General features: G+C 44.9%; 4 long non-coding RNA genes across 4 annotated transcripts; 2 read left to right on the top strand and 2 right to left on the bottom strand.

Annotated features, from left to right (window-relative positions):
* The first annotated feature begins 3711 nt into the window (after positions 1-3711).
* Positions 3712-22772, top strand: LOC136788705 (uncharacterized). The gene is made up of 2 exons (XR_010827339.1): positions 3712-18080; positions 18651-22772. It is a non-coding gene; the product is annotated as an uncharacterized lncRNA (long non-coding RNA).
* A 9363-nt stretch (positions 22773-32135) lies between these two features.
* Positions 32136-39115, bottom strand: LOC136788754 (uncharacterized). Its single transcript, XR_010827365.1, has 2 exons — positions 33910-39115; positions 32136-33459 (listed from the first exon to the last, which is right to left on the bottom strand). It is a non-coding gene; the product is annotated as an uncharacterized lncRNA (long non-coding RNA).
* A 6970-nt stretch (positions 39116-46085) lies between these two features.
* Positions 46086-60200, top strand: LOC136788716 (uncharacterized). The gene is made up of 2 exons (XR_010827345.1): positions 46086-53266; positions 53837-60200. It is a non-coding gene; the product is annotated as an uncharacterized lncRNA (long non-coding RNA).
* Positions 60201-67314: 7114 nt separating this feature from the next.
* LOC136788758 (uncharacterized) lies at positions 67315-74293 on the bottom strand. The gene is made up of 2 exons (XR_010827367.1): positions 69089-74293; positions 67315-68638 (listed from the first exon to the last, which is right to left on the bottom strand). It is a non-coding gene; the product is annotated as an uncharacterized lncRNA (long non-coding RNA).
* Positions 74294-117032: the final 42739 nt, after the last annotated feature.

Here is a 117032-nt window from a genome sequence, read left to right on the forward strand (position 1 = left end):
TAGAACTGAGAGTCACTTCTTTGGTGGCTCGGACCCGAGCCCTGGGAATTTGGTAAGAAGGGGGAGAGCGAATTTATTTAGGCCTCAGTACCTTTTAAACCCCCATCTTGACGGATACACAGGAGTGATTTCTTGTTTTGTGTAGGCTTACTAACAAAGTGCATGAGAAAAATTAGCATTCGGCTTGAAATTCGGTCCTGTTGAAATGTAAATTTTGTGAAAAGGTGGTATTGCTTGTCTAGAAGACAGAAGGCTGAGTACTTCAGGTGTTTTTCCGAAGTCCTGTGGATTTATGATTGGAACGGGGCTCATTAATAATCTGAAATAGTGGAGTTTGTCTGTGGAAAGAAGAGTTTAATCCCAGACAACTGGGACATTTGGGAAGAAGATTAGGAAAAGATAGTAAAAACCTGCAATAAAAAGGTTTGCGTGGAAATTGAAACAAGGGACATTAACTAATATAAATAAATAAAAGGGAATGGGAAATCAAGGAAATGGGTAAAATCCAAAACAAAGACGTCCTAAAAAAAAAAAAAAGCCTCCTTGGGTGCATATTGGCACATTGGAAGGATATTGTTAGAAATGGGGGCACAGAAAGCAAGAGGACTTTCACTAAGTATTGCAATCAACGGTGGCCACTATATAAGCTAAATGGCCACTTTATGGATCAATCGACTATAACAGTGTCTTGCAATTAATGTTGTTTTTGAGGAGAGAAGGAAAATAGGATGAAATGTTGTATACTGATATGTTGTTTCAGCATCTTGGAGGGAAAAGGTTTGGAATTAAGTTGGCCCCTGACTGAGCCTTTGGTGTTGGCATTAGAAAAGTACAGGCTGGAGAAAGATAAAGGAAGTGTTAAAAGGGTTGTTGAAGGTGTTAAAGGTTGTGTGGCATGTAGTATTTAACAGAGCTGTTTGAAGCTGAATGAGCAGGGAAAGAGGATGTAGGAATGTTAATAGTTCCGTCTCAACCCGAGGCTGAGATCTCTAAATCGCGGGTGTGAGCCCTCTGGGGCAGAGGGACCATGATGGGTCCGAGAGTTGTCATGGAAACAGAAAAGCAGCTAACTCTTAAAACAACCTGAGTTCATGTGTGAGCTCAGATTGCCAATGGGACCGCTCAGGGAACTTTCAACGATTGCATTCCCCTGACCGACCCCCTCACTGAGACCCTAATCACCCCGGAAATGATGTAAATACCAAAATCTGGTTAAATTGGCTATTGGGAATTGAGAATCTGTTCCAACAAGGTCCAAAAGAAACCCCTATGGAATTTATGGAATTTTTGAATTTTTGGACTAACTTTGAAATGCAATGAGAAAAAAAAAATGGACCTGGCTTAAAAAAAAAAAAAAATCAGAGGCAATTGGCTAGCCTCTTTCCAGGGCAATTGGCCCCTGATATCAGAAAGAAATTGTCTTAGGCTGCAGGACAAACTTACAACAGTCAGGAATGACGGGGACCTGGGGCATCTACCCTAGCAGGTCCACTAGTTGAAATAAAGCTAGGAAACGAAGACAGAGGCTTGAATTTTTTGTTGGTTATGGGAGCTTCTTCCTCTGTGTTAATTAGGCTGTAAATGTAATAGGAGCAACACATTCAGTGTTAAATAGTTTAAAAGGACGATTAGGAGCTAAGACAACTACAATAATTGGAGCCACAGGGAAAGAGGAGGAACGGCCATTCTTACAACCCCTTGATTTGCGCTTTGGGGGTAAGGAACTAACCCATGAATTTTTGTATGTACCAGAATGCCCGATTCCACTCTTGGGACGGTGTGATAAATTAGCGGGTGTTTGTTCATTGTCTTTAAAAGGAATTCAGAGGATCTGCTGAGAAGATAAGGTTTTGCAATTTACGACCTTGTTAAGGGGGAAGACTAAGCAAGTAGATAGTGGGGAGGGGGTGTTGGATAAACATCCTTGGTAAAACAAAGACTCTGTGAAATACTGTTTCCCGCTTCACTACCCTCCCCCTTGAACACGAGCACAACGCATGATCATTGAAAGAAAAACAACGACCCCCAACAACGAACTGCGCAGCTTCAGAAGGTCCAACAAGTCCTGACAAGCCGAAACTTGGATGCTATAAAACGGCGACACTGAAAAGGGAAAGTTGCGTGCTGTGGTGGAGCGGAGACTCCCCAGCCGCCCAGCGCTGTTTTGCTTGTGCCTGCTTACTTAATTAATAAAATATTTCTGATAGACCAAGAAATTTGTATGGTCTCACTTATAACAAATTTGGTGCCGTGACTCGGATGAAGACGGATTGACTGGGAATCCCTCTAGGGGAGGCGCCCCGCCGATTTCGGCGGCCCCGGGAACGGGAAATCCCGCTCGAGCCCTTCACCGACGAACCCAAAATTAGGCACAAGCAAATAAAACCGGTAACCCCAAGCAATCTTTGTGCACGAAGACCGAACGAAGACCCACGGGGTGGGTAAGTATAGGCCGGTGATCCGTTCGGTTGGGGTTGGTGATCCCGGAGTGCGTCTGTGTGAGACGTCCAATTGCGGACGAAGTGAGTGCGGACCCCTCAGTAGTGCGGTTCCCACATCCCGCGAGGGACTGGGCCACGACCAGGGGGAAGCGGCTCTGTGTGTGTGTGAAGGCACTCCGGAAGATGGGACAGAAGAAGAGTAAGCCTTCTGGTCCCATGGGTGGGGTAATGCCTAGTGCTAGGTTGCCCCCTATTCCCCAGATAGTCCACTGGGGTTAATGATTAAGAATTGGAGTGATTCCCCTTTTAGGCGGGGAAAGGATAAAGTAAAAATGATTCATTATTGTGTTGAAGTTTGGGGAGGTAGGCAAATTATTGGCCCATATTTGGGTCGTTTGAAGACTGGGTTTGCCAAGCCTTAAACATTTATGTAAGTGCAAAGGAACCTTTTTGTTTAGAGGAGAGCGAATATGCAAGCCTTTGGATTGGCTCAGAGAATCGAGTTAATCTGTACCCTCTGTACCCTTTAAAAGAAAAAGGAGGGGCAAAATTACAAATTGTGGAGCAAGAGATAAAGTACCTGGGTCACCAGTTAAGTAAGGGGACTAAGAAGTTAGACCCAGGCAGAATCAGTGGAATATTGGCTTTAGCATCCCTGCGAACTAAAAAGCAGGTACGGCAACTGTTAGGGTTGACCGGATACTGTAGACAATGGATAGAAGATTATAGTGGAAAGGTTAAATTTTTATATAACAAGCTGAATAAGGATGGATTACTCAAATGGACAAAAGAAGATGAGGAACGACTGAACAAGTTAAAGGAGGAACTAGTACGCCCCCCCCAGTGTTAAGCTTACCAGATTTAAGGAGGCTGTTTTGTTTTTTTTTTTTGTGAACAGCGCAGAAGGCACAGCATATGGAGTGCTGGCCCAAGAATAGGCAGGGAGTAAAAAAAAAACCTGTGGCCTATTTGTCTAAATTATTGGATCCGGTTAGCCGGGGTTGGCCAAACTGTTTGCAGGTAGTGGTAGCTGCTGCCTTGTTAGTGGAAGAAGCACAGAAGATCACTTTTGCGGGGGAAATCAAAGTAATATCTCTACACAATATATGCGGGGTACTGCAACAGAAGGCAGAGAAATGGATCACTGACGCCAGATTATTAAAATATGAAGGAATTTTGATTTCCTCTCCAAAATTAACCTTAGGAACAACCTCCCTACAGAACCCTGCTCAATTTCTTTATGGGGAACCAAATGAGTCCTTATGTTAGTGTTGGGGAGAATCGAATGGATGTTCTATTAATGTTTCTCAGGTGATGGATCATACGGTATAATTAAATATTATTAAATGTACTTACATTATCAAGTAATCTATGTATACTGGAAACCTAGGGAGTACATTGAACATTTAAAGGAATCGTTGAAGGGGAACCCTGGGAGGGAATAGGTACAACCTGACCTTGGATAAGGGCCTGGAGATGATGAAATGAGTTGAAGCAGAACCAAGGAGCGGAGGGAGCATGCGTCGAGTGAGAAAGGTGAAAGAGTTTAGCGGAGAGGAAGACTCCTTACTTCATCTGGACGACCACCTGGACGACCACCAGAGTGCGCCACGCATGTGCAAAGGGGAGGGGAGCTAATTAGAATGAAAAGCGAGGCTGATGTTGCAACCTGTAATGAATATGTATACCTGACGCAATATTGTATGTATAAATAACGGCTGGGAAGTAACGGGACTTGAAGCCAGATTTGGGCACCTGCCCCGGCTTCCAGCGCTGAATAAAGCACCTTCATATAATCACTTGGTGGTTATGTGGTTGCTACGCTAACATTTTGGCGACCCAGATGGGACAGCGTGGGCACTGCTGAGGCGGATCGTGTCTCGGTTTCGCTCCAGCCGGCACCGAGGGATTCTCGGGGAGCAGTCGACCACGACCGACCTCCGCTGCTCACGACGTACCACTGGAGTGGTAAGCAAAGGTGCTTTCAACTTTGGGTATTCGGTACCGATTTGGTTGGGAAAGCCTGCCGGTCAGACGCGGCGAAAGCCACGCTCGGTTGGGCAGGGAGCTCCCGGGGTAAGCCTAGGCGCCGTCCGTTAGACAGAGCGAAAGCTCTGCAGGTTCGGCATTGGTAACTGTATTGGTTTGTGCTGAAGGGTCAGCACCAGGTATTATTGGTATGTAGAAAGCGTGCTGCTGCTGCTCCGGCAGCTTTTTGCGAAAAGCACGCTGCTGCTCCGGCAGCTTTTGGGAAAGCACACTGCTGCTCCGGCAGCTTCTGGAAAGTGTGCTGTTGCTGCTCCGGCAGCTTTCGGGAGAGTGTGTTGCTGCTCCGGCAGCTTTCGGGAGACTGTGTTGCTGCTCCGGCAGCTTTCGGAAGAGTGTGTTGCTGCTCCGGCAGCTTTCGGGAGAGTGTGTTGCTGCTCCGGCAGCTTTCGGGAGAGTGTGTTGCTGCTCCGGCAGCTTCCGGGAGAGTGTGTTGCTGCTCCGGCAGCTTTTGGGTCCGTATCATAAGCTCAAAATGAAAAAGATTAAAGAAATTCTGGGAAAAGATGTACCTATCCCGCGGACATCCCCGCTGGGGTGTTTGCTAGCACACTGGAAAGAGGGAGGTTTTGGTCAAGAAATGCGGAAAGGAAAGCTGATTGATTATTGTAATATTTGGTGGCCACAGTATAAACTAGAGGACCAAGAAACTTGGCCTGAGAATGGAACATTGCAATATAATACAATTTTACAATAATGCTATTTTGTAAGTGGGAAGGAAAATATGATGAACTGCCGTATGTGGAATTATTCTTTTATTTGCGCCGAAAGCCTGAATGGCAGCATGCTTGTGGAATAATGGTGCTTGAGGTTTCAACTGAGGAACGTTGTTGTGCATGTACTAAGGAGAGACGCTGTATACAGCATCAGGCAATAGAGAATAATAAGTATTATGGGGAAATGAATAATGGAAATATCGATTTGGAAGTTGCGCCGTCGGCTCCGCCGAAAGAGTCAAGACAGGGAGGGAAAAGAGAAAAGGAAGATAGCAGTAGTGATGGAGAATCCCCGATTTTAGCCTCCCCTGTGTCACATAGGACCCGGCAACAGCGAAGGGCAGGAGAAACTATAAACGAACAGGGAGGGAAAATAATCGCTCTCCTCAGGCGAGGAGTGGGGACAGAAGGACCGGTATATGTCAAGGTGCCTTTTTCAGCTGGGGACTTAATGATATGGAAACAAGCAGCCGGCACCTACAGGGAAAACCCAGAGCCAGGGTAATGAAAATGATAATTAAAACCCAAAATCCCGATTGGGATGATCTCCAGGTGATCCTGGATACTTTGATGGACTCGACAGAAAAAGACATGGTATTGCGGGCAGCCAGAGAGAGAGCCCGAGAAGATATATGAAATGGATTAGTGCTTGGAAATCTAGATCAAAACTTCCCCACTGAGGATCCCCAATGGGATTATAACACAGGGGATAGAATAAGGAGGCTGAAGAGATATCAAGATTGGGTACAAATCGGGGTATAGAATGCCATGCCCCGGACCATAAATTGGTCAAAATTGTATAATGTCAGGCAAGAAAAAGCGGAATCACCTTCCGCCTTTTTTAGAGAGATTGAAAGAAACTGCTAAGAAATATACAGATTTAGACGTAGAGACTGAGCAAGCTAAAGCTCAATTAGCACTCATTTTCTTGGGACAAGCCCAAGAGGATATTAGGAAGAAATTGCAAAAGTTAGAAGGTGCAGATTTGAGAAATTTGGATAGGCTGTTGGAAATAGCCTGGAAAATCAAAACTAGCCCAGCCAGTAAAAATTGAACTTAAGGAAGGGGCCCGACCGGTACGGATTAAACAGTACCCATTGAAGCTAGAAGCTAGGCTAGGAATAGTAAAGATTATAGATAAATTTCTTAGCTACCACATTCTGGAGGAATGCAAATCTGAATATAATACCCCAATTTTCCCAGTAAAGAAACCTAATGGGGAATACAGGCTAGTGCAGGACCTTAGGGCAATAAACGAAATAACAAAAGATATTCACCCAGTGGTGGCTAATCCTTATACATTGTTAACATCTGTAAAGGAAAAATATAAGTAGTTTACTGTAATTGATTTAAAAGATGCCTTCTTCTGCATACCCATTGACAAGGATAGTAGAAAACTTTTTGCTTTTGAATGGGAAAGTCCACGGAACGGACGAAAGATGCAACTGACCTGGACAAGATTGCCTCAAGGATTCAAGAATAGCCCGACCCTCTTCGGCAGTCAACTAGCTAAAGAAATAGAAGACTGGATTAACCAAGAACAGATTCAGGTACCAAAGGACCGATACTTGCTGCTACAATATGCGGACGATATATTAATAGCTACCGAAGGAGAGTCAGAATGTATTCAGGTAACTATTGATATTTTGAATCAATTGGAACTAAATGGGTACAAGGTTTCTAAACAAAAGGCACAAATCGCGTGCACAACAGTAATTTATTTGGGATGTGAAATTTCTCAAGGACAAAGAAAATTGGGAGTTAACCGAATACAAGCTATTTGTGAAATCCCCGAGCCGCGAAATCTGCACGAACTACGGGCTTTCCTAGGTATGGCCGGGTGGTGTAGACTGTGGGTAATGGACTATGGACTCATAGCAAAGCCCCTCTATGAAACCCAAAAGGCCTGTACATTTACCTGGGGAAAGCCACAACAAGAGGCCTTTAAGAAATTAAAAGAAGCCCTGATAAAGGCGCCTGCCTTGGGCTTGCCGGACTTATCAAAGGACTTCCAGCTGTTTGTGCATGAGAGACAACGATTGGCATTAGGAGTACTGACCCAGCGACTTGGGAGCTGGAAAAGACCTGTGGGGTATTTTTCTAAACAATTGGATGCGGTAAGCGCTGGATGGCCCTCGTGTTTAAGGGCCGTGGCAGCCACAGTCCTTTTAATACAGGAAGCCAGGAAGCTCACATTAGGGAAACGAATTGAGGTGTTCGTGCCACATATGGTGACTACGGTATTGGAGCAAAAGGGGGGCCATTGGCTATCGCCCAGCCGAATGATGAAATATCAAGCTATACTAACTGAGCAAGATGATGTAATCTTAAGAACTACTAACTTATTGAACCCAGCAGTGTTTCTAGGAACAACTACGGAGGAAGGAGACCTCAGTCATGATTGCGTGGAGATCATCGAACATACCTATGCCAGCAGAACAGACTTAAAAGATCAGCCTCTGGGGAGACTGGATTGGGAACTTTTCACGGATGGAAGCAGCTTTGTGGAAAATGGGACTCGTTATGCAGGATACGCGGTAACTACATCAAAGGTAGTGATTGAGGCAAATTCCCTACCTCCGGGGACTTCAGCCCAACGAGCAGAAATAGTCGTCCTGACACGAGCCCTGGAACTAAGCGAGGGTAAGAACGTGAATATTTGGACAGATTCAAAATATGCATTCGGGGTAGTCCACGTACATGGGGCATTATGGAAAGAAAGGGGAATGCTATCCTCATAAGGGACTAATATAAAATATCAGGAAGAAATATTGAAATTAATAACAGCTGTACAGAAACCCCAACAGGTGGCCATAATGCATTGTAAAGCTCATCAAGGAGGGATGTCAGAGATTGCAGAAGGTAACAGATTGGCAGATTTGACGGCCCGGAAGGTCGCGCGTGAAGTACGGAAAGTAATGGCTCTAATTCCATCGAAGGTAGGCCTCTCTTGTTTTAAATTACCTAAAGACCCAAAGTATTCAGCAGAAGATGAGAGACTTGCAAATTTGATGAAGGCCCGGAAGAATCCTGACGGATGGTATGTGACTACGACAGGACAACTCATAGTGCCTCCTATAATAATGCGAGAAATCTTACAAATAAAACATAATGAATGTCACTGGGGTGCAGGAGCAATGGTGACCTATTTGAAACGAGGTGTCATCTCGGTACACATGTTAACAATGGCAAAGTCAGTAATGTCAAAATGTGAGCTTTGCTTAAAGAATAACCCGGTAGCAAGGAAACATGCTGAGATGGGGAGAATTTTTGAATTTTTGGACTAACTTTGAAATGCAATGAGAAAAAAAAAATGGACCTGGCTTAAAAAAAAAAAAAAATCAGAGGCAATTGGCTAGCCTCTTTCCAGGGCAATTGGCCCCTGATATCAGAAAGAAATTGTCTTAGGCTGCAGGACAAACTTACAACAGTCAGGAATGACGGGGACCTGGGGCATCTACCCTAGCAGGTCCACTAGTTGAAATAAAGCTAGGAAACGAAGACAGAGGCTTGAATTTTTTGTTGGTTATGGGAGCTTCTTCCTCTGTGTTAATTAGGCTGTAAATGTAATAGGAGCAACACATTCAGTGTTAAATAGTTTAAAAGGACGATTAGGAGCTAAGACAACTACAATAATTGGAGCCACAGGGAAAGAGGAGGAACGGCCATTCTTACAACCCCTTGATTTGCGCTTTGGGGGTAAGGAACTAACCCATGAATTTTTGTATGTACCAGAATGCCCGATTCCACTCTTGGGACGGTGTGATAAATTAGCGGGTGTTTGTTCATTGTCTTTAAAAGGAATTCAGAGGATCTGCTGAGAAGATAAGGTTTTGCAATTTACGACCTTGTTAAGGGGGAAGACTAAGCAAGTAGATAGTGGGGAGGGGGTGTTGGATAAACATCCTTGGTAAAACAAAGACTCTGTGAAATACTGTTTCCCGCTTCACTACCCTCCCCCTTGAACACGAGCACAACGCATGATCATTGAAAGAAAAACAACGACCCCCAACAACGAACTGCGCAGCTTCAGAAGGTCCAACAAGTCCTGACAAGCCGAAACTTGGATGCTATAAAACGGCGACACTGAAAAGGGAAAGTTGCGTGCTGTGGTGGAGCGGAGACTCCCCAGCCGCCCAGCGCTGTTTTGCTTGTGCCTGCTTACTTAATTAATAAAATATTTCTGATAGACCAAGAAATTTGTATGGTCTCACTTATAACAAATTTGGTGCCGTGACTCGGATGAAGACGGATTGACTGGGAATCCCTCTAGGGGAGGCGCCCCGCCGATTTCGGCGGCCCCGGGAACGGGAAATCCCGCTCGAGCCCTTCACCGACGAACCCAAAATTAGGCACAAGCAAATAAAACCGGTAACCCCAAGCAATCTTTGTGCACGAAGACCGAACGAAGACCCACGGGGTGGGTAAGTATAGGCCGGTGATCCGTTCGGTTGGGGTTGGTGATCCCGGAGTGCGTCTGTGTGAGACGTCCAATTGCGGACGAAGTGAGTGCGGACCCCTCAGTAGTGCGGTTCCCACATCCCGCGAGGGACTGGGCCACGACCAGGGGGAAGCGGCTCTGTGTGTGTGTGAAGGCACTCCGGAAGATGGGACAGAAGAAGAGTAAGCCTTCTGGTCCCATGGGTGGGGTAATGCCTAGTGCTAGGTTGCCCCCTATTCCCCCAGATAGTCCACTGGGGTTAATGATTAAGAATTGGAGTGATTCCCCTTTTAGGCGGGGAAAGGATAAAGTAAAAATGATTCATTATTGTGTTGAAGTTTGGGGAGGTAGGCAAATTATTGGCCCATATTTGGGTCGTTTGAAGACTGGGTTTGCCAAGCCTTAAACATTTATGTAAGTGCAAAGGAACCTTTTTGTTTAGAGGAGAGCGAATATGCAAGCCTTTGGATTGGCTCAGAGAATCGAGTTAATCTGTACCCTCTGTACCCTTTAAAAGAAAAAGGAGGGGCAAAATTACAAATTGTGGAGCAAGAGATAAAGTACCTGGGTCACCAGTTAAGTAAGGGGACTAAGAAGTTAGACCCAGGCAGAATCAGTGGAATATTGGCTTTAGCATCCCTGCGAACTAAAAAGCAGGTACGGCAACTGTTAGGGTTGACCGGATACTGTAGACAATGGATAGAAGATTATAGTGGAAAGGTTAAATTTTTATATAACAAGCTGAATAAGGATGGATTACTCAAATGGACAAAAGAAGATGAGGAACGACTGAACAAGTTAAAGGAGGAACTAGTACGCCCCCCCCAGTGTTAAGCTTACCAGATTTAAGGAGGCTGTTTTGTTTTTTTTTTTTGTGAACAGCGCAGAAGGCACAGCATATGGAGTGCTGGCCCAAGAATAGGCAGGGAGTAAAAAAAAAACCTGTGGCCTATTTGTCTAAATTATTGGATCCGGTTAGCCGGGGTTGGCCAAACTGTTTGCAGGTAGTGGTAGCTGCTGCCTTGTTAGTGGAAGAAGCACAGAAGATCACTTTTGCGGGGGAAATCAAAGTAATATCTCTACACAATATATGCGGGGTACTGCAACAGAAGGCAGAGAAATGGATCACTGACGCCAGATTATTAAAATATGAAGGAATTTTGATTTCCTCTCCAAAATTAACCTTAGGAACAACCTCCCTACAGAACCCTGCTCAATTTCTTTATGGGGAACCAAATGAGTCCTTATGTTAGTGTTGGGGAGAATCGAATGGATGTTCTATTAATGTTTCTCAGGTGATGGATCATACGGTATAATTAAATATTATTAAATGTACTTACATTATCAAGTAATCTATGTATACTGGAAACCTAGGGAGTACATTGAACATTTAAAGGAATCGTTGAAGGGGAACCCTGGGAGGGAATAGGTACAACCTGACCTTGGATAAGGGCCTGGAGATGATGAAATGAGTTGAAGCAGAACCAAGGAGCGGAGGGAGCATGCGTCGAGTGAGAAAGGTGAAAGAGTTTAGCGGAGAGGAAGACTCCTTACTTCATCTGGACGACCACCTGGACGACCACCAGAGTGCGCCACGCATGTGCAAAGGGGAGGGGAGCTAATTAGAATGAAAAGCGAGGCTGATGTTGCAACCTGTAATGAATATGTATACCTGACGCAATATTGTATGTATAAATAACGGCTGGGAAGTAACGGGACTTGAAGCCAGATTTGGGCACCTGCCCCGGCTTCCAGCGCTGAATAAAGCACCTTCATATAATCACTTGGTGGTTATGTGGTTGCTACGCTAACATTTTGGCGACCCAGATGGGACAGCGTGGGCACTGCTGAGGCGGATCGTGTCTCGGTTTCGCTCCAGCCGGCACCGAGGGATTCTCGGGGAGCAGTCGACCACGACCGACCTCCGCTGCTCACGACGTACCACTGGAGTGGTAAGCAAAGGTGCTTTCAACTTTGGGTATTCGGTACCGATTTGGTTGGGAAAGCCTGCCGGTCAGACGCGGCGAAAGCCACGCTCGGTTGGGCAGGGAGCTCCCGGGGTAAGCCTAGGCGCCGTCCGTTAGACAGAGCGAAAGCTCTGCAGGTTCGGCATTGGTAACTGTATTGGTTTGTGCTGAAGGGTCAGCACCAGGTATTATTGGTATGTAGAAAGCGTGCTGCTGCTGCTCCGGCAGCTTTTTGCGAAAAGCACGCTGCTGCTCCGGCAGCTTTTGGGAAAGCACACTGCTGCTCCGGCAGCTTCTGGAAAGTGTGCTGTTGCTGCTCCGGCAGCTTTCGGGAGAGTGTGTTGCTGCTCCGGCAGCTTTCGGGAGACTGTGTTGCTGCTCCGGCAGCTTTCGGAAGAGTGTGTTGCTGCTCCGGCAGCTTTCGGGAGAGTGTGTTGCTGCTCCGGCAGCTTTCGGGAGAGTGTGTTGCTGCTCCGGCAGCTTCCGGGAGAGTGTGTTGCTGCTCCGGCAGCTTTTGGGTCCGTATCATAAGCTCAAAATGAAAAAGATTAAAGAAATTCTGGGAAAAGATGTACCTATCCCGCGGACATCCCCGCTGGGGTGTTTGCTAGCACACTGGAAAGAGGGAGGTTTTGGTCAAGAAATGCGGAAAGGAAAGCTGATTGATTATTGTAATATTTGGTGGCCACAGTATAAACTAGAGGACCAAGAAACTTGGCCTGAGAATGGAACATTGCAATATAATACAATTTTACAATAATGCTATTTTGTAAGTGGGAAGGAAAATATGATGAACTGCCGTATGTGGAATTATTCTTTTATTTGCGCCGAAAGCCTGAATGGCAGCATGCTTGTGGAATAATGGTGCTTGAGGTTTCAACTGAGGAACGTTGTTGTGCATGTACTAAGGAGAGACGCTGTATACAGCATCAGGCAATAGAGAATAATAAGTATTATGGGGAAATGAATAATGGAAATATCGATTTGGAAGTTGCGCCGTCGGCTCCGCCGAAAGAGTCAAGACAGGGAGGGAAAAGAGAAAAGGAAGATAGCAGTAGTGATGGAGAATCCCCGATTTTAGCCTCCCCTGTGTCACATAGGACCCGGCAACAGCGAAGGGCAGGAGAAACTATAAACGAACAGGGAGGGAAAATAATCGCTCTCCTCAGGCGAGGAGTGGGGACAGAAGGACCGGTATATGTCAAGGTGCCTTTTTCAGCTGGGGACTTAATGATATGGAAACAAGCAGCCGGCACCTACAGGGAAAACCCAGAGCCAGGGTAATGAAAATGATAATTAAAACCCAAAATCCCGATTGGGATGATCTCCAGGTGATCCTGGATACTTTGATGGACTCGACAGAAAAAGACATGGTATTGCGGGCAGCCAGAGAGAGAGCCCGAGAAGATATATGAAATGGATTAGTGCTTGGAAATCTAGATCAAAACTTCCCCACTGAGGATCCCCAATGGGATTATAACACAGGGGATAGAATAAGGAGGCTGAAGAGATATCAAGATTGGGTACAAATCGGGGTATAGAATGCCATGCCCCGGACCATAAATTGGTCAAAATTGTATAATGTCAGGCAAGAAAAAGCGGAATCACCTTCCGCCTTTTTTAGAGAGATTGAAAGAAACTGCTAAGAAATATACAGATTTAGACGTAGAGACTGAGCAAGCTAAAGCTCAATTAGCACTCATTTTCTTGGGACAAGCCCAAGAGGATATTAGGAAGAAATTGCAAAAGTTAGAAGGTGCAGATTTGAGAAATTTGGATAGGCTGTTGGAAATAGCCTGGAAAATCAAAACTAGCCCAGCCAGTAAAAATTGAACTTAAGGAAGGGGCCCGACCGGTACGGATTAAACAGTACCCATTGAAGCTAGAAGCTAGGCTAGGAATAGTAAAGATTATAGATAAATTTCTTAGCTACCACATTCTGGAGGAATGCAAATCTGAATATAATACCCCAATTTTCCCAGTAAAGAAACCTAATGGGGAATACAGGCTAGTGCAGGACCTTAGGGCAATAAACGAAATAACAAAAGATATTCACCCAGTGGTGGCTAATCCTTATACATTGTTAACATCTGTAAAGGAAAAATATAAGTAGTTTACTGTAATTGATTTAAAAGATGCCTTCTTCTGCATACCCATTGACAAGGATAGTAGAAAACTTTTTGCTTTTGAATGGGAAAGTCCACGGAACGGACGAAAGATGCAACTGACCTGGACAAGATTGCCTCAAGGATTCAAGAATAGCCCGACCCTCTTCGGCAGTCAACTAGCTAAAGAAATAGAAGACTGGATTAACCAAGAACAGATTCAGGTACCAAAGGACCGATACTTGCTGCTACAATATGCGGACGATATATTAATAGCTACCGAAGGAGAGTCAGAATGTATTCAGGTAACTATTGATATTTTGAATCAATTGGAACTAAATGGGTACAAGGTTTCTAAACAAAAGGCACAAATCGCGTGCACAACAGTAATTTATTTGGGATGTGAAATTTCTCAAGGACAAAGAAAATTGGGAGTTAACCGAATACAAGCTATTTGTGAAATCCCCGAGCCGCGAAATCTGCACGAACTACGGGCTTTCCTAGGTATGGCCGGGTGGTGTAGACTGTGGGTAATGGACTATGGACTCATAGCAAAGCCCCTCTATGAAACCCAAAAGGCCTGTACATTTACCTGGGGAAAGCCACAACAAGAGGCCTTTAAGAAATTAAAAGAAGCCCTGATAAAGGCGCCTGCCTTGGGCTTGCCGGACTTATCAAAGGACTTCCAGCTGTTTGTGCATGAGAGACAACGATTGGCATTAGGAGTACTGACCCAGCGACTTGGGAGCTGGAAAAGACCTGTGGGGTATTTTTCTAAACAATTGGATGCGGTAAGCGCTGGATGGCCCTCGTGTTTAAGGGCCGTGGCAGCCACAGTCCTTTTAATACAGGAAGCCAGGAAGCTCACATTAGGGAAACGAATTGAGGTGTTCGTGCCACATATGGTGACTACGGTATTGGAGCAAAAGGGGGGCCATTGGCTATCGCCCAGCCGAATGATGAAATATCAAGCTATACTAACTGAGCAAGATGATGTAATCTTAAGAACTACTAACTTATTGAACCCAGCAGTGTTTCTAGGAACAACTACGGAGGAAGGAGACCTCAGTCATGATTGCGTGGAGATCATCGAACATACCTATGCCAGCAGAACAGACTTAAAAGATCAGCCTCTGGGGAGACTGGATTGGGAACTTTTCACGGATGGAAGCAGCTTTGTGGAAAATGGGACTCGTTATGCAGGATACGCGGTAACTACATCAAAGGTAGTGATTGAGGCAAATTCCCTACCTCCGGGGACTTCAGCCCAACGAGCAGAAATAGTCGTCCTGACACGAGCCCTGGAACTAAGCGAGGGTAAGAACGTGAATATTTGGACAGATTCAAAATATGCATTCGGGGTAGTCCACGTACATGGGGCATTATGGAAAGAAAGGGGAATGCTATCCTCATAAGGGACTAATATAAAATATCAGGAAGAAATATTGAAATTAATAACAGCTGTACAGAAACCCCAACAGGTGGCCATAATGCATTGTAAAGCTCATCAAGGAGGGATGTCAGAGATTGCAGAAGGTAACAGATTGGCAGATTTGACGGCCCGGAAGGTCGCGCGTGAAGTACGGAAAGTAATGGCTCTAATTCCATCGAAGGTAGGCCTCTCTTGTTTTAAATTACCTAAAGACCCAAAGTATTCAGCAGAAGATGAGAGACTTGCAAATTTGATGAAGGCCCGGAAGAATCCTGACGGATGGTATGTGACTACGACAGGACAACTCATAGTGCCTCCTATAATAATGCGAGAAATCTTACAAATAAAACATAATGAATGTCACTGGGGTGCAGGAGCAATGGTGACCTATTTGAAACGAGGTGTCATCTCGGTACACATGTTAACAATGGCAAAGTCAGTAATGTCAAAATGTGAGCTTTGCTTAAAGAATAACCCGGTAGCAAGGAAACATGCTGAGATGGGGAGAATTTTTGAATTTTTGGACTAACTTTGAAATGCAATGAGAAAAAAAAAAATGGACCTGGCTTAAAAAAAAAAAAAAATCAGAGGCAATTGGCTAGCCTCTTTCCAGGGCAATTGGCCCCTGATATCAGAAAGAAATTGTCTTAGGCTGCAGGACAAACTTACAACAGTCAGGAATGACGGGGACCTGGGGCATCTACCCTAGCAGGTCCACTAGTTGAAATAAAGCTAGGAAACGAAGACAGAGGCTTGAATTTTTTGTTGGTTATGGGAGCTTCTTCCTCTGTGTTAATTAGGCTGTAAATGTAATAGGAGCAACACATTCAGTGTTAAATAGTTTAAAAGGACGATTAGGAGCTAAGACAACTACAATAATTGGAGCCACAGGGAAAGAGGAGGAACGGCCATTCTTACAACCCCTTGATTTGCGCTTTGGGGGTAAGGAACTAACCCATGAATTTTTGTATGTACCAGAATGCCCGATTCCACTCTTGGGACGGTGTGATAAATTAGCGGGTGTTTGTTCATTGTCTTTAAAAGGAATTCAGAGGATCTGCTGAGAAGATAAGGTTTTGCAATTTACGACCTTGTTAAGGGGGAAGACTAAGCAAGTAGATAGTGGGGAGGGGGTGTTGGATAAACATCCTTGGTAAAACAAAGACTCTGTGAAATACTGTTTCCCGCTTCACTACCCTCCCCCTTGAACACGAGCACAACGCATGATCATTGAAAGAAAAACAACGACCCCCAACAACGAACTGCGCAGCTTCAGAAGGTCCAACAAGTCCTGACAAGCCGAAACTTGGATGCTATAAAACGGCGACACTGAAAAGGGAAAGTTGCGTGCTGTGGTGGAGCGGAGACTCCCCAGCCGCCCAGCGCTGTTTTGCTTGTGCCTGCTTACTTAATTAATAAAATATTTCTGATAGACCAAGAAATTTGTATGGTCTCACTTATAACAAATTTGGTGCCGTGACTCGGATGAAGACGGATTGACTGGGAATCCCTCTAGGGGAGGCGCCCCGCCGATTTCGGCGGCCCCGGGAACGGGAAATCCCGCTCGAGCCCTTCACCGACGAACCCAAAATTAGGCACAAGCAAATAAAACCGGTAACCCCAAGCAATCTTTGTGCACGAAGACCGAACGAAGACCCACGGGGTGGGTAAGTATAGGCCGGTGATCCGTTCGGTTGGGGTTGGTGATCCCGGAGTGCGTCTGTGTGAGACGTCCAATTGCGGACGAAGTGAGTGCGGACCCCTCAGTAGTGCGGTTCCCACATCCCGCGAGGGACTGGGCCACGACCAGGGGGAAGCGGCTCTGTGTGTGTGTGAAGGCACTCCGGAAGATGGGACAGAAGAAGAGTAAGCCTTCTGGTCCCATGGGTGGGGTAATGCCTAGTGCTAGGTTGCCCCCTATTCCCACAGATAGTCCACTGGGGTTAATGATTAAGAATTGGAGTGATTCCCCTTTTAGGCGGGGAAAGGATAAAGTAAAAATGATTCATTATTGTGTTGAAGTTTGGGGAGGTAGGCAAATTATTGGCCCATATTTGGGTCGTTTGAAGACTGGGTTTGCCAAGCCTTAAACATTTATGTAAGTGCAAAGGAACCTTTTTGTTTAGAGGAGAGCGAATATGCAAGCCTTTGGATTGGCTCAGAGAATCGAGTTAATCTGTACCCTCTGTACCCTTTAAAAGAAAAAGGAGGGGCAAAATTACAAATTGTGGAGCAAGAGATAAAGTACCTGGGTCACCAGTTAAGTAAGGGGACTAAGAAGTTAGACCCAGGCAGAATCAGTGGAATATTGGCTTTAGCATCCCTGCGAACTAAAAAGCAGGTACGGCAACTGTTAGGGTTGACCGGATACTGTAGACAATGGATAGAAGATTATAGTGGAAAGGTTAAATTTTTATATAACAAGCTGAATAAGGATGGATTACTCAAATGGACAAAAGAAGATGAGGAACGACTGAACAAGTTAAAGGAGGAACTAGTACGCCCCCCCCAGTGTTAAGCTTACCAGATTTAAGGAGGCTGTTTTGTTTTTTTTTTTTGTGAACAGCGCAGAAGGCACAGCATATGGAGTGCTGGCCCAAGAATAGGCAGGGAGTAAAAAAAAAACCTGTGGCCTATTTGTCTAAATTATTGGATCCGGTTAGCCGGGGTTGGCCAAACTGTTTGCAGGTAGTGGTAGCTGCTGCCTTGTTAGTGGAAGAAGCACAGAAGATCACTTTTGCGGGGGAAATCAAAGTAATATCTCTACACAATATATGCGGGGTACTGCAACAGAAGGCAGAGAAATGGATCACTGACGCCAGATTATTAAAATATGAAGGAATTTTGATTTCCTCTCCAAAATTAACCTTAGGAACAACCTCCCTACAGAACCCTGCTCAATTTCTTTATGGGGAACCAAATGAGTCCTTATGTTAGTGTTGGGGAGAATCGAATGGATGTTCTATTAATGTTTCTCAGGTGATGGATCATACGGTATAATTAAATATTATTAAATGTACTTACATTATCAAGTAATCTATGTATACTGGAAACCTAGGGAGTACATTGAACATTTAAAGGAATCGTTGAAGGGGAACCCTGGGAGGGAATAGGTACAACCTGACCTTGGATAAGGGCCTGGAGATGATGAAATGAGTTGAAGCAGAACCAAGGAGCGGAGGGAGCATGCGTCGAGTGAGAAAGGTGAAAGAGTTTAGCGGAGAGGAAGACTCCTTACTTCATCTGGACGACCACCTGGACGACCACCAGAGTGCGCCACGCATGTGCAAAGGGGAGGGGAGCTAATTAGAATGAAAAGCGAGGCTGATGTTGCAACCTGTAATGAATATGTATACCTGACGCAATATTGTATGTATAAATAACGGCTGGGAAGTAACGGGACTTGAAGCCAGATTTGGGCACCTGCCCCGGCTTCCAGCGCTGAATAAAGCACCTTCATATAATCACTTGGTGGTTATGTGGTTGCTACGCTAACACTTAGGACATGATTGCCTCCGAAATATAGAAGAGCAAACGAAATTGAGACCTGATCTAGAGGAAGTGGAATTACCCATTGGTGAACAGATATATGTGGATGGTTCCTCGAGAGTAGTCGAGGGAAAGCAAAAATCAGGATACGCGTTAGTAAACGAGAAAACATTTGAGATAGTGGAATCTGGACCTTTGAGCCCTAGCTGGTCTGCCCAAGCTTGCGAGCTATATGCCATATTGCAGGCCCTAAAATTGTTGAAAAATAAAAGCGGTACAATATATACAGATTCAAAATATGCTTATGGGGTAGTACATACATTTGGTAAAATATGGAAAGAAAGGGGGCTCATCAATTCACAAGGAAAGGGTTTAATACATCAGGAATTGATTACCCAGGTTTTACAAGCTATCAGAGAGCCCAAAGAAATTGCTGTAGTACATATAAAAGGGCATCAAAAAGGCCTCACCCCTCAGGTTAGGGGTAATAATCTAGCAGATCAGGAGGCAAAAAGGGCAGCATTAATGAGTATAAGAATTATAAGAACGAGGGAAGATTGCCCAGACTGTGGGAAATACTTAATACTTATACTTAATATATAGTAATTAATATAATAATTAATAATATAATAATATATAATAATGCTTAATATAATACTTAATACTGTGGGAAAGGCTTAAAGGAATTTCCATGTTATGATTGCTGGAGTGAATGGGGAGTTGATGGGATTGAATGCAATTGTTCTGAGGAAGAAAGCCCGCCTTATAAAAACTGCTACAAGTGCAGGCCGACTAACTCCCTGTGGTCGAATGGACCCATTCCCCTCCCCTTACTCTGTTTCACTAATACAGAAGAAGACAAGATGACACAAATGGGGGTTCAAAAAAAAAAAAAAAAAAAACAAAACGATAAAGGGAAATGGGTACTGCCTGATGGACGGGAAGTGTTACCAAAATCAGTAGCTATGAGGGTGCTACGGAGATTTCATGAACAGACGCACTGGGGTACTCAGGCGTTGGTGGATCAATTTGCCACATATTATATGTGTATAGGGATTTATAATATAGCAAAGAGGATCGTAAATGATTGCATAACTTGTCGGAGGGTAAATGCTCAACACATGAGAAAAAGGGTCCCGGGAGGAGGACGAGAATTGGCACATCGACCTTTTGCAAAGATTCAATTAGATTTTACTGAACTTCCAAAAACGGGGCGATATAGATACTTATTAGTTATTGTAGACCACCTCACAAACTTTGTTGAAGCATTCCCTACGGCAAGGGCCACAGCTCAAACCATGGTAAAGATATTATTAGAAAGCATCATACCCAGATACGGGGTAATAGAAGCAATTGACTCTGATCGAGGCCCACACTTTGTGTCAAAGGTATCCCGAGACACGATGAAGGCTCTGGGAATTAAATGGGAATATCACACTCCCTGGCATCCTCAGAGTTCGGGAAAGGTAGAACGAATGAATGGTGAAATTAAAAGCAACTAACAAAGCTTATGATAGAGACTAAAACCTCCTGGGTGAAATGTTTACCGCTTGCACTATTGAATATCTGGACATAGCCCCGAGCCGATGTCGGAATCTCACCTTTTGAAAGGCTGTATGGTATGCCTTATGATTTAGAGATGCCATCTGATCACCCCCAGGTACAGGATATCCAATTAAAACCTTATTTAATACAGCTTATGAACCAACGGAGGGAGTTGCAAGCGAAAGGCTTGGTGGCTAGATATAGCAATCCATAGGATACAACCTGGAGATAGGGTTCTAATTAAGACATGGAAAGAAACGTCTTTAACACCACGGTGGGGAGGCCCCTATGTTGTTTTACTTATCACAGAGACGGCTATCCGGACGGCTGAGAAGGGGTGAACGCATGCCAGTCGCGTGAAAGGACCAATCCAGAAAAGCAAATGGGAAGCGGTCGCAGGCCCTGATGACTTAAAGCTCACGTTGAAACGAACTCGATAAGTATGGTCTAACTGTCTATGTATCGTAAAAAAAAAAAGGAGGAAAGGGGACCCTGTTTGATCAGAAAAAGGTCGCGGTTACCTGAGAAACTCCCCTGAAGAACACTGCTGCTGCCAAGAAGAACTTGCACCTTGTAGTTCGCTGCAACCGAACTGACAAGCGAGGCAGAGAGTGAAACGATGGGGAATTACGTGGCCAGGTAAAGAACTCTGGAAAATGGGCCCTAGCCATTTTTTTTGCGATACATAGTAATGGGTACGATTGTTTACACTGTTCCTGGGTCTGCGCACCCTCACAAACCTTTTAAATGGAGCCTGATTAGATGGGAAGATCACCATGTTGTTCAGCAGATAACTACTGCTGGGGGACTGATAGGGAAGGCATCATCTATATAAAGAAGGAAGAGACTAAGAGTCCCCAACGGGTGGGACCAAATCAGAAACTGTCGGGGAGTGTTTTGAGGATTCAGCCTACACAAGCTTTTAGAATGCTAACTCCTAATAGCCCTAAACCACTGGAGGTTGCTAATAAATCAGTAAACCCGGAGTATGGGATTAGAAATGAAGGGGTGACCGGGAATAACATATGGAGAATCATGAATGCTAGTTATCAGTTGTTGAATCAACCAAATCCAGACGTGCCTAGACCTTGCTGGTTATGTCTTGATATAAGGCCCTCATATTACGACGCCATTGGGGATCTGGGAGAAACCACCCGTTCAAACGAAACCGATCCCCCACAATGCAATTGGGGAAGGGATGTAGGAATAACGTTAACGGAAGTAACTGGGAATGGCAGGTGCGTAGGCACGGTCCCTGGTGAGAAGTTCCATCTATGCAATATTACAGAAAATGTTACACAATTAGACAAAGAAAAATGGTTAATACCAGCAGATAACACCAGATGGGTATGTTCGTCTCTGGGGGTAACTCCATGCTTATCTTTAAAATTGTTCAACTCGTCTCATGATTTTTGTGTACAGGTAGTAATTATACCTAGGATTCTTTACCATTCTGAGGAGTATATGTACATCCAACATGCTATGGCAAAAAAAAAAACACTTAAGGAAGAGAGAGCCTATTACGGCTGTCACTTTAGCCACTCTGATGATTCTGGGGGCTGCAGGAGCCGGAACTGAAATTACCTCTCTGGTAAAACAAAGCCAAGAATTTACCTCTCTACGCATTGCTGTAGATGAGGATTTGGCCCGTATCGAGCAATCCATATCAGCTTTAGAGAAATCTGTACGACAAAATCGTAGGGGATTAGATCTGATTTTTCTACAACAAGGAGGATTGTGTGCAGCCCTACGAGAGGAGTGTTGCGTATATGCAGATCATACTGGAGTAGTAAGGGATACAATGACTAAATTGAGAGAAGGGCTAGAAAAACGAAAAATAGAAAATGAAGCCCACCAGAATTGGTATGAATCCTGGTTTAATTACTCACTTTGGCTCACTACACTGCTATCAACTATAGCAGGACCTTTGTTGCTGCTCATATTAACACTAACTTTTGTACCATGTATATTCAATCGAATAATCGCGATTGTAAAAAAACCGATTAGAGGCAGCTCACCTTATGCTTGTGCGTGCGAAATATGAATCTCTTGAACAGGAGGAGGATGACGCAGAAACTTTAATATTGAGCAAACAAGTGCTTCAAAAATTCATCAATGAACAAAATATGTTAGAAAAAGAAAAAGGAGGGATTGTGATAAATTAGCGGGTGTTTGTTCATTGTCTTTAAAAGGAATTCAGAGGATCTGCTGAGAAGATAAGGTTTTGCAATTTACGACCTTGTTAAGGGGGAAGACTAAGCAAGTAGATAGTGGGGAGGGGGTGTTGGATAAACATCCTTGGTAAAACAAAGACTCTGTGAAATACTGTTTCCCGCTTCACTACCCTCCCCCTTGAACACGAGCACAACGCATGATCATTGAAAGAAAAACAACGACCCCCAACAACGAACTGCGCAGCTTCAGAAGGTCCAACAAGTCCTGACAAGCCGAAACTTGGATGCTATAAAACGGCGACACTGAAAAGGGAAAGTTGCGTGCTGTGGTGGAGCGGAGACTCCCCAGCCGCCCAGCGCTGTTTTGCTTGTGCCTGCTTACTTAATTAATAAAATATTTCTGATAGACCAAGAAATTTGTATGGTCTCACTTATAACAGACGGGATCTATTAGCCAACTTAGATGCAACAATAACCTTTGAGGATGGAGAATTAATAATGAAGGTACCTGAGTCCAAAGTAGGACAAATCCTAATGATCAAAGATAAACCCTTTGTTAATATTCCAAGAGAAGTAGAAAATGCAGTTATACCAACAGTATGGGAAACAGATGTACCAGGGAAGTCGAAACTGGCACAACCGGTAAAGGTGGAATTAAAGGAAGGAGCCAAACCTGTTTGAATCAAACAATATCCACTTAAGATAGAAGCTAGGCACGGGAATGGTGAAAATTATTGACAAATTTCTCAAATATCAGATTCTGGAAGAATGTAAATCGGAATACAATACTCCATTTTTTCCAGTAAAGAAGCTGAATGGCGAGTATAGATTTGTACAAGATCTTAGAGCAATAAATGAAATAACAAAGGATATTCACCCGGTAGTAGCTAATCCTTACACATTGTTAACATCTGTGAAAGGGAAATATAAATGGTTTACCGTGATAGATTTAAAGGATGCCTTCTTTTGCATACCTCTTGATAAAGATAGTAGAAAATTATTTGCCTTCAAATGGGAAAACATATTGAAGTTTTTGGACCACATATGGTAACAACCGTTTTGGAACAAAAGGGGGGGGGCACGGGTTATCACCCAGCCGGATGATGAAATATCAGGCAATACTAACTGAACAAGATGACATAACCTTGAAAACGACTAACCTGTTATATCCAGCAGTATTTCTAGGAACTGTTCCAGAAGAAGGACCGTTGGAACACAATTGTGTGGAAATAATCGAACATACGCCAGCCACAAAGGTTTGAAGGATGTACCCCTTGAGAGGTATTCAGTGGGAATACCACACTCCGTGGCACCCACAAAGCTCAGGGAAAGTAGAAAGGATGAATCAAACAATAAAACAACAATTGGCTAAGTTAATGATCGAGACACAGCTGCCCTGGACGAAATGCTTACCATTGGCACTTTTAAACATAAGAACTAAACCACACAGTGAGACTGGATTATCACCATATGAAATGTTATATGGTATGCCTTATTCTCAAGGGATGCCCCTAGGGAACAATGTAGTTGAGGATCATAGTATCCAGAAATACATAATTACCATTGGAAGGAGATTACAGGAGCTAAGAGAAATTGGGATGATGACTCAGACACCACCTTTAGGATTTGCTATTCATAAAATGCAACCAGGAGACAAGGTCTTAATAGAAACCTGGAGAGAAGAATCATTGAACCCCCGATGGGAGGGACCGTACCTTGTTTTACTTACTACTGAAACAGCTGTGAGAACAGCAGAAAGGGGTTGGACCCACGCATCCAGAATAAAAGGACCAATAACTACCGAAGCCTGGAGGGTTGAGTCCACTCCTGGGGAACTGAAACTGAGACTAAAGAGGAACTGATATCCCAGCAATGAGGTTCTGCATGAATTAAGGGCACTGGATAAAGAGGACAAGGCTGAAGGAAAGAGGAAAGGGAGAAGGCAAGACCGGGGTAGGACCCTCCACTGCGGTGTGTATGGTCTACCGAGGGAGGCAACCCCTATGGGTATTGACCGCCGAGTGAGAGTGCCTCGACCGGACTTCTCCCGCGCTAAGATCAGGTTGTCCTGAGAAAAATAACATGAGAACCTTTTAAACCCATAATAAAATTGTGATTAGTTTTTCCAGGAGCTGGATCACCTCGAAGGGCTGAATGGTAACACAAGCTCTGAAAGCGGGCCCAACCCCATGATTGAAGGCGCTTCCCACACTCTCAAGATTGGACGGCGAAAAAGGATAAGAAATGCTATACTTCCTGGTATTGTTTTTACAGGGGCAATTGGGCCATGGGCAAGAATGGAGGAATAACTTTTTCACTTTGGGGGAGGAAGTGGCCAAGGCCTTTAACCTTAGTAACTGCTGGATTTGTGGAGGACCGGGGGGGAACTGGAAGTTGGCCCTGGGTAGCAGGCCCGGTCGAACCCAAGTGGTGGGTCAGTAATTTGAGCGAAGTTCATAATGGGATGCAATTTTGGAAAGAGGAAGGAGGTCCATGGCAGTTGCACTCGTCAGCTCGGGGTGTATACTGCTTGAACAGAACAGGAACAGTGGCGGTGGGAAAAAGCATTTGCAATTGGACTCTGTCCCCCGGATATGATTGTACCGATCCTGGATGTAGTCCTGTAAGCTGTACAGCACGTAGTGGGAAATGGAACGCCACACATGTTCAGCTGAGAAACGGGACTTGGCTGAAATGCTCATATTGAGAATTTTTTGGATCCGGATGTGAAACTGTGGCAAGAGCACAAGCGGGGGGACAATTCGATGGTCAAATCTTGAGCTGTCAGCGTGATAACACCTCTAAGGAATAGCATGTGGTGCGGGTCTATCGTTGGAAATGGCAGGATGAGAATGGGAGGCGAGTGTTCTTTAAACATTTCTGGTCAGCTTATAATATGACAGGCCGCCAAAGAGAACTGAATTGTGACTGTAAGTGGAAACCCAACGTGGGAGCTTGGAAGCGCGCATATACGAGCACAAACGGGGCAGACATTGTAACAGGACCACTCGGTAACAAGGACACTCTGTATTATCACGCCCCAAAGGGTAAAGAGGGATGGGATGGTCCTTTTCCAAACGGGACGTGGGCCCTAAAGGGACATTATTGGGTGTGTGGCAAACATGCTTACAAGAGGCTACCCGGAAACTGGTCGGGAATATGCTATGTGGGGTACATAAGACCCTTGTTCTTTTTATTGTCACAAACACAAGGAAATCATTTAGGAATAAGATGATATGATGACCTGAACAGAGTAAAACGATCTATTGACACTTCCTTAGCCGGGGGTAGTGCCCAAAAATGGGGAAAGGATGAATGGCCTCCTGAAAGAATCATACAGCATACCTGGAACCCGAATGAGTTGATATCAGGAGCCCGAGAACCTATTTATAATTTGAACCGAATAATTAGGTCGCAAGCTATCCTCGAAGTTGTAACCAATCAAACAGCGACGACCTTGGATCTTCTGGCTGATCAATCCACTCAGATGAGGAATGCTATCTTTCAACATAGAATGGTCTTAGACTATTTACTAGCAGAAGAAGGGGGAGCGTGTGGAAAACTGAACGATTCTAATTGTTGTTTACAAATTGATGATAATGGAAAAGTGGTTAAGCAGATAACAAGAAATTAAAAAGCTAGCCCACGTCCCAGTACAAACTTGGAAGGGTATGGACTGGGATTTCTTTTCATGGTTGCCCGGTGGACCATGGGTTAAAAGGATGCTATTTTTATTTCTATGTGGTGTAATGACATTTTTGTTTATACCTTGTATGATACCTTGCTTTACGTTGTTGATATGGCGAATAATAAATAGCACCCAATTTGTGATGACTTTGGGAGAGAAAAGGTGATGTGCGATAATGATGCTTAAGAAATGGACACCCCGAGAACTGACTGATGAAATCCAATTGCTACTAACAAAGGTTGAAGAAGAGACACGAATTGATGATATTAAAAAGAAGGGGAGGAATTGTAAGGAATGGTCCAGCAATTCGTGCCACTAAGGGATTTGAAGGGTTAACACTGAGGCCTGGGTTTAGGCGAGAAGAGAACAAAGGGATTTCTTCAGAGAAAAGCTGCTGACTCTGCACGGATGTGCAGTAACTTCTGACATCCGGCCAAGAGACCACTAGATAAGGAGGAAGAATATGAGCCTCCCCGTCCGAGCGGCCCCCGAGAGACTAACAGAGACTGATAAGCAGGCGCACCTGGGAGGACTTCGGATTCGGGAAACCAATTATAATAACCCTGCCTCTTCTAGAAGTAGTAATGAATATGTATTAGCCTAGGAGCATAAAAACCAGCCGCCTTACGTAACAGGTGTGCTTCCTGGTGGAGCAGAGACTCCCGGCGCACCCAGCGCTGTTTGCTTGCCTCTATTCGTTTAATAAATTGTAAACTTTGATTGTAATCCTATTTGGGACTCAGTCATTTATAACAGATATGACTGCAGTTCTCTTCAAACTTGGTTTCAGTGAATCATCGCTGCAATCTAAAAGGGCTGCTGGTACAAGCACATTTGTGTTGGCATATGCTATTCACAAATTGTTTGCTCCAGTACGACTCAGCATTACTATAGTTTCTGTGCCATTTATTGTCCGATACTGCCGGAAGATTGGTTTCTTCAAACCTCCTACCCCAAATCCATGATAACTTCTTATGGTTTTTTACTCGCCCAACGTGGGGCTCAAGGAATTTGAGATAAGGATGATAGTTGAGAGAAGTAACGGGCAAAACACGGACTGGATGTTTTTATGAATGCAATAGTTGTGAAGAATTTAAGAAAGCAGCAATTGTGAAAAATATGTTTCATATTAGTGTGGTGAAGGGATGAGGGGTGGTGTGTGTGTAAATTGTCCACCTCGTCGGTGTTGTGATGATGTTATGTTTATTTTGGTGTGGGGAATTCTTTTTCTTTTTGATGTAAGTGAAGTTTGTGAAGGTTGTGATAACTGTAAAGTAAGAGTATATTATATTATATTATATATATTATCGTCCCCCGTAAACAGGGCCGATAATTCATAAGTGGTCACCGCCTTACGCGGTTCCTTAATAAGGTCCCACCAGAAGGGGTGCCAGTCATTTTGCCCGAGACTGATTAAAGAGGCAGGATCCGTGAAGTAGTGGGGAAAGGAAGAAGGTAGGCACTCCGGGTTTTAAGAATTGATCCGGTAACTCTGTGCACAAACCAAGGTAAGAAATATTAAGTATTGCCTTGGGGGTCGGGTGAGACTCTGTGTGATGTGTGATGTGTGATTGAGACGTACTTTTGTACGAAGCGAGTGTGGAGTCCTGATCCGCGGTTCCGTAGCTCCGCGAGGGGCGCGGCCGGAGACGGACGAAGCGTGAGATAAGGGAGAGAAAGGAAGAGTCTCGGGAAATTTGGTGTATGGTAAGCCCTTGCACAGGGAAGTGCTTGGCAATACACCAGGGAAATTTGGTGTGCGGTAAGCCTCACACGGGGAAGTGCTTGGCAGTACACCAGGGAAATTTGGTGTACAGTAATCCTTGCACGGGGAAGTGCTCGGAAGTACACCAGGGAATCTGGTAAACTCATAGGTGTGCGGTAGCCCTTGCACGGGGAAGTGCTTGGCAGTACACCCCCATTTTCCAGAATAGGAAAAATGGGAAATATGAGTTCCAGGGGACAGGGAGATATCCCTGGGGGAGTGCCTACCGAAAGTTCTTCCTGAAGAATTATAAGAAATTGGAAAAATAATCTCAAAATTGGAGGAGATGGTAAAAAAAAAAAAAAAATATGGTTAAATATTGTGTATTAGTCTGGACAAAAGAACCAATTAAGGAAACAGCAGTATTTTGGCCAAAATACGGGCCTGATGAAAATTCAGGCTTTAAATTTGTGTGTAAACAATAAGATTCCTTTTTTTTGGAGGAGGAGCCAAGTTATGCTCCCTATAATCCTAATATTGCACCGGTGGCAGCAGCAGTCGCTCCAGGAAAGGAGACAGGGACTGCAATTAACACTGTCCCTAGAGAAGAGCGTACTCTAGGCTCTGGCAAGAATTAAAACAAGGTAGAAGAGGTACTGAGAATTTTGCCTTCCCTGATGCTAACAGTGCTAACACTAACTGTGTATCCTCTTAAGTGAACTTCCCCCCCTCCTTACCAGCAGAGACGTTAGGAGTTTCCTAGGACCAAACTTATACTCTTGGGGGGGGGGGGATTATGTATATAAATATGTTGTTTACAGGGAAAGAAATGGGAATGATCAGGAGGAGAGCTGCTATACAAAAATGGGAAAGAACTCATCCTCCAGGACCAGGGGTAATACCGGCAGGGCAGAAATACCCACTTGCCGATCCTGGCTGGAATAATAATAGTGTGTAACACAGAAATCATATGAGAGACTTGGGGTCAGAATGAGAAAGTACTTGGGGATGAATCCTGAGGACCCGGTATCCCAAGGGCTCTTGAAAGTTCATTTTGTGATTGAAGCCTGGCAAGATGCACAGAAAATGCTCCAGAAGGTGGGGGGGATGTAGTGAACAGTCACTGGGGGGCCCTCCTGTGGGAGGCCCTGAACGTGTGTGTCAAGAGGGGAGATGAGAAGGAAAAGCAGACAGTGAAACTAATGGTATTGACTGTGTAGCAGGTAGTCAGGCAGAGGGTTGGAGAAAGAGGAAGAAAATCTTCAGGGGGAGTCAGGGCCAGGATGGAAAAAGAGAGGAAGAGAGATGAAGGAATGGCAGGCAAGGAAAGCTACCCGTGTTGCGGCCTGAATCTTAGCAGGGACAGGCTTTGATGGGATGTTTTAAGTGTGGGCAGGCTGGCCACTTCAGGTAGGAATATCCGGAGTGGAAGAAGGAGGAGAGAAGGAAAATGGGATGAGGGAGAAAGGTATGGAATTAAGTTGGCTAATGACTGAGACTTTGGTGAAAGTACAGGCTGGAGAAAGATAAGAAGAAGTGTTAAAAAGGGTTATTGAAGGTGTTAAAGGTGTGGTATGTAATGCTTGACAGAGCTGTTTTTTGAATGAGTTGGGAAAGTTGAATGAGCAGGGAAAGAGGATGTAGGCATTATCTAAGTAACAGTCTAGAAGTTTTGGTATATTTGCTGTGGTGTTTGGTCAGTTTCCCAAGTATCGAGAAGGGGGGGGGGGGGGGGGGGGGGGGGGGGGCAGCCTGCTCCACCAGGGGCCTCTCCACAGGCCACAGGGGGCTTCGGATCCGGCACCTGGAGCGCCTCCACCCCCTCCTTCTGAGCTCCTCGCTCTCCCAGCTGCTGTTGAGCAGCAGGTTTTTGTTTGTTCGCTTGTTTTCGTGGATGTGCTTTCACAGAGGCAGGGACTGTGTTGCTCATGGCTTGGCTCTGGGCAGCAGTGGACCCCTCTGGGGCCGGATGAAATTGTCCCTTATCTGCTACGGGGAGGTTTCTGGATTCTCCTCGTGGGGGGCTGCCACTGCAGCCCCCCCCCCCCAAACCTTGCCATCAAACCCAATACACTGGGGCAGCTAGGTCATTACTGGCCTGTAAAGTATCAGGGATTAAATTAACTAATGAAACCCTAAAAAGTGATGGGGGTAGAAGGGGCTGGGATAACAGTGCCACCTTTGGGGGATACCAAGCTGAGACTAGGGGATAAAATGATCTCTGGGCAGTTATTGTATGTACCCAAGGCAGGGACTAACTTGTTGGGAAGGGATTTGATGATGAAATTGGGCATTCAAATAGTAAATTGTTAGACTGGAATAACAGTGGTATTAATGGAGTGCTCTCAGGCCCTGAGAGCAAAGATATATTCACCTCTGACTGGAAAGACTCTGAAGTGGGGGCGGAAGCAACAATACATATGGACAGTTTTACCTCAGGGGTTTACAGGGCCACCGATTTATTTGGGCAAAGTTCTAGAACAGATTTTGGAGCAATTCCAACCTCCCAAGGAGGAATTACTGTTACAAAATGTGGATGATCGTTTATTGTCAGGACAGGAGAAAACAGTTGTGAAGGAAGCTACAAAATGTGGATGATCGTTTATTGTCAGGACAGGAGAAAACAGTTGTGAAGGAAGCTACTAACAAGCTATTCTACTTTCTGGGAAAACAGGGCTTGGGAGTATTGAAAAATAAATTACTATACGTAGAAAGAGAAGTCAGGTATTTAAGGCATCTAATGTCTGAGGGAAAATGGAGAATAAATCCAGAGAGGATTCAGGGAATTGTTGAAAACTAAGAAAGAACTAAAAAGTTTTTAAGAGAGATTTCTTTAAGGAATCAGGAGCCACGAAGTCTGAGTGAAAATGGATACTCCCTGATGGGAGAGAAATGCTGAATAAAGCACCAATGAGGCAAATATGATGTTTTACATCAAGAGAGTCATTGGGAGATGCAAGCAATGTGTGATGTTGTGCTAAGAAAGTATGTCTGTGTAGGAATATACACTTTAGTGAAGCAAATATGCAGAGGATGTACCATATGTCAAAAGGCAAATAAAAAGGTCATTTGTAACTAACCTAGAGGGGGACGGGAGCCAGGGATTCGACCTTTACAAAGTAGACAGGTAGACTTTACTGAGTTACCTAAAGGAGGGAGATTTAAGTACTTGTTTGTCCTAATTGGCCACGTGACTGGATGGGTGTAAGCTTTCCCCTCTGTATCTGCCACTGCAAACACGGTGGCTAAGGTATCACTGGAGCAAATAGTCCCTAGATATGGGATAGCTGAAAACATTGATTCAGATCAAGGAAATAATTTCACTTCACAAGTACTGCAAGGGTTAATGCAGGCCTTAGAGATTGGGATTTTCACACCCCCTGGCACCCCTCCTCTTCTGGGAAGGCAAAACGAATGAACCAGACATTAAAGAAGCAATTAACTAAATTAGTGTTAAAAACCCAACTTCCTTGGGTAAAATGTTTACTTTTAGCACTCCTACAGGTTCAAACAGCACCAAGAAACGATATAGGAATTTCACCGTATGAGATGCTGTTCGGATTACCCTGTCTGGGCAGAAGGGATGAGATACCACAATTCGAAACAAGAGAGTTTTCTTAAGAACTGTATTCTGGGGTTGTCTTCTTCTTCGTCATTTCTCAGGACCCATGGGAAATTGGGTCCTGATTCAGACCTGGAAAGGATCAACTCCGGCCCGAATGGGAAGGACACTTCCAAGTACTACTAACCACTGAAACAGCCATAGGAACTGCGGAAAAAGGTTGGACTCACTATACTCGAGTGAAGGCATCCATCGACCCTAGTACCTGGGAAGCTGTTCCTACAGAAGACTTGTTGGAAGCTGAAATCTCATAGTGGACTCTGAGCGGGATAAGAGCTTGCAATTGTAAACTAACCTTTTATTTTCACAGGTAACTAATAAGTGTGACTTGTGATTGAGAGAAAGGATAGACCTATAGTGAATTGAAGTGTTCCCAAGGGGGGTTTGTTATAGTAGTAGTGTATATCTTATTCTTTGTATTGATAATTATTTGGAAACCTAAGGTTTAAAAATAATGACAGGGAAAAATCAATTATTAATTTTGTTTTTAGTGATTGTAGGCCTCAGAGAAAGTCTTGGTCAATTGGCAACTTGGAAAAGGCATGACCAGATAATAGTAAGACGGGATACCCCATAAAAATATGGGTGAATGTGACAGAGGGTTATGTACCGCAATCTGTCATGCTTGATGCTTGTGAGGTGTTAGCTTGTGGAGATTTAAATGCCCAACGACAATTGAGCAGAGGGAACAAATAACTGGGAGGGACCCAACAGCCAGATTGAGAATAGCTGTATGGAAACTGTTATAAGTGAGACCATACAAATTTCTTGGTCTATCAGAAATATTTTATTAATTAAGTAAGCAGGCACAAGCAAAACAGCGCTGGGCGGCTGGGGAGTCTCCGCTCCACCACAGCACGCAACTTTCCCTTTTCAGTGTCGCCGTTTTATAGCATCCAAGTTTCGGCTTGTCAGGACTTGTTGGACCTTCTGAAGCTGTGCAGTTCGTTGTTGGGGGTCGTTGTTTTTCTTTCAATGATCATGCATTGTGCTCCTGTTCAAGGGGGAGGGTAGTGAAGCGGGAAACAGTATTTCACAGAGTCTTTGTTTTACCAAGGATGTTTATCCAACACCCCCACCCCACTATCTACTTGCTTAGTCTTCCCCCTTAACAAGGTCGTAAATTGCAAAACCTTATCTTCTCAGCAGATCCTCTGAATTCCTTTTAAAGACAATGAACAAACACCCGCTAATTTATCACAATCCCTCCTTTTTCTTTTTCTAACATATTTTGTTCATTGATGAATTTTTGAAGCACTTGTTTGCTCAATATTAAAGTTTCTGCGTCATCCTCCTCCTGTTCAAGAGATTCACATTTCGCACGCACAAGCATAAGGTGAGCTGCCTCTAATCGGTTTTTTTACAATCGCGATTATTCGATTGAATATACATGGTACAAAAGTTAGTGTTAATATGAGCAGCAACAAAGGTCCTGCTATAGTTGATAGCAGTGTAGTGAGCCAAAGTGAGTAATTAAACCAGGATTCATACCAGTTCTGGTGGGCTTCATTTTCTATTTTTCGTTTTTCTAACCCTTCTCTCAATTTAGTCATTGTATCCCTTACTACTCCAGTATGATCTGCATATACACAACACTCCTCTCGTAGGGCTGCACACAATCCTCCTTGTTGTAGAAAAATCACATCTAATCCCCTACGATTTTGTCGTACAGATTTCTCTAAAGCTGATACAGATTGCTCGATACGGGCCAAATCCTCATCTACAGCAGTGCGTAGAGAGGTAAATTCTTGGCTTTGTTTTACCAGAGAGGTAATTTCAGTTCCGGCTCCTGCAGCCCCCAGAATCATCAGAGTGGCTAAAGTGACAGCCGTAATAGGCTCTCTCTTCCTTAAGTGGTTTTTTTGCCATAGCATGTTGGATGTACATATACTCCTCAGAATGGTAAAGAATCCTAGGTATAATTACTACCTGTACACAAAAATCATGAGACGAGTTGAACAATTTCAAAGATAAGCATGGAGTTACCCCCAGAGACGAACATACCCATCTGGTGTTATCTGCTGGTATTAACCATTTTTCTTTGTCTAATTGTGTAACATTTTCTGTAATATTGCATAGATGGAACTTCTTACTGTGAGAAACACTCCGTAGCCAACAACCCAGGCCCAGGCGGGGATCTCAGTGAAGTAGCAATCCATTCGCGATTGCAATGGCGGGCGCCCCACAAGCAGGAGAGCGCACCCACTAGTTCCAAAACACAGTTTATATACTTTTTGATGACAGGACCCTCCCCTGTTTCCCCACTGGAGTGGGTAATCCAGGTTCACAATCTATCTGATGCTTCACAGACAATGCCTGGCCTTCAGTTGCCGGCCTGTTTTTGAGATGGTAATGTTTTCTCCCCTTATCTGGCTTGACTTAACATAGTGATTTTCACCTGATTGCTCTAAGGAGTCTGGTTGTCTGCATTTTAGGAGGTCACCTGCTGAGCTTTCTTATCACTGTAAGCATATCTCAATACCACATTCCTTCCTTCTATACAATGTAACACTGCAAAAACAACATTTCTATTCCCACATCACCAGGGACCGTGCCTACGCATCTGCCATTCCCAGTTACTTCCGTTAACATTATTCCTACATCCCTTCCCCAATTGCATTGTGGGGGATCGGTTTCGTTTGAACGGGTGGTCTCTCCCAGATCCCCAATGGCGTCGTAATATGAGGGCCTTATATCAAGACATAACCAGCAAGGTCTAGGCACGTCTGGATTTGGTTGATTCAACAACTGATAACTAGCATTCATGATTCTCCATATGTTATTCCCGGTCACCCCTTCATTTCTAATCCCGTACTCCGGGTTTACTGATTTATTAGCAACCTCCAGTGGTTTAGGGCTATTAGGAGTTAGCATTCTAAAAGCTTGTGTAGGCTGAATCCTCAAAACACTCCCTGACAGTTTCTGATTTGGTCCCACCCGTTGGGGACTCTTAGTCTCTTCCTTCTTTATATAGATGATGCCTCCCCTATCAGTCCCCCAGCAGTAGTTATCTGCTGAACAACATGGTGATCTTCCCATCTAATCAGGCTCCATTTAAAAGGTTTGTGAGGGTGCGCAGACCCAGGAACAGTGAAAACAATCGTACCCATTACTATGTATCGCAAAAAAAAAAAATGGCTAGGGCCCATTTTCCAGAGTTCTTTACCTGGCCACGTAATTCCCCACCGTTTCACTCTCTGCCTCGCTTGTCAGTTCGGTTGCAGCGAACTACAAGGTGCAGGTTCTTCTCGGCAGCAGCAGTGTTCTTCAGGGGAGTTTCTCAGGTAACCGCGACCTTTTTCTGATCAAACAGGGTCCCCTCTCCTCCTTTTTTTTTTTACGATACATAGACAGTTAGACCATACTTATCGAGTTCGTTTCAACGTGAGCTTTAAGTCATCAGGGCCTGCGACCGCTTCCCATTCGCTTTTCTGGATCGGTCCTTTCACGCGACTGGCATGCGTTCACCCCTTCTCAGCCGTCCGGATAGCCGTCTCTGTGATAAGTAAAACAACATAGGGGCCTCCCCACCGTGGTGTTAAAGACGTTTCTTTCCATGTCTTAATTAGAACCCTATCTCCAGGTTGTATCCTATGGATTGCTATATCTAGCCACCAAGCCTTTCGCTTGCAACTCCCTCCGTCGGTTCATAAGCTGTATTAAATAAGGTTTTAATTGGATATCCTGTACCTGGGGGTGATCAGATGGCATCTCTAAATCATAAGGCATACCATACAGCCTTTCAAAAGGTGAGATTCCGACATCGGCTCGGGGCTATGTCCGGATATTCAATAGTGCAAGCGGTAAACATTTCACCCAGGAGGTTTTTGTCTCTATCATAAGCTTTGTTAGTTGCTTTTTAATTTCACCATTCATTCGTTCTACCTTTCCCGAACTCTGAGGATGCCAGGGAGTGTGATATTCCCATTTAATTCCCAGAGCCTTCATCGTGTCTCGGGATACCTTTGACACAAAGTGTGGGCCTCGATCAGAGTCAATTGCTTCTATTACCCCGTATCTGGGTATGATGCTTTCTAATAATATCTTTACCACGGTTTGAGCTGTGGCCCTTGCCATAGGGAATGCTTCAACAAAGTTTGTGAGGTGATCTACAATAACTAACAAGTATCTATATCGCCCCGTTTTTGGAAGTTCAGTAAAATCTAATTGAATCTTTGCAAAAGGTCGATGTGCCAATTCTCGTCCTCCTCCCGGGACCCTTTTTCTCATGTGTTGAGCATTTACCCTCCGACAAGTTATGCAATCATTTACGATCCTCTTTGCTATATTATAAATCCCTATACACATATAATATGTGGCAAATTGATCCACCAACGCCTGAGTACCCCAGTGCGTCTGTTCATGAAATCTCCGTAGCACCCTCATAGCTACTGATTTTGGTAACACTTCCCGTCCATCAGGCAGTACCCATTTCCCTTTATCGTTTTTTTTTTGGTTTTTTTTTTGTTTGTTTTTTTGTTTTGAACCCCCATTTGTGTCATCTTGTCTTCTTCTGTAATAGTGAAACAGAGTAAGGGGAGGGGAATGGGTCCATTCGACCACAGGGAGTTAGTCGGCCCGCACTTGTAGCAGTTTTTATAAGGCGGGCTTTCTTCCTCAGAACAATTGCATTCAATCCCATCAACTCCCCATTCACTCCAGCAATCATAACATGGAAATTCCTTTAAGTCTTTCCCACAGTATTAAGTATTATATTAAGCATTATTATATATTATTATATTATTATTATATTAATTACTATATCTTAAGTATAAGTATTAAGTATTTCCCACAGTCTGGGCAATCTTCCCTCGTTCTTCTAATTCTTATACTCATTAATGCTGCCCTTTTTGCCTCCTGATCTGCTAGATTATTACCCCTAACCTGAGGGGTGAGGCCTTTTTGATGCCCTTTTATATGTACTACGGCAATTTCTTTGGGCTCTCTGATAGCTTGTAAAACCTGGGTAATCAATTCCTGATGTATTAAACCCTTTCCTTGTGAATTGATGAGCCCCCTTTCTTCCCATATTTTACCAAATGTATGTACTACCCCATAAGCATATTTTGAATCTGTATATATTGTACCGCTTTTATTTTTCAACAATTTTAGGGCCCGCAATATGGCATATAGCTCGCAAGCTTGGGCGGACCAGCTAGGACTCAAAGGTCCAGATTCCACTATCTCAAATGTTTTCCCGTTTACTAACGCGTATCCTGATTTTTGCTTTCCCTCGACTACTCTCGAGGAACCATCCACATATATCTGTTCACCGATGGGTAATTCCACCTCCTCTAGATCAGGTCTCAATTTCGTTTGCTCTTCTATATTTCGGAGGCAATCGTGTCCTAAGGACTCATTTGGTTCCCCATAAAGAAATTGAGCAGGGTTCTGTAGGGAGGTTGTTCCTAATGTTAATTTTGGAGAGGAAATCAAAATTCCTTCATATTTTAATAATCTGGCGTCAGTGATCCATTTCTCTGCCTTCTGTTGCAGTACCCCGCATATATTGTGTAGAGATATTACTTTGATTTCCCCCCCAAAAGTGATCTTCTGTGCTTCTTCCGCTAACAAGGCAGCAGCTACCACTACCTGCAAACAGTTTGGCCAACCCCGGCTAACCGGATCCAATAATTTAGACAAATAGGCCACAGGTTTGTTTTTTTTTTTAACTCCTTGCCCATTCTTGGGCCAGCACTCCGTATGCCGTGCCTGCTGCGCTGTTCACAAAAAAAACAAAACAAAACAAAACAGCCTCCTTAAATCTGGTAAGCTTAACACTGGGGGGCGTACTAGTTCCTCCTTTAACTTGTTCAGTCGTTCCTCATCTTCTTTTGTCCATTTGAGTAATCCATCCTTATTCAGCTTGTTATATAAAAATTTAACCTTTCCACTATAATCTTCTATCCATTGTCTACAGTATCCGGTCAACCCTAACAGTTGCCGTACCTGCCTTTTAGTTCGCGGGGACGCTAAAGCCAATATTCCACTGATTCTGCCTGGGTCTAACTTCTTAGTCCCCTTACTTAACTGGTGACCCAGGTACTTTATCTCTTGCTCCACAATTTGTAATTTTGCCCCTCCTTTTTCTTTTAAAGGGTACAGAGGGTACAGATTAACTCGATTCTCTGAGCCAATCCAAAGGCTCGCATATTCGCTCCCCTCTAAACAAAAAGGTTCCTTTGTATTTACATAAATGTTTAAGGCTTGGCAAACCCAGTCTTCAAACGACCCAAATATGGGCCAATAATTTGCCTACCTCCCCAAACTTCAACACAATAATGAATCATTTTTACTTTATCCTTTCCCCGCCTAAAAGGGGAATCACTCCAATTCTTAATCATTAACCCCAGTGGACTATCTGTGGGAATAGGGGGCAACCTAGCACTAGGCATTACCCCACCCATGGGACCAGAAGGCTTACTCTTCTTCTGTCCCATCTTCCGGAGTGCCTTCACACACACACACAGCCGCTTCCCCCTGGTCGTGGCCCAGTCCCTCGCGGGATGTGGGAACCGCACTACTGAGGGGTCCGCACTCACTTCGTCCGCAATTGGACGTCTCACACAGACGCACTCCGGGATCACCAACCCCAACCGAACGGATCACCGGCCTATACTTACCCACCCCGTGGGTCTTCGTTCGGTCTTCGTGCACAAAGATTGCTTGGGGTTACCGGTTTTATTTGCTTGTGCCTAATTTTGGGTTCGTCGGTGAAGGGCTCGAGCAGGATTTCCCGTTCCCGGGGCCGCCAGAATCGGCGGGGCGCCTCCCCTAGAGGGATTCCCAGTCAATCCGTCTTCATCCGAGTCACGGCACCAAATTTGTTATAAGTGAGACCATACAAATTTCTTGGTCTATCAGAAATATTTTATTAATTAAGTAAGCAGGCACAAGCAAAACAGCGCTGGGCGGCTGGGGAGTCTCCGCTCCACCACAGCACGCAACTTTCCCTTTTCAGTGTCGCCATTTTATAGCATCCAAGTTTCGGCTTGTCAGGACTTGTTGGACCTTCTGAAGCTGTGCAGTTCGTTGTTGGGGGTCGTTGTTTTTCTTTCAATGATCATGCATTGTGCTCCTGTTCAAGGGGGAGGGTAGTGAAGCGGGAAACAGTATTTCACAGAGTCTTTGTTTTACCAAGGATGTTTATCCAACACCCCCACCCCACTATCTACTTGCTTAGTCTTCCCCCTTAACAAGGTCGTAAATTGCAAAACCTTATCTTCTCAGCAGATCCTCTGAATTCCTTTTAAAGACAATGAACAAACACCCGCTAATTTATCACAGAAACGATCCTCTATTGCCATCAGAGAAAGGGAGAAACTCAAGGAGAAAACAGGAGAGAAAACAGGAGGCCCTCTTTGAAATGCGGCAGTTCAAACATTTGAGATTGAAACAGGGTATGGGGATGTGAATGCCTGGATAGAATGGGTCAAATATACTGTCCAGAGTCTCAACCATAGCAATTGCTATGCTTGTGCCTCGGGATGACCGATTGCCCAGATAGTGCCCTGCCCATTGGGGTGGACCAAGGATTCCCAGGGAATGCGATGTATGATTGCATTGTACCAAGAAAAGACTGCCTGGGGAAATGAGGCCTGTAAGTCTCTCTCTTTGCTATTCCCTTCCTTGCATGATAGCAATATCAGGGTTCCCCCTGCATTCTCCACAGCTATAGGTAACCATACAGCTTGCCTCTCACGGCAGGGTGTGAGTGCTACCCAGCATCTGGGAGACTTTGCCTTGTGCACGAGGACCTTGAATGCTACCGAGGACTTGATGGGAAACTATTCAAGACTTGAGATACCCAGGGCAGATCTCTGGTGGTACTGTGGAGGGAAGATCTTACGGTCCATCCTGCCATCTAATTGGGGAGGCACTTGTGCACTTGTTCAATTAGCTATACCCTTCACCCTGGCATTTGAAAGAGAAACATCGCAAATACCCAGAAGAAGTAAAAGGAGCTTAGGAGTATCATTTGATGATAGAGCGTACATAGATTCTATTGGGGTGCCTAGAGGAGTTCCTGATGAACATAAAGCCAGGAATCAAATTGCTGCAGGGTTTGAGTCACTGTTCTGGTGGGTAACAATTAATAAAAATGTGGATTGGATTAATTATATCTATTATAATCAGCAGAGATTCATAAACTATACAAGAGATGCGATAAGAGGAATCGCTGAACAACTAGATGCCACCAGCAAAATGTCTTGGGAAAACAGAATAGCATTAGATATGATTCTTGCGGAGAAAGGTGGTGTGTGCGTGATGCTGGGCAACCGTTGTTGTACTTTTATCCCTAACAATACTGCCCTGGATGGCACAGTAACTAGAGCATTGCAAGGGCTTACCACCCTTGCCAATGAATTGGCAGAAAACTCAGGAGCAGACACTTCCATCACAGGATGGTTGAAATCTTGGTTTGGTAAATGGAAAGGGATGGTAGTGTCCATATTTACATCCCTGATTGTAGTAGCAGGAGTTTTGACAGCCATTGGTTGTTGCATTATCCCCTGTGTAAGGGGACTTGTCCAGCGGTTAATTGAAACTGCACTTTTGAAACAAATGACCATGGATCCACCACCCTACTCAGATAAGATGATGATATTAGAGGAAATGGAAAGCAAAGAAAGTGAAGAAGAGGAAGACATCTACCAAATTACATCTTAGAGAAAAATTTTGCAAAAATCAACAAATTATAAAAAGAGAAAAGGGGGGAATTGTGGGAATAGAAATGTTGTTTTTGCAGTGTTACATTGTATAGAAGGAAGGAATGTGGTATTGAGATATGCTTACAGTGATAAGAAAGCTCAGCAGGTGACCTCCTAAAATGCAGACAACCAGACTCCTTAGAGCAATCAGGTGAAAATCACTATGTTAAGTCAAGCCAGATAAGGGGAGAAAACATTACCATCTCAAAAACAGGCCGGCAACTGAAGGCCAGGCATTGTCTGTGAAGCATCAGATAGATTGTGAACCTGGATTACCCACTCCAGTGGGGAAACAGGGGAGGGTCCTGTCATCAAAAAGTATATAAACTGTGTTTTGGAACTAGTGGGTGTGCTCTCCTGCTTGTGGGGCGCCCGCCATTGCAATCGCGAATAAATTACTACTTCACTGAGATCCTCGCCTGAGCCTAAGTTATTGGCTACAGAGTGTTTCTCACAGAAACACTTTTTATGTGGTGTAATGACATTATTGTTTATATCTTGTATGATACCTTGCTTTACGTTGTTGATATGGCGAATAATAAATAGCACCCAATTTGTGATGACTTTGGGAGAGAAAAGGTGATGTGCGATAATGATGCTTAAGAAATGGACACCCCGAGAACTGACTGATGAAATCCAATTGCTACTAACAAAGGTTGAAGAAGAGACACGAATTGATGATATTAAAAAGAAGGGGAGGAATTGTACGGAATGGTCCAGCAATTCGTGCCACTAAGGGATTTGAAAGGTTAACACTGAGGCCTGGGTTTAGGCGAGAAGAGAACAAAGGGATTTCTTCAGAGAAAAGCTGCTGACTCTGCACGGATGTGCAGTAACTTCTGACATCCGGCCAAGAGACCACTAGATAAGGAGGAAGAATATGAGCCTCCCCGTCCGAGCGGCCCCCGAGAGACTAACAGAGACTGATAAGCAGGCGCACCTGGGAGGACTTCGGATTCGGGAAACCAATTATAATAACCCTGCCTCTTCTAGAAGTAGTAATGAATATGTATTAGCCTAGGAGCATAAAAACCAGCCGCCTTACGTAACAGGTGTGCGTCCTGGTGGAGCAGAGACTCCCGGCGCACCCAGCGCTGTTTGCTTGCCTCTATTCGTTTAATAAATTGTAAACTTTGATTGTAATCCTATTTGGGACTCAGTCATTTATAACAATTGGGGTCTCGTCCGGGATGGTCTTGGTTCCTGAACTCTGACTTGATCTAGGAGGGGCGCCCCCACCATTTGGTGGCTCCTGTTCGAGTCGGGTCGGGACTAACACCATCTTGAACCTGAATAAGGGCAAGCAAAGATTTAGATTTTTTTATGAGCTCCCTTTGCTGGCTGTAGCACTATATTTTGCCCGTAATTCTGCGCGCGAAGATCCGAACGAAGACGACGGAGTCGTAAGTATTTAAGGCGTATACCGTTTGGTTGGGTGGGATTCGGTTGCCTGTGTGTGTGAGAGTGTGACTGAGACGGAACGTAGTTCCGAAGCGATTGTGGAGGTCTTCTAACCGCGGTTCCAATCTCCCACGAGGGACTTGGCCGGTGAAGGACCGAAGCGATTCCTATAGGATTCGTGGGTGGGTGATAGGTCCTAAACCCCCTGCAAGACACTCTCACTAAGGCAACCAAGGGCTGTAGGAATTGCCACAGTAAAATTCCTAGATGGGTCAGACAAAATTGAAGACCCGGGACCAGAGAAAAGGGAGCAAATTACCAGACATACCACCAGAAAGTCCATTAGGGATAATGATTAGAAATTGGAACGATAGGGGCCCCAGAAAAGGAAAAAAGTAAATTAAAAATGGTTCGGTATTGTATGACAGAATGGCCAAAGGAGCCTTTAAGACCACATGTCTTTTGGCCCGTTTTCGGATCCTTTGAAGACTGGGTTTGCCAGGCCGTAAATATACATGTTAATCCAAAGGAACCCTTTAGCCAGGAGGAAAGTGATTATGCAGGATTATGGATCAGGATCTCACGTCCTTTTCCAGCCTCAATATTTACACTAAAAGCAGACGAGAAGTTTGAAGAAGAAGGAAAAAAAAAAAAAAAAAAGGAAAAAGATGATGAATGGGAGTCATTGGATAACCTACCACCTCTATATCCTAACAATCCACCCCCGGTGGTGCATCTTGTAATCCTATTTTGTTCTTAAATGTTTTGTGTCAAGGAGGAAGGTGGGAGCATTATCTAAGTAACAGTTCAGAAGTTTCGGTATATTCCCGGTGGTGTTTGGTCAGTTTCCCAAGTATCGGGGGAGGGGGGCTGACTGATTATCAAAGTGGTAGAACTGAGAGTCACTTCTTTGGTGGCTCGGACCCGAGCCCTGGGAATTTGGTAAGAAGGGGGAGAGCGAATTTATTTAGGCCTCAGTACCTTTTAAACCCCCATCTTGACGGATACACAGGAGTGATTTCTTGTTTTGTGTAGGCTTACTAACAAAGTGCATGAGAAAAATTAGCATTCGGCTTGAAATTCGGTCCTGTTGAAATGTAAATTTTGTGAAAAGGTGGTATTGCTTGTCTAGAAGACAGAAGGCTGAGTACTTCAGGTGTTTTTCCGAAGTCCTGTGGATTTATGATTGGAACGGGGCTCATTAATAATCTGAAATAGTGGAGTTTGTCTGTGGAAAGAAGAGTTTAATCCCAGACAACTGGGACATTTGGGAAGAAGATTAGGAAAAGATAGTAAAAACCTGCAATAAAAAGGTTTGCGTGGAAATTGAAACAAGGGACATTAACTAATATAAATAAATAAAAGGGAATGGGAAATCAAGGAAATGGGTAAAATCCAAAACAAAGACGTCCTAAAAAAAAAAAAAAGCCTCCTTGGGTGCATATTGGCACATTGGAAGGATATTGTTAGAAATGGGGGCACAGAAAGCAAGAGGACTTTCACTAAGTATTGCAATCAACGGTGGCCACTATATAAGCTAAATGGCCACTTTATGGATCAATCGACTATAACAGTGTCTTGCAATTAATGTTGTTTTTGAGGAGAGAAGGAAAATAGGATGAAATGTTGTATACTGATATGTTGTTTCAGCATCTTGGAGGGAAAAGGTTTGGAATTAAGTTGGCCCCTGACTGAGCCTTTGGTGTTGGCATTAGAAAAGTACAGGCTGGAGAAAGATAAAGGAAGTGTTAAAAGGGTTGTTGAAGGTGTTAAAGGTTGTGTGGCATGTAGTATTTAACAGAGCTGTTTGAAGCTGAATGAGCAGGGAAAGAGGATGTAGGAATGTTAATAGTTCCGTCTCAACCCGAGGCTGAGATCTCTAAATCGCGGGTGTGAGCCCTCTGGGGCAGAGGGACCATGATGGGTCCGAGAGTTGTCATGGAAACAGAAAAGCAGCTAACTCTTAAAACAACCTGAGTTCATGTGTGAGCTCAGATTGCCAATGGGACCGCTCAGGGAACTTTCAACGATTGCATTCCCCTGACCGACCCCCTCACTGAGACCCTAATCACCCCGGAAATGATGTAAATACCAAAATCTGGTTAAATTGGCTATTGGGAATTGAGAATCTGTTCCAACAAGGTCCAAAAGAAACCCCTATGGAATTTATGGAATTTTTGAATTTTTGGACTAACTTTGAAATGCAATGAGAAAAAAAAAATGGACCTGGCTTAAAAAAAAAAAAAAATCAGAGGCAATTGGCTAGCCTCTTTCCAGGGCAATTGGCCCCTGATATCAGAAAGAAATTGTCTTAGGCTGCAGGACAAACTTACAACAGTCAGGAATGACGGGGACCTGGGGCATCTACCCTAGCAGGTCCACTAGTTGAAATAAAGCTAGGAAACGAAGACAGAGGCTTGAATTTTTTGTTGGTTATGGGAGCTTCTTCCTCTGTGTTAATTAGGCTGTAAATGTAATAGGAGCAACACATTCAGTGTTAAATAGTTTAAAAGGACGATTAGGAGCTAAGACAACTACAATAATTGGAGCCACAGGGAAAGAGGAGGAACGGCCATTCTTACAACCCCTTGATTTGCGCTTTGGGGGTAAGGAACTAACCCATGAATTTTTGTATGTACCAGAATGCCCGATTCCACTCTTGGGACGGTGTGATAAATTAGCGGGTGTTTGTTCATTGTCTTTAAAAGGAATTCAGAGGATCTGCTGAGAAGATAAGGTTTTGCAATTTACGACCTTGTTAAGGGGGAAGACTAAGCAAGTAGATAGTGGGGAGGGGGTGTTGGATAAACATCCTTGGTAAAACAAAGACTCTGTGAAATACTGTTTCCCGCTTCACTACCCTCCCCCTTGAACACGAGCACAACGCATGATCATTGAAAGAAAAACAACGACCCCCAACAACGAACTGCGCAGCTTCAGAAGGTCCAACAAGTCCTGACAAGCCGAAACTTGGATGCTATAAAACGGCGACACTGAAAAGGGAAAGTTGCGTGCTGTGGTGGAGCGGAGACTCCCCAGCCGCCCAGCGCTGTTTTGCTTGTGCCTGCTTACTTAATTAATAAAATATTTCTGATAGACCAAGAAATTTGTATGGTCTCACTTATAACAAATTTGGTGCCGTGACTCGGATGAAGACGGATTGACTGGGAATCCCTCTAGGGGAGGCGCCCCGCCGATTTCGGCGGCCCCGGGAACGGGAAATCCCGCTCGAGCCCTTCACCGACGAACCCAAAATTAGGCACAAGCAAATAAAACCGGTAACCCCAAGCAATCTTTGTGCACGAAGACCGAACGAAGACCCACGGGGTGGGTAAGTATAGGCCGGTGATCCGTTCGGTTGGGGTTGGTGATCCCGGAGTGCGTCTGTGTGAGACGTCCAATTGCGGACGAAGTGAGTGCGGACCCCTCAGTAGTGCGGTTCCCACATCCCGCGAGGGACTGGGCCACGACCAGGGGGAAGCGGCTCTGTGTGTGTGTGAAGGCACTCCGGAAGATGGGACAGAAGAAGAGTAAGCCTTCTGGTCCCATGGGTGGGGTAATGCCTAGTGCTAGGTTGCCCCCTATTCCCCCAGATAGTCCACTGGGGTTAATGATTAAGAATTGGAGTGATTCCCCTTTTAGGCGGGGAAAGGATAAAGTAAAAATGATTCATTATTGTGTTGAAGTTTGGGGAGGTAGGCAAATTATTGGCCCATATTTGGGTCGTTTGAAGACTGGGTTTGCCAAGCCTTAAACATTTATGTAAGTGCAAAGGAACCTTTTTGTTTAGAGGAGAGCGAATATGCAAGCCTTTGGATTGGCTCAGAGAATCGAGTTAATCTGTACCCTCTGTACCCTTTAAAAGAAAAAGGAGGGGCAAAATTACAAATTGTGGAGCAAGAGATAAAGTACCTGGGTCACCAGTTAAGTAAGGGGACTAAGAAGTTAGACCCAGGCAGAATCAGTGGAATATTGGCTTTAGCATCCCTGCGAACTAAAAAGCAGGTACGGCAACTGTTAGGGTTGACCGGATACTGTAGACAATGGATAGAAGATTATAGTGGAAAGGTTAAATTTTTATATAACAAGCTGAATAAGGATGGATTACTCAAATGGACAAAAGAAGATGAGGAACGACTGAACAAGTTAAAGGAGGAACTAGTACGCCCCCCCCAGTGTTAAGCTTACCAGATTTAAGGAGGCTGTTTTGTTTTTTTTTTTTGTGAACAGCGCAGAAGGCACAGCATATGGAGTGCTGGCCCAAGAATAGGCAGGGAGTAAAAAAAAAACCTGTGGCCTATTTGTCTAAATTATTGGATCCGGTTAGCCGGGGTTGGCCAAACTGTTTGCAGGTAGTGGTAGCTGCTGCCTTGTTAGTGGAAGAAGCACAGAAGATCACTTTTGCGGGGGAAATCAAAGTAATATCTCTACACAATATATGCGGGGTACTGCAACAGAAGGCAGAGAAATGGATCACTGACGCCAGATTATTAAAATATGAAGGAATTTTGATTTCCTCTCCAAAATTAACCTTAGGAACAACCTCCCTACAGAACCCTGCTCAATTTCTTTATGGGGAACCAAATGAGTCCTTATGTTAGTGTTGGGGAGAATCGAATGGATGTTCTATTAATGTTTCTCAGGTGATGGATCATACGGTATAATTAAATATTATTAAATGTACTTACATTATCAAGTAATCTATGTATACTGGAAACCTAGGGAGTACATTGAACATTTAAAGGAATCGTTGAAGGGGAACCCTGGGAGGGAATAGGTACAACCTGACCTTGGATAAGGGCCTGGAGATGATGAAATGAGTTGAAGCAGAACCAAGGAGCGGAGGGAGCATGCGTCGAGTGAGAAAGGTGAAAGAGTTTAGCGGAGAGGAAGACTCCTTACTTCATCTGGACGACCACCTGGACGACCACCAGAGTGCGCCACGCATGTGCAAAGGGGAGGGGAGCTAATTAGAATGAAAAGCGAGGCTGATGTTGCAACCTGTAATGAATATGTATACCTGACGCAATATTGTATGTATAAATAACGGCTGGGAAGTAACGGGACTTGAAGCCAGATTTGGGCACCTGCCCCGGCTTCCAGCGCTGAATAAAGCACCTTCATATAATCACTTGGTGGTTATGTGGTTGCTACGCTAACATTTTGGCGACCCAGATGGGACAGCGTGGGCACTGCTGAGGCGGATCGTGTCTCGGTTTCGCTCCAGCCGGCACCGAGGGATTCTCGGGGAGCAGTCGACCACGACCGACCTCCGCTGCTCACGACGTACCACTGGAGTGGTAAGCAAAGGTGCTTTCAACTTTGGGTATTCGGTACCGATTTGGTTGGGAAAGCCTGCCGGTCAGACGCGGCGAAAGCCACGCTCGGTTGGGCAGGGAGCTCCCGGGGTAAGCCTAGGCGCCGTCCGTTAGACAGAGCGAAAGCTCTGCAGGTTCGGCATTGGTAACTGTATTGGTTTGTGCTGAAGGGTCAGCACCAGGTATTATTGGTATGTAGAAAGCGTGCTGCTGCTGCTCCGGCAGCTTTTTGCGAAAAGCACGCTGCTGCTCCGGCAGCTTTTGGGAAAGCACACTGCTGCTCCGGCAGCTTCTGGAAAGTGTGCTGTTGCTGCTCCGGCAGCTTTCGGGAGAGTGTGTTGCTGCTCCGGCAGCTTTCGGGAGACTGTGTTGCTGCTCCGGCAGCTTTCGGAAGAGTGTGTTGCTGCTCCGGCAGCTTTCGGGAGAGTGTGTTGCTGCTCCGGCAGCTTTCGGGAGAGTGTGTTGCTGCTCCGGCAGCTTCCGGGAGAGTGTGTTGCTGCTCCGGCAGCTTTTGGGTCCGTATCATAAGCTCAAAATGAAAAAGATTAAAGAAATTCTGGGAAAAGATGTACCTATCCCGCGGACATCCCCGCTGGGGTGTTTGCTAGCACACTGGAAAGAGGGAGGTTTTGGTCAAGAAATGCGGAAAGGAAAGCTGATTGATTATTGTAATATTTGGTGGCCACAGTATAAACTAGAGGACCAAGAAACTTGGCCTGAGAATGGAACATTGCAATATAATACAATTTTACAATAATGCTATTTTGTAAGTGGGAAGGAAAATATGATGAACTGCCGTATGTGGAATTATTCTTTTATTTGCGCCGAAAGCCTGAATGGCAGCATGCTTGTGGAATAATGGTGCTTGAGGTTTCAACTGAGGAACGTTGTTGTGCATGTACTAAGGAGAGACGCTGTATACAGCATCAGGCAATAGAGAATAATAAGTATTATGGGGAAATGAATAATGGAAATATCGATTTGGAAGTTGCGCCGTCGGCTCCGCCGAAAGAGTCAAGACAGGGAGGGAAAAGAGAAAAGGAAGATAGCAGTAGTGATGGAGAATCCCCGATTTTAGCCTCCCCTGTGTCACATAGGACCCGGCAACAGCGAAGGGCAGGAGAAACTATAAACGAACAGGGAGGGAAAATAATCGCTCTCCTCAGGCGAGGAGTGGGGACAGAAGGACCGGTATATGTCAAGGTGCCTTTTTCAGCTGGGGACTTAATGATATGGAAACAAGCAGCCGGCACCTACAGGGAAAACCCAGAGCCAGGGTAATGAAAATGATAATTAAAACCCAAAATCCCGATTGGGATGATCTCCAGGTGATCCTGGATACTTTGATGGACTCGACAGAAAAAGACATGGTATTGCGGGCAGCCAGAGAGAGAGCCCGAGAAGATATATGAAATGGATTAGTGCTTGGAAATCTAGATCAAAACTTCCCCACTGAGGATCCCCAATGGGATTATAACACAGGGGATAGAATAAGGAGGCTGAAGAGATATCAAGATTGGGTACAAATCGGGGTATAGAATGCCATGCCCCGGACCATAAATTGGTCAAAATTGTATAATGTCAGGCAAGAAAAAGCGGAATCACCTTCCGCCTTTTTTAGAGAGATTGAAAGAAACTGCTAAGAAATATACAGATTTAGACGTAGAGACTGAGCAAGCTAAAGCTCAATTAGCACTCATTTTCTTGGGACAAGCCCAAGAGGATATTAGGAAGAAATTGCAAAAGTTAGAAGGTGCAGATTTGAGAAATTTGGATAGGCTGTTGGAAATAGCCTGGAAAATCAAAACTAGCCCAGCCAGTAAAAATTGAACTTAAGGAAGGGGCCCGACCGGTACGGATTAAACAGTACCCATTGAAGCTAGAAGCTAGGCTAGGAATAGTAAAGATTATAGATAAATTTCTTAGCTACCACATTCTGGAGGAATGCAAATCTGAATATAATACCCCAATTTTCCCAGTAAAGAAACCTAATGGGGAATACAGGCTAGTGCAGGACCTTAGGGCAATAAACGAAATAACAAAAGATATTCACCCAGTGGTGGCTAATCCTTATACATTGTTAACATCTGTAAAGGAAAAATATAAGTAGTTTACTGTAATTGATTTAAAAGATGCCTTCTTCTGCATACCCATTGACAAGGATAGTAGAAAACTTTTTGCTTTTGAATGGGAAAGTCCACGGAACGGACGAAAGATGCAACTGACCTGGACAAGATTGCCTCAAGGATTCAAGAATAGCCCGACCCTCTTCGGCAGTCAACTAGCTAAAGAAATAGAAGACTGGATTAACCAAGAACAGATTCAGGTACCAAAGGACCGATACTTGCTGCTACAATATGCGGACGATATATTAATAGCTACCGAAGGAGAGTCAGAATGTATTCAGGTAACTATTGATATTTTGAATCAATTGGAACTAAATGGGTACAAGGTTTCTAAACAAAAGGCACAAATCGCGTGCACAACAGTAATTTATTTGGGATGTGAAATTTCTCAAGGACAAAGAAAATTGGGAGTTAACCGAATACAAGCTATTTGTGAAATCCCCGAGCCGCGAAATCTGCACGAACTACGGGCTTTCCTAGGTATGGCCGGGTGGTGTAGACTGTGGGTAATGGACTATGGACTCATAGCAAAGCCCCTCTATGAAACCCAAAAGGCCTGTACATTTACCTGGGGAAAGCCACAACAAGAGGCCTTTAAGAAATTAAAAGAAGCCCTGATAAAGGCGCCTGCCTTGGGCTTGCCGGACTTATCAAAGGACTTCCAGCTGTTTGTGCATGAGAGACAACGATTGGCATTAGGAGTACTGACCCAGCGACTTGGGAGCTGGAAAAGACCTGTGGGGTATTTTTCTAAACAATTGGATGCGGTAAGCGCTGGATGGCCCTCGTGTTTAAGGGCCGTGGCAGCCACAGTCCTTTTAATACAGGAAGCCAGGAAGCTCACATTAGGGAAACGAATTGAGGTGTTCGTGCCACATATGGTGACTACGGTATTGGAGCAAAAGGGGGGCCATTGGCTATCGCCCAGCCGAATGATGAAATATCAAGCTATACTAACTGAGCAAGATGATGTAATCTTAAGAACTACTAACTTATTGAACCCAGCAGTGTTTCTAGGAACAACTACGGAGGAAGGAGACCTCAGTCATGATTGCGTGGAGATCATCGAACATACCTATGCCAGCAGAACAGACTTAAAAGATCAGCCTCTGGGGAGACTGGATTGGGAACTTTTCACGGATGGAAGCAGCTTTGTGGAAAATGGGACTCGTTATGCAGGATACGCGGTAACTACATCAAAGGTAGTGATTGAGGCAAATTCCCTACCTCCGGGGACTTCAGCCCAACGAGCAGAAATAGTCGTCCTGACACGAGCCCTGGAACTAAGCGAGGGTAAGAACGTGAATATTTGGACAGATTCAAAATATGCATTCGGGGTAGTCCACGTACATGGGGCATTATGGAAAGAAAGGGGAATGCTATCCTCATAAGGGACTAATATAAAATATCAGGAAGAAATATTGAAATTAATAACAGCTGTACAGAAACCCCAACAGGTGGCCATAATGCATTGTAAAGCTCATCAAGGAGGGATGTCAGAGATTGCAGAAGGTAACAGATTGGCAGATTTGACGGCCCGGAAGGTCGCGCGTGAAGTACGGAAAGTAATGGCTCTAATTCCATCGAAGGTAGGCCTCTCTTGTTTTAAATTACCTAAAGACCCAAAGTATTCAGCAGAAGATGAGAGACTTGCAAATTTGATGAAGGCCCGGAAGAATCCTGACGGATGGTATGTGACTACGACAGGACAACTCATAGTGCCTCCTATAATAATGCGAGAAATCTTACAAATAAAACATAATGAATGTCACTGGGGTGCAGGAGCAATGGTGACCTATTTGAAACGAGGTGTCATCTCGGTACACATGTTAACAATGGCAAAGTCAGTAATGTCAAAATGTGAGCTTTGCTTAAAGAATAACCCGGTAGCAAGGAAACATGCTGAGATGGGGAGAATTTTTGAATTTTTGGACTAACTTTGAAATGCAATGAGAAAAAAAAAATGGACCTGGCTTAAAAAAAAAAAAAAATCAGAGGCAATTGGCTAGCCTCTTTCCAGGGCAATTGGCCCCTGATATCAGAAAGAAATTGTCTTAGGCTGCAGGACAAACTTACAACAGTCAGGAATGACGGGGACCTGGGGCATCTACCCTAGCAGGTCCACTAGTTGAAATAAAGCTAGGAAACGAAGACAGAGGCTTGAATTTTTTGTTGGTTATGGGAGCTTCTTCCTCTGTGTTAATTAGGCTGTAAATGTAATAGGAGCAACACATTCAGTGTTAAATAGTTTAAAAGGACGATTAGGAGCTAAGACAACTACAATAATTGGAGCCACAGGGAAAGAGGAGGAACGGCCATTCTTACAACCCCTTGATTTGCGCTTTGGGGGTAAGGAACTAACCCATGAATTTTTGTATGTACCAGAATGCCCGATTCCACTCTTGGGACGGTGTGATAAATTAGCGGGTGTTTGTTCATTGTCTTTAAAAGGAATTCAGAGGATCTGCTGAGAAGATAAGGTTTTGCAATTTACGACCTTGTTAAGGGGGAAGACTAAGCAAGTAGATAGTGGGGAGGGGGTGTTGGATAAACATCCTTGGTAAAACAAAGACTCTGTGAAATACTGTTTCCCGCTTCACTACCCTCCCCCTTGAACACGAGCACAACGCATGATCATTGAAAGAAAAACAACGACCCCCAACAACGAACTGCGCAGCTTCAGAAGGTCCAACAAGTCCTGACAAGCCGAAACTTGGATGCTATAAAACGGCGACACTGAAAAGGGAAAGTTGCGTGCTGTGGTGGAGCGGAGACTCCCCAGCCGCCCAGCGCTGTTTTGCTTGTGCCTGCTTACTTAATTAATAAAATATTTCTGATAGACCAAGAAATTTGTATGGTCTCACTTATAACAAATTTGGTGCCGTGACTCGGATGAAGACGGATTGACTGGGAATCCCTCTAGGGGAGGCGCCCCGCCGATTTCGGCGGCCCCGGGAACGGGAAATCCCGCTCGAGCCCTTCACCGACGAACCCAAAATTAGGCACAAGCAAATAAAACCGGTAACCCCAAGCAATCTTTGTGCACGAAGACCGAACGAAGACCCACGGGGTGGGTAAGTATAGGCCGGTGATCCGTTCGGTTGGGGTTGGTGATCCCGGAGTGCGTCTGTGTGAGACGTCCAATTGCGGACGAAGTGAGTGCGGACCCCTCAGTAGTGCGGTTCCCACATCCCGCGAGGGACTGGGCCACGACCAGGGGGAAGCGGCTCTGTGTGTGTGTGAAGGCACTCCGGAAGATGGGACAGAAGAAGAGTAAGCCTTCTGGTCCCATGGGTGGGGTAATGCCTAGTGCTAGGTTGCCCCCTATTCCCCCAGATAGTCCACTGGGGTTAATGATTAAGAATTGGAGTGATTCCCCTTTTAGGCGGGGAAAGGATAAAGTAAAAATGATTCATTATTGTGTTGAAGTTTGGGGAGGTAGGCAAATTATTGGCCCATATTTGGGTCGTTTGAAGACTGGGTTTGCCAAGCCTTAAACATTTATGTAAGTGCAAAGGAACCTTTTTGTTTAGAGGAGAGCGAATATGCAAGCCTTTGGATTGGCTCAGAGAATCGAGTTAATCTGTACCCTCTGTACCCTTTAAAAGAAAAAGGAGGGGCAAAATTACAAATTGTGGAGCAAGAGATAAAGTACCTGGGTCACCAGTTAAGTAAGGGGACTAAGAAGTTAGACCCAGGCAGAATCAGTGGAATATTGGCTTTAGCATCCCTGCGAACTAAAAAGCAGGTACGGCAACTGTTAGGGTTGACCGGATACTGTAGACAATGGATAGAAGATTATAGTGGAAAGGTTAAATTTTTATATAACAAGCTGAATAAGGATGGATTACTCAAATGGACAAAAGAAGATGAGGAACGACTGAACAAGTTAAAGGAGGAACTAGTACGCCCCCCCCAGTGTTAAGCTTACCAGATTTAAGGAGGCTGTTTTGTTTTTTTTTTTTGTGAACAGCGCAGAAGGCACAGCATATGGAGTGCTGGCCCAAGAATAGGCAGGGAGTAAAAAAAAAACCTGTGGCCTATTTGTCTAAATTATTGGATCCGGTTAGCCGGGGTTGGCCAAACTGTTTGCAGGTAGTGGTAGCTGCTGCCTTGTTAGTGGAAGAAGCACAGAAGATCACTTTTGCGGGGGAAATCAAAGTAATATCTCTACACAATATATGCGGGGTACTGCAACAGAAGGCAGAGAAATGGATCACTGACGCCAGATTATTAAAATATGAAGGAATTTTGATTTCCTCTCCAAAATTAACCTTAGGAACAACCTCCCTACAGAACCCTGCTCAATTTCTTTATGGGGAACCAAATGAGTCCTTATGTTAGTGTTGGGGAGAATCGAATGGATGTTCTATTAATGTTTCTCAGGTGATGGATCATACGGTATAATTAAATATTATTAAATGTACTTACATTATCAAGTAATCTATGTATACTGGAAACCTAGGGAGTACATTGAACATTTAAAGGAATCGTTGAAGGGGAACCCTGGGAGGGAATAGGTACAACCTGACCTTGGATAAGGGCCTGGAGATGATGAAATGAGTTGAAGCAGAACCAAGGAGCGGAGGGAGCATGCGTCGAGTGAGAAAGGTGAAAGAGTTTAGCGGAGAGGAAGACTCCTTACTTCATCTGGACGACCACCTGGACGACCACCAGAGTGCGCCACGCATGTGCAAAGGGGAGGGGAGCTAATTAGAATGAAAAGCGAGGCTGATGTTGCAACCTGTAATGAATATGTATACCTGACGCAATATTGTATGTATAAATAACGGCTGGGAAGTAACGGGACTTGAAGCCAGATTTGGGCACCTGCCCCGGCTTCCAGCGCTGAATAAAGCACCTTCATATAATCACTTGGTGGTTATGTGGTTGCTACGCTAACACTTAGGACATGATTGCCTCCGAAATATAGAAGAGCAAACGAAATTGAGACCTGATCTAGAGGAAGTGGAATTACCCATTGGTGAACAGATATATGTGGATGGTTCCTCGAGAGTAGTCGAGGGAAAGCAAAAATCAGGATACGCGTTAGTAAACGAGAAAACATTTGAGATAGTGGAATCTGGACCTTTGAGCCCTAGCTGGTCTGCCCAAGCTTGCGAGCTATATGCCATATTGCAGGCCCTAAAATTGTTGAAAAATAAAAGCGGTACAATATATACAGATTCAAAATATGCTTATGGGGTAGTACATACATTTGGTAAAATATGGAAAGAAAGGGGGCTCATCAATTCACAAGGAAAGGGTTTAATACATCAGGAATTGATTACCCAGGTTTTACAAGCTATCAGAGAGCCCAAAGAAATTGCTGTAGTACATATAAAAGGGCATCAAAAAGGCCTCACCCCTCAGGTTAGGGGTAATAATCTAGCAGATCAGGAGGCAAAAAGGGCAGCATTAATGAGTATAAGAATTATAAGAACGAGGGAAGATTGCCCAGACTGTGGGAAATACTTAATACTTATACTTAATATATAGTAATTAATATAATAATTAATAATATAATAATATATAATAATGCTTAATATAATACTTAATACTGTGGGAAAGGCTTAAAGGAATTTCCATGTTATGATTGCTGGAGTGAATGGGGAGTTGATGGGATTGAATGCAATTGTTCTGAGGAAGAAAGCCCGCCTTATAAAAACTGCTACAAGTGCAGGCCGACTAACTCCCTGTGGTCGAATGGACCCATTCCCCTCCCCTTACTCTGTTTCACTAATACAGAAGAAGACAAGATGACACAAATGGGGGTTCAAAAAAAAAAAAAAAAAAAACAAAACGATAAAGGGAAATGGGTACTGCCTGATGGACGGGAAGTGTTACCAAAATCAGTAGCTATGAGGGTGCTACGGAGATTTCATGAACAGACGCACTGGGGTACTCAGGCGTTGGTGGATCAATTTGCCACATATTATATGTGTATAGGGATTTATAATATAGCAAAGAGGATCGTAAATGATTGCATAACTTGTCGGAGGGTAAATGCTCAACACATGAGAAAAAGGGTCCCGGGAGGAGGACGAGAATTGGCACATCGACCTTTTGCAAAGATTCAATTAGATTTTACTGAACTTCCAAAAACGGGGCGATATAGATACTTATTAGTTATTGTAGACCACCTCACAAACTTTGTTGAAGCATTCCCTACGGCAAGGGCCACAGCTCAAACCATGGTAAAGATATTATTAGAAAGCATCATACCCAGATACGGGGTAATAGAAGCAATTGACTCTGATCGAGGCCCACACTTTGTGTCAAAGGTATCCCGAGACACGATGAAGGCTCTGGGAATTAAATGGGAATATCACACTCCCTGGCATCCTCAGAGTTCGGGAAAGGTAGAACGAATGAATGGTGAAATTAAAAGCAACTAACAAAGCTTATGATAGAGACTAAAACCTCCTGGGTGAAATGTTTACCGCTTGCACTATTGAATATCTGGACATAGCCCCGAGCCGATGTCGGAATCTCACCTTTTGAAAGGCTGTATGGTATGCCTTATGATTTAGAGATGCCATCTGATCACCCCCAGGTACAGGATATCCAATTAAAACCTTATTTAATACAGCTTATGAACCAACGGAGGGAGTTGCAAGCGAAAGGCTTGGTGGCTAGATATAGCAATCCATAGGATACAACCTGGAGATAGGGTTCTAATTAAGACATGGAAAGAAACGTCTTTAACACCACGGTGGGGAGGCCCCTATGTTGTTTTACTTATCACAGAGACGGCTATCCGGACGGCTGAGAAGGGGTGAACGCATGCCAGTCGCGTGAAAGGACCAATCCAGAAAAGCAAATGGGAAGCGGTCGCAGGCCCTGATGACTTAAAGCTCACGTTGAAACGAACTCGATAAGTATGGTCTAACTGTCTATGTATCGTAAAAAAAAAAAGGAGGAAAGGGGACCCTGTTTGATCAGAAAAAGGTCGCGGTTACCTGAGAAACTCCCCTGAAGAACACTGCTGCTGCCAAGAAGAACTTGCACCTTGTAGTTCGCTGCAACCGAACTGACAAGCGAGGCAGAGAGTGAAACGATGGGGAATTACGTGGCCAGGTAAAGAACTCTGGAAAATGGGCCCTAGCCATTTTTTTTGCGATACATAGTAATGGGTACGATTGTTTACACTGTTCCTGGGTCTGCGCACCCTCACAAACCTTTTAAATGGAGCCTGATTAGATGGGAAGATCACCATGTTGTTCAGCAGATAACTACTGCTGGGGGACTGATAGGGAAGGCATCATCTATATAAAGAAGGAAGAGACTAAGAGTCCCCAACGGGTGGGACCAAATCAGAAACTGTCGGGGAGTGTTTTGAGGATTCAGCCTACACAAGCTTTTAGAATGCTAACTCCTAATAGCCCTAAACCACTGGAGGTTGCTAATAAATCAGTAAACCCGGAGTATGGGATTAGAAATGAAGGGGTGACCGGGAATAACATATGGAGAATCATGAATGCTAGTTATCAGTTGTTGAATCAACCAAATCCAGACGTGCCTAGACCTTGCTGGTTATGTCTTGATATAAGGCCCTCATATTACGACGCCATTGGGGATCTGGGAGAAACCACCCGTTCAAACGAAACCGATCCCCCACAATGCAATTGGGGAAGGGATGTAGGAATAACGTTAACGGAAGTAACTGGGAATGGCAGGTGCGTAGGCACGGTCCCTGGTGAGAAGTTCCATCTATGCAATATTACAGAAAATGTTACACAATTAGACAAAGAAAAATGGTTAATACCAGCAGATAACACCAGATGGGTATGTTCGTCTCTGGGGGTAACTCCATGCTTATCTTTAAAATTGTTCAACTCGTCTCATGATTTTTGTGTACAGGTAGTAATTATACCTAGGATTCTTTACCATTCTGAGGAGTATATGTACATCCAACATGCTATGGCAAAAAAAAAACCACTTAAGGAAGAGAGAGCCTATTACGGCTGTCACTTTAGCCACTCTGATGATTCTGGGGGCTGCAGGAGCCGGAACTGAAATTACCTCTCTGGTAAAACAAAGCCAAGAATTTACCTCTCTACGCATTGCTGTAGATGAGGATTTGGCCCGTATCGAGCAATCCATATCAGCTTTAGAGAAATCTGTACGACAAAATCGTAGGGGATTAGATCTGATTTTTCTACAACAAGGAGGATTGTGTGCAGCCCTACGAGAGGAGTGTTGCGTATATGCAGATCATACTGGAGTAGTAAGGGATACAATGACTAAATTGAGAGAAGGGCTAGAAAAACGAAAAATAGAAAATGAAGCCCACCAGAATTGGTATGAATCCTGGTTTAATTACTCACTTTGGCTCACTACACTGCTATCAACTATAGCAGGACCTTTGTTGCTGCTCATATTAACACTAACTTTTGTACCATGTATATTCAATCGAATAATCGCGATTGTAAAAAAACCGATTAGAGGCAGCTCACCTTATGCTTGTGCGTGCGAAATATGAATCTCTTGAACAGGAGGAGGATGACGCAGAAACTTTAATATTGAGCAAACAAGTGCTTCAAAAATTCATCAATGAACAAAATATGTTAGAAAAAGAAAAAGGAGGGATTGTGATAAATTAGCGGGTGTTTGTTCATTGTCTTTAAAAGGAATTCAGAGGATCTGCTGAGAAGATAAGGTTTTGCAATTTACGACCTTGTTAAGGGGGAAGACTAAGCAAGTAGATAGTGGGGAGGGGGTGTTGGATAAACATCCTTGGTAAAACAAAGACTCTGTGAAATACTGTTTCCCGCTTCACTACCCTCCCCCTTGAACACGAGCACAACGCATGATCATTGAAAGAAAAACAACGACCCCCAACAACGAACTGCGCAGCTTCAGAAGGTCCAACAAGTCCTGACAAGCCGAAACTTGGATGCTATAAAACGGCGACACTGAAAAGGGAAAGTTGCGTGCTGTGGTGGAGCGGAGACTCCCCAGCCGCCCAGCGCTGTTTTGCTTGTGCCTGCTTACTTAATTAATAAAATATTTCTGATAGACCAAGAAATTTGTATGGTCTCACTTATAACAGACGGGATCTATTAGCCAACTTAGATGCAACAATAACCTTTGAGGATGGAGAATTAATAATGAAGGTACCTGAGTCCAAAGTAGGACAAATCCTAATGATCAAAGATAAACCCTTTGTTAATATTCCAAGAGAAGTAGAAAATGCAGTTATACCAACAGTATGGGAAACAGATGTACCAGGGAAGTCGAAACTGGCACAACCGGTAAAGGTGGAATTAAAGGAAGGAGCCAAACCTGTTTGAATCAAACAATATCCACTTAAGATAGAAGCTAGGCACGGGAATGGTGAAAATTATTGACAAATTTCTCAAATATCAGATTCTGGAAGAATGTAAATCGGAATACAATACTCCATTTTTTCCAGTAAAGAAGCTGAATGGCGAGTATAGATTTGTACAAGATCTTAGAGCAATAAATGAAATAACAAAGGATATTCACCCGGTAGTAGCTAATCCTTACACATTGTTAACATCTGTGAAAGGGAAATATAAATGGTTTACCGTGATAGATTTAAAGGATGCCTTCTTTTGCATACCTCTTGATAAAGATAGTAGAAAATTATTTGCCTTCAAATGGGAAAACATATTGAAGTTTTTGGACCACATATGGTAACAACCGTTTTGGAACAAAAGGGGGGGGGCACGGGTTATCACCCAGCCGGATGATGAAATATCAGGCAATACTAACTGAACAAGATGACATAACCTTGAAAACGACTAACCTGTTATATCCAGCAGTATTTCTAGGAACTGTTCCAGAAGAAGGACCGTTGGAACACAATTGTGTGGAAATAATCGAACATACGCCAGCCACAAAGGTTTGAAGGATGTACCCCTTGAGAGGTATTCAGTGGGAATACCACACTCCGTGGCACCCACAAAGCTCAGGGAAAGTAGAAAGGATGAATCAAACAATAAAACAACAATTGGCTAAGTTAATGATCGAGACACAGCTGCCCTGGACGAAATGCTTACCATTGGCACTTTTAAACATAAGAACTAAACCACACAGTGAGACTGGATTATCACCATATGAAATGTTATATGGTATGCCTTATTCTCAAGGGATGCCCCTAGGGAACAATGTAGTTGAGGATCATAGTATCCAGAAATACATAATTACCATTGGAAGGAGATTACAGGAGCTAAGAGAAATTGGGATGATGACTCAGACACCACCTTTAGGATTTGCTATTCATAAAATGCAACCAGGAGACAAGGTCTTAATAGAAACCTGGAGAGAAGAATCATTGAACCCCCGATGGGAGGGACCGTACCTTGTTTTACTTACTACTGAAACAGCTGTGAGAACAGCAGAAAGGGGTTGGACCCACGCATCCAGAATAAAAGGACCAATAACTACCGAAGCCTGGAGGGTTGAGTCCACTCCTGGGGAACTGAAACTGAGACTAAAGAGGAACTGATATCCCAGCAATGAGGTTCTGCATGAATTAAGGGCACTGGATAAAGAGGACAAGGCTGAAGGAAAGAGGAAAGGGAGAAGGCAAGACCGGGGTAGGACCCTCCACTGCGGTGTGTATGGTCTACCGAGGGAGGCAATCCCTATGGGTATTGACCGCCGAGTGAGAGTGCCTCGACCGGACTTCTCCCGCGCTAAGATCAGGTTGTCCTGAGAAAAATAACATGAGAACCTTTTAAACCCATAATAAAATTGTGATTAGTTTTTCCAGGAGCTGGATCACCTCGAAGGGCTGAATGGTAACACAAGCTCTGAAAGCGGGCCCAACCCCATGATTGAAGGCGCTTCCCACACTCTCAAGATTGGACGGCGAAAAAGGATAAGAAATGCTATACTTCCTGGTATTGTTTTTACAGGGGCAATTGGGCCATGGGCAAGAATGGAGGAATAACTTTTTCACTTTGGGGGAGGAAGTGGCCAAGGCCTTTAACCTTAGTAACTGCTGGATTTGTGGAGGACCGGGGGGGAACTGGAAGTTGGCCCTGGGTAGCAGGCCCGGTCGAACCCAAGTGGTGGGTCAGTAATTTGAGCGAAGTTCATAATGGGATGCAATTTTGGAAAGAGGAAGGAGGTCCATGGCAGTTGCACTCGTCAGCTCGGGGTGTATACTGCTTGAACAGAACAGGAACAGTGGCGGTGGGAAAAAGCATTTGCAATTGGACTCTGTCCCCCGGATATGATTGTACCGATCCTGGATGTAGTCCTGTAAGCTGTACAGCACGTAGTGGGAAATGGAACGCCACACATGTTCAGCTGAGAAACGGGACTTGGCTGAAATGCTCATATTGAGAATTTTTTGGATCCGGATGTGAAACTGTGGCAAGAGCACAAGCGGGGGGACAATTCGATGGTCAAATCTTGAGCTGTCAGCGTGATAACACCTCTAAGGAATAGCATGTGGTGCGGGTCTATCGTTGGAAATGGCAGGATGAGAATGGGAGGCGAGTGTTCTTTAAACATTTCTGGTCAGCTTATAATATGACAGGCCGCCAAAGAGAACTGAATTGTGACTGTAAGTGGAAACCCAACGTGGGAGCTTGGAAGCGCGCATATACGAGCACAAACGGGGCAGACATTGTAACAGGACCACTCGGTAACAAGGACACTCTGTATTATCACGCCCCAAAGGGTAAAGAGGGATGGGATGGTCCTTTTCCAAACGGGACGTGGGCCCTAAAGGGACATTATTGGGTGTGTGGCAAACATGCTTACAAGAGGCTACCCGGAAACTGGTCGGGAATATGCTATGTGGGGTACATAAGACCCTTGTTCTTTTTATTGTCACAAACACAAGGAAATCATTTAGGAATAAGATGATATGATGACCTGAACAGAGTAAAACGATCTATTGACACTTCCTTAGCCGGGGGTAGTGCCCAAAAATGGGGAAAGGATGAATGGCCTCCTGAAAGAATCATACAGCATACCTGGAACCCGAATGAGTTGATATCAGGAGCCCGAGAACCTATTTATAATTTGAACCGAATAATTAGGTCGCAAGCTATCCTCGAAGTTGTAACCAATCAAACAGCGACGACCTTGGATCTTCTGGCTGATCAATCCACTCAGATGAGGAATGCTATCTTTCAACATAGAATGGTCTTAGACTATTTACTAGCAGAAGAAGGGGGAGCGTGTGGAAAACTGAACGATTCTAATTGTTGTTTACAAATTGATGATAATGGAAAAGTGGTTAAGCAGATAACAAGAAATTAAAAAGCTAGCCCACGTCCCAGTACAAACTTGGAAGGGTATGGACTGGGATTTCTTTTCATGGTTGCCCGGTGGACCATGGGTTAAAAGGATGCTATTTTTATTTCTATGTGGTGTAATGACATTTTTGTTTATACCTTGTATGATACCTTGCTTTACGTTGTTGATATGGCGAATAATAAATAGCACCCAATTTGTGATGACTTTGGGAGAGAAAAGGTGATGTGCGATAATGATGCTTAAGAAATGGACACCCCGAGAACTGACTGATGAAATCCAATTGCTACTAACAAAGGTTGAAGAAGAGACACGAATTGATGATATTAAAAAGAAGGGGAGGAATTGTAAGGAATGGTCCAGCAATTCGTGCCACTAAGGGATTTGAAGGGTTAACACTGAGGCCTGGGTTTAGGCGAGAAGAGAACAAAGGGATTTCTTCAGAGAAAAGCTGCTGACTCTGCACGGATGTGCAGTAACTTCTGACATCCGGCCAAGAGACCACTAGATAAGGAGGAAGAATATGAGCCTCCCCGTCCGAGCGGCCCCCGAGAGACTAACAGAGACTGATAAGCAGGCGCACCTGGGAGGACTTCGGATTCGGGAAACCAATTATAATAACCCTGCCTCTTCTAGAAGTAGTAATGAATATGTATTAGCCTAGGAGCATAAAAACCAGCCGCCTTACGTAACAGGTGTGCTTCCTGGTGGAGCAGAGACTCCCGGCGCACCCAGCGCTGTTTGCTTGCCTCTATTCGTTTAATAAATTGTAAACTTTGATTGTAATCCTATTTGGGACTCAGTCATTTATAACAGATATGACTGCAGTTCTCTTCAAACTTGGTTTCAGTGAATCATCGCTGCAATCTAAAAGGGCTGCTGGTACAAGCACATTTGTGTTGGCATATGCTATTCACAAATTGTTTGCTCCAGTACGACTCAGCATTACTATAGTTTCTGTGCCATTTATTGTCCGATACTGCCGGAAGATTGGTTTCTTCAAACCTCCTACCCCAAATCCATGATAACTTCTTATGGTTTTTTACTCGCCCAACGTGGGGCTCAAGGAATTTGAGATAAGGATGATAGTTGAGAGAAGTAACGGGCAAAACACGGACTGGATGTTTTTATGAATGCAATAGTTGTGAAGAATTTAAGAAAGCAGCAATTGTGAAAAATATGTTTCATATTAGTGTGGTGAAGGGATGAGGGGTGGTGTGTGTGTAAATTGTCCACCTCGTCGGTGTTGTGATGATGTTATGTTTATTTTGGTGTGGGGAATTCTTTTTCTTTTTGATGTAAGTGAAGTTTGTGAAGGTTGTGATAACTGTAAAGTAAGAGTATATTATATTATATTATATATATTATCGTCCCCCGTAAACAGGGCCGATAATTCATAAGTGGTCACCGCCTTACGCGGTTCCTTAATAAGGTCCCACCAGAAGGGGTGCCAGTCATTTTGCCCGAGACTGATTAAAGAGGCAGGATCCGTGAAGTAGTGGGGAAAGGAAGAAGGTAGGCACTCCGGGTTTTAAGAATTGATCCGGTAACTCTGTGCACAAACCAAGGTAAGAAATATTAAGTATTGCCTTGGGGGTCGGGTGAGACTCTGTGTGATGTGTGATGTGTGATTGAGACGTACTTTTGTACGAAGCGAGTGTGGAGTCCTGATCCGCGGTTCCGTAGCTCCGCGAGGGGCGCGGCCGGAGACGGACGAAGCGTGAGATAAGGGAGAGAAAGGAAGAGTCTCGGGAAATTTGGTGTATGGTAAGCCCTTGCACAGGGAAGTGCTTGGCAATACACCAGGGAAATTTGGTGTGCGGTAAGCCTCACACGGGGAAGTGCTTGGCAGTACACCAGGGAAATTTGGTGTACAGTAATCCTTGCACGGGGAAGTGCTCGGAAGTACACCAGGGAATCTGGTAAACTCATAGGTGTGCGGTAGCCCTTGCACGGGGAAGTGCTTGGCAGTACACCCCCATTTTCCAGAATAGGAAAAATGGGAAATATGAGTTCCAGGGGACAGGGAGATATCCCTGGGGGAGTGCCTACCGAAAGTTCTTCCTGAAGAATTATAAGAAATTGGAAAAATAATCTCAAAATTGGAGGAGATGGTAAAAAAAAAAAAAAAATATGGTTAAATATTGTGTATTAGTCTGGACAAAAGAACCAATTAAGGAAACAGCAGTATTTTGGCCAAAATACGGGCCTGATGAAAATTCAGGCTTTAAATTTGTGTGTAAACAATAAGATTCCTTTTTTTTGGAGGAGGAGCCAAGTTATGCTCCCTATAATCCTAATATTGCACCGGTGGCAGCAGCAGTCGCTCCAGGAAAGGAGACAGGGACTGCAATTAACACTGTCCCTAGAGAAGAGCGTACTCTAGGCTCTGGCAAGAATTAAAACAAGGTAGAAGAGGTACTGAGAATTTTGCCTTCCCTGATGCTAACAGTGCTAACACTAACTGTGTATCCTCTTAAGTGAACTTCCCCCCCTCCTTACCAGCAGAGACGTTAGGAGTTTCCTAGGACCAAACTTATACTCTTGGGGGGGGGGGGATTATGTATATAAATATGTTGTTTACAGGGAAAGAAATGGGAATGATCAGGAGGAGAGCTGCTATACAAAAATGGGAAAGAACTCATCCTCCAGGACCAGGGGTAATACCGGCAGGGCAGAAATACCCACTTGCCGATCCTGGCTGGAATAATAATAGTGTGTAACACAGAAATCATATGAGAGACTTGGGGTCAGAATGAGAAAGTACTTGGGGATGAATCCTGAGGACCCGGTATCCCAAGGGCTCTTGAAAGTTCATTTTGTGATTGAAGCCTGGCAAGATGCACAGAAAATGCTCCAGAAGGTGGGGGGGATGTAGTGAACAGTCACTGGGGGGCCCTCCTGTGGGAGGCCCTGAACGTGTGTGTCAAGAGGGGAGATGAGAAGGAAAAGCAGACAGTGAAACTAATGGTATTGACTGTGTAGCAGGTAGTCAGGCAGAGGGTTGGAGAAAGAGGAAGAAAATCTTCAGGGGGAGTCAGGGCCAGGATGGAAAAAGAGAGGAAGAGAGATGAAGGAATGGCAGGCAAGGAAAGCTACCCGTGTTGCGGCCTGAATCTTAGCAGGGACAGGCTTTGATGGGATGTTTTAAGTGTGGGCAGGCTGGCCACTTCAGGTAGGAATATCCGGAGTGGAAGAAGGAGGAGAGAAGGAAAATGGGATGAGGGAGAAAGGTATGGAATTAAGTTGGCTAATGACTGAGACTTTGGTGAAAGTACAGGCTGGAGAAAGATAAGAAGAAGTGTTAAAAAGGGTTATTGAAGGTGTTAAAGGTGTGGTATGTAATGCTTGACAGAGCTGTTTTTTGAATGAGTTGGGAAAGTTGAATGAGCAGGGAAAGAGGATGTAGGCATTATCTAAGTAACAGTCTAGAAGTTTTGGTATATTTGCTGTGGTGTTTGGTCAGTTTCCCAAGTATCGAGAAGGGGGGGGGGGGGGGGGGGGGGCAGCCTGCTCCACCAGGGGCCTCTCCACAGGCCACAGGGGGCTTCGGATCCGGCACCTGGAGCGCCTCCACCCCCTCCTTCTGAGCTCCTCGCTCTCCCAGCTGCTGTTGAGCAGCAGGTTTTTGTTTGTTCGCTTGTTTTCGTGGATGTGCTTTCACAGAGGCAGGGACTGTGTTGCTCATGGCTTGGCTCTGGGCAGCAGTGGACCCCTCTGGGGCCGGATGAAATTGTCCCTTATCTGCTACGGGGAGGTTTCTGGATTCTCCTCGTGGGGGGCTGCCACTGCAGCCCCCCCCCCCCAAACCTTGCCATCAAACCCAATACACTGGGGCAGCTAGGTCATTACTGGCCTGTAAAGTATCAGGGATTAAATTAACTAATGAAACCCTAAAAAGTGATGGGGGTAGAAGGGGCTGGGATAACAGTGCCACCTTTGGGGGATACCAAGCTGAGACTAGGGGATAAAATGATCTCTGGGCAGTTATTGTATGTACCCAAGGCAGGGACTAACTTGTTGGGAAGGGATTTGATGATGAAATTGGGCATTCAAATAGTAAATTGTTAGACTGGAATAACAGTGGTATTAATGGAGTGCTCTCAGGCCCTGAGAGCAAAGATATATTCACCTCTGACTGGAAAGACTCTGAAGTGGGGGCGGAAGCAACAATACATATGGACAGTTTTACCTCAGGGGTTTACAGGGCCACCGATTTATTTGGGCAAAGTTCTAGAACAGATTTTGGAGCAATTCCAACCTCCCAAGGAGGAATTACTGTTACAAAATGTGGATGATCGTTTATTGTCAGGACAGGAGAAAACAGTTGTGAAGGAAGCTACAAAATGTGGATGATCGTTTATTGTCAGGACAGGAGAAAACAGTTGTGAAGGAAGCTACTAACAAGCTATTCTACTTTCTGGGAAAACAGGGCTTGGGAGTATTGAAAAATAAATTACTATACGTAGAAAGAGAAGTCAGGTATTTAAGGCATCTAATGTCTGAGGGAAAATGGAGAATAAATCCAGAGAGGATTCAGGGAATTGTTGAAAACTAAGAAAGAACTAAAAAGTTTTTAAGAGAGATTTCTTTAAGGAATCAGGAGCCACGAAGTCTGAGTGAAAATGGATACTCCCTGATGGGAGAGAAATGCTGAATAAAGCACCAATGAGGCAAATATGATGTTTTACATCAAGAGAGTCATTGGGAGATGCAAGCAATGTGTGATGTTGTGCTAAGAAAGTATGTCTGTGTAGGAATATACACTTTAGTGAAGCAAATATGCAGAGGATGTACCATATGTCAAAAGGCAAATAAAAAGGTCATTTGTAACTAACCTAGAGGGGGACGGGAGCCAGGGATTCGACCTTTACAAAGTAGACAGGTAGACTTTACTGAGTTACCTAAAGGAGGGAGATTTAAGTACTTGTTTGTCCTAATTGGCCACGTGACTGGATGGGTGTAAGCTTTCCCCTCTGTATCTGCCACTGCAAACACGGTGGCTAAGGTATCACTGGAGCAAATAGTCCCTAGATATGGGATAGCTGAAAACATTGATTCAGATCAAGGAAATAATTTCACTTCACAAGTACTGCAAGGGTTAATGCAGGCCTTAGAGATTGGGATTTTCACACCCCCTGGCACCCCTCCTCTTCTGGGAAGGCAAAACGAATGAACCAGACATTAAAGAAGCAATTAACTAAATTAGTGTTAAAAACCCAACTTCCTTGGGTAAAATGTTTACTTTTAGCACTCCTACAGGTTCAAACAGCACCAAGAAACGATATAGGAATTTCACCGTATGAGATGCTGTTCGGATTACCCTGTCTGGGCAGAAGGGATGAGATACCACAATTCGAAACAAGAGAGTTTTCTTAAGAACTGTATTCTGGGGTTGTCTTCTTCTTCGTCATTTCTCAGGACCCATGGGAAATTGGGTCCTGATTCAGACCTGGAAAGGATCAACTCCGGCCCGAATGGGAAGGACACTTCCAAGTACTACTAACCACTGAAACAGCCATAGGAACTGCGGAAAAAGGTTGGACTCACTATACTCGAGTGAAGGCATCCATCGACCCTAGTACCTGGGAAGCTGTTCCTACAGAAGACTTGTTGGAAGCTGAAATCTCATAGTGGACTCTGAGCGGGATAAGAGCTTGCAATTGTAAACTAACCTTTTATTTTCACAGGTAACTAATAAGTGTGACTTGTGATTGAGAGAAAGGATAGACCTATAGTGAATTGAAGTGTTCCCAAGGGGGGTTTGTTATAGTAGTAGTGTATATCTTATTCTTTGTATTGATAATTATTTGGAAACCTAAGGTTTAAAAATAATGACAGGGAAAAATCAATTATTAATTTTGTTTTTAGTGATTGTAGGCCTCAGAGAAAGTCTTGGTCAATTGGCAACTTGGAAAAGGCATGACCAGATAATAGTAAGACGGGATACCCCATAAAAATATGGGTGAATGTGACAGAGGGTTATGTACCGCAATCTGTCATGCTTGATGCTTGTGAGGTGTTAGCTTGTGGAGATTTAAATGCCCAACGACAATTGAGCAGAGGGAACAAATAACTGGGAGGGACCCAACAGCCAGATTGAGAATAGCTGTATGGAAACTGTTATAAGTGAGACCATACAAATTTCTTGGTCTATCAGAAATATTTTATTAATTAAGTAAGCAGGCACAAGCAAAACAGCGCTGGGCGGCTGGGGAGTCTCCGCTCCACCACAGCACGCAACTTTCCCTTTTCAGTGTCGCCGTTTTATAGCATCCAAGTTTCGGCTTGTCAGGACTTGTTGGACCTTCTGAAGCTGTGCAGTTCGTTGTTGGGGGTCGTTGTTTTTCTTTCAATGATCATGCATTGTGCTCCTGTTCAAGGGGGAGGGTAGTGAAGCGGGAAACAGTATTTCACAGAGTCTTTGTTTTACCAAGGATGTTTATCCAACACCCCCACCCCACTATCTACTTGCTTAGTCTTCCCCCTTAACAAGGTCGTAAATTGCAAAACCTTATCTTCTCAGCAGATCCTCTGAATTCCTTTTAAAGACAATGAACAAACACCCGCTAATTTATCACAATCCCTCCTTTTTCTTTTTCTAACATATTTTGTTCATTGATGAATTTTTGAAGCACTTGTTTGCTCAATATTAAAGTTTCTGCGTCATCCTCCTCCTGTTCAAGAGATTCACATTTCGCACGCACAAGCATAAGGTGAGCTGCCTCTAATCGGTTTTTTTACAATCGCGATTATTCGATTGAATATACATGGTACAAAAGTTAGTGTTAATATGAGCAGCAACAAAGGTCCTGCTATAGTTGATAGCAGTGTAGTGAGCCAAAGTGAGTAATTAAACCAGGATTCATACCAGTTCTGGTGGGCTTCATTTTCTATTTTTCGTTTTTCTAACCCTTCTCTCAATTTAGTCATTGTATCCCTTACTACTCCAGTATGATCTGCATATACACAACACTCCTCTCGTAGGGCTGCACACAATCCTCCTTGTTGTAGAAAAATCACATCTAATCCCCTACGATTTTGTCGTACAGATTTCTCTAAAGCTGATACAGATTGCTCGATACGGGCCAAATCCTCATCTACAGCAGTGCGTAGAGAGGTAAATTCTTGGCTTTGTTTTACCAGAGAGGTAATTTCAGTTCCGGCTCCTGCAGCCCCCAGAATCATCAGAGTGGCTAAAGTGACAGCCGTAATAGGCTCTCTCTTCCTTAAGTGGTTTTTTTGCCATAGCATGTTGGATGTACATATACTCCTCAGAATGGTAAAGAATCCTAGGTATAATTACTACCTGTACACAAAAATCATGAGACGAGTTGAACAATTTCAAAGATAAGCATGGAGTTACCCCCAGAGACGAACATACCCATCTGGTGTTATCTGCTGGTATTAACCATTTTTCTTTGTCTAATTGTGTAACATTTTCTGTAATATTGCATAGATGGAACTTCTTACTGTGAGAAACACTCCGTAGCCAACAACCCAGGCCCAGGCGGGGATCTCAGTGAAGTAGCAATCCATTCGCGATTGCAATGGCGGGCGCCCCACAAGCAGGAGAGCGCACCCACTAGTTCCAAAACACAGTTTATATACTTTTTGATGACAGGACCCTCCCCTGTTTCCCCACTGGAGTGGGTAATCCAGGTTCACAATCTATCTGATGCTTCACAGACAATGCCTGGCCTTCAGTTGCCGGCCTGTTTTTGAGATGGTAATGTTTTCTCCCCTTATCTGGCTTGACTTAACATAGTGATTTTCACCTGATTGCTCTAAGGAGTCTGGTTGTCTGCATTTTAGGAGGTCACCTGCTGAGCTTTCTTATCACTGTAAGCATATCTCAATACCACATTCCTTCCTTCTATACAATGTAACACTGCAAAAACAACATTTCTATTCCCACATCACCAGGGACCGTGCCTACGCATCTGCCATTCCCAGTTACTTCCGTTAACATTATTCCTACATCCCTTCCCCAATTGCATTGTGGGGGATCGGTTTCGTTTGAACGGGTGGTCTCTCCCAGATCCCCAATGGCGTCGTAATATGAGGGCCTTATATCAAGACATAACCAGCAAGGTCTAGGCACGTCTGGATTTGGTTGATTCAACAACTGATAACTAGCATTCATGATTCTCCATATGTTATTCCCGGTCACCCCTTCATTTCTAATCCCGTACTCCGGGTTTACTGATTTATTAGCAACCTCCAGTGGTTTAGGGCTATTAGGAGTTAGCATTCTAAAAGCTTGTGTAGGCTGAATCCTCAAAACACTCCCTGACAGTTTCTGATTTGGTCCCACCCGTTGGGGACTCTTAGTCTCTTCCTTCTTTATATAGATGATGCCTCCCCTATCAGTCCCCCAGCAGTAGTTATCTGCTGAACAACATGGTGATCTTCCCATCTAATCAGGCTCCATTTAAAAGGTTTGTGAGGGTGCGCAGACCCAGGAACAGTGAAAACAATCGTACCCATTACTATGTATCGCAAAAAAAAAAAATGGCTAGGGCCCATTTTCCAGAGTTCTTTACCTGGCCACGTAATTCCCCACCGTTTCACTCTCTGCCTCGCTTGTCAGTTCGGTTGCAGCGAACTACAAGGTGCAGGTTCTTCTCGGCAGCAGCAGTGTTCTTCAGGGGAGTTTCTCAGGTAACCGCGACCTTTTTCTGATCAAACAGGGTCCCCTCTCCTCCTTTTTTTTTTTACGATACATAGACAGTTAGACCATACTTATCGAGTTCGTTTCAACGTGAGCTTTAAGTCATCAGGGCCTGCGACCGCTTCCCATTCGCTTTTCTGGATCGGTCCTTTCACGCGACTGGCATGCGTTCACCCCTTCTCAGCCGTCCGGATAGCCGTCTCTGTGATAAGTAAAACAACATAGGGGCCTCCCCACCGTGGTGTTAAAGACGTTTCTTTCCATGTCTTAATTAGAACCCTATCTCCAGGTTGTATCCTATGGATTGCTATATCTAGCCACCAAGCCTTTCGCTTGCAACTCCCTCCGTCGGTTCATAAGCTGTATTAAATAAGGTTTTAATTGGATATCCTGTACCTGGGGGTGATCAGATGGCATCTCTAAATCATAAGGCATACCATACAGCCTTTCAAAAGGTGAGATTCCGACATCGGCTCGGGGCTATGTCCGGATATTCAATAGTGCAAGCGGTAAACATTTCACCCAGGAGGTTTTTGTCTCTATCATAAGCTTTGTTAGTTGCTTTTTAATTTCACCATTCATTCGTTCTACCTTTCCCGAACTCTGAGGATGCCAGGGAGTGTGATATTCCCATTTAATTCCCAGAGCCTTCATCGTGTCTCGGGATACCTTTGACACAAAGTGTGGGCCTCGATCAGAGTCAATTGCTTCTATTACCCCGTATCTGGGTATGATGCTTTCTAATAATATCTTTACCACGGTTTGAGCTGTGGCCCTTGCCATAGGGAATGCTTCAACAAAGTTTGTGAGGTGATCTACAATAACTAACAAGTATCTATATCGCCCCGTTTTTGGAAGTTCAGTAAAATCTAATTGAATCTTTGCAAAAGGTCGATGTGCCAATTCTCGTCCTCCTCCCGGGACCCTTTTTCTCATGTGTTGAGCATTTACCCTCCGACAAGTTATGCAATCATTTACGATCCTCTTTGCTATATTATAAATCCCTATACACATATAATATGTGGCAAATTGATCCACCAACGCCTGAGTACCCCAGTGCGTCTGTTCATGAAATCTCCGTAGCACCCTCATAGCTACTGATTTTGGTAACACTTCCCGTCCATCAGGCAGTACCCATTTCCCTTTATCGTTTTTTTTTTGGTTTTTTTTTTGTTTGTTTTTTTGTTTTGAACCCCCATTTGTGTCATCTTGTCTTCTTCTGTAATAGTGAAACAGAGTAAGGGGAGGGGAATGGGTCCATTCGACCACAGGGAGTTAGTCGGCCCGCACTTGTAGCAGTTTTTATAAGGCGGGCTTTCTTCCTCAGAACAATTGCATTCAATCCCATCAACTCCCCATTCACTCCAGCAATCATAACATGGAAATTCCTTTAAGTCTTTCCCACAGTATTAAGTATTATATTAAGCATTATTATATATTATTATATTATTATTATATTAATTACTATATCTTAAGTATAAGTATTAAGTATTTCCCACAGTCTGGGCAATCTTCCCTCGTTCTTCTAATTCTTATACTCATTAATGCTGCCCTTTTTGCCTCCTGATCTGCTAGATTATTACCCCTAACCTGAGGGGTGAGGCCTTTTTGATGCCCTTTTATATGTACTACGGCAATTTCTTTGGGCTCTCTGATAGCTTGTAAAACCTGGGTAATCAATTCCTGATGTATTAAACCCTTTCCTTGTGAATTGATGAGCCCCCTTTCTTCCCATATTTTACCAAATGTATGTACTACCCCATAAGCATATTTTGAATCTGTATATATTGTACCGCTTTTATTTTTCAACAATTTTAGGGCCCGCAATATGGCATATAGCTCGCAAGCTTGGGCGGACCAGCTAGGACTCAAAGGTCCAGATTCCACTATCTCAAATGTTTTCCCGTTTACTAACGCGTATCCTGATTTTTGCTTTCCCTCGACTACTCTCGAGGAACCATCCACATATATCTGTTCACCGATGGGTAATTCCACCTCCTCTAGATCAGGTCTCAATTTCGTTTGCTCTTCTATATTTCGGAGGCAATCGTGTCCTAAGGACTCATTTGGTTCCCCATAAAGAAATTGAGCAGGGTTCTGTAGGGAGGTTGTTCCTAATGTTAATTTTGGAGAGGAAATCAAAATTCCTTCATATTTTAATAATCTGGCGTCAGTGATCCATTTCTCTGCCTTCTGTTGCAGTACCCCGCATATATTGTGTAGAGATATTACTTTGATTTCCCCCCCAAAAGTGATCTTCTGTGCTTCTTCCGCTAACAAGGCAGCAGCTACCACTACCTGCAAACAGTTTGGCCAACCCCGGCTAACCGGATCCAATAATTTAGACAAATAGGCCACAGGTTTGTTTTTTTTTTTAACTCCTTGCCCATTCTTGGGCCAGCACTCCGTATGCCGTGCCTGCTGCGCTGTTCACAAAAAAAACAAAACAAAACAAAACAGCCTCCTTAAATCTGGTAAGCTTAACACTGGGGGGCGTACTAGTTCCTCCTTTAACTTGTTCAGTCGTTCCTCATCTTCTTTTGTCCATTTGAGTAATCCATCCTTATTCAGCTTGTTATATAAAAATTTAACCTTTCCACTATAATCTTCTATCCATTGTCTACAGTATCCGGTCAACCCTAACAGTTGCCGTACCTGCCTTTTAGTTCGCGGGGACGCTAAAGCCAATATTCCACTGATTCTGCCTGGGTCTAACTTCTTAGTCCCCTTACTTAACTGGTGACCCAGGTACTTTATCTCTTGCTCCACAATTTGTAATTTTGCCCCTCCTTTTTCTTTTAAAGGGTACAGAGGGTACAGATTAACTCGATTCTCTGAGCCAATCCAAAGGCTCGCATATTCGCTCCCCTCTAAACAAAAAGGTTCCTTTGTATTTACATAAATGTTTAAGGCTTGGCAAACCCAGTCTTCAAACGACCCAAATATGGGCCAATAATTTGCCTACCTCCCCAAACTTCAACACAATAATGAATCATTTTTACTTTATCCTTTCCCCGCCTAAAAGGGGAATCACTCCAATTCTTAATCATTAACCCCAGTGGACTATCTGTGGGAATAGGGGGCAACCTAGCACTAGGCATTACCCCACCCATGGGACCAGAAGGCTTACTCTTCTTCTGTCCCATCTTCCGGAGTGCCTTCACACACACACACAGCCGCTTCCCCCTGGTCGTGGCCCAGTCCCTCGCGGGATGTGGGAACCGCACTACTGAGGGGTCCGCACTCACTTCGTCCGCAATTGGACGTCTCACACAGACGCACTCCGGGATCACCAACCCCAACCGAACGGATCACCGGCCTATACTTACCCACCCCGTGGGTCTTCGTTCGGTCTTCGTGCACAAAGATTGCTTGGGGTTACCGGTTTTATTTGCTTGTGCCTAATTTTGGGTTCGTCGGTGAAGGGCTCGAGCAGGATTTCCCGTTCCCGGGGCCGCCAGAATCGGCGGGGCGCCTCCCCTAGAGGGATTCCCAGTCAATCCGTCTTCATCCGAGTCACGGCACCAAATTTGTTATAAGTGAGACCATACAAATTTCTTGGTCTATCAGAAATATTTTATTAATTAAGTAAGCAGGCACAAGCAAAACAGCGCTGGGCGGCTGGGGAGTCTCCGCTCCACCACAGCACGCAACTTTCCCTTTTCAGTGTCGCCATTTTATAGCATCCAAGTTTCGGCTTGTCAGGACTTGTTGGACCTTCTGAAGCTGTGCAGTTCGTTGTTGGGGGTCGTTGTTTTTCTTTCAATGATCATGCATTGTGCTCCTGTTCAAGGGGGAGGGTAGTGAAGCGGGAAACAGTATTTCACAGAGTCTTTGTTTTACCAAGGATGTTTATCCAACACCCCCACCCCACTATCTACTTGCTTAGTCTTCCCCCTTAACAAGGTCGTAAATTGCAAAACCTTATCTTCTCAGCAGATCCTCTGAATTCCTTTTAAAGACAATGAACAAACACCCGCTAATTTATCACAGAAACGATCCTCTATTGCCATCAGAGAAAGGGAGAAACTCAAGGAGAAAACAGGAGAGAAAACAGGAGGCCCTCTTTGAAATGCGGCAGTTCAAACATTTGAGATTGAAACAGGGTATGGGGATGTGAATGCCTGGATAGAATGGGTCAAATATACTGTCCAGAGTCTCAACCATAGCAATTGCTATGCTTGTGCCTCGGGATGACCGATTGCCCAGATAGTGCCCTGCCCATTGGGGTGGACCAAGGATTCCCAGGGAATGCGATGTATGATTGCATTGTACCAAGAAAAGACTGCCTGGGGAAATGAGGCCTGTAAGTCTCTCTCTTTGCTATTCCCTTCCTTGCATGATAGCAATATCAGGGTTCCCCCTGCATTCTCCACAGCTATAGGTAACCATACAGCTTGCCTCTCACGGCAGGGTGTGAGTGCTACCCAGCATCTGGGAGACTTTGCCTTGTGCACGAGGACCTTGAATGCTACCGAGGACTTGATGGGAAACTATTCAAGACTTGAGATACCCAGGGCAGATCTCTGGTGGTACTGTGGAGGGAAGATCTTACGGTCCATCCTGCCATCTAATTGGGGAGGCACTTGTGCACTTGTTCAATTAGCTATACCCTTCACCCTGGCATTTGAAAGAGAAACATCGCAAATACCCAGAAGAAGTAAAAGGAGCTTAGGAGTATCATTTGATGATAGAGCGTACATAGATTCTATTGGGGTGCCTAGAGGAGTTCCTGATGAACATAAAGCCAGGAATCAAATTGCTGCAGGGTTTGAGTCACTGTTCTGGTGGGTAACAATTAATAAAAATGTGGATTGGATTAATTATATCTATTATAATCAGCAGAGATTCATAAACTATACAAGAGATGCGATAAGAGGAATCGCTGAACAACTAGATGCCACCAGCAAAATGTCTTGGGAAAACAGAATAGCATTAGATATGATTCTTGCGGAGAAAGGTGGTGTGTGCGTGATGCTGGGCAACCGTTGTTGTACTTTTATCCCTAACAATACTGCCCTGGATGGCACAGTAACTAGAGCATTGCAAGGGCTTACCACCCTTGCCAATGAATTGGCAGAAAACTCAGGAGCAGACACTTCCATCACAGGATGGTTGAAATCTTGGTTTGGTAAATGGAAAGGGATGGTAGTGTCCATATTTACATCCCTGATTGTAGTAGCAGGAGTTTTGACAGCCATTGGTTGTTGCATTATCCCCTGTGTAAGGGGACTTGTCCAGCGGTTAATTGAAACTGCACTTTTGAAACAAATGACCATGGATCCACCACCCTACTCAGATAAGATGATGATATTAGAGGAAATGGAAAGCAAAGAAAGTGAAGAAGAGGAAGACATCTACCAAATTACATCTTAGAGAAAAATTTTGCAAAAATCAACAAATTATAAAAAGAGAAAAGGGGGGAATTGTGGGAATAGAAATGTTGTTTTTGCAGTGTTACATTGTATAGAAGGAAGGAATGTGGTATTGAGATATGCTTACAGTGATAAGAAAGCTCAGCAGGTGACCTCCTAAAATGCAGACAACCAGACTCCTTAGAGCAATCAGGTGAAAATCACTATGTTAAGTCAAGCCAGATAAGGGGAGAAAACATTACCATCTCAAAAACAGGCCGGCAACTGAAGGCCAGGCATTGTCTGTGAAGCATCAGATAGATTGTGAACCTGGATTACCCACTCCAGTGGGGAAACAGGGGAGGGTCCTGTCATCAAAAAGTATATAAACTGTGTTTTGGAACTAGTGGGTGTGCTCTCCTGCTTGTGGGGCGCCCGCCATTGCAATCGCGAATAAATTACTACTTCACTGAGATCCTCGCCTGAGCCTAAGTTATTGGCTACAGAGTGTTTCTCACAGAAACACTTTTTATGTGGTGTAATGACATTATTGTTTATATCTTGTATGATACCTTGCTTTACGTTGTTGATATGGCGAATAATAAATAGCACCCAATTTGTGATGACTTTGGGAGAGAAAAGGTGATGTGCGATAATGATGCTTAAGAAATGGACACCCCGAGAACTGACTGATGAAATCCAATTGCTACTAACAAAGGTTGAAGAAGAGACACGAATTGATGATATTAAAAAGAAGGGGAGGAATTGTACGGAATGGTCCAGCAATTCGTGCCACTAAGGGATTTGAAAGGTTAACACTGAGGCCTGGGTTTAGGCGAGAAGAGAACAAAGGGATTTCTTCAGAGAAAAGCTGCTGACTCTGCACGGATGTGCAGTAACTTCTGACATCCGGCCAAGAGACCACTAGATAAGGAGGAAGAATATGAGCCTCCCCGTCCGAGCGGCCCCCGAGAGACTAACAGAGACTGATAAGCAGGCGCACCTGGGAGGACTTCGGATTCGGGAAACCAATTATAATAACCCTGCCTCTTCTAGAAGTAGTAATGAATATGTATTAGCCTAGGAGCATAAAAACCAGCCGCCTTACGTAACAGGTGTGCGTCCTGGTGGAGCAGAGACTCCCGGCGCACCCAGCGCTGTTTGCTTGCCTCTATTCGTTTAATAAATTGTAAACTTTGATTGTAATCCTATTTGGGACTCAGTCATTTATAACAATTGGGGTCTCGTCCGGGATGGTCTTGGTTCCTGAACTCTGACTTGATCTAGGAGGGGCGCCCCCACCATTTGGTGGCTCCTGTTCAAGTCGGGTCGGGACTAACACCATCTTGAACCTGAATAAGGGCAAGCAAAGATTTAGATTTTTTTATGAGCTCCCTTTGCTGGCTGTAGCACTATATTTTGCCCGTAATTCTGCGCGCGAAGATCCGAACGAAGACGACGGAGTCGTAAGTATTTAAGGCGTATACCGTTTGGTTGGGTGGGATTCGGTTGCCTGTGTGTGTGAGAGTGTGACTGAGACGGAACGTAGTTCCGAAGCGATTGTGGAGGTCTTCTAACCGCGGTTCCAATCTCCCACGAGGGACTTGGCCGGTGAAGGACCGAAGCGATTCCTATAGGATTCGTGGGTGGGTGATAGGTCCTAAACCCCCTGCAAGACACTCTCACTAAGGCAACCAAGGGCTGTAGGAATTGCCACAGTAAAATTCCTAGATGGGTCAGACAAAATTGAAGACCCGGGACCAGAGAAAAGGGAGCAAATTACCAGACATACCACCAGAAAGTCCATTAGGGATAATGATTAGAAATTGGAACGATAGGGGCCCCAGAAAAGGAAAAAAGTAAATTAAAAATGGTTCGGTATTGTATGACAGAATGGCCAAAGGAGCCTTTAAGACCACATGTCTTTTGGCCCGTTTTCGGATCCTTTGAAGACTGGGTTTGCCAGGCCGTAAATATACATGTTAATCCAAAGGAACCCTTTAGCCAGGAGGAAAGTGATTATGCAGGATTATGGATCAGGATCTCACGTCCTTTTCCAGCCTCAATATTTACACTAAAAGCAGACGAGAAGTTTGAAGAAGAAGGAAAAAAAAAAAAAAAAAAGGAAAAAGATGATGAATGGGAGTCATTGGATAACCTACCACCTCTATATCCTAACAATCCACCCCCGGTGGTGCATCTTGTAATCCTATTTTGTTCTTAAATGTTTTGTGTCAAGGAGGAAGGTGGGAGCATTATCTAAGTAACAGTTCAGAAGTTTCGGTATATTCCCGGTGGTGTTTGGTCAGTTTCCCAAGTATCGGGGGAGGGGGGCTGACTGATTATCAAAGTGGTAGAACTGAGAGTCACTTCTTTGGTGGCTCGGACCCGAGCCCTGGGAATTTGGTAAGAAGGGGGAGAGCGAATTTATTTAGGCCTCAGTACCTTTTAAACCCCCATCTTGACGGATACACAGGAGTGATTTCTTGTTTTGTGTAGGCTTACTAACAAAGTGCATGAGAAAAATTAGCATTCGGCTTGAAATTCGGTCCTGTTGAAATGTAAATTTTGTGAAAAGGTGGTATTGCTTGTCTAGAAGACAGAAGGCTGAGTACTTCAGGTGTTTTTCCGAAGTCCTGTGGATTTATGATTGGAACGGGGCTCATTAATAATCTGAAATAGTGGAGTTTGTCTGTGGAAAGAAGAGTTTAATCCCAGACAACTGGGACATTTGGGAAGAAGATTAGGAAAAGATAGTAAAAACCTGCAATAAAAAGGTTTGCGTGGAAATTGAAACAAGGGACATTAACTAATATAAATAAATAAAAGGGAATGGGAAATCAAGGAAATGGGTAAAATCCAAAACAAAGACGTCCTAAAAAAAAAAAAAAGCCTCCTTGGGTGCATATTGGCACATTGGAAGGATATTGTTAGAAATGGGGGCACAGAAAGCAAGAGGACTTTCACTAAGTATTGCAATCAACGGTGGCCACTATATAAGCTAAATGGCCACTTTATGGATCAATCGACTATAACAGTGTCTTGCAATTAATGTTGTTTTTGAGGAGAGAAGGAAAATAGGATGAAATGTTGTATACTGATATGTTGTTTCAGCATCTTGGAGGGAAAAGGTTTGGAATTAAGTTGGCCCCTGACTGAGCCTTTGGTGTTGGCATTAGAAAAGTACAGGCTGGAGAAAGATAAAGGAAGTGTTAAAAGGGTTGTTGAAGGTGTTAAAGGTTGTGTGGCATGTAGTATTTAACAGAGCTGTTTGAAGCTGAATGAGCAGGGAAAGAGGATGTAGGAATGTTAATAGTTCCGTCTCAACCCGAGGCTGAGATCTCTAAATCGCGGGTGTGAGCCCTCTGGGGCAGAGGGACCATGATGGGTCCGAGAGTTGTCATGGAAACAGAAAAGCAGCTAACTCTTAAAACAACCTGAGTTCATGTGTGAGCTCAGATTGCCAATGGGACCGCTCAGGGAACTTTCAACGATTGCATTCCCCTGACCGACCCCCTCACTGAGACCCTAATCACCCCGGAAATGATGTAAATACCAAAATCTGGTTAAATTGGCTATTGGGAATTGAGAATCTGTTCCAACAAGGTCCAAAAGAAACCCCTATGGAATTTATGGAATTTTTGAATTTTTGGACTAACTTTGAAATGCAATGAGAAAAAAAAAATGGACCTGGCTTAAAAAAAAAAAAAAATCAGAGGCAATTGGCTAGCCTCTTTCCAGGGCAATTGGCCCCTGATATCAGAAAGAAATTGTCTTAGGCTGCAGGACAAACTTACAACAGTCAGGAATGACGGGGACCTGGGGCATCTACCCTAGCAGGTCCACTAGTTGAAATAAAGCTAGGAAACGAAGACAGAGGCTTGAATTTTTTGTTGGTTATGGGAGCTTCTTCCTCTGTGTTAATTAGGCTGTAAATGTAATAGGAGCAACACATTCAGTGTTAAATAGTTTAAAAGGACGATTAGGAGCTAAGACAACTACAATAATTGGAGCCACAGGGAAAGAGGAGGAACGGCCATTCTTACAACCCCCATAGTAATGAATATGTATTAGCCTAGGAGCATAAAAACCAGCCGCCTTACGTAACAGGTGTGCGTCCTGGTGGAGCAGAGACTCCCGGTGTAAGAAATGGTCCAGCAATTCGTGCCACTAAGGGGTTTTGAAGGGTTAACATTGAGGCCTGGGTTTAGGCGAGAAAAGAACAAAGGGATTTCTTCGGAGAAAAACTGCTGACTTTGCACGGATGTGCAGTAACTTCTGATAGCCGGCCAAGAGACCACTAGATAAGGAGGAAGAATAAGAGCCTTCCTGTCTCCCTGTCTCCCTGGACCACTAGATAAGGAGGAAAATATGAGCCTCCCTGTCTCCCTGTTCGAGCGGCCCCCGAGAGACTAACAGAGACTGATAAGCAGGCGCCCCTGGGAGGACTTCGGATTTGGGAAACCAATTATAATAACCCTGCCTCTTCTAGAAGTAGTAATGAATATGTATTAGCCTAGGAGTATAAAAACCAGCTGCCTTACGTAACAGGTGTGCGTCCCGGTGGAGCAGAGACTCCCGGCGCACCCAGCGCTGTTTGCTTGCCTCTATTCGTTTAATAAATTGTAAACTCTGATTGTAATCCTATTTGGGACTCAGTCATTTATAACACCGGCGCACCCAGCGCTGTTTGCTTGCCTCTATTCGTTTAATAAATTGTAAACTTTGATTGTAATCCTATTTGGGACTCAGTCATTTATAACAGATATGACTGCAGTTCTCTTCAAACTTGGTTTCAGTGAATCATCGCTGCAGTCTAAAAGGGCTGCTGGTACAAGCACATTTGTGTTGGCATATGCTATTCACAAATTGTTTGCTCCAGTACGACTCAGCATTACTATAGTTTCTGTGCCATTTATTGTCCGATACTGCCGGAAGATTGGTTTCTTCAAACCTCCTACCCCAAATCCATGATAACTTCTTATGGTTTTTTACTCGCCCAACGTGGGGCTCAAGGAATTTGAGATAAGGATGATAGTTGAGAGAAGTAACGGGCAAAACACGGACTGGATGTTTTTATGAATGCAATAGTTGTGAAGAATTTAAGAAAGCAGCAATTGTGAAAAATATGTTTCATATTAGTGTGGTGAAGGGATGAGGGGTGGTGTGTGTGTAAATTGTCCACCTCGTCGGTGTTGTGATGATGTTATGTTTATTTTGGTGTGGGGAATTCTTTTTCTTTTTGATGTAAGTGAAGTTTGTGAAGGTTGTGATAACTGTAAAGTAAGAGTATATTATATTATATTATATATATTATCGTCCCCCGTAAACAAGGCCGATAATTCATAAGTGGTCACCGCCTTACGCGGTTCCTTAATAAGGTCCCACCAGAAGGGGTGCCAGTCATTTTGCCCGCTATCCCGAACTTGGACTGGAAAAACGAGCCCTGCGCGCCCCCCCCCCCCCCCCCCCCCCCCCTTTACTGCTTCTCTCTGAAGTTGTTTCCAATGATCTTGGGGGTCAAAAAGATCCCCCGTGGGCAGCGTCGCTGGCCTTGTTGTCGGTGGCAGCGGCAGCGCTAACGGCCGCTGAGACGTCGTCTCTGCCTCTGTTCCCAAGTCTATCGGGTTTACTTCCTCCAGCGGTACGCAGTCACAGCTTTTTATTTCACCCGCCTGCGTAGCCTGAGCGGCCACTGTCTCTACCCTTTTTTCCACTTGCCATGATCTCAGTGTCTCAGTCACTAAGCACCAGGTCGTTATCACCTCAGCAGCTGTTGTATTTCCCTGCGAGGCAGCGTCCCATAGAGTTGTCCCCATGTTCTTCCAAGTTTTTAAATCAAACACCACCGAAGCTGGTATCGGGGCCCCGTTCTTTCGTAAGAACTTTAGCAATCATTTCACTTTATGTGGGTCATATTTCACTCCTCTTTTTACCACGAGTTGAGTCAGTAGCTTAGCTATCGCCGCCTCAGATTAGCTCCCATAGTTAATGCCCCAGCCGCTCTCCTGCTTCTTGAGGTGATGTCCCAGGATTAAAGCCGCGGTCCCGCCGTCAGCTTGAGTTGTTCGGCTGGGGTCCCTTCAGACGCTTCTCTCAGCGTTTCTCTCTTCCCGATCACGTCGGGATCACCATTTGAAGGGATGAAAGACAAGGACTCCTGATGGCTCTTGAACAGAAGGCCTTTATTGCCATTTTTCACCACTACATATACTTTCCCCGTAACCCCATGCGCTTTCCACGTGCCTGATTCTGTCATACAATTGGTTAGAGACCCTCAGACACGCGCCTCAAGCCAGCCAGCAATTGGCCACTGCCCAAAGCTCATCTTTAGCACTGCAGCCAAGTTAATTTATCTTGACCTTGCTCAAGTTTTTGTTTCTACCGCTTATTTCCTCATTATCTCTAATTCAGGGGCGTATGAAACAGCGCTAAGCCCCCATGCGAATTCCTTTCCCACAAGAAATACCTCAACAATTTTCTCAGACAGGGTCTTCTGTGAAGCCATTTATTCACAATTGCAATGGCCGGCGTCCTGCAAGCAGGAGCACCCAGCAAAAGTATATCATAACCTTATATTCCCTATTACCTAATGCTTGATTCCTCCCGTTTCCTCATTGGCTGAGTACTACAGGTTCACAAACTACTCAATGCTTATTATTATACCAGGGCTGTACAAATGTACAGTTTTATTTGACCAACTGTTAATTTCTCCTTTTCCTTTTTTTTTTTCCTTCTTCTCTCATGACTAGAGGGCCCGTGATTTTTTGTTTATACTGATTTCGTACTATTTTTTGTACTGTTTTTTCATCCAGTTTTTCTTAGCTATCCTCCTTATTTTGTGACAGTGGCACCTTCCCCTTAGCTGCTTAACATACTCCCCAATGCTATGCCACTGTTATGCCTGCACAATCACTTCTGAATACGCAAGGTGTGGTGGTTTTACTCGGGTGGGCATCCAAGTTCGACCACAGTCGCTCTCTCACTCCCCCTCCTCAAAGAGGAACGGGGAGAAAATACGATGAAAAGGGCTCAAGGGTTGAGATAAGGACGCAGAGCAGATTCCAGGCCAGACCTGTAGCCCGTGGAGCCCGACAGCTGACCCAAAGTGGCCAAAGGGGTATTCCATACCATCTGACGTCATGCTAAGCAATATATAGGGGTGGCTAGCTAGAGTGGTCCCACCACGTTTCAGTGATGGCAACTAAGTCTTAGTTTGCCTGTGTACTGGGTCTGCCTGTGATGGAGTTAACTTTCCCTGTAGCGGCCCATACAGTGCTGTGCTCTGCACTTGCAGCTAAAACAGCACTGGTATCACACCGGTGTTGTGTCTACTGCTGAGCAGTGCTGGCACAGCATCAGGACTCCCTCTAACCCCCCCAGAGCCAGCAGGCTGGGGGTGGGCAAGAGATGTGGAAGGAACATCACCAGGGCAGCTGACCTAAACCAACCAAAGGGATATTCCATACCATATGATGTCACACTCAGCAGTAAAAGGTGGGGAAAAGGAAGGAGAGGGGAGGGGTAGGCTCTCGTGAAAACATCTGTCCTCCCGAACAATGGCTACGCGCGCTGAGGCCCTTCTTCAAGGACGTGGCCAAGTATCGCTCGTTGGTGGGACGTAGAGAGTAATTTCTTTCCTCTGTGCTTCCACACGGCCTTTGCTTGTTTTGCTTTGTTCTGTTTTCTTTCCCCTTTTTCCCTTTCCCTTTCCCCTTTAGTTAAATTATTTAATTAATAATATTTTTTCCTTAATAATTATTTTTCCCTTTAATTAAATTATCCTTATCTCAACCCGTGAGTTGTTTCTTTCCTTTACTTCTTCCCCTCCTCTTCTGAGGAGGGCGAGTGAGAGGGCAGTTGTGGCAGAGGTCAGCTGCCTAGCAAGGTAAAACCACCACAGCCTGCTGCACAATGGCTTCCAGCTCCTCCTGTTTGTTGCCCATGCTGCGTGCGATGGTGTAGATGCGCTTCAGTTGCGCCATTGCCCTCACCCCCAACCCTGGTACTGCTCCCCTAGGCTCATCTCTATCTAGTCTCATTTCATCCCTGACCCCTTTTGTACCGAGTTTAAAGCCCTCTCAATGAGCCTTGCCAGCTCCTGGGCTAGTGTAATCCCAAAGCTGGGAAAAAACAAGGAAACCTTGAAGAAAATAGGGAGGCCTGTAGCTTGTGTAGTCTTTCTATAGCTTGTGTGGTCTTTTAGCTGAGAAAATAAGGAAAGAGAGAGACAGGTAGCCTTGAGCTAAGAGAAGCAAGGAAGATAAAGGATAAAAGGTAAAGAAAAAGAAGGAGAAAAACAGCTCCAGAGTGACCTTTTGCTCATTAAGGGTCATTAACATATTAAAAACCACACCCACCAAAATGCTAATGTATGCTAATTTGGGATTTGGTGTGTTCCCCCCCCCCCCCCCCCCCGCTATTCTTCTGTAATGTGCAAACTCAGTACAGGTAAGTTGCGTGAGCTGTAATAGCCAATCAAAAGTAGCCAAAGAGATAGTTTTCACAAGTTTGCTGTGTATAAATGATGGTGATTCGAGTCAGAGGTGTGCTTGCTTTGCAAAAGATCGCCAAACACCTGACTCTGCAGAGTTATATAATTAATTATTTAATTAAAAGACCTTTGTGTGGATTCTGACTCTGTGTACTTATTGGCGCGGCGCACTGGGCACAAACCTATGGACAACAGCTTTGGCGACCCAGATGGGCCCCCTAAATTAGCCTTGCCCGGTCCATCTCAACAGCATCTGCATCGGAGGGGAGCACGTCAGAGACCAAGCGTGCACTGGTGATTTTATTGGGGTCCAGATTAGACCCTCCGAGAGTCCGGGGCTGGCAAGTGGTTACAACGGCGCAACGCTCTGAGGAATCCACCGAACGTCTGGGGATCAAGGGGAGTCACTGGACTAGTGAGTACAATTTATATCTTCCTATGGGTATACGAAGAGCAGATTGTCAGCCTCACATGTAGGCGCTGTGACTTAGCAAGAATGGGAAATAGCCCCGTGAGCTACCTGATTGGTGCCGTGATTTAGCAAGAATGGGAAACTGCTCCGTGAGCTACCAGAATAAAGCCAAGTGTGAGCAGCCGCTAGAGGAAATGGGAAGCAGTCAGTCCAGAAACCCCCTTCTTCCCCCCTGGGATGCATCCTCAGAAATTGGTTTAAATTTGGTGGTAATTATTTGATAAAGGACAAAATGAAGCACTATTGTAATCAGGAGTGGACTCAGTACGAATTAGATGGTGGAGAACGATGGCCAGAAAACGGATCCTTTAAGTATGATACCATATGGCAATTGCTGTTATTTTGCCGGTGGGAAGGAAAATGGGATGAAGTGATGTATGGTAGTGCTTTCATGTCGCTGTATCAGGACTTGCAAAGTCAGACGGAGTGTGGATTGTGGGAAGATCGTGTTATGTTATGCGCCGAAAAGAAAGGAAAAAAAGAGAATGATAAACCCCCTAAAATTTATCCGAGTCTAGAACAAGAAGAAGTTCAGTTTTTGGAACCTTCAGCACCACCACCGCAGCATGGACTAGAGGCTTCCCCTACCTCTGGGACTTCTGTGGGGATGCCAGAGACTTCCCCTGGGAGTTGGATTTCTGAGGTCTCTACTAGGACATTGGAAATCTTCCCCAAAACTCAGACTGCAGGTGGTTCTGCAGAGGTTTCTGCAGGGACAGAGGTTTCTCCTGAAGCTCGGGCTGTGAGTATCTCTGTGGGCATGTCTATGGGTGTTTCTGCAGCAGGTATTTTGGCAGATGTTTTGGCAAGGACATCAAGAATCATTCCCGGGGCTCAGACTGCAGAGGTCCCCACAGGGACAGAGATCACTCCTGGGACTCGGGCTGCAGAGGTTCCCATGGAAACATCAGAGTCCTCCCCTGAGGCTCTACCTGCAGATGTTTCTGCAGGGACATCAAAGGCCCCTCCTGAGGCCCAGGATGATTCTAATTATAGCCCAATAGCACTTGGAATAGAACCCAACAAGGGGTAGAGCCAGTTACCCAGGCTCCGTTAAGACAGGCAGTGGGACCAGGAGAAGAATCTCTTTTTGTTCATGTTCCGCTTACAACATTATATTTGTTAAACTAGAAACACTGTCAGACCTTATAGGGAGAACCCGGCAGAAATGCATCAGTTGTTAGAAACTATTGTGAATTCCCATAACCCTGTCCTGGTTTCAGCTAGGATAGAGTTAATTTTCCTCCTAGTAGCTGGTAGGGTGCTATGTTTTGGATTAGGATGAGAAGAGTGCTGATAACATGCTGATGTTTTAATTGTTGCAGAGCAGTGCTTACACCAGGCCAAGGACTTTTCAGCTTCTTGCTCTGTCCTGCCAGCAGGCAGGCTGGGGGTGCAGCAGGAGCTGGGAGGGGACAGACCCAGGACAGCTGACCCAAACTGGCCAAAGGGGTATTCCATACCATCTGACGCCATGCTGAACAATATATAGGTGTGGCTGGCCGGGGTGGGGGGGCCGGCTGCTCGGGGATAGGCTGGGCATCGGTCAGCGGGTGGTGAGCAATTGCATTGTGCATCACTTGTTGTCTTAATCATTTCCTGTCTTAATAAACTGTCTTTATCTCAACCCACAGGCTTCACTTTCCCGTTTCTCTCCCCCATCCCAGAGAGGGAGGGGGGAGGGTGAGCGAACAGCTGTGTGGTGCTTAGCTGCCGGCCGGATTAAACCACAACAGTCCTTTTTGGCGCACAACGTGGGGCACGAAGGGTTGAGATAACGACAGATCTGACCAGAGTGTGTTAAACTAAAATTGGTATAAGTATTGGACCTGCTTAATAGTTGCTAGTCACAATGTTGATTGGTTTAATCTCAAGTCTGCTGTGCCTGTTTTCCAAATTGAGTTATATAGCACATTACTTTCTGTATGTGCTCCCTGTCGCACTGTTTATCCTTTCTGGGCCCTGGTGTAAGGTCATTATGGTACTGTGCGGTGTAACAATGGCTTATGAAATGATGAGACTTCTGGTCATGACTCTATACTTTGGAAACCATATCTCAGAAACTATTAGCAATTACACCTGTTGCCTTTTTTCGTCAGGTAGCCAATCTGTGGAGGGGACAGGGGAAGATATTTTTTCCTACCTGTTCACACTCCCTTTCTCCTTCACCACCCTCTTATCCCCCGAGCTAGTTACGGTAGTTCTCCAAGATGCTGAATATCCTTGGGATACTCAGACCAGCATGTTCTTGTTGTTATGTCTCCTGAATGCGCTTCAGGTTTTGTTGAGGGTTAAACAACTACTTAGGAATCTCATCCAGAGATCTGTCTTGTGGCAAGATATTGCTGCCTGGGTAGAGAACCTGGTTGTAAAGGTACGCCATGTAGATGCTCATGTGCCCAAGAATCGGGCTACTGAAGAACATCAAAACAACCAGCAGGTGGATCAGGCTGCTAAGATTGAAGTGGCTCAGGTGGACCTGGACTGGCAACATAAAGGTGAATTATTTATAGCTCGATGGGCCCATGACACCTCAGGCCATCAAGGTAGAGATGCAACATACAGATGGGCTCGTGATCGAGGGGTGGACCTGACCATGGACACTGTAGCACAGGTTATTCATGATTGTGAAACATGTGCTGCAATCAAGCAAGCCAAATGGTCAAAGCCTCTTTGGTATGGAGGACGATGGCTGAAATATAAATATGGAGAGGCCTGGCAGATTGATTACATCACACTCCCTCAAACCCGCAACGGCAAGCGCCACGTACTTACAATGGTGGAAGCAACGACCGGATGGCTGGAAACATATCCTGTGCCCCATGCCACCGCCCGGAACACTATCCTGGGCCTTGAAAAGCAAGTCCTATGGCGACATGGCACCCCAGAAAGAATTGAGTCAGACAACGGGACTCATTTCCGAAACAACCTTATAGACACTTGGGCCAAAGAACATGGTATTGAGTGGGTATATCACATCCCCTATCATGAACCAGCCTCCGGGAAAGTTGAATGATACAATGGACTGTTAAAGACTACACTGAAAGCAATGGGTGCTGGGACATTCAAAAATTGGGATACTCATTTGGCAAAGGCCACCTGGTTAGTCAATACTAGGGGATCTGCCAACCGTGCTGGACCTGCCCCATCAAACCTGTTACGCACTGTAGAAGGGGATAAAGTTCCTGTAGTGCACGTAAGAAACATGCTGGGTAAAACAGTCTGGGCTACTCCTGCCTCAGGAAAAGGCAAACCCATTCGTGGGATTGCTTTTGCTCAGGGACCTGGATGCACTTGGTGGATAATGCAAAAGAATGGGGAGGTCCGGTGTGTACCTCAAGGGGATTTAACACTGGGTGAGAATAGCCCATGAGTGGAATTGTAGTATGTTAATTATTATATAATACTGTATGTCATCACTACCATGATTGCTATATACCATAGATGAAAATGGTGATTAATTAGAATGTATTGGAAAGAGTGTAACCTGAGCATGACATAAATGGTATGGAATAAGGGGTGGATATCTGTCCTGGTTTCAGTTAGGACAGAGTTAATTTTCCTCCTAGTAGTTGGTAGGGTGCTATGTTTTGGATTAGGGTGAGAAGAGCACTGATAACATGCTGATGTTTTAATTGTTGCAGAGCAGTGCTTACACCAGGCCAAGGACTTTTCAGCTTCTCGCTCTGTCCTGCCAGTGAGCAGGCTAGGGGTGCAGCAGGAGCTGGGAGGGGACAGACCCAGGACAGCTGACCCAAACTGGCCAAAGGGGTATTCCATACCATCTGACGTCATGCTGAACAATATATAGGGGTGGCTAGCTGGGGTAGGGGGGCCGGCTGCTCGGGGATAGGCTGGGCATCGGTCAGCGGGTGGTGAGCAATTGCATTGTGCATCACTTGTTGTCTTAATCATTTCCTGTCTTAATAAACTGCCTTTATCTCAACTCACAGGCTTCAATTTCCCGTTTCTCTCCCCCATCCCAGAGAGGGAGGGGGGAGGGTGAGCGAACGGGTATTCCATACCATTTGACGTCATGGTAAACAGTTAATATGGGATGGCTGTCCAGGGTAGGGGGGACAGGGAAGCCATGCGGCTGGGATCCCTTGCTTGAGAGGCAGGCATTGACAAAGCAATTGGAGATGGAGCACGATCTCACAGCCTCTGGAGGCGTCTCCTGTCAGCTGTGAAGGAAAGGTATCCCTTCAAGGAAGAACTTGTATGTCTACCAAGCCACTATGGAGAAGGGAATCCGGTACCTGAGGGAATTAGCCGTACGGGAGGTGATATACAGAGACCTAGAAAACGGACATTCACCTTTTAATAGTCCCATATGGCCAGTGCGAAAGTCTAATGGTGAGTGGAGACTAACAGTGGACTATCGGGGCCTGAACGAAGTCACGCCACCACTGAGTGCTGCAGTGCCGGACATGCTAGAACTCCAGTATGAACTGGAATCAAAGGCAGCCAAGTGGTATGCCACAATTGATATCGCTAATGCATTTTTCTCCATCCCTCTAGCAGCAGAGTGCAGGCCACAGTTTGCTTTCATTTGGAGGGGCATCCAATACACCTGGAATCGGCTGCCCCAGGGGTGAAAACATAGCCCTACCATTTGCCATGGACTGATCCAGTCTGCGCTGGAACAGGGGGAAGCTACAGTTATGGCAGACCGACGTAACACATATTCCAAATTTGGTCGCTTGAAATATGTTCACGTATTGGTAGATACTTTCTCTCATGCTATTTGGGTGACAGCTGCGGCAGGTGAAATGAGTCACCATGTCCAGGCTCACTTCCGTGTCGCTTTCGCAGTGCTGGGCATCCCAAAGGAAATAAAAACCGACAATGGCCCCGCCTATGGTAGTCACTGTCGCATTAAGGGGTGTAGCCGATTAACCATTATGGGTCCAGTCGGATTCAGGGTAGCCGATTAACCGTTATAGGTCCGGTCGGATTCAGGGCACTGAACTATCACAATCACAGGTTCACCAATAACGTAAAACCGCCCTTACTCTAGTCCCGTTCAATGAGAACTACCACGACTAGGAACAATGCAGTTAGGTGCAATTTATTACAGCAACAGGTACACAGGTTCTTTGGATTGCCGGCAGTAGTTACTGTCTGCAAAAGCAAGCTAGCATGCATGAAATACACAGGTGCACAGCCTGGAAATTAATGCGTTAAAAGGCACAAAGACTCTATAGTGATTCCTAAGTTTCCGCGGAGACACACAGTATGACCAAGTGTTCAAATCTCACCCAAAGGCATCGCAATGGGGGGGGGAAGAGAGGCTCAGCCCGTCAACTGATCCCAGGAGTCAGGAGGTATCTTCCCCGACGATGGTATCTTCCCTAACATCCTCTCTCTCAGGCCAATTTATATTATTTTCTATCTTTTAGGTGGAGCTTGAGTGACTCTAGTCAAGCATATCTTAGTTATGATTGGTAAAAAGTTTTCCCGTCTCTGTTTAAAGGTATAGGCTCCGAGAAATTCAGAGTGCATGCTCAGTGAGGGCTGGTCGCACCTTGGAGGCAGGTAGCTTTTGGGATGGAGGTGTGTTTTGGTATTATAATGATATTATAATGAGCAAAAGTACACTAGAGTACAGCATTTGTCAAAAACATGACAGGTCGCTGGCTCAGGGTAGCAAATGTGCAGCTTATCAGTCTCAGTGTACACAAGAACAGTCGAGTCCTCACCTGGTCACAGAGCCTAGCCGCAGTGTCTCCACTCTGCTCCACACTCCGTACTGTTCCTTAGAATCAGCACACCAGGTTCCCCCAGTGCAGTAACATCTAAGGTTGGAAGCCTAGGGAGCGCTGAGGTAATGCAACTATGCCCTGCCCTGAAAGACTCTTCAATGCTGTACATTTTCTTTAAAATGTGAATATAAGTTTCATTTTTCTAGTTACTTTAAGCAGTTACACCACAATAGTGCCACACACACACACACCCCGCCTCGCATGCCCTGCCTGTCCCTCCTGAAGAGCCTGTAACTGTATATTGTAACACACCAGTCACAGGACTCATCCCACCAGGTTTCAGTTATGCCGATGATATCATAGCTCTGGGACTGGGCCAAGACTTTTATCTCCTCTAGTTTTTTCCTTATCCTGTGTGCATTGGTGTAGAAGCACTTCAAATGCGCCTCACTGTACGCAGCACCTCGTGGAGCATATATACTGCAAATGCATATCTTTTCTATTGACTTATGAGTCAGAGAAAGAAATGCAAGTCGCGCTACTCTCAATTACCCAAAGTATACATCAGCATGACTGCTGATTTAACTCCAAGGCATCTGTCCTGAGAAAAGGTGTTGGTTATTGACAGGCTGTGAAAGAGTATCTTGAGAGAGTTTAGAAAGACTCCTTCCAGGACTGCAGACGTCCCGCCAGACTGAGCAATTTGTATTCTGAGCTTTGTTTTTGCAGAATAAAAACCTAGAAGTTTCCTTCAGTAACAAGCAAAGAAGACCAATCCCTCCTCAACAACAACCCAAAGCTTAGGTTTCCTTCAGCCATCCATCATGATGTAATTGTCATCCCCATGTAAGTGTCCTATTTGGAGAAAAAAAAAAAAAGTGTAAGCAACTAAATTTTGGTCCCAGGTGTTAATCACAGCTCAAGAAGCCCAGTGAATGTTTTATCCAAAAAAAAAAAAAGTTACTGCTTCTCTAGGTATGTTCTTTGATCAGGTCCAAGACTTTTTAAAATTCCATTTCAGGAAAGCATGCCTGATATTCCACAGATTTGGTAGATAGGCTACAACTGCAGTTAGGAAAAATCTGTCAAGGTTGAGATCAGTAAGGTCAGGGAGGAGGGAATATAATTAGGCTTATAATGGAAATTCTGCTTGGGTTTTGTTTATGCAATAGCTGCTGCCACTATGTGACATCTTTCCCCTTTCTCTAAGTGCACAACTCCAACAGCCAGCAGCCCATAGAGAGCGTGCAGGATGTGCTGCCGCTGCAGAACAACCTCCTATGAAGTTTTCTGAGCTCTTCTGCAGCTGGCTTAGAGCCGCACCAGTCTCTCTTGGCCTCTTCAATAGTTTCTGACCCTTGTGGAGATGTTCCTCGCCATTAACTACTTCTGCAGAGGAGGCTACATAGATGTGAAAACGACTGTCCTGCTGAGCACCAAGCACACGATTCCTACCTTGCAGGGACCAGCCAGACTAGCAGGTCACAGCAGAAATAATTTGGCAGCTTTCCAGAAAGTTGTGGCCATTTTCTATAATGCGCAATTAAAAACTGATGTGTGTATCTGTCATGGTTTTGGCTGGGACAGAGTTAATTTTCTTCATAGAGACATACAATTCTGTGTTTAGGATTTTTGATGAAAATAGCAGTGATAACATACTGATGTTTTTGATTGTTGCAGAGCAGTGTTTGCATAGAGCCAAGGACTTTTCTGCTTCTCGTGCTGCCCTGCCAGCAAGGAGGTTGGGGTGCACCAGAAGCTGGGAGGGGACACAGCCATGACAGGTGACTCAGGCTGACCAAAGACATATTCCATACCATATGATGTCATGCTCAGCAGTAAAAGCTGGGGTAAAGAGGGAGGAAAGGGAGGGATGTTCAGGGTGATGGCATTTGTCTTCCCAAGAAACCATTACATGTGATGAGCCCTGCTGCCCTGGAAGTGGCTGAACACCTGCCTGCTGATGCGAAGTAGCAAATGAATTCGTTGTTTTGCTTTGCTTGCGTGCGCAGCTTTTGCTTTACCTAGTAAACTGTCTTTATCTCAGTCCATGAGTTCTGGCACTTTTACCTTTCTGATTCTCTTCTCCATCCCACCTGGGGAGAGTGAGTGGGCAGCTGTGTGGCACTTAGCTGCCTGCTGGGGCTAAACCACAACAGTATAATTTTTGATTATTCATATCATATCATATTGATCTTGTTCAAGCATGAAATTGTTTTTCAAGTGATAGCAATTTTCATTATGCATCCTTTTTAGGGATGACCTTCCTTATACATCAGTCTTTGTCTTACAGTCCTTCAATATCTTTCCCAGTAGCACACTTTTCCTAATGTCTCACCTGAAATTAAGTAGTTCAATTTTAAACCTAAAACTTTTCTTGAATACCATTGACATGGTAAACACATCATCCCCTTTTGAAATTTTGTGTTGCTATGTTTGTTAGGGTTAGTTCCTTCCTCAGTCCTCTGCAACTTAGGCTAAAATAACCCCAAATAGTTTGCTTGCTTCCTTTCTAGACTCCTGGTTCAGTTCTAGAGGTCTCCTTTGGACTTTCTGCTGTGTCCTGAATTCACTTGGGATAGAATTAATTTTCTTCCTAGTAGCAGATATGATGCTGTGCTTTGGATTTAGGATGAGAATAATGCTTATAACACAGTGATATTTTTGTTGTTACTAAGCAGTACTTACACTAAGTCCAGGACTTTTGGCTGCTCATACTGCCCTGCCAGCGAGGAGGCTGGAGGTGCACAAGAAGCTGGGAGGGAACAAAACCAGGACAGCTGACTCAAACTGGCCAAAGGAATATTCCATACCATATGACATCATGCTGAACAATGCAGACTGGGGAGAGTTGGCCAGGGGGACCACCGTTGCTCAGGAACTGTCTGGGCATTGGTCAGCTGGTGGTGAGCAATTGGGTTGTGCATCACTTTCTTTGTTTATTCTTGTTTTTCCTTTCTTTTCCCTTTCTTATTAAACTCTCCTTATCTTAACCCATGAGTTCTTGTACTTTTTCCTTATTTTGATTCTCTCCCCTATCCCACTGCGGGGGGTGGGGTGGGATGTGTGCGAACATCTGTGTGGTGCTTAGCCACCTGCCAGGTTAAACCACAACATACTGTTGATCCACATGTTTTCCAAAAACAGTCACCCAACATGGGATAGAGCCCTACAGCTGTCCAGGCAGTTTGGGCTCACTGGGACTGAACAGAATGGTACGATTTCTCACACATCGTATTTTTCTGTTTATAGTACTATAACTTCTGCTGATTTCGCAAGCTCTTCCTCAGCTCATGATTCACAACAGTCCCCAAATGCTTTCATGAAGAACCTGTATTTTGCCAGCTGTTCTCAATCCTACGTTTATTTGATGAAGCTTTCCTAATAATAGTACCTTGCATTTTACATTATGGACACTATACTTTTTCAGAGCATCTTCCCCAACGGTCAGGATAATTTTTGAGTTTATCTTCCAAATTATCTGTGGTTAATCTCAATTAGGTGGCTTTTGAAAATTTATAAGCATACTTTATTTTTCCCCATAGGTTTATTTAGTAGTAGATTTATTTTAGTAGTAGATCCTGGATGTTTTTTGTCACCCAGATAATATTACCTCCCATTTTAGGGACTGCCCCATTCAGGTCATTCTTAGTTGGCTTAGGAAAAAATCATATGAAATAGCATGAAAATCTTCCTTAAAATCAAAATATTGGATCACTCCTGTTTCTCTTTCTGAAAATTGTTTATCAAATGATGTTAGATTGACAGGCATTGTCTATTCTTGACAAATCTATCCTTGCTTCTACTCACCTTCATGATAGTCACATAGTTGACCCACGCCCATGACCCATCTTCAGAGTGGCCACAGCCCTATGGAGATATTTTAAATATCTCCTAGATATTTAAAATTGGTTCGTATTAACTGTTTCAGCATTTTCCAGGAACTACAGATAACCTGGGAGGACCATCATCCTGAAGTACTCTTTATTTTACCCCACTTCATAAAGATAGGCACTTCGGTTTTTTCCCACGCTGACACTTCACTTCTCCAGAGCAGGATGTTAAAGATACTACCAATAGCATTGAGACTTCATCTGATGGCCTTTGTATTACCCTGTGAGGGTCATTGAGACCAGAAAGTGCGGAAACATCGGATTTACCTGCAAAAAATATCTGATCTGCAAACTGCCCCATAGCAGTTCCTCATAGGGTAAAACCTGGTGGAGTTATATTGGCCAAGGAATACATCCTGTTCCAGCATCCATTTGCATTGATGATTGAAAAATTGTCCTACACAGGAGCATTCTTACACTAACACTATCTGTAGTTTGACTATGATCAATTGATATTGTGATAGGCCTGTGAAAAGTATTATTTGCTTACTTTTACAAGAAGGCAGTACAAAAATGTCTCAATTCAAAGTATCAAAATATGAGCTGAGAAGCTGGCAGATAAATTATTAGAATCCAGTCTTTGCATCAATAAATGCTTGAATTTTCATTGAACTTATATATTAATGTGAGAAACATCTCAAATAATTTTCTTCAGACAGGATATTCTGTGAAGCTATTTTATTTGGGATTGCAATGGCAGGCGTCCTGTCAATCAGGAGCGCATTTTAGTAAACAAATCATAACCTTTTATTCCCTATTACCCGACGCCTGATCACCTCCCGTTTCCTCATTGGATGAGTACTACAGGTTCACATGCTACTTGATGCTCCTCTATACCATATATGTACAATTTTTCTTTTTTTCAACCCTTTAATTTCTCCCTTTTTCCCTTTCTTTCCCCTTTCTTAGGTTTTGAGAACCTGTGATCTTTGTTTTACTGTTCTCACACTGCTCATCCTGTTTTTCTCAAGCTTCCGCCTTATTTTGGAACAGTGAGACCTTCTACTGTCCACTTATCTACTTAGCATTTCTCCTTGTTATGACTACACAACTACCTTGGAATACAGAAAATTAGTTCTCCACTGCAAAAACACAACTTAGTTTCTCACATTAAGAATAGGCAGTTTTTCCAAGAGTAAAATTCACTAGACAGCCTAAAATTTTTCTTTCACATATTTAAGGAAGATGTTTGATCTGGTAAGAAATAATAGTAATTTATGTCTTTGATAATTGAGAAGGATTATAGTTCTATACACAGAAAGAAACAGCCGTTACCCGCTCTCTGAGTCACAGGCCTATTAAAAGGGTATATACAACCTTAACCAGATGAAACCTCAGTATTTTGGGTCAGGAAAGGAAGGAAGCATCCATCTCCTCGTGAAATGAAAGCATCACTATTGGCCTCTTGCTCTCTCGCTCCTGCATTAAGACTTGGAATAAAATTCTTAAATCCTCTTCTTCCTGATGTCTTTTTCCTTAAAATGAGACAGTCATTTCCCCTCATGCAAGCAAAAGCAGGCTCTAGGCTACACTGTCCTAATAGCTACAAACCCTCCTTCTTCAGGCTGGGCAAATTTGCAATTTTCTGTCCAGCATCCTGCTCTAAACAAACTAGTGTAAACTAAAGGTTTATATGTAATTCATGATACATGTGTTTTTTTTAATACTGATCCTGCTGTGAAGGAAGACTGGATCCATTAAAAAGCATCATCTGCCATCAGAGCACAGGGCACAAGCCATAAGATTTCCTGAACAGGGTTGGTTCATCCTACCTGAAGTAAAACTCAAGGAAATAAGATTAGCAGGAAGACATCCATGAACTGATCTGCAAACAAGCCACTTTATTCAACCATTTGTAGCATGGAAGTCATATGCCTTTTAGACTCTCATTGAGCAAAACCAATCCCTTAAAATCCCACAAACCAGGAGATCTGCAGTTGGGCAGAGATGTTCAGGTGAAGGTTTCAAATGTACAGGGTGTGAGTCTCATCTCATTAAAAACAGAACAAATTCAGGGAAAAACAGGCTGCCAGGAGTTCTGCTTTCCCCACTTCCACAGAGTCTAGCTCATCTGCACAACTTGACATGGTTAGATAGGCTGGGGGGAATCTGAAGGAAAGTGATTGCTAACTGGAGCCCTCCAGACTTTCATTGGCCTTTTTTTGGGGGAAGAAGGCAGTCAATGACCCTACCAGCCCCTAGGCCACTGTCCAGCAATGAGGCCACATCAAGACCCTCCCTTCTCTGCTGAAGCACAGTGACCAAGCTCTGCTCCTGCAGTTTCCCAACTCTGTTCCCTCTGATCTGTTGTTTTCTCATGCTTCGAACATGAGCTTCCTTCCCTGGATACTCTGTCGATCTGGCGCAGCCTTCCATGCCTCTCTCTCCTCTCTCATGAGGAACATATCCTTCATCATCCTCATCTTTTTTTTGTGGTCCAGTTATTCAGTGATTCCCACCTATGACCTCAACCCAAAGCCTTTCAAAATGGAAACCTCTCACTAACTTAAACGGGCTTTGAATCAGTTCTATATTAAGTATTTTTAGGGTGCCGAGCATGGCAATACTGACAGAAGTCCTCTGCAACAGCCATTGCACACACTGCTGTCTTCTTATAAATGAAAATTCCCATAGTCATTTTCTTTCCTCTTTTCTATTTACTTACAGAAGTGAATGTTGCAGTGAGATTTCAGTGAGGTCAGAGGTGTGGGACGATATTAATCTGGCCAAATACAGATACCTGCAGATGGATTAGCCACCCTAAGGACCCTTAGCAGAGAAATGAGGGAAATCAGCACTGCCACTTTGGGAGCCCATGTATCCTAAAGCAGATGTGGGGTTAATGAACTAACAACTTCTGAGATGAAACCCATCTCTGATGAAGGTGCTCCCAAGATGATGATCTTCCAGACATATTACTGTAACTCAGTAATCTGCAAGATATAAAACAGTGTGTTGTCAGAAAACCTGTCTGTTGTGAAAGGGTGCTGCTGCTTTCTTACAGAGGCAACAAGCAGCCTTGGAGTGAGTTGAGGTCTATGGCTCTTTATCTCAGGCTAAAATGGGGCCCAAGGCCATGCTCTTTCATGGGAAAATAAACACTGTGATTGTGAGTAACCAAATGGCCATTAATGTTATGCCAGCGAGGGCTCTTACCATGGATAGGGGTTGAGCTGGGCTGCAGCCTCCTTCCCTGCTCCCTTGTGTGCATATGTTGAGTGTGCTGGCCTTTCTTCACCCCTTCCCACACTCTTGGCACCTGTGAAACCGCATTGCAAGACCTCCTCCTTTGAAGCCAGGTCCAAAGGCATCTCCAGCTGACTGATGCAACTGAAACAGATTTATCAACAGAAATGATTTGTGATTCATCTGAAGGTAAGTATGGCAAGCAGATACACTGGATGATACAGCAGAATACCTGGGTGACTTTTATTCTCTTCTTGCCAGGGTACTTTCTGAAGTATCGCAGCCTAGACAGCTCCGCTCCTTGGCTGGAGGGAACACCAGTGGCTGGGGCCATTGTGAGGACTTCACAGTGCAGATGATCTTATCCTAGCACCTGAGAACATTTCCAGGAAGTGCTTGTTTTATCCTGTCATCTGCAGTAATGTCTTTCCTCTTTTTCAGAGCCTCATGGCCAGCTACCACCAACTGTTCCACCCTTGAGATCCACCAAAGTGGCAGCTTTAAAAGTTTAATGTCCTCTCTGCTGCTGGTGAGGATAAAAGTCGCAAGCTGAACTGAATATTCCCGAACAAATAGTTTCCCTGTTGTTATCTCCATGGGTAGGAGCCACTCTGATGATATCTTTTCCATTGTTTTGCTTGCCATTTGTTTTGCTCCTAACTAGATCAGACTATATATTAGGAAAAAATTCTTTACCGTGAGGATGGTCAAACACTGGAATAGGCTTCCTTGCAAAGTTAAAATTAGGAGAAATTTCTTCTCAGAAAGAGTAGTCAGACATTGAAAAGGATTGCCGAGGGAGGTGGTGGAGGTGATTCTATGAAAGTGGTTGATGCTCCATGCCTGTCAGTGTTCAAGAGGCTTTTGGATAATGCCCTTAATAATATGCTTTAGCTTTTGGTTAGCCCTCAAGGTGATCAGGCAGCTGGACTTGATGATCTTTGTAGGTCCCTTCCAACTGAAGTATTCTAATTCTAATTCTAACTCTAACAGAGTCCTGGCAGTCAGGTTAAAATCCCTCATGCAAACTGAGGAGGTCCTGCTATGGATAGAAACTAGTAGAGATAGCTTCTTCCTTTCTCAATATATCATGAATTTAAGCTTGAATATGCCTTTCCTGTCTAGCAAAGTTTGTTTGAAATGTTCCCGTATAATTGTTTTTCATTGGAAGACACTGAGCAGTTGGAGTCCAAACCTTCAGCAAAAGTGTAAGTGCATGTGCCACCTGAAAGGCAATGTAATGGAAAATCCAATCCAAAGGAAACACTCTGACTTCTTAAAAATGAAACAACTTCAGTCTTATCAAAATAAAATGAAGAATGAAGTTGAAATAAAATGTTCTTTCCATTTTTCTGAAATTTGATTTCTGCAGCCAAGTCAAACAAAAAATTCCAGCCTTTTCCACTGTCTTCAGCACTGTTACACTGTTCCTGCTTCATGGCCAGTGAAGAATGAAGGGCTGGCTACTCCTTATGTGGCAGCTGACATGCAGAGATGCTCAAGAACAGCAGGCTGTCAATATCCTAGGCAAAAGTGTGATGATTTTTTTTTTTAATCACTTCATCTATAGATTGAAGTGAAGCAAATCTATCAGGTTTGATTTTCCAATATAAAAATCATTTCAGAGAATTATTCATGTATGGCATCTGCCTTATGAAACACCCCTCACGGAAGAGACAGGAGCTGCCCTTTCCTACTCTCCTCATTTTATATGAGAATCTCTTTCCCCCACTGTTTCCCCTGAGGAAATTGAAGTATCCCAAAACCTCAGACCCCAAAGTCTTTTCCCTTTAGCAATATTGGGCACTGTAATTGCAGTACGTTATTTACACACAGATTTTAATGATTAGATTAAAATTAGTTTCTCTTGGAAGGTGAGCAGCAGTGTCCCTTGAAATAAAAACAATTTCTTTGAAGCAGATTGATAGCACATGGGAAAGCATTGTTAAATTGAGTACCTACCTTTTAGGATGTGCTAGCAAACTTTTCACGTACAGAAGTTTCAAGATGAAAGTATACTACAGTGAGTGATAATAATGGTGTAAACCCAGTATGTGAGATTGTGACAGCAACTTTTTTTTATCAGATTGCATGGAAAACAAATCAAAATCCTAAAAATAAAGAACTTAAACCATCTGGTTCTCACTTGAAATGTGTAGTGATCAACAAGGGGAAATGGTTTTAAACTAAAAGAGGGGAGATTTAGATGAGAGGTTAGAAGGAAATTCTTCACTCAGAGGGTGGTGAGGCACTGGAACAGGTTGCCCAGAGAGGTTGTGGATGCCCCACCCCTGGAGGTGTTCAAGACTAGGTTAGATGAGGCCCTGAGCAACCTGATCTAGTGGGTGGCATCCCTGCCCAGAGCAGGGGGGTTGGAACTAGATGATCTTTGAGATCCCTTCCAACTCAGGCCATTCTATGATTCTGTGATTCTATGATTCTATGATCAACAGTTTTGGATCATAGCAGAGAATGTCATTGGTAGTTTCACATCATAACGAAAGGATGGTGATTCTCTAGCTTTTACCAGCTAGCATAGAAGAGAAATGAAAGCAAAGAAGATGCTAAAATAAACATAAAATTGCTTTTTTTTTTTTCCCAGAAGACAGCACTAGTTCACTTTCACAAATCCCTAAGTTGAGGTAAAAAAAAAAAAAAACAACAAACAACAACCACAGTAGATTCTGTGCTACCTAAGATGAAATCAGCGCATCCTGGAGATGCAGAATGCTAAAACACCAAAAAGACACCAAAGTTTCAATTAACTTCCTTACATAATGTGAAATGAAACTGGGTGGGTAAGGCACTGAGCTGGGAAGCTCTTTACTATTCTCAGCTCTGTCCATAACTGGCCTCACAGTTTTTGGCAAGTTCTTCACTTCAGAAGTTTTATCTGAAAGTAAGGGTGGCTAAGTGTATCTTTTGACAACAAATACATTTGAGTTGAAAACAAGAAGTTCAGGAGCTGTCTTCCAGTAGGAGCAAATATCCTAAGTAATCCTTCTGTGGGGTTAGAAACAGGCAATGTAATATTGTCACCTGAAATAACTGGACTTGCTGGCCCTGGGAGTCTTTCCCATCCCTGCATTCTTTCACCAGTCTGAACAGTCTGATTATGCTCACCAGAAAAATCCTGTGTTCCTGCATCCTTTGGTTTGGACATGTCTTCATCCCCACATTACACAATGAATCAAGATGGGCACACATATGGCACTCATGAACGTATCCCATTTCACATTCTCCACTGCAGCATATGGAGGACATGGTACTAAAACCCATGAGATGTAGCAAAATTCTCTAAAATCTAGGGAAGAAAAAGATCTCCTTGAGACTGATTCATCCTGCAATTGAGAAATACACTTACAACAAGGGTTTCTGAAAAACCTCACTAACCAGCGATTATGACATTGCTATTACAGACATATACAGACATACAGTTAGCTTAGCTTTTGTATAATTAGACTGTCTAATGCCCTTTTTCCACTCTGTTTTAACGTAATATATACAGAGGGCAGTAATTTTTCCCTGTTTTGGGCAGAATGTCAGAAAAAGAGATGTGGTATTCTCCAGAAGGCATGCTGTGGAAAGTGAAGTACCTAGTAAGAAAGACAGCAGAAATGTTCCAACAAAAAAAGATTTTCATCAGGATCCAGGAGAGACCCCATAACCTGCTGCCTTCTGTGGTCTCCAGCAATTTGGCAGGTCCTCGTTCAAGGTCCTGCACCAATAACCTTTTTCTTATTTATAGGAGTGAAACATGAGAGACTGAGAGAACAGTATTTGTGACACAGCCTCAGAGATGTGGGAAGTCTTCACCAAAAAAAAAATAGTCGTGAGCTGGCAAATAGCATAAATAATGCTAGCAAGAAAAGGAACAAATTCTCTGCCTAGGAAAAGCTTAGAGAATACAAGGAGAAGTTAAATGTCTTAAAATCAAGTAGCATGATGAACTCCAGTTTTAAGTGCTCAGGGAATGGGCTGAGTCATTAGCATTATCCCTGGGAATTCCTGAGCGATGAGTGAGGAACCAGAAGGCCCAAAATGATGTGCCTCTTGAACAGGGGGAAAAGGGTGGGAGGGACAACTCTGTTTTACTTCAGCATCCATGAAAAACACAGCAATGCACGATTTACAAGAGGGGGATGATTCAGGTTGTTTTTATCTTGCATTGGAGAAGTCACTGGAGAAGTCTATGAATGTTCTCATAAAGACCAGAACAGACCCTGATAGCAAAAAGCTAAATGTGTCCCCAACATGTACATCGAGGAAAGCTCTAATTCTTCCATGAAATGGTATTGGCTACCTGGATTCCTTCCAACTCATCTGCATTTTTAGGGGGCTTCACGCTAGAAAGCCGCTATGCTGGAGGACTCTCTGGAGAGGAAATCCTCCAGAAAGCTCCCTGAGTGTGTCGCTGTCAGCATTCATGCCATGCACCTGACTCACAGGTATGGGATCATGCATGGGTGTAATAGAGCTGTACCACGTGACATCCGTGCTCAATCAAAACAACTCATATTTTGAGTACTAAATATTTTTAAAAAGTAACACAAGAACAGGTTGTACCCCATGCATTATTCACAGTAATTTGGTGCTTTGAAAAGTGATTTTTTGATAAACTGTGACTTGTTCATGGACAATTTGTAATCAGAAAGAGATGAAAATCATCATTACATTATTTATTACAAATTATTTGTTCATTTCTAGTATCAGCTTATACCAGACTTTGAGGTTATCCCAGCTTTACTCATGCCTAGATCTCATCTCCGAAGTCCTCTTGTTGTGGTTTAACCCGGCTGGCAGCTAAACACCACACAGCCGTTCGCTCACCCTCCCCCCTCCCTCTCTGGGATGGGGGAGAGAAACGGGAAAGTGAAGCCGGTGAGTTGAGATAAAGACAGTTTATTAAGACAGGAATATAATAATAACAATAATAATAATAATAGTGATAATGATAATAGTATTAATAATAATAATGTGTAAGAAAACAAGTGATGCACAATGCAATTGCTCACCACCCGCTGACCGATGCCCAGCCTATCCCCGAGCAGCCGGCCCCCCCACCCCGGCCAGCCACCCCTATATATTGTTTAGCATGACGTCAGATGGTATGGAATACCCCTTTGGCCAGTTTGGGTCAGCTGTCCTGGGTCTGTCCCCTCCCAGCTCCTGCTGCACCCCCAGCCTGCTCGCTGGCAGGACAGAGCGAGAAGCCGAAAAGTCCTTGGCCTGGTGTAAACACTGCTCTGCAACAATTAAAACATCAGCATGTTATCAGCGCTCTTCTCATCCTAATCCAAAACATAGCACCCTACCAGCTACTATGAGGGAAAATTAACTCTGTCCTAACTGGAACCAGGACACCTCTCCAAAGGCATTTCAGACAGCTCTGCCTACCTGGGAGAGCCCAGGACCAAGGTGCTCAGCCACCCCTCATCCTTCCCTGCTGCACCAGTTCCAGTGGAGGCACGGGGCACACTGGAGGAGGCACAGCTCCAGGAAGGACCACATTGCCTGGGCAATGCCTTGACACCAGCTATGCCTTGTGTAAAGTTGCTGTCCAAGGCTGGACATGGCTTGGGAGCAGGGAAAGCATGGAGCTACAGTACAGCGCAACACAAGGAGAAGGAGGGAATATAATGCTGACTGCCTTACCCTCCTTCTCAGCATAGGCCTGGCTTCCTCCATTTGTACTGCTGTGGGAACATTGCTGTCCACTCCATTGCTATCAGCCCCCTTTTTGATTCCTCTGCCAATCATTGTTTCTTGTAATGAAACTTTCCTGAACCTATAAGGGCCAGGCTGTTACCAATCTTACTTGTATGCAACATCTACTTGTAAGGCGCTGCTCTTGTACCACTTTACTACCACTTTACTTGTACCACTTTACTTTTGACTCCATCATAGAATCACAGAATGGTTTGGGTTGGAAGGGACCTTAAAGATCATCCAGTCTAACCCCCTTCCATGGGCAGGGACATCTTTCATTAGATCAGGTTGCCCAAAGACACACTCAACCTGGCCTTAAACACCTCCAGGGATGGGGCATCCACAGCTTCTCTGGGCAACCTGTTCCAGTGCCTCGCCACCCTCACTGTGAAAAATTTCTTCCTTATATCCAATCTAAATCTACCCTCTTTCAGTTTAAAACCATTACCCCTTGTCCTGTCACTACAAACTCCGGTAAAAAAAGTCATTTTCCATCTTTCTTATAAGCTCCCTTTATATACCAGAAGGCTGCAATAAGGTCTCCTCAGTCTTCTCTCTGCACCAAAGCAATGGTGTTTCTCCCCGTTTAGTTAGAAAATAGCTCCTTGCAGATCAGCTGGACAGGGGTGAGGTTAAAAGAGCAACTCAGTGTTTTTGGGGTGTTTCCAGGTCAAGCTCCCTTGCAAGCCAGCATTCAACTGATGGTGCTACAGGAGGAACCGGAATGGCCCCAGCCCTGGTTCTGGCTTCGGAGGGCAGTAACTGAATCAGCGAGGCCATGAAGGGGTCCACTCCTTCTCCCACTGGGTTAACGTCCATGATTACTACCCACATAGCTTGCTGGATTTTTTCTTCAGCCTTTGGTTGGAAATAAACTTTTTTTCTTTCATTTTCTTTTTTATTCCAGTGGCAAAATGAAAAAAAAAAAAAGAGAGAAGAGCAGAGCAGAAGGAAGAGAGATACTGGAAGAGACAAAATGTGGCATTCAAGTTCCTCCTTCCATCTCTAAAACAGCCTGGGCTCTTCTAAAGATTTTTGATAGACCTGCATCATTTTTTTTTTTAAAAGAAACTCGTCCAAATTTGCAAAATGGAAATGAACACAGCAATTTTCTATAAAAATATCTTAACGCTTTTTGAAGAACAGGTTTTCTCTACCAAAGCAGGGCTCAAAATGATCCCTACAGTACATGGAAGAAAACCAGATGATTCATGTCATGATACCAGTAATAGTATATATTATATATTATTATTATTATATATTATATATATAGTATATATTTTACTCCTTTCATGTTGGGAAATTACTTGATCTCCATTCACCTCTATCTCTAATCTGCCAGTTTCTAAACCATGACAGAAACTTGTTTTTCCCTCTGTAATTATTTTAACTTCCTAGTATCATAGAATCATAGAACTGCTTGGGTTGGAAGGGACCTTAAAGATCATCTAATTCCAACCCCCCTGCCATGGGCAGGGATGCCACCCACTAGATCAGGTTGCCTAAGGCCCCTTCCAACCTGGTCTTCAACACCTCCAGGGATCGGGCAACCACTACTTCTCTGGGCAACCCGTTCCAGTGCCTCACCACGCTCTGAGTGAAGAATTTCCTTCTAACCTCTAATCTAATAGTTCCTCATTGTCCTGTCATTATCTGACTAAGAAAAAGTTGCTCTCCATCTTTTTTATAAGCCCCCTTTAAGTATTGAAAAGCTGCAATAAGGTCACCCCGGAGCCTTCTCTTCTTTAGGCTGAGCATGCCCAGCTCTCTCAGCCTTTCTTCATAGGAAAGGTGATCCAGCCCCTTGATCATCTTTGTGGCCCTCCTCTGGACCCCTTCTAACAGATCAACAACCTTTTTGTGCTGGGGGCTCCAGACCTGGACGCAGTACTCCAAGTGGGGCCTCACAAGGGCAGAGTAGAGGGGAACAATCACCTCCCTCGACCTGCTGGCCACTCCTTTGTTGATGCAGCCCAGGATGCAGTTGGCCTTCTGGGCAGCAAGCTTGCACTGCTGGCTTATGTCCAGCTTTTCGTTCACTAGAACCCCCAAGTCCTTCTCTGTAGGGCTGCTCTCAAGGAGTTCTTCTCCCAGTCTGCACTCATGTCCAGGATTGCTCCGGCCCAGGTGCAGCACCTTACACTTGGACTTGTTGAACCTCATTAGGTTCACATGAGCCCACTTCTCCAGCCTGTCCAGGTCCCTTTGGATGGCATCCCTTCCTTCCGTTGTATCAACTACACCACTCATCTGAAAACTTGCTGAGGGTGCACTCAATCCCATTGTCTATGATGTCGATAAAGATATTAAACAGTACTGATCCCAGGACAGACCCCTGAGGGACAGCACTCGTCACCGGCCTCCACCTGGACATAGAGCCATTGACTACAACTCTTGAAGGGTGCGGCCTTCAAGCCAACTCCTTATCCACTGAATGGTCCACCCATCAAGTCCATCTCTCTCCATTTTGGAGTTCAGGATGTCATGTGGGAGTGTGTCAAAGGCCTTACAGAAGTCCAGGTAGATGACATTGGTCAGTCTTCCCTTGTCAACTGCTGCAGTCACTCCACTGTAGAAGGCCACCAGATTGGTCAGGCACGATTTACCCTTGCTGAAACCATGCTGGCTATCTCGGATAGACCTCTTTGTCTTGCATGTACCTCGACACTGCTTCCAGGAGGATCTTTTCCATGATCTTGCCAGGCACAGAAGTGAGGCTCACCAGTCTGTAGTTCCCCAGGTTGTTTTTTCTACCCTTTTTAAAAATGGGCATGATGTTTCCCTTTTTCCTGTCACCAGGGACTTCACCTGACTGCCAGGATTTTTCAAATATGATAGAGGTGCTTGGCATCAGCCAATTGCTTCAGGACCCTGGGTATGTATGTCATCGGGCTTCATAGACTTGTACTTGTTTAGTTTCATCAGGTGGTCTTGAAACTGCTAGTACACTCCTGCAATGGATGTTAGTAAGTGTTTTACATAAAATGTATTGGGTTTACATGGCAAGGTTTTGGTAGTGGGGGGCTGCAGGGGTGGCCTCTGTGAGAAGAATCCAGAAGCTGCCCCATGTTAGATAAGAGGCCATGGTGCACCACGGTGGAGCTGATTTCCATGCTGCAGCCCATGGAGGAGCCCACGGTGGAGCAGTTGGATCTGAGCTGAAGAAGGCTGCAGCCCATAGAGAGCCCTTGCAAGAACAGATTCTGAGCTGGACCTGTAGCCCATGGAGAGGAGCTCCCTCAGGAGCAGGGGATCTGGTGGGACCTGCCACCCGTGTGGGACCCATGTTGGAGCAGTTGCCTCCTGACGGATGGACCCTGTGGTATGGACCCATATTGGAGCCTTTCTTGAAGAGCTGCTGCCTGTGGGAAGCCCACGTTAGATCAGTTTGGGAAGGACTGTATCCTGAGGGAAGGACCCCACGTTGGAGCAGGGGAAGACAGTGACTGTGAAGAGCAGCTGAGACAAAGCATCATGGACTGAGCACAACCCCTATTCCGTGTTCCCCTGTGCCTCTCGGGGGGAGGATGTAGAAGAGGGTGGATGAGGCTGAAAGGTGTTTTTAGCTTGCTTTTAGTTTCTCACTGTTCTAGCCTGCTAGTTACAGGCAATAAATTATATTAATTTCACTATGCTGCGTCTCTTTTGCCCATGACAATAAATGTTGAGGGATCTCTCTGTCCTTATCTCAACCCTTGAGCCCTTTCCATCATAATTTCTCCCCCTTTTCGTCTGAGGAGGGGGAATGAGACAGCAGTTGTCGTAGAGTTCAGCTGCCCAGCTGGGTAAAACTACCACAGGAATTTGCGCTCGATCCAGAAAAAAAGAGAAGAGAGAAATGACAAAAATGGTGTGAGCAAGTTAGGACATATAAAGACGTAGAATCATTCCCTAACAGTGGAAATGTTAAATATACGTTAGCATTACAGCATTAGATACACAACTTGGAAAAATGGAGGAGTAACATTTACAGGATCTGTTCTTTAATATCTGACACATACAATATGAAAAGGTACTTACAGGTTGTTCTTAATAATTAAAGAGAATGCAACCTAGATAGTTATTTTCAGTTCCTAGCTCTCCTAATCTGTCTAGACAGAAGACTGTCTGGAAGCTAGAAAGGTAAAACATTGTTATTATTATAATAGGTTTCTCCTTAAATACACTAGTAGACATTACAGAGGATTCTCAGTACAAGACAATCTAATAACGAAAAAGTCCCAAGACCTTTTTCAAATTAAAACTCCATGCTAAACCTTTAAGTGAGTGTTGTGGTTTAACTTTGCCAGCAGCTAAGCACTACACAGCCATTTGCTCACCCTTCCCCCACAGTGGGATGGAGGAGTGTGGGAAAGGAATTCGCAGGGAGCTTTGCGCTGTTTCACACGTCCCTGAGTTAGAGATAATGAGGAAAAGAGCGGTAGAACCAAGAACTTGAGCAAGGTCAAGATAAAGTAAATTGGCAACAGTGTTAAAGATGAGCTTTGGGCAGTGGCCAGTTGCTGGCTGGCTCAAGGCGCGTCTGAGGGTCTCTAACCAGTTGTATGACAGATTCGGGCGCGTGGACAGCTCGTGGAGCTACAGGGAAAGTATATGTAGTAGTGAAAAAGGGCAATAAACGTCTCCTGTTCAAGAGCCATCAGGAGTCCCTGTCTTGCATCCCTTCAGGGGAGAGAATCGGAAAAAAAGTAAAAGCCTGTGGGTTGAGACCATGACAGTTTAATAGGACAGAAAAGAAAGAAAAATAATAATCACAGAATCATTTAGGTTGGAAGATACCTCCAAGATCACCCAGTCCAACCTCTGACCTAACACTAACAAGTCCTCCACTAAACCATATCACTAAGCTCTACATCTAAACATTTTTAAAGACCTCCGGGGACGGTGACTCAACCACTTCCCTGGGCAGCCCATTCCAATGCCTAACAACCCTTTCGGTAAAGAAGTTCTTCCTAATATTCAACCTAAACCTCCCCTGGCACAACTTTAGCCCCTCGTCCTATCAACAGGCACGTGGGAGAATAGACCAATCCCCACCTCGCTACAGCCTCCTTTAAGGTACCTCTAGAGAGCGATAAGGTCGCCCCTGAGCCTCCTCTTCTCCAGGCTGAACAACCCCAGCTCCCTCAGCCGCTCCTCGTAAGACTTGTTCTCCAGACCCCTCACCAGTTTCGTTGCCCTTCTCTGGACTCTCTCGAGCACCTCGATGTCCTTCTTGTAGCAAGGGGTCCAAAACTGAACACAGTACTCGAGGTGCGGCCTCACCAGAGCCGAGTACAGGGAGACAATCACTTCCCTAGTCCTGCTGGACACACTGTTTCTGATACAAGCCAGGATGCTGTTGGCCTTCTTGGCCACCTAAGCACACTGCTGGCTCATATTCAGCTGACTATCAACCAATACTCCCAGGTCCTTCTCTGCCAGGCAGCTTTCTAACCACTCATCTCCCAGCCTGTAGCTCTGCTTGGGGTTGTTACGCCCCAAGTGCAGGACCCGGCACTTGGCCTTGTTGAACTTCATACAGTTGGCCTCAGCCCATCGGTCCAGCCTATCCAGATCCTCCTGCAGAGCCTTCCTACCCTCGAGCAGATCGACACACGCACCTAACTTGGTGTCATCTGCAAACTTACTGAGGGTGCACTGGATCCCCTCATCCAGATCATTGATAAAGATATTAAAGAGAACTGGCCCCAGTACTGAGCCCTGGGGGACTCCACTAGTGACCGGCCTCCAACTGGATTTGACTCCATTCACCACGACTCTTTGGGCCCGGCCACCCAGCCAGTTTTTAACCCAACGAAGCGTACGCCAGTCCAAGCCACGAGCAGCCAGTTTCTTGAGGAGAATGCTGTGGGGAACGGTGTCAAAAGCCTTACTGAAATCATGGTAAACCACATCCACAGCCTTTCCCTCATCCACCAAGCGTGTCACTTTGTCATAGAAGGAGATCGGGTTCGTCAAGCAGGACCTGCCTTTCATAAAGCCATGCTGACTGGGCCTGATCGCCTGGTTGCCCTGTAAGTGCCGCGTGATGACACTCAAGATAATCTGCTCCATGAGCTTCCCTGGCACTGAAGTCAGACTGACTGGCCTATTGTTTCCCAGGTCCACCCTCTGGCCCTCCTTGTAGGTGGGCGTCACGTTCGCTAGCCGCCAGTCGACTGGGACCTCCCCTGGTAGCCAGGACTGCTGATAAATGATGGAAAGCGGCTTGGACAGCTCCTCTGCCAGTTCTCTCAGTACCCTCGGGTGGATCCCATCCGGCCCCATCGACTTGCATACATCCAAGTGCTGTAGCAGGTCGCCAACCATTTCCTCGTGGATTATGAGGGCCACATGCTGCTCCCCTTCCCCTTCCACCAGCTCAGGGGACTGAGTATCCAGAGAACAACTGGTCTTGCCGCTAAAGACTGAGGCAAAGAAGGCATTAAGCACCTCAGCCTTTTCCTCATCTCTCGTCACTGTTTCCCCCCGCATCCAGTAAAGGATGGAGATTCTCCTTAGTCCTCCTTTTTTGTGTTTATGTATGTATAAAAACATTTTTTTGTTATCTTTAACAGCAGTAGCCAGATTGAGCTCCAGATGAGCTTTGGCCTTTCTAATTTTGTCCCTGCACAGCCTCGCAACATCCTTATAGTCCTCCTGAATGGCCTGCCCGCTTTTCCAAAGGTCATAAACCCTCTTTTTCTTCGTGAGCTCTAGCCACAGCTCTCTGTTCAGCCAGGCCGGTCTTCTTCCACGCCGGCTCGTCTTTGGGCACGTGGCGGACGGTCTGCTCCTGAGCCTTTAAGATTTCCTTCTTGAAGAGTGCCCAGCCTTCCTGGACCCCTCTGCCCTTCAGAACTGCCTCCCAAGGGACTCTGCCAACCAGTGTCCTGAACGGCTGAAAGTCTGCCCTCTGGAAGTCCAAGACAGCGGTTTTACTGGTCCCCCTCCTGACTTCGCCAAGAATAGAGAACTCGAGAACTCTACCATTTCATGGTCACTCTGCCCAAGACAGCTCCTGACCACCACATCTCCCACCAGTCCTTCTCCGTTTGTGAACAGAAGGTCAAGCGGGGCACCTCCCCTGGTAGGCTCACTAACCACCTGCGTCAGGAAACTCTCTTCCACGCTCTCCAGAAACCTCCTAGACTGCTTCCTCTGAACTGAATTGCATTTCCAGGATATGTCTGGGAAGCTGATGTGCCCACGAGAACAAGTGCTGGCGATTGCGCGGCTTTTGCCAGCTGCCTGTAGAACTCCTCATCCGTCTCCTCGTCCTGGTTTGGCGGTCCATAACAGACCCCCACCAGGATGCTTGCCTTGTTGGCCTTCCCGCCGATCCTAACCCATAGGCACTCAACCTTATCATTCCCAGCCTTGAGTTCCACAACATCAAAACACTCTCTAATATAGAGAGCTACACCACCACCCTTCCTTTGTTGCCTGTCCCTTCTGAAGAGCCTAGAGCCAGTCATTGCAGCACTCCAGTCACGGGAGTGGTCCCACCGTGTTTCAGTGATGGCAACCAAGTCATAGCTAGTCTGCTGCATGATGGCTTCCTGCTCCTCCTGTTTGTTGCCCATGCTGCGTGCATTAGTGTAGATGCACTTCAGTTGGGCCATTGCCTTCTCCCCCAGCCCTGACATTGTTCCCCCTGGCACACCTCTAACGAGCCTTATTTCAGCCCCGTCCCCCTTCTTACCTAGTTGTCCTGGTTCCAGTTAGGACAGAGTTAAGTAGCTCATAGTAGCTGGTAGGGTGCTATGTTTTGGATTAGGATGAGAAGAGCGCTGATAACATGCTGATGTTTTAATTGTTGCAGAGCAGTGTTTACACCAGGCCAAGGACTTTTCGGCTTCTTGCTCTGTCCTGCCAGCGAGCAGGCTGGGGGTGCAGCAGGAGCTGGGAGGGGACAGACCCAGGACAGCTGACCCAAACTGGCCAAAGGGGTATTCCATACCATCTGACGTCATGCTAAACAATATATAGGGGTGGCTGGCCGGGGTGGGGGGCCGGCTGCTCGGGAATAGGCTGGGCATCGGTCAGCGGGTGGTGAGCAATTGCATTGTGCATCACTTGTTTTCTTACACATTATTATTGTTAATACTATTACCATTATCACTATTATTATTATTATTGTTATTATTATTTTCCTGTCTTAATAAACTGTCTTTATCTCAACTCACAGGCTTCACTTTCCCGTTTCTCTCCCCCATCCCAGAGAGGGAGGGGGGAGGGTGAGCGAACGGCTGTGTGGTGTTTAGCTGCCAGCCGGGTTAAACCACAACAGTCTTTTTGGCGCCCAACGTGGGGCACGAAGGGTTGAGATATCGACAAATCTGACCAGAGTGTGTTAAACTAAAATTGGTATAAGTATTGGACCTGCTTAATAGTTGCTAGTCACGATGTTGATTGCCTTAATCTCCAGTCTGCTGTACCTGTATTCCAAATTGAGTTTTATGGTGCGTTACTTTCTGTATGTGCTCCCTGTTGCACTGTTTATCCTTTCCGGGCCCTGGTTTAAGATTGTTATGGTACTGTGCGGTGTAGCAATGGCTTATGAAATGATGAGATATCTGGTCATGACTTTAACCTGGTATTTGTACTCAGCACTGACATCGACTCTATACTTTGGAACCCAAATCTCGGAAACTATTAGCAATTACACCTATTGCCTGTTTTCGTTAGGGAGCCAATCTGTGAAGGGGACAGGGGAAGACATGTTTCCCTACCTGTTCACTCTCCCTGTCTCCTTCACCACCACCCTCTTATCCCCCGAGCTAGTTACGGTGGTTCTCCGAGATGTTGAATATCGTTCAGATACTCAGACCAGCCTGCTCTTGTTGTTATGTCTCCTGAATGCGCTTCAGATTTTGTGGAGGGTTAAACAACTACTTAGGAATCTCATCCGGAGATCTGTCTTGAGGCGGGATAGTTGCGAGTGGCAGGGAGTGTGGGAGGATATGGGCAGGTTTCTAGAGCAGTGGTCACCTCCAGTGTTTTGGACATTCACCCCTGAACAACTGCAAAATCCTAAAAAGCTGGCAGAATGCTTGAAAAAAAGGTGTCATGACTCTGGCAGTTCCAAAGTGACACAAATCACTGTAGCGTGCTGGGGTCTGGCTTGTGCCTATCGAGCTGCAATTGATGCTACTAGCAACCTAGCTCCAGCTCCTGTAGCCGTTCCAGCTCCAGCTCCTGCAGCCGCTCCAGCTCCTACAGCCGCTCCAGTTCCAGCTCCTGCAGCTACTCCAGCTCCAGCTCCTGCAGCCGTTCCAGTTCCAGCTCCTGCAGCTACTCCAGCTCCTGCAGCCGCTCCAGCTCCAGCTCCTGCAGCCGCTCCAGCTCCTACAGCCGCTCCAGTTCCAGCTCCTGCAGCTACTCCAGCTCCAGCTCCTGCAGCCGCTCCAGCTCCTGCAGCCGCTCCAGTTCCAGCTCCTGCAGCCGCTCCAGCTCCTACAGCCGCTCCAGTTCCAGCTCCTGCAGCTACTCCAGCTCCAGCTCCTGCAGCCGCTCCAGCTCCTGCAGCCGCTCCAGCTCCAGCTCCTGCAGCCGCTCCAGCTCCTACAGCCGCTCCAGTTCCAGCTCCTGCAGCTACTCCAGCTCCAGCTCCTGCAGCCGCTCCAGCTCCTGCAGCCGTTCCAGTTCCAGCTCCTGCAGCCGCTCCAGCTCCAGCTCCTGCAGCCGCTCCAGCTCCCGCAGCCGCTCCAGCTCCAGCCCCTGCAGCCACTCCAGCTCCTGCAGCTGCCCCAGCTCGTGCAGCTGCTCCCACTCCTGTGGCTGGGTCAGAGAAACGAGCTGTAGCAGTGCAAGTTGACCCCGCAGAGGGTATTCCAACCCCTGTGGCAGGGCCTGTGCCTGGGTCAGAGAAACGAGCTGTAGCAGTGCAAGTTGACCCCGCAGAGGGTATTCCAACCCCTGTGGCAGACCCTGTGGCTGGGTCAGAGAAACGAGCTGTAGCAGTGCAAGTTGCCCCTGTAGACAAGGTGAAAAAATGGTATAGAGGCTCAGGTCGTTTAAAACGCAGACAGTCTTCTGCTAAGTCTGGGCGTAGTGAAGACGAGGCTGGGCCATCAAAGGTGCAGGAGACTGAAGATGAGGATGAGGATGGCGAAAAATCAACAGTAACTACCCGGACTCCATACCAGCCATCAAAGGTGCAGGAGACTGAAGATGAGGATGAGGATGTCGGAAAATCAACAGTAACTACCCGGACTCTACACCGGCCATCAAAGGTGCAGAAGACTGAAGATGAGGATGAGGATGTCGAAAAATCAACAGTAATTACCCGGACTCTATACCAGCGTGAGCTACGAGATGTGCGAAAAGATTTTGGTCGCTGTATAGGCGAGCAGCTTGTCACCTGGCTGCTCCGGTGCTGGGACACGGGAGCCAATTATGTGGAATTGGAGGGCAAGGAAGCCAGGCGGCTGGGATCCCTTGCTAGGGACGCATGCATTGACAAAGCAATTGGAGATGGAGCACGATCTCGCAGCCTCTGGAGGCGTCTCCTGTCAGCTGTGAAGGAAAGGTATCTCTTCAAGGAAGAACTTGTATGTTTACCAAGCAAATGGACCACCATGGAGAAGGGAATTCAGTACCTGAGGGAATTGGCCGTACGGGAAGTAATTTATAAGGACCTAGACGACGCACAAACATCCGCAGATCCAGATGCAGTCCGGTGTACACTACCCATGTGGCGGAAGTTTGTACAGAGTGCCCCATCATCATATGCCAGCTCATTGGCAATGCTAGCCTGGAAAACGGAGGAGAATCCCCCAGTGAATGAAGTGACTAAAATACTCCGGCAGTACGAAGGAAATCTCTCCTCTTCCCTAAAGGCCTGTGTCTCAGCTGTGGAGAAACTCTCTGAAGAGGTCCACCAACTTAAAGAGAATTTATCTTCCCCTCCACCTGAACGAACCAGTGTCCACCAGCTAAAAGAGAATGCTTTAGAGAAACTTTCTGAAAAGATCCACCAACTTGAAGAAAGATTATCTTCCCCTTCACCTGAACGAACCAGTGTCCACCAGCTAAAAGAGAATGCTTTGGAGAAACTTTCTGAAAAGATCCACCAACTTGAAGAAAGATTATCTTCCCCTTCACCTGAACGAACCAGTGTCCACCAGCTAAAAGAGAATACCTTGGAGAAACTTTCTGAAGAGATCCACCAACTTAAAGAGAGTTTATTTTCCTCCCCACCTGTACAAACCAGTGTCTCAGCTATTAGGGGTAAACGTTCATCTATGCAAGGAAGACAATATGGTGGGCACACACACCGCGCCACCTTGTGGTTTTACCTACGTGACCATGGAGAGGACATGAGAAAATGGGATGGAAAATCTACTGCGACCCTAGAGGCACGGGTACGTGAATTGCAAAGGAAAACAATTGGGAAAAAGGAGTTCTCTGAAAGGTTTGCTGCTCCAACTTCCAGCAGGCAGTCCTTTAAACACAGAAATGAAGATTCTGACCAGGACTAGAGGGGCCCTGCCTCCAGCCAGGGGGAGGAAAGGGACAATCGAGTTTATTGGACTGTGTGGATTCGATGGCCTGGCACGTCAGACGCACAGAAGTATAAGGCTTTGGTAGACACCGGTGCACAATGTACTCTAATGCCATCAAGCTATAAAGGGCCAGAGCCCATCTGTATTTATGGTGTGACGGGGGGATCCCAGCAGTTAACTGTATTGGAGGCTGAAGTGAGTCTAACCGGTAATGAGTGGCAAAAGCACCGTATTGTGACTGGCCCAGATGCTCCGTGCATCCTTGGCATAGACTATCTTAGAAGAGGATATTTCAAGGACCCAAAAGGGTTCCGCTGGGCTTTTGGCATAGCTGCTTTGGAGACAGAGGACATTAAACAGTTGTCTACCTTGCCTGGTCTCTCAGAGGACCCTTCTGTTGTGGGGTTGCTGAGGGTTGAAGAACAGCAAGTGCCGATCGCTACCACAACTGTGCACCGGCGGCAATATCGCACCAACCGAGACTCCCTGAGTCCCATCCATAAGCTAATTCGTCAACTGGAGAGCCAAGGAGTGATCAGCAAGACTCATTCACCTTTTAATAGTCCCATATGGCCAGTGCGAAAGTCTAATGGTGAGTGGAGACTAACAGTGGACTATCGTGGCCTGAACGAAGTCACGCCACCACTGAGTGCTGCAGTGCCGGACATGCTAGAACTCCAGTATGAACTGGAATCAAAGGCAGCCAAGTGGTATGCCACAATTGATATCGCTAATGCATTTTTCTCCATCCCTCTAGCAGCAGAGTGCAGGCCACAGTTTGCTTTCACTTGGAGGGGAGTCCAATATACTTGGAATCGGCTGCCCCAGGGGTGGAAACACAGCCCTACCATTTGCCATGGACTGATCCAGTCTGCGCTGGAGCAGGGGGAAGCTCCTGAACACCTGCAGTACATCGATGACATCATTGTGTGGGGTGACACTGCAGAAGAAGTTTTCGAGAAAGGGAAGAAAATAGTCCAAATCCTTCTGAAGGCTGGTTTTGCCATAAAACAGAATAAAGTTAAAGGACCTGCACGAGAGATCCAGTTTTTAGGAATAAAATGGCAAGATGGACGCCGTCAAATCCCAATGGATGTGATCAACAAAATAACAGCTATGTCTCCACCAACTAGCAAAAAAGAAACACAAACTTTCCTAGGTGTCGTGGGGTTTTGGAGAATGCATATTCCAAATTACAGTCTGATTGTAAACCCGCTCTACCAAGTAACCCGTAAGAAGAATGCTTTTGAATGGGGCCCTGAGCAACGACAAGCCTTTGAACAAATTAAGCAGGAAATAGTTCATGCAGTAGCCCTCGGGCCAGTCCGAACAGGACCAGATGTAAAGAATGTGCTCTACACTGCAGCCGGAGAGAATGGTCCCACCTGGAGCCTCTGGCAGAAAGAACCTGGGGAAACTCGAGGTCGACCCCTGGGGTTTTGGAGTCGGGGATACAGAGGATCTGAAGCCCGCTATACTCCAACTGAAAAGGAGATATTGGCAGCATATGAAGGAGTTCGATCTGCTTCGGAAGTGGTCGGTACTGAAGCGCAGCTCCTCCTGGCACCCCGACTGCCGGTACTAGGCTGGATGTTCAAAGGAAGGGTCCCCTCTACGCATCATGCAACTGATGCTACATGGAGCAAGTGGGTTGCACTGATTACTCAGCGGGCTCGAATAGGAAACCCCAGTCGCCCAGGAATCTTGGAGGTGATTATGGACTGGCCAGAAGGCAAATACTTTGGGATATCACCAGAGGAGGAGGTGGTTCGTGCTGAAGAAGCCCCCCTGTACAACAAGCTACCAGAAAATGAGAAGAAATATGCCTTGTTCACTGATGGGTCCTGTCGTATTGTGGGAAAGCATCGGAGATGGAAAGCTGCTGTATGGAGTCCTACACGACGAGTTGCAGAAGCTGCTGAGGGAGAAGGTGAATCGAGTCAGTTTGCAGAAGTAAAAGCCATTCAGCTGGCTTTAGATATTGCTGAACGAGAAAAGTGGCCAGTTCTCTATCTCTATACTGATTCATGGATGGTAGCAAATGCCCTGTGGGGGTGGTTACAGCAATGGAAGCAGAACAACTGGCAGCGCAGGGGCAAGCCCATCTGGGCTGCGGCATTGTGGCAAGATATTGCTGCCCGGGTAGAGAACCTGGTTGTAAAGGTACGCCATGTAGATGCTCATGTGCCCAAGAATCGGGCTACTGAAGAACACCAAAACAACCAGCAGGTGGATCAGGCTGCTAAGATTGAAGTGGCTCAGGTGGACCTGGACTGGCAACATAAAGGTGAATTATTTATAGCCCGATGGGCCCATGACACCTCAGGCCATCAAGGTAGAGATGCAACCTACAGATGGGCTCGTGATCGAGGGGTGGACCTGACCATGGACACTATAGCACAGGTTATTCATGACTGTGAAACATGTGCTGCAATCAAGCAAGCCAAACGGTCAAAACCTCTTTGGTATGGAGGACGATGGCTGAAATATAAATATGGAGAGGCCTGGCAGATTGATTACATCACACTCCCTCAAACCCGCAACGGCAAGCGCCACGTACTTACAATGGTGGAAGCAACCACCGGATGGCTGGAAACATATCCTGTGCCCCATGCCACCGCCCGGAACACTATCCTGGGCCTTGAAAAGCAAGTCTTATGGCGACATGGCACCCCAGAGAGAATTGAGTCAGACAACGGGACTCATTTCCGAAACAACCTTATAGACACTTGGGCCAAAGAACATGGTATTGAGTGGGTGTATCACATCCCCTATCATGCACCAGCCTCTGGAAAAGTTGAACGATACAATGGACTGTTGAAGACTACACTGAAAGCAATGGGTGCTGGGACATTCAAAAATTGGGATACACACTTGGCAAAG

Source organism: Anser cygnoides, chromosome W, assembly GCF_040182565.1.
Source record: "Anser cygnoides isolate HZ-2024a breed goose chromosome W, Taihu_goose_T2T_genome, whole genome shotgun sequence".
In the NCBI taxonomy this organism is placed as follows: domain Eukaryota; kingdom Metazoa; phylum Chordata; class Aves; order Anseriformes; family Anatidae; genus Anser; species Anser cygnoides.